This window comes from Lycorma delicatula, chromosome 8 (genome assembly GCF_047948215.1).
Source record: "Lycorma delicatula isolate Av1 chromosome 8, ASM4794821v1, whole genome shotgun sequence".
NCBI lineage: Eukaryota > Metazoa > Arthropoda > Insecta > Hemiptera > Fulgoridae > Lycorma > Lycorma delicatula.
Genome location: NC_134462.1, coordinates 5,384,556 through 5,528,734, shown reverse-complemented (window position 1 = coordinate 5,528,734; position 144,179 = coordinate 5,384,556). Strand labels below are relative to the sequence as shown.

The window sequence follows — 144,179 nt, the reverse complement described above, 5'->3', positions numbered from 1 at the left end:
CCCAAAACCTCAGACGAGTTCGTTAACGGCCAAAATGGGAATATGGGAGTGGAAATGGGATGGTTTAAAAAAAAACAAAATATCTCTACAACTTTTTTATTAAGTAAAATATAGAATTCGTTTAAAATTACTACTATTCTTTGGATAAGGGCCTAAAGCTTATTTTAATAAAGTTTTTTGCTGTAATTGTAAAATGAGGCTTGTCGTATGCTAAACATGAGAAACTTTTTTTCACATGTTTATTACGTACGTATTTACATGTATATATTATGTACATACGTATTTAGTAAATTTGAAGTTTTTCTTAACTTTAAGGTGGAAATTTTTTTTATGCTCTCCTTATCACTGAAATATTTTTTCAACATTTTTTAATTTAACTATATTGTTTTATTAATAATTATTAACCTGTGATTGTAAAAAAAAATTAAATAAATCAGAAATTATTAGTGAAATAAAATTTTATATACTTTTAATTTAAAACAAAAAGAAAATGAAGTCGGATTCAAACCAATGTACCTTCCCCTTGTAAGAGCCAATTATTTCATTAATTAAAAGTTTATTTGGCTGTAACTCCGGAACCAATGAAAATAAGTACCACTTATATCGTTGAAAAGCTCTCGATGTGGGCTTAAACTGCAGTTAAGAAAAAGTTCAAAATCCAAAAGTTTTGGGTTTTGGTCTTTTTTGGGCACTTTTGGTCTAGTCGATTTCAATCAAAAGAGGAGGTGCACAACTAGATATTATAACAGTCCTAACTCCAAAATTTCATCATTGTACGTCTAATCGTGTTTGAGTTATGCGAGTTATTTATACATACTCAGACGTGCAGACGTCACACCGAAAATAATCAAAATGGATTCAGGGATGGTCAAATCGAAATTTCTGTCGAAATCTAAAAAACCGAATTTTTTCGCGATCACAATACTTTCTTTACTTCGCACAAGGATGTAAAAATCGAGATTTATAAACAACAGTTAATTATTTTAATTGGTCCCAAATTATTTTTAACTGGTCCCTGGTTATTGAATTCACTGCTGTAACAATTCGATTTCGCAGATCTTGAAGACTAACATTGTTCCATGGAGGTTTGGATACAATTAACCACACATCTCAGGAATGGTCGACCTGAGACTGTTCAAGATTACACTTCATTTACATTCATACATGTCATCCTCATTCATCCTCTGAAGTAATACCTTATGGTAGTTCCGGCGGCTAAACAGAAAAAAAGATAATAACCCTGAAGTCAAAGGTTACATAAATATGTTTGTTGTTTTTTGTTCTAATGTCGACATATTACAAAAAAGAATTAAAAACGAGTGTTTAAAATAATAAAAAATATTATTACATTTGCTATTTAAAAATTAAAGAGATAAAATATTTAATTTAATTGGACGTAATAATATTAAAATTGCCTACCTTATAAAAAAAATACGAATAATACATGTGAATAATAATGATATAATAAATTATAATATGAAATACAAGTTTAAATTTAATATTATATTATAATACAATAAGAATAGGATTAGAAGGCAGCTTACACTTTAATATCAATGCGTCACTTTATATTTAAATGACTTGAAAATAATGACATGATGTTTAATAATTAAACAGATGTTTAATATAAACGAGGTCATGATTTTTAATGGACTTTTATTCAGAATCAGTAAAAGATATTTAATAATTAAAAATAAATTATTGTTTTTATTTTTACGTAAAATATATATTTTTAAAACCGAATGAATTATCCAGTTTTAAGGGGTTGTAAATGGGTAAAACCCCCCAAAATGCAAAATAGATTATTTCATTATATTTTTTGACAATAAAATGTTTTAGGTAGATTTCATAAGAATGCTACCTATTTCTGTGTGATTTAAAAAAAAAATTAATAGTTAATTTAATTACGTTAATTTAAGAAGTTTTCTTTTTTTTTTATTAGTGAATCCAATTTAATGTTCATTTTTAAGTAATTTTTATTACGTATGAAAAATTTTGATTTTTCATAAAAAGAACACAAAATTCAAACGAATTAGTGAAGAATAAACAGCGACACAAGGATCGAATTCCAATTAACGAATAAAAAGATTTATTAGAAAATAAATACTTTGATGCTGGTTGTTATGTTTAAAGCGAAATTAATAATACTAATTTGGTAAAGGAGTTTTAAAATTTTAAGAATAGTGAGATTATCAAAATTAAAGCCATCATTGTTTGATTAAAGAGTATAGATTTATATTGTAGGAAATCTTAACTTTTATTAAAAGTAAGATTTCAATAGAATTATATATATATATAAACATTAAAAAGATAAAATATTTCATTAAATAGGACGTAATAATATTAAAAATATTATATATTTGGATACAATTAACCACAAATCTCAGGAATGGTCGACCTGAGACTGTACAAACCTCTCTCTTTTCTCTTTTTCCTGTTTAGCCTCCGGTAACTACCGTTTAGATAATTCTTCAGAGGATGAATGAGGATGATATGTATGAGTGTAAATGAAGTGTAGTCTTGTACATTCTCAGTTCGACCGTTCCTGAGATGTGTGGTTAATTGAAACCCAACCGCCAAAGAACACCGGTATCCACGATCTAGTATTCAAATCCGTGTAAAAATAACTGGCTTTACTAGGACTTGATCGCTGTAACTCTCGACTTCCAAATCAGCTGATTTGGGAAGACGCGTTAACCACTAGACCAACCCGGCGGGTTAGACTGTACAAACCTACCTTACACACACACATAACCTTCACACACACACACACACGCGCGCGCGCGGTTATATAAACGTCTAAATAATAATCCATATAATTTAAAATATAAAAACAAAAGAATTATAGGCAAATGTATCTGAAAAAATGATAAAATAACGTCTTATCAAAAATAAAGGTGAATGATAATATAGAAGATTTAGAAGAAATACGTTTTGAAAAAAAAAAGCCAAAAGTAATTTGAAAATTTGGAAGAAAATTAATTTAATAAAAATTCAAATAAATAGTGTTAGTAAAAAAAAAACGACACAAGAATGGAATTCAATTAACGAATAAAAAATGTATCAAAAAAAGTAGAAGTTTCCAGAATATTACAAGAAAATAAAAATCTGTAATAGAATTTGTAAAGAGATATGTGACACGTGTCCTAATTTTAAATCTATTTTTGATGCGAAACATTTTTTAAAATAGGGTGTCATGAACACTGGGTGCCATGAAAATTTATCGCAGTCAATGTTCATGGTGTTATTTATATCTAACAGTACAAAGTATAATTTATTTATTTATGTTATATGAAATAAAGAGAAGTATTGATTAACATTAGATAATCTGGTAAATAGTGGTGATCAATTGGCACAGCCTTCAAGTAGACGCTTAAAATGTTTAATTTTTCATTTTTAATTCTTCTACAATATCATATTTCAAAAGATTAATATTGGTTGTATTTTTATATTTTCTACTGTGCGTTTACGTATATATTTCACAAAATGTAACAAAACAGTTTTTTTTTTTAATTAATTCCTAAATCATTTTTTTACCAGCCAATTTTTTTCTACATTAAACGAATATCTTGTATCTCGTAGAAATCTACATATAAAGAATTTATTTGTATTTACTAACCACCATTTGGTGTTGTATTAATATAAATTATTAATTCACCATAATTTTACTGCATAAACACTAATAAAATTCATTTTTAAAATGCATTAAGTTTATTTTATTTTTATTTATATAATTAAACTGAATTTCTTTGTTAGCAATGAATCAATATCATTTGTTGTTATTTTGTTTTAGATGATTAATTGACGGCTTAAGCTTAAGATTTGTGGATTATAGATGAAAACTAATACTTGTAGCTTTTGAAATACGAGCTATAAATATTAAAAGATTCAAACTCATAACTTTATAGATGGAACACGAAGGTGTACCATCCTCCGAGTCTTTCCGTCACGGAGGTTCGTTTTTCGGTTAGATTCTATTAAAAGAAAAACATTTATTTATTATCTTCTCTTTATTTATCATTAATTTTTGAAGTTTTTCTCTCAAAAAGATCGAACGTAACATTTTTTTTTTACATTCAGGGTTCTATTTATTCTCTTTCATTCTACGCTCATGTCTACATTTATGTGTTTTACGTAATGAGTTCAATTTCTTTTTTATGAAAGGATAATGTAAGCTATAGGCATAAGCGTCAATAATAATATAGGGAACTGTATTATCATAATTATTAAAATATTTTGATTTGAAACGTTTGTTGATAGATGCCCAGCAGGCTATCTATTGTATCTATATGTATTTATTGTTTAGCCGATAGTATTATTAATAAAAGGAATAAACCGGTTTTTTTTTTATTTTGAATGTGGCGGTCAGACGTTTTGAAGGGTGGTTTTTTCAGAGGGTTGACAGCAACATCGGTTGTTTATAGGGCGATGTAGGGTAATCGACCCGGCTTTTATTATTATACGGTAGAATATAAATAGGTATTTTCGGTCGAACAAGGGTTGTACAGTTGTTAAGGTCAATACCATCAGCTGATTGTACAGCTGGTTTCTACCTAGACACCGACCAGACTGGATGAATGGAATAACGCACCTGTCTTCCCAAGGAAATCTAAGAAGGTCGTCAACCCTACTTCTTTTCACCCTTCTTTAATAGTTTCAAGGGGTAGAAGCGGTTTAGAAAAGTGAAAACTTCTTAATACACCCTATCGATTTTTTTTTGTCGCATTTGAAAGTATAATTAAGTTTAAATACCCTTCTTAGCTCTCAGTATTCAAATGTTCTTATGTTGCAGTCAGTATATAGATTGTAGGCCTAATTCTTTTTTTTTTTTGTAGTTGGTACCTCTCATTACATTAGTAAAGTTAGGGTCGATTACTTTTTATAGAAATATTATATATATATATATATATATATAATATATGTATATCACAAATTCACAAGCATTATTATATTTCCCATTAAAATCAACAGGTAAAAAGCAGCAAATTATAACTGTTCGTACTTTACATCAGTTTTTTTTTTTTTTTGTCTTCAGTCATTTGACTGGTTTGATGCAGCTCTCCAAGATTCCCTATCTAGTGCTAGTCGTTTCATTTCAGTATACCCTCTACATCCTACATCCCCAACAATTTGTTTTACATACTCCAAACGTGGCCTGCCTACACAATTTTTCCCTTCTACCTGTCCTTCCAATATTAAAGCGACTATTCCAGGATGCCTTAGTATGTGGCCTATAAGTCTGTCTCTTCTTTTAACTATATTTTTCCAAATGCTTCTTTCTTCATCTATTTGCCGCAATACCTCTTCGTTTGCCACTTTATCCACCCATCTGATTTTTAACAATCTGCTATAGCAACACATTTCAAAAGCTTCTAATCTTTTCTTCTCAGATACTCCGATCGTCCAAGTTTCACATCCATATAAAGCGACTCCAAACATACACTTTAAAAAATCTTTTCCTGACATCGTCCATCTTTAGTAATTCTACTTCCCAAATAACAAAATTCTTCTACTTCCATAATCTTTTCTTCTCCTATTTTCACATTCAGTGGTCCATCTTTGTTATTTCTACTACATTTCATTACTTTTGTTTTGTTCTTGTTTATTTTCACGCGATAGTTCTTGCGTAGGACTTCATCTATGCCGTTCATTGTTTCTTCTAAATCCTTTTTATTCTCGGCTAGAATTACTATATCATCAGCAAATCGTAGCATCTTTATCTTTATCTTTTCAGTTTTAAACATCAGTTTAAAACTGTTTAACTATTTCTGTAAATATTTTGAACAAATACTTAAAAATATAATGATAAAAAATGTATTACTATTTTTATTTAATTTTTAAGTAAACCGTCTGTCGTCATTCATACTATTGGAGATTGGGCCCAGTAACCGTAATGAAAACATTCACTACTATATACAGAGAGAACGTCTATTTCGTTTTTTCCTGATAACCTCAAAATCTATTAAACCAATATTTACGGAATTTTAGCTGTAGTTTTCTTATGATACCCGGAATGGTTACCACATCCCAACCCCGTAGGGGAAGACACCCGCCTAGTGACGATCCAGTTGCCATACCCCCCCCCCCCCCCGCGTTCCTTGTCCTGTTGGGCTTTAACGGGAGAAATGGTTATCAAAGTTCAAACCTACCCAATTTAATTATTATATAGACATACATTTTAAAAAAAAGACTGACAACACAGCTGTAAGACTTTCCCGTCACGCGGGAAAGCCCTACAACTACACTAATTTAATTTCACAACTTACATAGAACAAAGTTCGCTTGTATGGTCAGCAGACTGGTGTAACCGCGAGGCTTAATGTAAAAGGTACTGAGTCCACCGAGCAATCGAGTTAGAGACTCAGCCAGACCGAGTTACTTTTGTAAATTTTAAATATTATTAATTTTTTAATTCTACCGTTCACCTGTGACGTCACAACATAGTAGAAGACTACAACAGCATCTTTTGGGTTGGAGGTGCAATTTTTCAAAAGTGTTTTTGCAAATATCATTTTTTAACTGTGCCTAAGAAAGATATGACCATAATTAAGTGAAATCTCAAGTTACTGAGGGTGACCTTGCTCTACAGCTTCATCCTCTTGACCCCTTTTAAGGCTTGAAAATTTAACGGCATCAATACATAGAACTAATCTGACCAAGTTTGATCAAATTCGGTCCAGTAGTTCTGGAGATAATAAAGTGATTTATAGGTCAACACCGAACACACACACACACGCGCGCGCGCGCGCCCGTACATACGAATATTAACATGCGGAGAATTTCCTTCCGGTTTTTGGGTTTCTTAGGTGTCAAAACGTCAAGGTCCAATATAATCCGATATACCCAAATTGGACCGATTACAATACTTTTCCTTCTCGAGCTATAACTCTGTATAGCGCTATCTATAGGGGAAAGTAAAAATGTATAAATAAATAACCTAGAACTTCTTATACTAAGTTTAGTGTAGTTGTCTATATCGATCTTTGTCTACGTCAATCTCGACTTCTTCAGTTATTATGAACCGAGTTATTGCGAGATTATTTAAATTTAATAACATTATTTATAAAAAATTCATTTGTATTGATATCTTACATATTAATAATGTAAAAAAAAGAATTAAGTTGATGATAACGATAAGGGGATTTACATATCTAGCAAAGTTTTGATGGTTTGAGGAATATTAAATATCGATATCGAATTTTCAGAAAATTATTTAGATCTTTAGTCTTACTGAATTTAATTTTATTGTCCGATCTAGCGGCTACCCGCTGGAACTTTTTCTCACGCCAGTAATGTAGCATTCTATTGATTTTATATATAATGAACGAAGAAGTTGCAACAGGGTAAGCCATACACATAATTAACATAGATTCGACTTTCAGTTTGGTGTTCCATTCCAGATAGCAAGAACTTCTAGGACTGCTAGAATATTTACGATCGTAGACAACATCGATCTAAGTTAAAGGATTCTCAAAAACTTAAAGAGCAACGTTACGCTCAGCTCAAAATCGAGTTCAATCTTCAAGAAATATATTACGTCTCAAATCAGCTTTTAATTATCACCCTAAAATTAAATAATTGAATTTTAAAGATACTCAAATACGTAACGCGATTAAATTACGAAACCAACGCAATGCCAAAGAATGGAGCGATGAAACTCCTGAAATTTGTTCTGCTGGGAGCAATATACTTCTTGAAAAATTTCAATATTCTCCTGATTTTATTAAAAAAATTTTTTTGGGAACACATCTTTAATTTAAACATTTTATTTTATATGGTAAATTGTGAGTAGATATATCTCTGATGGTAACAGTCCATATTTATTTATTTATTAGAATTCTATAACTGATGATGACAGTAGTGAATAAAACGCATTTTATAAAAAAAAATGTAATTATAAAAATGAATAGTTTATTACTATACACAGTACATACGTATACAAAATTTACTGTATCATTAGATCTAAATATGATTTTTGAAGTGATACTTCTTTTGGCGCGTTAGAAGAAACTGATCAGAGTGTATTTTCAGCAAGTTACGGAAGTTGCGACCGCCTATGTAACACACCATGAAGATTTGCGCAGGCCCAAGTGGATCAGTTTGTACGCACATTCAAGTAGCGTCTAATTAAGTCAGTCGTTCAGTGCAATTAAATGATTAGCACGTGTTGTAAATAAAATATATTGAGTCATAATAAATATATATGAAGATGAATACTTAAACTGTGAATATTGTTGTTCATATTCATAAAACTTCATTTATATTGCAGCGTGTATATTTTTTTTTTTTTTTTGTGAAAATTGTGTATGAAGATTTGAGGTTTTATTGATTTAAGTATTGTGTTTTATGAGTAAAGTTATATTTTTTAATGACACAGAAAATAGCACTCATCAGAAAAATTCTTGATTTTGCGTAAATAATTTTAAATTTACCAAAAACAAAATTTTTAATAAAATACACTATTATAAAATAAAACTATTTGTATCATATTTTTCATATCGTAAGCCGCTGATAATCCTTCATCGTGCTTATTTAATTGTCATCCGAAGAATTAACGGGACTAAACTAATCGAAATATATTCGATGAACTTTGTTTTATATGAGAACGAATACTTCAATATTTTTTAAACTGTATAAAATAAATATTATTTAATTTAAGTGTTATTTATTCTAATTTTTATTCATGGTATTTAATGTCATATCTATCGATCCTTTGACTCGGTTAAAATTTGTTCGAATGCGTAAAAAAATCATTTTTTCATTCACGCCAAAGAAGTATAATTTCTTACGTACGTACATAAGTACACACGAGCTTTTTTTTAAAACTGTTTTATTAATTGAAGATATTGTTAAACACTAACTCTTAGAGCTTTCAATAGCTAGCGAGCGATAGTCTTCAGTTGTTTATTTAGTCGAAATAGAAATTACAAAGTTTTATAAAATAATTAAAATTTAAAAAAATAATATAAGCGAATTAATCATACCTTAACGTTTTACGTACAATAATTTAAGTATCTAAATGTTAAATCCATGCAAATATGATTGGATATAACCTACTTCTGTTTTTGTTAATTTATTTTTTTCTTAAAATACTATTATATATAAATTTTCATTTAGATTAATTTGTGATCTCTATTAACCCTTTTTTTATTTAAAAAAAGTTTCTTTCTTAAATGAATACTATGTATAGCTGTATTACAATTATTATATTGCGTTTTAAAACCAATTTTTATATTCCTTGTACGTTGCATGTAATGTAAATTTGGTTTGCCCTACATAAAATAACCCACGATTTGTGTATTGAGTTTTACATACACTATTATTATTTTTATTAACATGTAGAATAGATTTATTAAATGAATACGATTAAAATTCAATAACTTAAATAGCAATCCAGTAAAGAACTCATAACAGGACAACTCAATCTCACTTTCTTAACATTAAGAAGAACCTCGTATTTTGACCTATTATTTTCATAGAAATTTACATCAGAACCTTCCATTTCATCATCCAATAGTGTATTCTAATTCTGGTGTATTAGTAATAAAACAGAAATCACAGAAAATTTATGACTACAGATAGCGCAACAATTTTACCAGTTTAGAACTGCACTGGTGATGGTTTTTTTTTTTTTACCAAAATTAATTCACCATATAAGTTGGAAGCTTGTGCATGGGAATATAAAATTGGAATTTTGTTGACCGGGATTCGAACCCGGGATCTCCGGATTAAAGGCTGAGACACTACCTTGCCGTTATGGAGATTGACAGTTAAACTACAGTTTCAGTTAACCACTGTTGGGAGAAAAACTAAAAAACGGGCAAGAAGATTTGCAGTTTAAAATAAAACTACCATTAACGACCGAGTTCTTTCGTTAATTTAGAGTCTTTAAATCCTATATTAATGCAGAAAACTCATCTCTGTTTCCTATATTCTTATTTTTAATTTCAGTTTAGTATATATTGGATTTATTCTAGTCGACGGTTTTCTTTATTCTAAAGATAATATGGCCGTTGGCTCTAATGCATTAATTTCGCAAGTTCTTATATTCGCTACCTGCCGTCTTTTATCCTGCCTAGAACGGTAAGCTATTCACGAGGTGTGATTTGATGGTGCATCCTATTTTTATTATTAAGCTGTTTCATAAATTATTTTTTTATATTATTATTGTTTTGTTGTTTTTTATATGAATTATAAAACAATAATTTTAAATTCTATTTTCAAAATTATTAGTATTTTTTAAATTGTTAGTGTTTAACAAAATTAATAAAATAAAAAAGAAGTTAAATCTAATAATAATAACATAGATTAATACGTAATATAATTATTAATTTTTATAAAAAATAAACGTAAAGTTACAGTTTGACTTATTTTTTTAAAACTTTGTAATTTCTAATTCGTGTGAATATAGAAATATCTGAAAATGATGATGATTAGTAGTCGAAAGAATGTTGGATGAAAAATAATGCAAGATAATTAATTATATATCTTTTTTAATTTTTTATTCTGTTTTTTTAATTCCTTTTTGTAAATACATATTCTCTTCTTTTTTAAATATATAAAATAAAACACCGCTTCGTTTTTATATTAAATTTTCCTTTGTATATTTCTTTTGTTTTTCTTTAGAGTTTTATTTCTATACTTTTTTCCCACGGATGCAGTCGTAAATTTTCTAGTACCAGAACAGTTGATTTTGTATTATAGCAGACCCCAAGAATATGGTTCACAGCCACAGACGGCTGGCTGCATAACAGTGAAATGAGAAATGCGCATTCCAAATGAACGCACATTTCTCATACGTTCTAATGCGTTTACGAAGCAAAACCTGATTTTTTCATGTCAAATAATTAACCTTTTCTTGTAAATTAGATTTTTGCAACTTATTTTGCCGCCGTTTTCCTACGGTTATCCACAACCAAGGACATTTTCTTGCGGTATGATTTTTATAATTTACAACAGCGTCCTTCATCACACACCATTTAAGCAAATGGTAATATCTTTCATTAATAAATTTGGTAACTCCGAATACTTAACGTTAAAATAAAACAAAGGCCCAGACCTTAAGTTAAAATAAATCGTAAACTGTATGGGAAAGGACAACTTTTTATTTTTCCCAAAAAGCAGTGCTGAAACGACGTTCCGGCGCCAGTGCAACTCTGTTTTTTTCGCTCCTGCACAAACTAACCTATATCTACAAATATAATTCTTTTAATTGTAAACCTCGTTTAAAAATTTAAGAAATAAATAATTGTTTAGTCTTAATTAGACTGTTTCTCATGAAGCTGAAGACAGATCGCGCAACAACTACGAAAATAAATTTGTCATTTAATAAACTAGAAGGAAAACAAATCTCCATTATAAAAAGTGAATGAAATGAATTAACCGAGATTGTAATTGAAATCTGTGCATAAATTTTTTAATTTGAAATTTATCCTAATCTTTCTTATGATTGGTGAAGAATGTTTAACATTTTAGTAGCAAAGAGGGTATATACATCCATATTTTTTAAATATTTAATATCACCTGAATTTTCAGAACTTAGTGTTGATGGTGTTCAACAGTATATTTGGCTCATTGATGAATAGTACTAAAAACTATATTACTCCTAAATTTCCAATATAAGATACTTTTTCTACCAATTTTATGAGATTCTTGTGAATGACTATATAAGTAACTTACAGGGCCACAAATAAAATATTATTCTCGAGTAGAATACAGAATTTTTAGATCTACCAGTTCTTCTACGAAGTCAGCTGTCGATGAGACTGTTTTTCTTAAATGTAATATGGGATTTTTAAAAGTATAATTTTATTTATAACAAAATAATTTATCAAGTTGTATTATTACTGTAACTTGTACCTCCAAGGAAGTATATTCTCTAATAACTATCTTCTATTTAATTTAATTATTTAGAATGGTTTCTGACAGCTGGCGTTTCTGGAAAAGATGAATAACCTTCTGTAATTTAAAAATTTATGATTTCTTAAACATAGAAACGGTAAACCTCAAAGCAACTTTTCTCTGAAAATCTTGCAAGTAATGTACGTCTCATGTATCTAGATGTTCTCTTTCTCTCTTTTTTCTGTTTTATCCTCCCGAACCACCGTAAGGTATTACTTCAGAGGTTGAATGAGGAGTGATATGTATGAATGTAAATGAAGTGTAGTCTTGTACAGTCTCAGTTTGACCGTTCCTGGGATGTGTGGTTATTCGAAAACCAACCACCGAAGAAGACCGGTATCCACGATTTAGTTTTCAATCTAGATATTCTGACAGTGGCTTCTGTCATTCGTATACTTTACAATTCAATTTCTTTGTTAGAAAATCGTTCTAAAGCTACTGTCTGTAAATTTGAGGAAAGTAAACTTATTATGTCCAAATAACTTTTATTTAGCTATAAAAATATGCAATTACAGTTACTTCATAAAATAATCATATAGTTATATATATATATATATATATATATATATATATATAGAATTCAATTAGTTATTAAACCTGATGCATAATTAAGAAGGCGTGAAATGTGGTAGTGATTATAACAAAAAAAAAAAAGACAGAGGGTGTGGTACATGGGGGAGACGAATTGAAAAGGAAAGGGTATGGAATTAAGACCGGATCCGGATGTGATCTATGGGTGGTGTACACACACATGTGTGTGTGTGTGTGTTTGTGTTGTGTAGTGGTAATAGGCCGACGGACTGGTTACTAGCACCTGTGGTCGAGCAAGCAGCTGCTAGGCGCGTGCCGCTACAGCTGTACAGTATCACACCGTGCACCTTTTCATTTCCCCCTCTCTCACCGCATTCATTCTTTACCTTGTTAAATAGCATAACGTTTTGCATACTTTCTACTTGGATGCGTTTTGAGTGTTAGTGACCGTTTTTTTTTTTTTTTTATTATTTTTTAATATGTAGTACCAGTACGGTTTTCTTTTTTACTTTGTTGAATTTGTGTAATGAGCCTGTTTCTGAGTTAAAAACCAACCAGATGCACTGATAATAAATCTGTATATTTTTACCACGGAAGTTTTACTCTAATTTATTATTAATATATACTGTGTACAGATGCAGTTACATATATTCAACAACATACAGAAATAATTAAATTCATGTTTTTTAAAGTGAAAAAAAGAAACGTGTTTAGAGTGTTATATATTTATACGATATTTATATTATAATGATTATCCTCGGTGGTGTCAAACCAAAGGAAAAAAGCTAACAACACAGTTGTAGGACTTTACCGTCACGCGGCTTTTTTCTGATGCACGGCTTAACCAGACAACTTAATTAAAAATATTTATCGTTTTATTTAAATTTAATATTTTTGTTTATTTAATTCAATGATTCTTATTAAAGCACGCACGCATATCGTATTTCATTCGCAGGGGTATGGTGGTACTAGCGGCCACTTTAAATACTTTTTTATACTTTAAATATATTTATTTATTTAATTTTACCGCTCACCTGTGACATCAAAACATAGCAGACGATTACAAAAGCTGTAATTCAGTACTACACTAGCGCTCCTTGTGATGAGAGGAAGTACCATTGAGGCAGTATACCCACTATGCTGCTAGTTTATTTAGATCATTTTTTGGGGTGGAGATGTGATTTTGCGATACTTTTTTCAAATAATATTATTTTTTAATTATTTTAAGATGCGCTTAAGAAAAATGAGACCTTAATTAGGCGAAATCTCGAGATACTGAGGGTAGATACCTTGTTGTACAGCCTCGCCCTATTGACCTCTATAGTTGATAATTTAATGGCACCAATGCCCTTTATATACAAGTAATCTGACCGAGTTTGGTCAAACTCGATCCAATAGTTCTGGAGATGTAAGGAGTACAAGACCGAATACACAACGTATATACGAACATCCGGGAAATTTCCATCCGAATTTTTGGGTTCCTTAGGTGTCAAAACGTCAATATCCGGTGAAAAACGCATATGCCCAGGTTAGACTGATAACAATACGTTCCCTTCTAAAGCTATAACGCTAGATTGAATATTAAACATATACATGAGAAGATACATATAATTTTAGCTTCATCAAAATTAAATTTTCTTGAAAATTTAAAACAAACAATCAGTTTAAAATGATAATATATCTCTTTATTATATCTCTAATTGATGATAATATCTCTTGGATACTACAAAAAGAGTTCAAATTTGGGTCTCCATGAGTACGTATTCACTTGTGTGCGGTCTTTTTATCGATTTTATTTTTATTTTTATAGATTCGTGTTCTTACTAATCAATAATGAATTACTACTATCAAAGTCTCACTGACCACTATTTATGTTTTGGCAGCAGAAAAATGTTTGCTATTATGTACTATAAAAAGGAATGATTAAAAGTTGTATTATTTGACATTTATTTACTTTCCCGATATATATATAAAATTAGAAAAGATAAATTAAAGGGGAAATTATGACGCTCATGAAAAAATGGAGTTTCGAGTTTTTTCCAAATCTTCACGTTTTAGGGTTCAGCTAGTTCATTTAGACCAAAATCTTATGTATGACTGTTCGTACGTATGCGTAGTAAGGCTAATGGTTTGTTATAACAAAAGAGTTTCAAGTGAAAAATAGTTCTCACTTTGAATTCACAAAATTGTGTTTTTGGCTCTAATTTTTTAAATTTATATAATTAGATCTTTTTGTTTTGTATTTTTTTCCTCCAAATAATTTAGCTTTGGTAGCAATATTATATTCCGGATCCAAAATGAGAAACATTTCTTTTCATAACTTTCAATTTAAAATTTACTTCATTACTACATCGGCATAGCTAGTCAAGTAATGAAGTAAAATTTATTTTACTTTTCATCTATTCTTGTTGTTAAAATCACCTCTGTGTTACTTCAAATCCAAATGACCAATGTTTGAGTTGACATGAAAAAATGTTCACTGTTATGGTTTATAACAGGGTAACTTAAATTAATAAGGAAAGTTCCATATTACGGAAATATCCATTTTGATCATCCCTGAATCCATTTTGACTAATCTCAGCGTGAGGTCTGTACGTACGTATTTGCGTATGTATTTCGCATAGCTCAAAAATGATTAGCCATAGGATGTTGAAATTTTGGATTTGGAACTTTTGTAACATCTTAGTTGTTAACTTCGCCTTTTTATTGCAATCGACTGATTCAAAAGTGTCCAAAAACGCCAAAAAAAAAAAAAAAAAAAATAGAGTTTGGGCTTTTTATTAACTGCAGTAATAAGCCCTCATTGAGAGCTTTTTCCAACGATATATCATAAGTGGTAATTATTTTCATTTGTTGCAAAAGTATAGCCAAGTAAAACTTTACTTAATGAAATATTTAGATCTGAGGGAAAGGCACATCGGTTAGAATCAGAGTTTATCTCCTTTTTTTAACTTACATACATTGATTTATTAATAATTATTTACCAAAAAAAGTTTTATGATTAATAATTTAATAACAAAACAAAAAAAAAATTAAAAAATATCAGAAGTTTTTAATGAAATAAAATTTTATGTACTTATAAAAATGTGTAAACGTAATTTAATGGGCGTACAAGGAAGTCATGTGTTGTCTACATCAGATTTTTTCATAATATTGTGATCTCGCTATTCATGCTGAATTAATGGAACGTATCTTTCGTGACTGGGAATCCCCCTTTGTTCCCGTTCCCGTGATACGGGGTGGCGGGATTACTACATTAAAATTTTATCAAAATCGTTTGCAACTTATTAAGTAAATCAATTAAAAAATTTTGTTTGCGCCTTATATTCAAAACATTTGCATTCAACTTGTTAACTTTTGGTTAAATTGTGATAATTGTAATATTATAATAATTGCCCATTAACCAAAAACACAGTTTTGCCACCTTGGGAACTGCTTGTTCCATAACTTCTCTTACTCGTTCCAAATATCAATATTATTTAATAGTCAGAATATGACAAACCCGTTTAAATTAGTAAGCAAAAAAGTCATTTACTACTCACACTAGATCCAATAATATTTAGGTACTTTATATTGCTCGTCACAGGATAAAAAAATTTAAAACTGTCATTAATTAATATCAAAGTACTATGGTAAACAGATATTAAAATTCATTAAATCCAGGCATTTAATCTGGTTCTACAGCATTGAATAACAGACAGAAAATAATAACAGAAAATGGTTTATCATCAGTTATCAAATAAACATTAAATTTAGTGTATAATCCTCTATATATATGAAAATGAATATTTTTTTGTTTGTCCCAAATGCGTTCCTATACCATTCATCCGATTGCGATGAAACTTTGGTGAGTTGTGCGCACGCCCGCAAAGGTTTCTGAATTAGTTTAGACCACCTAGGTGACGCTGGGGGTCGAGATATTTCGAAAAATTGTATTTACGGTACGATTTGGCTCATATTCTGAATATGTGTTACTTATATAAAAGAAATACCTCTGAAAAAATGGACCTGCTAGAAGGCACTGATGTTGAGATATTTTGAAAAATTTTATTTACGGTTCGATTTGGATATTTACGTAACAAAAAAATATATAATCAAACTTTTCTATATATATAGAAGGTAGAAGATTACCCATGCGGACAAGATATATATTACATTTACATTTTCTAAATTTGTCCGTAAGATCTCACAAGCAAAAAAGTATCTAAGCAAAAAAAAAATCTTAAGATCTGGCATGCAAAAGTATCTTACCTCTGACACTTTTTCGTATGTAATCGGAAAAAAATACTGTGAAAAAGTGCAATAGTGAATAAAGTGTAAAAAATAAAAAAAAAGTAAAAAAAAAGTGTTTAACAAACTTGTATACGGTTGCACAATTAAGATAATTAAAAGCTTATGAGTTGTTGTGCACACGCCCGCGAAAGTTTATGAATTAGTTTAGACCAGCTAGGTGGCGCTGAGGTCGAGGTATTTCGAAAAATTGTATTTATGGTCCGATTTGGTTCATATTTGTCAAAAACGACTAAATATTGGTCGACATACAATTAATCATATGTAATTATATAGTGCGGGCGAAGCAGCAATTGGGATGCTAGTTATTAATAACTTATTAGGAATGAATAAAATGTCCATTAATTTTGAACTTAAAATTAAACAGTATATACTTAATTAATTCAGTTAGCATTATAGTTTTTATTTCAAATTAAATATGTATTCAGCGGTCTTTTAAATTGAATAGATTGAAAAAAAAACACAATTAAATTTGAAGAATGTCTGGAACCTAAACATTTCAAGTAAAGAGAAGTTAAGTGATGATGAATGTAAAACAAACATTAAATCAGAAGCAGAAACAGCTAACACCAACAGAAACAATCTGAAGGTGGATGGTGATGGAATTTATAGAGGGCAGGGAACAACGAGTCGGGAAACCGGGACCGTTTCGTCGTTGAGTATAACTACATTGTGTATTGTTCGCCTGTAAAGACAAAGCGGGTTCAGAAGGAAACAATAAACGTTCTCTGTGAACACTTTAGGATTAAAACCAACCAACAATCTCGTACTCGTGCAATTTTACTGTGAGCTTCACATAAAATAATAATAATAATAATAAAATAAATAGCTTATGAAAGATAAACATTATAGGTTACACAAGCACATATTTTGGAGCGAAATTTACCTCAAAGTATGTATAATATGTTATTAACAACGATGTTTTAATTGATATTTCTTTATTAATTCGCTAATACCGCTTAGATTTTAACTAAAGTTTATATCCAAATACTTGGATATTATGCATTACATTTTCTTCACAGGGAATGTAAAAAGTGAACGCATCATTTCGATCATCCGTTTAGCTTTCTATGTGGTTGTTCACTGGCTGATCTGTTCGTAATGTTATTCTTTTACGTAATATTATCTCATAAATATCTGTCAAATTAAAAAGTCAATATGTTTACAGCCATAATCAAAATGATTGTAGGTGATCTGATCTGATACAAAAATCACTCTCAAATTGCCTTTATCTTAATCTCAAGATAAAATCCCGTGCTAAACTCAATAAATAAAAATAATAATAATAATAATAGTCCTCCGTTATCATCTTTACTAAGATAAACACTTTATTAAACATCATCATTGTAATCCAACCAAAATTGTAGGAGACTTAAAATCCCACTAATGACATCTTAATTGTGTTATTTATAGCGAATTTTACTCTCAAAAAAAGAATTCTGACTAGGGCCACTTGAACCTGAGATATTTTACACATTTACAACCATAAGATATCTTAAAGTGATATATAATGTAAAGCAACAAATAAATGTATTCCTTCTTTCAAGAAAAAGTGGTTTATATATAAAGAATTTTTTTCAACATTTTAGAAATACAGCCCTATGCAACCCACCGGGTTGGTCTAGTGGTTAAACACGTCATCACAAATCATATATATATATATATATATATATATTGTCGCGTATTCGCGGCTCGATGATCAGGATATTAAAAGATTGACAATTACAAATGTTTATATAATTACAATCTGTTAGTTTAAAATATAAGTAAAAAAAAAGAAAATCAATATTAATAATAATGAAAATAGTAATAATAATAAACAATAATAATAATAATAATAATAATAATAATAATAATAATAATAATAATAATAATAATAATAATAATAATAATAAGCGACAATAATTTTTTATAGTTGGTGATTTCTAAATATGGAAAAAAATTATAGAAAATTAAAATTCAGTTTTATTAACACCATCGAACGAGTTTAATAAAATAAAATTAAGAATCTATAATGATCTAGAATACAGGAATCATTGCTAGTTTCATAAAAACTAGGAATCGGGTAACAAAAATATTTAATGACAGTGGACATTTATTTACAAACAGGTACTTGATGCTATAATAATGTAGAAATATAAGTATTTATCAATTTATAAAGTATATATTTTATAATAATTACCTAATAATAATTAAGTTATAATTAAGTAATAATTAAGTTCATCAATTAATAAGCTAATTTAATAAAGGGAGATAAATAACGGACCGAAGCATTTTATTGATTCCTTAAAAAAATCTCACTTCCATTTTTTTATTACAAATTCAAAATTTTCATTAAAAAATCCCTGGTATGCAACCCACCGGGTTGGTCTAGCGGTTAAACACATCATCACAAATCAGCTAATTTTGAAGTCGTGAGTTTTTAAGGTTTGAGATCCTAGTAAAGGCAGTTAATTTTCTACGGATATGAATATCCGTAGATATAAATAAAATAACACCGGTATCCGATCGTGGATACCGGTGTTATTTGGTGTTTGGATTTCAATTAACCACACACCTCAGGAACGGTGGACCTGAGACTGTATGGTTTTAATTAACCGTACATCTCGGGAACGGTCGACCTGAGACTGTACAAGACTGTACTTTATTTACATTCATACATATCATCCTCTGAAGTAATATTTACGGTGATTCCGGAGGCTAAACCGAAAAACGAGAGAGAACCCTGGTTTGTAAAGAACAAGAAGGTTCATGATTACTTAGGGATGCCTTCCATTAGTGAAAAAATTCACCGATCAAGCTCAAAGTATATACTTAAGCTATTAAGTATATACACACATGAAACCATCTGGTTGTCAACCTACTGGAAAACAGTGAAAATGTGAGGCGAATGGAAAGGTTGCATGTAATGGATCTTCAGGCTGTTGTGCAGTGAATTTCTACTTTCTTTGTTTTATCAACAATCTAATTTGTTGTGTTGACCTTTTATTCTTTTTTCTCTGTTTTATTACTTGTTTATTTATGTGTACTTTGTTTAGTTATATTTTATTCATTGTTCTTTTAAATGAATTATTCTTTATTCAAACTTTTATTGTATTGTCTTAAGAGGTATCACTGGATACCTCTCTTTCGCTTTATGTTGCTTTATACGATTTACTTGGGAAACTGATTATAAATTAAATAGTACAAAAGAAATTTAAATATAGTAATTCTCATAATTAGTCTTAAAAAGTTATTCCTCTTTTCTTTATATATGTTGTCCCAAATAAAATTATTTGAATAAGCTATAATAATTATTAATGTGTAAGTATTACGGTAATTTATGCATTTGATAAAGAATCGATAATAACAAGCATTTGTTTATGTAAATAAATCCATTCATTCAAATAAACATATATTGTAGATCTAAATTGTCTATTCAGTAAAAGGTAAACCAGCTGTACCATATAACGTACGGTCCACTTTAGTATATGGAATCATTGAACTATATTCTAACGTTATATAAAATATAACTGTACATGATTGAAAAGTAAATGGAGCAGCAAATTAATATTAAATTATGGTGTCCAATATACAAAAACGCGTTACGAAAAACTATTTAACACGAGTGTATGTTAACGTGTATTAGTACAAATATGTATTTGAATGTATATGTCTATTGAGAATACAGGATTATATCGAATAAAATCTATTGTAAAAAAAATATATTTTACTTTCAAGGGTATTTAATACCTAAGATAAAACCTTTGAACTTTGTTATTTGATGTTCCCAAATCCATTTATTATTTGAAAATAAACATGTTGACTTCGAAAATTAAAATTAACTAAAATGTAAGTTAAAATATTGTTTGGTTTTTTCTTATACTTCACCAACCTCCGTGACAGAATGAAATTTTGACTTTAATCTGAAAGGTTCTGGATTTGAACACAGATTAGACTTAGTATTTTTTATAAGCTACAAAATTCGATTTTCATTAATAATTTTAGTTAGGTGATTAGTCTGCAGTTGCTAAAATAAATAAATATATGTTTAAATTTTGGTGTCTCGTTTGGTTTTATATTTCAATAACAATCTAATTTTGAAAGCCAGCTTGAATATTACGAGAATTAGAAATATTTTTTTTTTTTTTAATTTTGTGGGTGGGTGTGTAGTATTTTTTTGGTATATAAAAATAAAAATTTATAAAAAATTCTATGGAAAAAAATAAAATAAAAATATCTTTCCCGAAAAGAAAAAGAGTATTATAAATTTCTTTAATTCTAAAGATAATGTCGAATTATTTTTTGTTTTTTTTCTTTGTTTTTTTTTTTTCAAGCAAGATGTAAGAGAAATAATAATGTTCAACCGCTATCATTGTAGAGAAGATAAATGGAATATTTACAAAAACCAATTTCTTTTTTTTATGTTTACATGGTCCAAAATACTATCATTTGGAGAGCTTTTAAGAACAATTAAACATATTTAGAACATATTACTCTAACACAGTGTTCAATATTTATTTATTACTCGTTAAATAAATCAAGAGAAATATGTTTTTAAAATTATTTTTCTTCATAAGAAAATAATTTACTACTTTATAATTATGGAAAGAGACGTCATGAAGATGATTATAATATTAAATTTGCAAGATGACTAAGAATTAAAATTTAAGCTCTATGAAAACCTTGCTAAGTACAACTACAACGATTCAGTTATTTATTTTTAGTAGAAATAAAACATATTTTCAAATTTTATTGTTCTTTTTATATTCATTTCTTCACCAAAGTCACAAAAATACAGCAATTTTTTAATTTTTATTAGGAAAATGGCGAGTCTAAGGCCCGCCGCAAAAATGTTACATGGTTTATGTTTCATTTCACATGATTCTGTTAAATTTTTTGTCAATTGTAACTACATAACGTTCAAAATTTAACGTACTAACAACAAAAAAAACTTTTGCAACTAAAAACTTCAAAATCCTGAATATTTGTAGCTGTTTTTGAATTGTGATTTTTGATACAGCTTTAACCACAATGTTTTCCTTTTTTATCCCCAAAATACACAGATATAATTTAAGATAAATCATTCCTATCAAGAAGTGTAATTCGTTCCAATGAATTAATCGTTTGAGAAGTATAAATCGTTCGAATTAACGAATAGTTCGTACGCCGCGCGCAGCCGCCCAGCGCACCACCATTGGTCTGCTCTGCACCAATAAAGGCTAAAATAAAAATGTGAGAACATACAACAAACAAACCCATGAACATCCTTTTTTATAGGAAAGAAGAAAGAAAGAAAGAAATATATTAGAAAATTAAAATCCATATTTAGGTATTACTATATCTTTTAGATAGCCTATAGCCTCCTTTCTGCGTTATTAAAAATATTTGTGGATTTTTTTTTGTCTTTAGTTATTTAACTGATTAGATATGTGATTGTATTACATATTCTAATTATTAGAATTAACTGATCAGCAAATCGCAGCATCTTTTTTTTTTTTTTAACTGAATTTTTACGGGCATCGACTGCTAAGGTCATTAGCCCTCGTCACATTCTCTAAAAGAAATTATTATTTCCATCAGGATCGTCATATGTAAGGGTGTAAAGGGCCCTTACATTTTATTTAAAAACACAAACTTCACAATAAACATTAAAACATGAAAGACAAGGACAATCACAAACACTTACGGGGTGTAAAGGGCCTCAATATTAAAATTTGAGATAGGTTCTCAAAAGACCATGAAATTAAAATTAAAATTAAACTTATCAATACCATATCTTTCTTTCTTTCTTCTACGAAGTCTCATTTATAGTTTGTTTAAGCACCCTCGGGGCGACCAGAACCGCCGTTGAGCAGTATATCAGTCGTGCCAGGGTGCCGTGGCAGTTGAATCCTTCTTATATCAGGCCATAGGCATGCACGGCGTACACCCATAGCCTCGCGCCCTCAATCCACCCTTGAGGGTCCCCCATGCCATCATCGGACACACCCCGACTCACTGCTCTTGAATGCAGGTGAGTCAAAATGGCCTATGTAAGAGGGCTACCTCCCGTCACTATACGTGCCACGCTTCGAGACTCCCTTATGTATATATAAAAATACCGCTTAGAGTATCTTTTACCACAGCTTTAAACTTCCATTTTATAGACTTTTAAGAAGTCCACTGGCGTGTAAAAATGCAACTATATTTTCTTCATTTCCATTATCCAGATCAGCACTAATATTATTTGTAAGACGGAACCTCTTTCTGAGGTCCTCATATATGGTACACTCTTCTATTAGATGCTTGATTGTCAGTGTTTTATTACAAACACCGCACATTGGTCTCACTTTGCCGGTTAACAAATATAAATTTGTTAATCGCGTGTGACCGATTCTAAGTCTGGTCACCGCTACTTGTTCACGGCGAGTCAACTTAAAGTCGCTTTTCCATTTATAAGGAGAAGTTTTAACCGAGTTTAATTTTGTATTTAAACTCCTCCATTCAGCGTTCCACTTGTTTCTTACTATGTTTGTTAGACGGTTTTTAACATCTGCCACTCTTACAGGAAATGCATCCAAGTCATCGCAGACTGTTGCCTTTCTGGCAGCTTCGTCGCGATTTCATTACCTGTAATACCAGCATGCCCTGGAGTCCATACAAATACGCATCGCTGTCCTCGTTGTTTTAGAACGTATAAAATGGACAGGATGTTTGCAATTAGGACATCCTTAATGTTCTTGTTCCGAATTGCGACGAGTGCACTTAATGAATCGGAACATATTAGCACTCTCTCTTCGCAATAGTGTTCAGTATAGCGAAGAGCTTGCTGAATTGCAGTGAGTTCTGCCGTGTAGACACTGGCCACATCTGGCAGTCTCCAAAAGTGGGCTTCTTCATTTACATATATCGAGCATCCAACACCATGTTCGGTTTTAGAACCGTCAGTATAAATTCTAATATCTTTTAAAATCTCTTATAAAATCTTTATCTTTTCACCTTGTACTGTTACTCTGGATCTAAATTGTTCTTTAACATCATTAACAGCTAGTTCTATGTAAAGATTAAAAAGTAACGGGGATAGGACATTCTTGTCGGACTCCCTTTTTTATTACTGCTTCTTTCTTATGTTCTTGAATTATTACGTTGATGTTTGGTTCCTGTACCCATTTTTGGGTAATTTATCGTAATGAATCCTCATTAAATACCGTCTACACTTAATTATGTATTTAGACTACAATAATTGTGGTAGCCTTTGTACAGTTACTAGAATTCAATAATAAACAAAATGTTATATTTTATTAAAAATTCGGTATTTAACGTATCAAATTTTCAGGACACGTTATAGAAAAAGAAGAATAAAGAAAGTTAATATAAACAAATTTTTAGACACACTTAGTTAGCGACTGCGTGCTGGCGAAAGATTTCGCCTTCAGTTTGGTAAAATTAAATCAGACTGGAATTCTTGAGACCCAATTTATAACATTTTTAATGTTACTAAAAACAAGATAATTAAATATTTAAGAAAAATAAACAAAAAATAAATAAAAATAATATAAAGAACACATCAATAAAAAATTTATTAGACATCTTTAGAGCTAATTAAAAATTAATTTATCTAAATCTGTTTGAAATAATTTATTTCAAAAATCTGCAATACTAACAGCTGATTCCAAAAATTACGTTATTTTGTATTGCATTTGAATAGCGATAAATATTTAAATAAGTGATTAGAATACTGGGTATATGTTATTTAACAATGCCTAATAATGCCTTATAATTTTTCCAATGAAGAATTCGCAGATATCATTTTTGTTTATGGTTTCTGTTTATTGTTAATGTATGGGTTACACACTGAGAATACAATCAAAGATTTCCGGATTAGAGGAATTCAGACCGCAGAACCTTTGCTTGGATATTTCAGTGCTTTGTTACATACATTCTTCGTGAATCAATCTGTAGAAAAATTACTCATAAATCTCAGCAAGTATTAGAGTTTCTAACAAAGATTAAGTATATAAATTAACAACAGCAGTAATAAAAATTCTAAATTTTAGTATTAATAAAACTAAAACCTGAAAGTACCACTTTTCAATAAATACTATCACTTAATAAAAATGTAAGTAAAAATCAAAATAAATAAAGAACTCATGGAAATAAATAGAATTGGATAAATACAGCACAGGAATTCAAAACAATAAATGAATTCCAATGTTATACAGTCATGTAATAAAGAATGTAACAATATTTTGATTATATTTACAACAAATTACTTAATTCTGTTACGTTAAAATAAGTCCAGATATTTTTTTGAACTCTTTGACTGAACGATGGCCTAAATTAAGATCAACATATTCATTAAAAATAACTGTAGCATTTTATTTATAGATGAGAAATAATTAATATTTTATTATGTATCAAGATAAAAATATTTGACAAACGACTGATGGATGAAATGTAAATGATCATTTTGGAAAGCAAATCATTTGAATCAATATTTATTATATTATAAGGCAACACAAAATGAAATTTATTATGACATAATTTAACGACTTTAAATCAAATGATTGTCTTAGTTAATACTCAAATCAGAAAAAATCCTTACGATGATTATTGTATTATGATTTTTGTTAAAATAAAGGATCTTGTCAAAAATTATTTTGCACTAGCTCAGAGTCAAAATCGGATTATTCTATATCTCTACTCCGTATTGTAATGCACTGCGAATAAATGAATTAAAAAAAAAGTTTAAAAACTGCATTCACATCTTTAAACATAACTCAAATAGGGAATATTAGACAATCGCAGCACTTAATGCGATGAGGAAAATCATTAATAAATCAGGAAATGGGAAAACGAACCCCTAACCTGAAACTCCTCAATGAAATTTATTTCAGATACAAAAAGCACAATCTCATCATCAAGTGCCTCGCTTTAGCGACGATATCGTTTTAATATCTAAACGCATAGTAACCGCATCCCGATAATTCAAAACCCGTTAAAAAGTCGCTGCTAAATTTACCTTTCAAGTTTCCTTTGAAAAAAAAAAAATCAAACAAACATTAAAGATTTTCCCAAATGCATACGAATCAACAATATCAAGTCTTTAAAGTCAGTAAATTCAAGTACCTCGGGAAAACTATTACGCCTACAATCTCTGAAAAAAAAAAGCAATGAACGAACGAGAACGCATACAAATTCGAATTAGAACTCGCATACCAACTGATCCGAAACATCTGTAATAAAAGATGCATCTCTGTCAACGCCAGGATCTGCCACTACAAACCGTTATCTAAACCGAAATCTTGTATATAGTAGACTGGGACTAATAAAAAAATGGGACACCCATCATTCGGAGGTACTCTTGCGTACTTGAACGCAAAGAAAGAATGTTTTTCAGGTTAATCCTTGGTCCAAGGAAAACTACAAATTTTGAACCGCCAAGGAACTCTACACACTGTGAAAAAATCACCGATATAATCTGAAAATGCAGGATCCAATAATTCTAATGCCACATTTTTTCGCTTGAATGACGTAATAATCACAAAAAGTGGATTCTCGTACATCAAAACTCAAAAAAGAAAGAAGAAAAATAGATGGATCGACGGTATCCGTAAATATATTTTTATATATATGCAATAAATAAACATCATCGATGATGAAAATCAAGACCGGAACACATTTTGAGACGAAATCAAGAAATTCAGTGGATTTCAAGAACTAACAAAACAAGTCCACATCTTGGCGCGGTTTGATTTGAGGAGAAAAATCAACTCCATTTACAAAAATAAAATTGTGCAAGCGGTCCATAGATGAATTTTTTTATTTATTTTTATTTAACCACACAAGGCCAACCGGTAACCGCCTAGAAAACGTTGCTTCGGTTGACCTTATGTGACGCGGCGATGTCTAGCCACACCCTTCAGCATTGCCCACCCGTTGGACCTTCCCAAAGGGGTCCCTCTTGGTTCATTGAAGCAACACGATCTCCGCTTTTTGATGCCGTGATGCCTCTCCCCAGGAGGGCTACCCTCCCCTTCGCTACTCATAGTCGGGGTCCGAATATGCTCCCATGCATACCCCTCCAGACTCTCGCGCGCCCACCTATCAAACCTTGAGGGTCCTTAATGCTTCATCAGAGCGTCACCCCCAGTCACTGTTGCGTGTGACCGGGCCAAGATGTCCTCCAAGGTAGCAAAAGGGCTACTTCCCTGGCCGTGCACGGTTCCGCGCTTCGACCCCACTGGCTACATTATTTTTTTAGCCATTTCCCAGCTATTGTTTTTTTATTTATTATATATATATATATATATATATATATTTTTTTTTTATCGCAAAAAAGGACTGTAGATGACTTAAATCGGAAAAAGAATTAAGAATGATCATATTTTAATAAAATATGTTTTTTTTTTGCTGTTAACTATTTTATTACATTAATGAAATGTTTTCTTTAAAAGATCCTGAGAAAACGTTCATTGATTTACTTCTTTACAAATTAAAAACGAAGATAAATAAAATAATAAAATACGTAACAAGGATATTTATTATATATAAAATACATAAAAAGAGACATACAGAAAATAATAGCTCAAAATATTAAAAAAATACGGATACAATTTGCTTCTTAGAACTACTAACACATCAAATAATTACACACAGAATATTATCATCAATCAAACACAATTATTGTCCCTACAGTGTATAAAATTACTTGTTTGTACTGTACAATGTTCAACTTTGGACAAATTTGGAAGCAGTTTCAAAAATATTCTTACATCAAAGAATGTATGAATGCTTGATGACCTGTAGAGCAACACAGTTAACACAAGTCTCATGGTTTAAAATTACGAAAAATGTTTATAAACATTGAATATTAATATTTATCGATATTTTATTCATATACAGAAAAAGGACAAAATATTAATAAATTTAAACATTATGAAATTTATAAATACAGAACAGTATACAGAAAAATGATTTATTAAAAATGAAAGAAAAAACGCAATTCATTTTAATATATTTTTATTTTAGGAAAACATGTATTTGCTGATATAAATAAACCTTCAGCAATAACATCAGCTGATATCAAGATGATAACAACAATACTAATCACTGAAGACGTTCACAAGGAAAGACTGAACATTTTTGAGGTAGGTTAATAAATAATTTATTAATAATAATTATTTAATTTTATAAAATTTGTTAGATTCGTAGATTCTAAAGTTAATAGTTTTAAACGAAATATAATAATTTTTTACGCATTAGGATTTTATTGTATTATTTTAATAAAACGTAATCCTTGTTTTTATATCATATTTTCATTTATGAAAAAGATGATTTCAAGGAGAATAAATGTGACATTTTAATAAAGGCCACCCTGACTTTGTGCATGTTCTCTCAGTATATGACTACCGTGTACCGTGAGGGGAGAGAATAAATCGAGGGGCCAGAATAAAAGTGCAGTAACTGTAGCAGGGCTGTTGGAAATAATTCATAATAACCAACTGGGACTGAGCCGGCGGATGTCAATTCTGTATCATGATTAAAGCTTCACTGTTGCACGGCCAGCGTTATCTGCATTTTTTATAGTGTTATTAACAAACATCCTAGTCGCAGAGGCATACAGCTAACAGCTGACTCTACGTACAGTCATCCCATTACGCCGGGTCCGACTTCAACTCTACCACCCCACTCATCAAACGGTTCGGTTATTCCGTAAAATATTTATAGCAAAACTGAATGCGTTTCCATTAGTCTACGGACATCCAATGCATTATTCAAATAATAAAAAAATGCCGTATCAGTTACATGTGTATATTTCTCTTATATAAAATATTAATGATATTTATTAAGCCCATAGCCTTTCTATATTTATTTCAAAAATAATGAAGTAAACAGTTTTAATGGAACAAAAATTAAATCCCATCACATTTTTAACGTATACGGTTTTTTAAATATTTTTCTGAAACGTACGAGTATACGAATATTGTAGATAAATAATTAAAATTCGAAATTGCTAACGTTTTGAATAATAGGCTACTGTGTAAAAAAGGTGTTCCACCAGGAAAGGATACTATTTCGAGAGTGACTCTGGAGCTTAAAATTTATTAAATTTGCATAAATATAGATCTAAAAACGCTTCTTTTTTTTAGTTGCGATACTGAAAGAATTTATTCTGATGTTCTCTCCGCAGATAAGACAGTAATCACAATAAAAAATATTAAAAAAATAGCGAATTTGTACAATATTTGACTTAAAAGTTATTAAAAAAAATAATAATTTCCCCAAATGTATTATTAATCCAGATGATATAGAAAAGAATGACCCGATTTTAAAAATAATTTATTTCATAATAAAAATGTGTAACGAGAAAAATTATACATTACTCAAAGATGTTTAAAATGTCCCTTACTAGGTTATTAAAAGTGTCACAATTTGCTCTCCATCTGCTGTACTGATAACAAGACGATAGCCACATTCTTTTGTAACGAGTTTTAGACAGTCTTCAGTTACAGAAGTTACTGCAATTGTGATTCTGGTTTTCAGCTTATCCAAATTAGCAGGTAATGGTGGAACATTTCATATAATACTACAAAGTGTAATATCAGAAGGTGATTGTTCCACAAGAAAAAGTCACAAGGTGTAATGTCTAGGAATATCTTTGAGGCAAAAAGTAGTGCCAAGTCTAAGTCTTCCATACGTCCTCTCCAGCATTGCGGCGATGTTTTATTTATAAACCGACGAATTTGGTTGTGCCGATGTGGTGGGTTCACATCTTGTTGAATAGTGAATTCTTCAGAATCTTCATTTAATTGTAGAAAAAGCCAGTCTTACAGCATCTCAAGATAAGAGTGCCTCGTTAGTATCCCCATCAAAAAAGAAAAGACCGTAAAATTTTGTAAATAAACCTCACAAAATATATTAACTTTTGGTGAATCTCGCCGCTCCTACTGCACTAGCTCGTACGAATTCTCAAGTTCCCGGGTTCAAATATTGTGACGTGAAACTTTACCGCTTAAATGAAATGTTGCTTCATCACTAAAGATTAATCACGGGATAAACCAAGCTTTTGGTACCGGTTGTAATCGGTATGGCTGAAATGTAAGCGTCGTCTTAACCAATTCCAAACAGTTATACGAGCCGGCCTCCGTGGCCTGAGTGGTAGTGTCTCGGTCTTTCATCCGGAGGTCCCGGGTTCAAATCCCAGTCAGGCATGGTATTTTCACACGCTAAAAAATTATCATTTATCTCATCCTCTGAATTAATATCTAATGGTAGTCCCGGAGGTTAAAAAAAAAAAAAACAAAAAAAACTGATATGAGGGATCGAAAGTTCTCGCTTAAACGATTAGACTATTTTAGATCACACTGAAAAGCCTCTTCAATTTTTTACATTTTCGTTTGAAGTGCATGGTCGCCCTGGACTTTTACTTTGCATAACAATCCGAATCTTCAAATTGTTTCTAACAGCAACAAATGTTCTTAGCCGATGGTGAATCAATCCTGAAACGCTATAAAAACATTCACTAAACCATTATTATGGATTCGGATTTGCTAAATTGTAGAATGTAGCACATCTTCTGATGCATGGACACCATGTTGTATACGACTGATATTAGCGTTCGTTTGATCGTTCGTATTGTAATCTGGTCACCAATATTTGAAACTCTAGGAGGCGTACTTTTAAATGATGCAAATTCATTCACTAGTCATACGTAGTTGCAGAAGTACGGTTTTGAATTCGGGTCATTCTTTTCATACATCTTTTTTTTTTGTTTTTGAGAAAAAACATTTAAAATTTAAAAAATACTCAAGTCTAAAACAAGATTTTTTTTTGTGAAAAACAATTGTGTTAAAATGAAAAATATCTTCAAAAATATTTTTTGACAAGAATTTTTTGAGTTATATGTGATTTTTCCCAAACAATATTGATTAGCATGGCATTTCTTCCGCCACCATCCCATTCGGTCGCCCTAAATCATAGGACCGAATGTCTGTGCCACAAACGGTTATTGAGACTCGAATCAGTTTAGCGACCAGTGTCCTAACTAGCTCCTAGAGCTAACTTAATTGCGTGAGCGAACTAAGCATGGTGCCACACACCATTTGCTTCGTGTTCCACCGCTCACTTCTAAAATGGGTAGGCGCACCCCGTCAACTACTAAAATATATATGACATTCAATAATTCAATAAATTACATTTTGACATTCATTTAATTTGATAAATTTAAATTTATCTCGTCAAGACAGTAATTCGCTGCCACGCCTTGGTCGCTGAATGCCAGCAAGTACCTGTCCACCAATATTGAAGCGCTTAGAGCTGTAATTGGCTGATGGCCAGCTATAACTTTCGGGTAGCTTTCCACAGCAGCGAGGTAGGAGTCATTCGCTTAAATAAACTACTGCTGCCGGTTGAAGAAAGCAACGGAATCAAGGAACATCTACACGGTTCGACAATGCAGCTCAGCCAACATGTCTCGCCGCTTATGAGTGGCCAATTTTCCCCTTGACCTCTAAGTTCTAGGGTATCCTGAGTTCTGCCCCCCCCCCCCCCCCCCAAGAGCTGGACAGTCGAACATCATATGTTCCCGCAGACGCACAGCTCATCCTCAAACAGTATTAGTAATACATTTCTGAGAATTATTTTTTTTTTCATTTTCAGATTAAATAATGCAGAATATACTAATTTTTTATCATAATTATTCGCATTATATTACAAATTGAGAAAAATCAGGTGAAATCTTTACGCGGTTGTAACTAAAAAAGAAAGCATTTCCAGACCTATATTTATTACACTTTTTTTGTTATTTTTATTTCTAGAATCACTATCTGAATAGAGTCGGGTGAACTTTCCAATTGGAACAATCTGTACATCTATAGCATTTTAGTATAATAACAGACTCCAATTCTTTCTAAAGTTAATAAAATATAACCGTTATTAATCTACTTTTTCACAAAAGAAAGAGTTATAATAATTTGTTACCTTACACTACTTATCGTACGTAGTCTTTCTAAAAAAACCTTTAAGCAATTCTACATCAGAGGTAAAATATGCACCAAAGTTGGTTTGAAAATAATAATCTACTTTATACAAACCAGTCTTTGTTACAACCGAGAGATTGTGTTACATTCCGTGCCGAATATAATCGGTTTCTCGTAGGACATGATTGTAGCAGTATTTTCAGCTCAATAGAGATGACAACAGGATACCGCACCCCTTTTCGCAGTAAGCCTGGCATGAAATGCTTAGTATTCTTTAAATAACTATGAGGTTTACAGGAGTGACGTAGAGCTTATGTAAAGTCACGCTTAACCATTGCAGTTATGATACCATAACATTGTAGTTATGAACTTACCTTATAGTTTATCTGTAACTAGAAATAAATTATAGAAACTATTGGACCTAAAGCTAAGATAATTGGTTTTTGAAATAAGTATAAATTTAAAAAAAATAACAATACTGAAACTTGAAAAATTGATGACTATTATAAATAAATATTTAAATACAAAGACTTATTTTGTCGAATAGTGTACTATTTTAGGAATGAAGATTAATTTCAAAAAAGTTAAGGAAAAATGATAACTTTTAAATGAATCAGACAGAATAACAGGAGAAGCAAAAGAGGAAAACAGAAATTTCATTACAAAAAGAAGCGAAAAAGAATGCAACCCTATTGTAATTACTTTTTGTTTTAATTTTTACACGAAAGAAAAACTAATGGAACAAAAAATAAAACTGAATTATGTTGTAATACCAAAGAAGGAAAAAAACAAAACTAAAATTTTCAGAGATATTTTATCTCAAAAAAAAAAAAATAATCAATACATGTTTATTTGAAGATTGGAACGAGTTACATAAAGAAATACACTGATGTTTATTTATAGCTCAAAAAGAAATTTAATTTGGTAGTAATATGTAAAAAAAAAGATAGTCTTATATGACAGAAAGGAGAAAAATTGTTAAATGAAAATTAAAATTTATTAAAAATGGGGGCAATAAGATAGGTACCATTACAAGTATAGAAATTTTCCATCCATAAAGAAGTCTTCTGGTAGGTTAATATATTTCATGTATTAACAAGAAATATATAATATTTTACGAATGAATTTTAACGTATCATGATCGCGAATGTAATACTTTAAAAAATGTCCTAGGATCGTAAAAATGAAGGCTTTCCTTTTGATTATAAATTTTATTTTTAATTTGAGATGAATTTCTTTCCCCGAATCACCCGCTTTAGGAGTATGTTAAATCAATTACTTCCTACGTAGTTTTGATTTCTTTTCTATTTTGCCAGTAAGCTTTCATTCCTTTGGATATGACTTCTGTTTCATGTTTTATCTCCGTAATTTCTCCTGAAAGCTTTGGTTTTTCATTTTTTTAAAATATTTTTCTTATTTTGTTTCTGTCATTAACGGTTGCTTCTGTTATGATCTTCTTGAAGTTCTGCTAGATCTTCTTGAATTATTTGCTCTTTGTTTTTCTAGGAATGAGGACTCCAAAGATTTGTTTTGAGAATCTCTTGTTATTCATTCTGGAAAGTCGACTGTAGATGCCAACTCTTCTTTTTCTCATTGTGTTTGAAGCTTTTCTATTTTATGTTACAGATCTTTATTGGGAATTAGTTTAGGCTTATCTTTTTGGTATTTCAGATTTAATATTTTCTTAATAGTTTTCTTCTTATACAAATTTTCCATTATTACTTTATTACTCATCGCTAATATTTCCATAGTGTACACTAACGGTTTTACTACTGTTTTGTAATTTTTAATTTTAGCGCTCCAAGAGAATGATGTTTTATTGTATGCGTCTAATTTGTTGAAATGTACGATCCATCATCATCTGTGTTCTGGATTTAATTGCGTGCTTTTCCATTGTGTTCCAGCTGATCATCCATTCTTCTAGATATTTAAAGCGTTCTATTTTGTCAATATTCTGACAATTATTTCTACATTATTCGATGCGCGTTTTTATTGTTGATCATGAGTTTAGTTTTTTCTGAGGACATTTTTAATTCCAGTTTTCAGTCTCTTATTGATATAATTCTTTGATTTATATCTCAGCTTCCCAACATTATATAGCTATAAGTGAGTCATACAAACACGAAATAATTACACCTGAATCCTTTTGTTCCTTTTTTAATTCCGGGATTTTAGTTCTTGTTCCATTCCCTGACAATCTTCTCAAGTGAAAAATAAAGGTAAAAGTCCGTTCCCCTACTGAATCCGGCTTTAATCAGAGAATGCTCTATTAATTTATTATATATTTAAAAAAATCGTAGTAAATTATAGAGAATTTATTAATTTATTAATTGACTCAAGAAATTTTAGTAACTTCAGATAATTTTTAACATTTTAACTTCAATTTTTTTACTGAATTTATCAAATTAATATGTGAAAATGTAGAAAGTTAGGCTATAGAAAATAATAATGTAACTACAGAAAAAATAGTGTACTGACAATACACTATTCTACGGACACCAAGGGTTCGATGCTTTTATATACTGGTATTGATTTTCTAAATTGTTTACTATTTTTATTATTACAGCATAGACTAGATTTTGAAACCTTTTTACTTTCTCAGCGAATATAACTAGAATGGCTATATTAAAGGGGAATCCAATTTTTGAAAATCATGTCAAAAATGGAGAATACAATTTTTGTAAATTTTTAAGTTGTATGTAAATACGTATGAGTGTCGTCCTGCTTTAGGCCTTATATCTCAGGATTAATCAGACCGTTTTCTTCAAATTTAGCTCAAATATTTTTATATATGGGGCATTGATTATATTAATTTTTTTTAAAATTCGTTTAGGAAGTGAGGGGATATCACGAGAAAACCAAACTCTGATTTTCTGCGGAGGCTTTTTAGAGAAAACTTTATTAAAGCAAATTTGTCATCTTAATGTATATATAATTAATACAGACATTTTGCATTCATAGAAAAAAAAATTAAATATATTTTTTTTCTTCTACCTTCCTTAGATTTAAATATTTTTTAAATTTATACTTGATATTCATACATAAAGCTGTCAAGAAAAGTCTACAATTTGTTAGAATTATAGAACCTGGACCTAATGCAGAAACATTTTTTTAAGAATTCTCTTTATCTTATTTTAGCTGAAGGGCGTATTAGATTTAGAGAGAACTTTACGTAAGCAAATTCGTTAAGCTGTATATGAACATTTCTATAAAACGTTTTCATAAAATTTATTCCCCACCTCTAATAAATATATATATATTATATATATATATATATATATATATATATATATATATATATATATATATATATATAATTTACTTTTTATTATTAATAGCCAAGAAAGTCATACAATACCTTTCCAGTTTTTTTATTTAGTTTAGTTATATTTCGTAGATTTTATAATTATTCAAAATATAAATAAAACAATTGATTTGGAATTAAATTTACGTTAAAACTATTAATCTAATTTTGTTATTAACCCTTACATCTTTCTATCTACGGTTAACGAATTTTTATAAATAATTTAAAATGGGGTTTTCTTTACGCTTTAAATATTTTAAGATATAAATTCTTTGAGAAAACTTTGTTAAAGGAATTCCAGTCATCTTCCATTATCAACCCGTTTTAAAGGATAAACGAAAATTATGAAAGACAATTTTCGTAATCCGTATAATGATTAATTAATTATTAAATTGAAGAGAGCTAATTGCAGTTTATAAACAAATTAACGCTCCTGCTATAGAATATAAGTCTTAAACAGCAGGGTGGTTGACTGATGAACAGCCAAGAAATATTAACATCACTTAACGTTGTAAAATAATATAACCTAACAACTAAATGAATTTCCGTTATTTTCCCGTTATGCATAAAACCGGGGGAAAAAGGAAATAAGTATAAAAGGGCGGTTTCATAATGCGTAGAAATAATGCAACAGCAGAGACATACAAAGACTTTTCATAAGTTTAGTAATTTCACGCTAATATTAATTATTACTGTATTAATTAATTAGTATCAGCGATGCGTGAAATGGTATGGGCTTCACTGCGTCGGGTTTAATTAAAGGATTCTTGCTTGGCGTTATATCGAATCGTTTTGCTATCGATTCGGTCATTGTTTTACTCGCTTTAGTTTTGTTTTTTTTTCTTCTGAGCTAATTCTAAACTTTAATTAATGGTTTTTAATTATTAATAATGAAATTTAAATAATTTCTTTTTTTTAATTTCAAAAATATTTGTATATACAAGTTTATTTTATTTACTTACACAAAGAAAATCCTTCTTCGTTTAAAAACTGATAAAAATTCTTGCGTAGTTCTGCGCAAGAAGACCGACATTGTGCTATTTTATTTTGTATATTTTTTATGTAATTATTTTGTATAATTTTTTGCTTAAGAAATTTACAAAAATAAATTAAAGAGAAAACTAAAAGAGGGATAATTCTTTTTTATTTAATATTATATTTCCTGTATTTAAGAGAATTAAATATTATAACCGCAGTTTGATGGTATAATTAAAAATAATGACTAGACCCTTCACACAAGCATCAAGTTTAACTCGCTCACCACTGTGACTCATTTCATAAGCGCGTAGGAAAAATACACTAAGTCAACATAACCTCAACTTACGGTTTTGTTTACTTTTAGGTGTATTTTTGACATTAAATTAAGCGTAACTCAAGAACGACTCAATCAATCATCATCAAATTTTTATATGCGTAACTCCAGTTATATTATCTCAGCATATATAAAATCTGAATGAGATTGATGAACAGATTTTTGAGCCACAATATTTTAAACAAGAATGTTATTTTTGAGATTTTCGAGCCAAAAAATGTTATTCATTAACTGTATTTTTTTGTATTCTATACCTCAAAACGTAAAGAAAATTCATTTTCATCCCTCCCAATTCCAGTATGTGCTTGAAAAATACCTGAAATTGAGTTTATGTTGTTTGTTGTCCATTTTAAATTTTTAACTCAAAAACAACTCACCAATTTCTATAAAATTTCAAATGCGCAACTTCAGATACACCACTACTTCATATATAAGATTTCACTGAAATTGGTCTAATAGTTTTGGAGATTTTCGAGCCACAAAATGTCATACATGAATGGTATTGTGATCCCATACCTCAAAACGTATAGAAAATTCAATTTCACCTCCTAATACTACCGTGCGACCAAAAATAATACTTTACTTTTCTTTGAAAAGTCGGTAAAAACCCTATACTGACTCAACGTCATTTTATAGGGCGATTGTGATCGATTTCCATCAAAAGTTGATATAAAATTTAAAACTGAAAAGGGAAACTAATGAAAATTATAAAATCTCTTTCTTACTTTTTACCATATTTTCTTCAGAAATTAATTATTTCAAATTTATAATTAAAATATAGAAGGATAGAACTCAATTTTTTTGTCGATATCATCAGTCGAAATCACCAACAGTTGATGATTCCAATAGAGTGGTGAATTCATTTGATCGATAAAATTAGGAATTTGTTACGGAATACAGTATTTTCTACTTTTTTTTTGATAAAACATTATACATAAAACATTGTTTACCACATATTCGTAAAAAACTGATAAATCTTTAAGAAATAATAAGTTATGAGATAAACAATTAAGAGATATTTCAATCAGCAAAGCCTATATTTTGCTAAAAGTTAAAATTATTTATATTCAAAACAAAAAAAAAAAATTTAAAAAAAACATGACAGATTAAGTTATTTAGGATCTTCATTGCAGTTTCCGAACATGAAACATTCTTTCCCTAAGCACCTACGCATACCTCAAGGTACCACTTTATATTTCTGGTTTGTACAAGGATCCATTTACTTTTCCCAACCGATTTTGAATGAGAGAAATATTTTTATCAAATATACCGATAAATCGTTAAATTTTCTTTCTTCTGGTGGTAATGGTGATGTAGCATTAACAGATTCCTGATCAGGTTTTTTTAATGCACAAGCTTTAAGAGATTTGTGCTTACTTGTAATTAGGGATTAGTTTCATTTATCCCTTTTTTGCTATGTTGGAGTGGATCAAACTCTTGATAGGAGATCACGACAGAATGAAGATTAAGATGAAGGACTTATTGAACGAAGGATATTATTGAAGGAACTATCGAACGTTTAAATTAAGTTTAATTATACGCCCAGTTATTCAGTGTCTTCTGCGTCCTTTTGTTCTATTTTTTCTTCGACTTCCTTTTATCTTTTTTATCTGTAAATGGGACAATATGTAAAAGTTTGCTGTAAAAGGAGGTAAAATGATAAATTCCTTTAATATATATGTTATATGCAAATCTTATAATATAAAAATATACAAATTGCAATTTACATTTTCATTTATCTGGTTTCCGTAATCGTAATTTTTTGTTTTTTCTTACGATGTTTATCGTAGTTCCCCCCGATATTTAATCTTAATCTAAATTCTTGAATCCATTACGATCTTACCTAGATGCTTAAAATAAATATTTTTCCTTTTTTACCAGAGTTTGTAACAAAGGGTTTTTCCTCTCTAACCCATATCAAAATCACTTCATTTCTATTTTAACACCTCATCATGTGCACTAGTTATGGCCGTGAACCTTTCATTAAATGTTCTTCAATTATTCTGATATATTTATAAGCCTTTAGACCTGTATTTTCTTCGTAAAAATTCATATGTATGACCTCATTCAGTCTCCGAAAGCTCATTCTTTCTCGGTTAAACAGCACAGGTTCATATCACATACCTACCGTAAATTTGTATTCTATTTTAATTTCTTTTTTTAAATTTAAAAAAATCATTGTTAAGTGGTTTCTTGTCATTACGTTACATTTTAAATAAATCAGATTTAAAATACTGTACGTTGATAATGGCTAAAAACAGTAATGTGAATTTACCATATGATTTTTTTTTATTCGGTATGTTTTCAAGGTAAAACAATAAATATTTTCTATAAAGAATGTTCAAAAAGTGACGCAACCTTATGGGAAAATAAGTAAGTTATAATAGTTGTTGAAAATGCCATTCATTACGCGATTCACATAATTGAATACAATGATACACCTCCTTAATCATATGTTGGAAAGTTTGTTGAGAAATTGCAGCAATACATTGTTAAATTTCGCTCTGCAATTCGGGATTGGTGTAAGGATGAGTTTTGTAAGCAACATTCTTAATGTATCGCTATTAGAAAACGTCAGGAGGGGATAAATCAGGAGACCGAGGGAGCCACAATCTTTTCGAAATCACTTGTCCATGAAAACACTGAACCAAGAAATTCATAATGTTGTTGGCTGTAGGAGCCGTAGCACTGTCCTGCTGAAACCAGGTGTTCTCTAATCGGTCTGCAGTTATAATGTTTGCAAATTGCACCATCTGTATGCAGCGCTCACTGTTCACTATGTCTTAAAAGCCTTTACCGTATTGGGAAAGGCTCTCCCAATCGATTTAGTGGTGAAAGTTCGAGCAGCCATGTGGAAGTTGCGAAGAGGTCGGGAAACCGAGGTATTTGGGATGCTGTTTCGGGCCGGGCTAGAACTGGAACGGAACGGCTATCACAATGCACCGGGTCTAAATTTCGAACAGTTGCCCATTTCCCGCCTGCGAAAACTGGCCGCTCATAAACGGCGAGTCAATGTGGCGTGAGCCGCATTGTCGGACCGTGTGGGAGTTCCTCGATGAGGTTGCGATGTTCAACCGTCGTCGTTAGATTGTTTAATTTAAATGGGATTTATTGATTCCTGTAGCGTGTCTGTGGGAAGTCTTCCTTGAAATAATGGCTGCCATCAGCCAGTAATAAGCTCCAAGCGCTTTAACAGGTGGACAGGCATTCGCTGGCAAACAGCGACCGAGGCGTGGCGGCTTAAATTGCCGTCTTTTTAACTTATAACGTTTTTAGTTTTAAATTGTAACAATGGGTGCGCCTCCCCGATCTAGTTTTAATGTGACAAGTGAGCGGTAGGAACACATAAAGCGGGTGCTGTACGGCACCCAGCTTAACCGCTCACGCAAGATAGGAGCTCACTAGGAGCATTAGGAATAACGAGGTCGCAAATCTGTTTTTGAAGCACAGTAGCCGTTATTTGGCACGGAACATTTGTTCTATGCTCTAGGGCGACCGAATGGGGTGGTGGCGGGAGAGATTCCAGCTAACAAATGTCTTAAAAGAATGTCATGAAAATTCGCCTACGCGACATTTCACGCCAAACACCCACTTTTTGTCCGTGCAGAGAAGACTTGTGCAATTGATGTAGATTTTACGTACACCAAATGCGTGAATTCTGAGCATTCAGAACCAGGGGTTCTGATCGAACCCCTGGTCTGATCAGGGGTTCGATCAGACCAAAACCCCTGATCGAGTTCTTCCCCATCTAGTGTAACAACACTAATTCTGTGCGAATCCATCAGTAAAAACTTGCACAATGCCATGCCAAATAGGTGTCACACAGATTTCTTGGGACTAACAGAATTTGGAGCTTGCAAGTGGATCTACCTTTTTCGTGTTAGTACTTTCGGTTGACCACTTTTAATTGCATCTGCCACATTCCCTGTCTCTTGTAATTTGTCGTACAGCCGTTTGATGTAAGGCTTGTTTGGTGCAACTACACCATATTTTTCTGTGAAGGCATTCTGGGTCTGTATATAACTGGCACATCTAATGTATTGGGAAACAATAAATATCTTCTGTTGCATTGTGTAACTCATTTTTCCTTAATTAAACCAGCAACAAAAGAAGGAAACATTCTTCCATAAGCTTGCGCCACTTTTTGAACACTCTGTATGTAACAGCATTCATTCTGCTAAAGTATACAAAGCGTTTTTTTATGTTGGTGAAGTAATGTTTGTAGAATTTTACTTACAAATAATATTGTTCTACATAGATTTATTTGTTCCATTTCTTGTGTCGTAATTATCAGTAGCTAAACTGAAAAAAAGTCCGCTCGCATTTAAAAATTATTTTATATTTAAATAATGATGAAAATTCCATTAATGGTAGATATTAATTAAATTTCGTGTTTCTATATCCCTGCCATATATCTAATGCTTTTCTTCTGTAGCATAAACGCTTTCTAATTTATATTTACATGATTCTCTTTAGAATGGAATACGATAAACGTTAGATATTAATCATAAAGAAATCATTCATTTCGTTTAATATTCATACATACAGCAATATATTTAGTACAGGATTTAAGTGCGTGTGAATAATTAAGGAAATTGAAATTTAACACTCTTCTAGAAAGAGTATAAATACTGTAGTATTCAAACGGCTTAACTTTCCAACAAGTCAAAGATAAAATGTTAGTTAAAACTCGATGTGTATTTAGGCCATAAACAAGATCGTTAAAATTTACTTGTTTGGAATGTAGAACTTTTATCTATAATAACTGTTTTTTTTCTTAATGAAAATACCACAAAAAAAGAATAAAATAAATAGTAAAAATAAAACAATAAATAAATAACCAAAAAAATCATGTCCCTCTTCTAGTTTTCACAATTCTATACAATTTTCATAATTATCCTGTAACCGTATTTTAGAAGACTCAATTTTTCCCCTAAAACACCACACCGAAAAACTATTAATTTTTCTTAGAGTATTTTATTATTAATTTCTTTAGAAATATATTATGGTCTATTCTTCCCTTTTATAAAATGGTACATTCTATTTAAGAATAGGTTTTTTTCTAATCACATAATTAAATTTTCTGCTTAAAAGATCTTCTTGATTGTACTAATATCATTTTGATATGTCTTAAAATACGTGTACAAAATTTATTTACATTTTATATATTATATTCTCTTATTAAATATTAAACTTATTTATTCCTTTCTCCAGCTCGTATTATTTTAAAATTGATTTTAGGAATTATTATAAGAAAAAAAGTAAATTTAGTTAAGCTTATGCGTATTTATTATCATAACAATTTATTATATATTATTTGTTTGAATTTAGATAAAAAGATTTGCGTTTGATTTTTTTTTTTTTTTTTTTTTTAATATACGCTACATGTAGGTCATTTACCCTAAGCGTTTTCGTTAATGCACCACGGCCATCATTCACTTGATACGGAGAAGGGTAAAGTGAGTAGAAATTCCAATGTATATTTAATGTGTAACAGTTGCTTTCGGCCCCTCTGCAATCAATAGCTAGAGTATTTTCCCTCCAATCCTGTTTGTTGCATTGGATAGTTCGTTCGTTCGTTCTTAATAGATTTTTAAATTGAATTTAGTCTTCATCCTGTCTAATTTGTTCTAATAAACTTATAATATAAATATATATATATATATATATATATATATATATATATATATATATATATATATATATATATATATGTGAAAAACTCTCTCAACATATTATTTTAATTACTCTTACATTATTTCTCATTTTTAAAATTATTTTTATATTTTTGTAGAATATTTACTTTGAAGTTTGCAGAATCGTAATCTCAGTAAATACGCCAGTTTCATTATTACTGATTTGTAACATCGCAACACAGCTGTTGCTATAGATGCTTTTTAGTTCTATTGAACCAAGATTTGAATATCTTTAAAATCAATGTTTTTTTAAAATATTTTTTAATGATAATTCTTCACATAAGCTCGAAGGTTGAGCTGTGAGAATATGAAATGGAAATTTTGTAGCGTATAAAAATATCATCCCTGACCGGAAATTGAACCCGAAACCCCCGGATGAAAAACCGAAACGTTCTATCACCCCGCTATAAAGGTCAGGGTGGATTTTAACGATAAATTTAAATTGAATTTTAATGAGAATATTATCTGTTTACATTTTTTTGTTTGTTTTTTCTTTTTTAATTATGCTATTTACTGTCTAATTCTGTAGATAAACATAAAAAAACCACTAGTGATATTCCGTGGACATTTTTTTTAACTTAAATAGAAGAATATATTTTAAGAAAAACTAAATTGAATTAACAGAAAGAATAAATTTATATAATATTATCGGCAGGTAAAATACGACTAGAGAATAAAAAAAGGCACGCTCTTGCTGTACTATATGGCAGTAAAACAAAGCTTTTAGTCACTGTATACATTTTATATACAGAAGAAGGAATATATACGTTTAAAAACACCGTCTTATATAATAGGCAAACATATTATTAAAAAAAAATTATAAAAGAATTATCTTTAAGAGCTAGTGGAAATTTACTTACCTTCAGAAAAATTTACTTACCTTGTGCATTGATATTCAGAAATAAATGTCAGGCTATCCATACATTTTTTCTTTTAACCTCCGGACCACCATCAGGTATTGCTTGAGAGGATGAGATGATTGATTTGTAATGTGTGTGAAAATGCCATGCCTGACCGGAACTCAAACGAATGAAAGGCCGAGACGCTATCACTATTTATACTAAATTAAATGCTATTCATTTTTTTCCTGTTTAGCTTCCGGGAATTACCGTTCAGGTATTACTTCAGAGGATGAAATGTATGAGTATAAATGAAGTGAATCTTGTACATTCTAAGTTCGACCGTTCCTGAGATGTGTGGATGTGTGGAACCAAAGAACGCCGGTATCCACGATCTAGTATTCAAATCCGTGTAAAAGTAACTACATTTACTAGGACTTGAAAGCTGGAACTCTCGACTTCCAAATCAGCTGATTTGGGAAGACTCGTTCACCACTAGACCAACCCGGTGGGTTAAGGCTATTCATACTAAATTAACCTAACTTAGTTATATTATGAACATAATATTAATACTGTTATTCGGGTGGGCAGAAGGTGTAAGTATCTCACCATATTTGCTCGAATAAGTTACTCTCTTCAAGCACTTGTCCTCCCAAACACAAATCCCTCCCAGAAATTATATAAATGAAATAATAAATACAGGTACGTAATATATGATGACGGATAGCTCTTACATAAAAATACTATTATCGATGGAATACTATAATAATTGAAATAAAGCAAATAAAAAAGGAAAAACGCGAAAAATTCAGTACTATTTACAAAATAAAAAAAAACTTGCTTTGTTACTAATAGAAAATTTTTAAGAAATGTGATTACTTCATAAAAACCCCCTTCCGTTAAAAAAAAGAAGCTAATTTGATAGATAGCCCCCCCAGAAAATGAAATTCTGATAATATTATTTTGGTAGAAAGTAAAAGTGGATTGACAAAGGTAATGAATGATATAAATTTATGAATAGGAGTAAACTACAAATGAAAAAAAAAAACAAGAATAAAATATAGGTAAATGAAGAGTACAAAGGAAAAAAAGGTTTAGTCAAATTTTCTAATTTTACAGAAAATATGTGTTTTATTTTTATAAAACACTTAAAAATTTGTTTTTTTTTTTAAATTTATTAAATGTTAAACTGCTAATAAATATTTTTTTTCTAAAAATACCAATCCCCAACATAATGTAAATCAAACACAGAAAAGTAGTTCCATTATATTAATACAAAATTTACACCCAAAAAATCGGGAAATTTTTAACATCTTTTCCCCATTGATAGATTATAATAAATGAAACAATATATCAGATATGAAATTTAAAAAAATAATTTAATATCTTTTAACAGCACTGAAAAATGTTAATCATTTTATTTTTTTCGTATAGTGGGCATCGACTACTCTGGTAATTAGTCCTTGTCATGAAGTAAAACTTGTACACTCTCATTAAAATAAGTGACTAAGTCAAAAGGCCAGTCATGTCATCAAGCAGATCATCTGAAAAAACAAACTTGTCATAAAACAATAAAACCCCAGAAGTACGCAAGATGATAAGTGTGTGGCCCTTGCCGCTTAAAAACCATATAATCCATTCATATAGAAACGTCTTCAAAACTATTAAAAGAGCACCCCCTTTTAGGAGCCACAATTTCTAAGAATACATCCTTAAAAAAATTCATCATTAGCTCAAAAAATAATCACAAAACGCAAATAAAAAAACATCAAAAATAGTGATTCTAACAAAAAAAGTATTACATGTTAATGTCATAGTTGCCCTAACAAATCCTTTTCTTAAAACTTGATAATTTTCTTCTCTCTTTAATCATTATAATATAAATCGATCGCCAAATCTCCGGTTACTTTTAGTCTCATTGTGACTCTCTGTGTAACGTACAATATTGTATTATATGTTTCACTGTGAGGTTTGAGTCACAACTTCCACATATTGGTCTCTGTTCTGCTAATACGTAAGACGAAGTGGATCTAGTATGACAACCTCAGAGTCTTGTAATGGCAACTGGTACGCGACGCGTCAGAGCATTTTTTGTTTAATGGAAAACGGGGTATTCTTAATGAAATTAAACTTCTTTTTAAGCGTATCCCATTTTCTTATCCAATTTTTTCTTACACACTGTATGGCATACTTTTTAGAGTTTGAGTACAGTTAAATCGACTTTCTTGCTCTTTGCCGATCGTTTGACTGCTCTATCAGCTGCTTAATTCCCTAAAATACCGGCGTGGCCACATGACCGTTTGAAGATGCATTGACTCCCGTTGTCTTTGAGATTCTTAATTGCTGTTGAGACATTTTAAACGAGTGTATTATGTGTGAACCTATTCTTTAATGAAATGATTGCACTTAAAAGGAATCACACTAGAGAAGCACTCTATCCTCGCTGTAATGTAAGACAAAGCGAAGAGATTGCTGAATCGCGTATAAATCTATGTAGACACTGATAATTTTAGACAGTGCCCAAAAGTGCGATTCGTCATGTATGACTCCATTCGTGGGATTCGTCATGTATAGAGCTTCCAATACTGATCTGGGTGTAGTTTTTATTTTCGGATATAAATCGTCGCAAAACATTTTGAATATAAACATCGGTACTTTCTGTTCTATCTTCTTTTTTAAGTCGATAAGGTTCTCCAACGTTGGAATTAGCAACGATGCGGCTTATCTTTTGGAAACTGATAGAACTTCTGGTAAATCAATTCCACAGATTTTCAATCTCCTTATCCCAGCAGGTTTGGAAAAGGTAGGTCTTTTCCGATTCCGTTCGATCAAACCATGTTTATAAAAGGAAACGAAATTTGTATGTCTTTAGAAAGCTAAAACGTATGTCTTGTGAGCTGCATATCTTACAGAAGATACAAAAAGAATTATGTCACTGAATTACAGAAGGAAAATTGTAATTTCCCTTCATTGTATTATGAACATCGTCGACTTTCTTTAGGTGAAACATTTTAGCAAAACCATACGTTATTGATCCGTAATCTGTTCTAGACTGGACCAGTGCTTTATAAAGCCTCAAAAATGCTACTTTATCAGAGTCTCAATTCAAGTTTGACAGACAGTTGATAACATTTAAGATTTTCTGGTACTTTGTTACTAGTTGCGTTATTTGTGCCCTCCATGAAAGGTATCTTTCCAAAGTGAGACCTGAGAAACAAACTGGTACTTTGTATCCATTGTCAAAACTAGGTTTATTTAAACCGATCTTTTCCTAGAAAAACCCACAACATGTTTTCTCAGTTGAGAACTAGAAATAATTCATATTTGCCGCTTATATTTAACCGTTACAATTTGACTGCTCGTGTAGAAATTCTCAAGATCATTCGTATATAAAATTTTTCCAATATCAGATGGCACGGTGCTCTTAGCGTAAAACGCAACAGGCAGAGAATGCATAGCGTCTACGGGTGACTGGCGTTTAGAGTATCGCAAACTTACAGGACTGTTTTCCTGGAGGCGGCACTGGTGATTGCCGGAATGCCACCAGTTAATCTGGTAGCAGAAGAGCGCTTCGTTAGATTTGAAGGTAGTGAGCCCACAGAGGCCAGAAGTGACCTGCTAGGTAAACGGCAAGAGAAGTGGGACAATGCGGTGATCGGTAGATAGACGCGCCGACTTAATCCTTGCATTTATACCTACATTAACAGGAGACATGGGAAGGTGGACCACTGGATGGTTCAATGGCACAGGCCATGGGTCACTTGGTGTTTACCTCCATTCTAGAGAACTCCGCACGACAGCTAGATGTCAATACTGTGAAGGTGTGGACGATGTTGTATACACCTTCATGAGCTGTCCAAGATGGGAGGCGGAAAGGCCATTTGATCGGCAAATCTCGCCCGAAGAGGTTATTATTTTTTGAGTCATTAAGAAACTCAGAAGAGTGTTGGAAAAAATATTTGAGACAGAAAGATATTTGAGACAAAATATTTGAGACAGGTGCTCAAGAATAAGCTAGAGGAAGAAGCTTGAGCATAGGCCGGCGCTTGGTCTGGGAGGTAGAAGGCCAGCTTCCGTGGCTGAGGGAGGCGGGGATCCAACAGGATCGCCATCGCTGGGTGCCCCCGGGGGATGCTGGAAACCCTCACGGAAGGGCAGCACAAGAAGTGCCCGCTGGCATGCGCGGAGGAAAAATATATTTGCGAGATACATCAAATGAACTTTATTCTTGTACTCATTTGCATTAAAGCTTGCGAATTAACAACACGTAAACTGTAACCGATTCCATTTATATATTGTGATTTTGATAATCCTTTACCAACACCATCTTTTTGATGCTAGTCGCCACCAGTCTTACCCTCTGGTATAATTTGAAATTTTTTGAAACTAGCAACCAGTAAACCAGTGTAACGTGTTTAACTTGTGATATTACGTAAATTTTTTAATGTTGATAAATACATTCTAAAAACAATTGGAATTCGGTTTTTAAAAGTTTATACGATTCATAATTACTACTTTAGAATTGTTAATAAAATAGACCTACCATAAGTTTTGATAGTGAAATAAAATTACTGGAAATTTTCAATCCATGGAATTTTACAGCATTTTTTTTTTAAATATGGAATAAGTTTTGAAGGATATTTTATTTAATGGAATAAGTTCCAGGAGTTGTTAAACAATGATAAATATGTTAAGATTTTAAAAGTTTAAGAAGTTTTTGTCCAACTAAATCGGTTGCAAGAAGTTGTTCTTTACCAATACCAAATTAAAAAAACAATTTATACCAGTGAAACAAGTTTCTGGAGTTTAATTCAGTTTTGATTAGAAAAAAAATTTCCAGGAATCTTCCATCCGGTAAAATTAATTTTCTAGGAGTCTTCTCAATGATTTTTTAAGAAGTGAAACAAGTTTCAGGATTTTTTAAACAATAGAAAAAATATTATATAATTTTTTTTCTTTCTAATGTTATAATATATTATTAAAATAATTTTGAATCCAATTTATTATGTTTTAAAAATTTGATGTAAACACCACAAGACCACCTAGTACGCATATTAAATTACAAACGCGTATACACATTTTTTTTAAATGAAAAAAACACAAAATTTTATTTCATTAATAACTTCTGATATTTTTTTCATATATTTTTTTTTTATTGTTATTATTGAATAATTATTTATTATAATTTTTTTTTTACAATCAGAGGATAATAATTATTAATAAATGAATATATTTAAATTTTAAAAAAGTTAAAAAAAGGAGATGAAGTCTGATTCGAGCCGATGTGCCTTCCCCTTGTAACATGCAAATATTTCATTAATTAAAATTTTATTTTGCTATAACTCTGGAACCAATGAAAATAAGGACCACATGTGATATATAGTTGAAAAGCTCTCAATGAAAGCTTATTACTGCAGTTAAGAAAAAGTCCAAAATTCACATTTTTTTTTGATTTTGGGCTTTTTGGACACTTTTTTCCAGTCGATTGCAATAAAAAGGGTAGGTGCACAACTAGATGTTACAACAGTCCTAAATCCAAAATTTCAACATCCTACGGCTAATTGTTTTTAGTTTTGCGAAATACATATGTACGTACGTACAGACGTCACGCCGAAACTAATTAAAATGGATTCAGGGATGGTCAAAATGGATATTTCCAATGAAATCTAGAAACCAAAATTTATCGCCATCATAATAATTCCTTTTCTTCGTACAATGAAGAAAATATATTTAGAATTTTGAAAAATTATTTATTTCTTTTAAAATGATACGTAGTTTTTTTTAATAAATTAATTTCTACGATTTTTTCGTATTACGTAATTATCAATTTTTATTTTTATTTTATCAGTTACTGTACTTCTACATTATTGAAATTATTTTTAATTTGATTTTTAAATACTTTTCGAGAAAATGGTATAGACTTTTATAAATATAGTTAACAACTAGAAGTTGCTTAGTTGGAATTTGGGATACAATCCTCAGTTACTCCGAGAGATTTATTATTTGCTTAGAGTTATGCATTAGGTCAAGAATACAGAACAATTAGTTTAACTAGTCATGCATCAAAAATCTTAACTAGAATTCTATACAGAAGAATTGAGAGGAGAGTGGAAGAAGTGTTAGGAGAAGACCAATTTGGTTTCAGGAAAAGTATAAGGACAAGGGAAGCAATTTTAGGCCTCAGATTAATTGTAGCAGGAAAATTAAAGAAAAACAAATTTACATACTTGGCATTTATAGATCTAGAAAAGGCATTCGATAACGTAGACTGGAATAAAATGTTCAACATTTAAAAAAAATTAGGGTTCAAGCACAGAGATAGAAGAACAATTGCTAACATTTACAGGAAGCAAACAGCAACAGTAATAATTGAAGAACATAAGAAAGAAGCCGTAATAAGAAAGGGAGTCCGACAAGGATGTTCCCTATCCCCGTTGCTTTTTAATCTTTACATGGTACTATCAGTTACTGATGTTAAAGAACAATTTAGATTCTGAGTAACAGTACAAGGTGAAAAGATAAAGATGCTACGATTTGCTGATGATATAGTAATTCTAGATGAGAGTAAAAAGGATTTAGAAGAAACAATGAATGGCATAGATGAAGTCCTACGCAAGAACTATCGCGTGAAAGTAAACAAGAACAAAACAAAAGTAATGAAATGTAGTAGAAATAACAAAGATGGACCACTGAATGTGGAAGGAAAAAAAACGATTATGGAGGTAGAAGAATTTTGTTATTTGCGAAGTAGAATTACTAAAGATGGACGAAGCAGGAGCGATATAAAATGCCGAATAGCACAAGCGAAACGAGCCTTCAGTCAGAAATATAATTTGTTTACATCAAAAATTAATTTAAATGTCAGGAAAAGATTTTTGAAAGTATACGTTTGGAGCATAGCTTTATATAGAACTGAAACTTGGACGATCGGAGTACCTAAGAAGAAAAGATTAGAAGCTTTTGAAATGTGGTGGTATAGGAAAATGTTAAAAAATCAGATGGGTGGAAAAGTGACAAATGAAGAGGTGTTGCGGTAATTCGTTGACGAAAGAAGCATTTGGAAAAATATAGTTAAAAGAAGAGACAGTCTTATAGGCCACATATTAAGGCATTCTGGAATAGTCGCTTTAATATTGGAAGGACAGATAGAAGGAAAAAATTGTGTAGGCAGGCCATGTTTGGAATATGTAAAACAAATTGTTAGGGATGTAGGATGTAGGGGGTATACCGAAATGAAAATACTAGCATTAGATAGGGAATCTTGGATAGATGCATCAAACCAGTCAAATGAATGAAGACAAAAAAAAAATGCAGTAGGTGTCCAGTTTCATTTCCTCTTTGAATTTTCATACAATTATCACATAATAATTCATTCTTTAAACATGAATTATCTAACGCTAAAGAATTAGTATACTTGAACGCTGTTTTTTTTTTTCTTTTGTTTAACCTCCGAGTGCACAGTTAAGCATTACTTCAGAGGATGAGATGAATGATTTGTAGCGTGTGTGAAAATGCCATGCATGACCGGGATTCGAACCCGGGACCTCTGGGTGAAAGCCCGAGACGAACGCTGTTTAAAATTATTTACCCTCACCCTCCGTGGTTGAAAATTAAGAGTATGTATTACGTAAAAAAAATTATCAATATTTCGATTATCTAATCTAGCCGTAAAAAAAATGTTTTTATGTAAGCAATAAATTTCTAAATATATTTAGTAGCCAGGCTCGGTGGCGCGAGTGGTAGCGTCTTAACCTTTAATCCGGAGGTCCCGAGTTCGTTCGAATCCTAGTGAGGCTTACATTTTCACACGCTACGAAATTGTCATTTCATCTCATCCTCTGATGCGATACATAACGGCAGTCCTAGAGGCTAGAAAAAATCTGACGGCCTCTGTTAATTTTAATTTTTTACATGCGTGCAGGTAATAAAAGTAACAGTTTTTATTTCGGGTAGTTCCCCATTAGCGGCAAGACATAAAGACCGAGTCCCGCTGGGAGGATCCTTTGGGGTCACCTCATTAGAGGAATGGCGCCTAAAAGATCGAGTCTCGGCTATTCGGCGGGAAATTTGTTCCCGATGAGGTAGTTAGAGGCTATTGCACCCCTCGGAGCCGAGTATATTTTTAGTTGCGGATCCGACTCTGTGGGGCGAGAAAAAGGAGAAAAAAATAAATAAAAGTAACAGCAGATTCTAAGTTGGGAAATGGACATAAATAAAAAAGAAAGTAGATCCAGATTTACACTCTATTTATTATGAAAATATATTAATATTTATATATATTTATATAATATGTTACAAAAATTTTTAACTAATGTTTACAATAATGTGAACTCTTTTTGCAGTGCTAGATATATAATGTGTATAATAATAATAATAATAATAATAATAATTTATAAACAATAATAATCAGTACATCGCTGTTCAGCAAAACTTTTCAACATAATTAATTATATCTATTCAACTAGTATTTTTATTTTTTAATCTAGTTATACAAATTTATTAATATATATAATAATAAGATTGCTTTTAGACTACTGTTACACAAATAATATATATTGTATTTATTATAATGCATTATAGCTTAATTGGGATAAGCTGTAATTGTTTATAAAATATTTATTGTATCTAATATATTTTATGAGTTATTAATTTCTTGACTGCATTTACCTTTTATGTATTTTTATTACATAATATAATTAAATAAGTACAATTCCATTAACTGAAATCACAATTAATATTTCGTACACGTTTAATAAATTATTTAATTTTGGTTTTTTTAAATATTTATTTACAAAAATTTAGTTTTTATATTAAATGATTTAACGAGATATTATATTTGTATAAATTAAATTTCCAATTACCAAAAATTTTATAAGTGTAAATCCTAGTACTTTCGGTGCTGTTACTCCATCTTCAGGGATTTTTTAAAAGATGTTAATTTAAATTCAGATAAATAATAGTTTTTAAATTAAACTGCTATGTTCATAATAGTCATGTTTGTAAGATGTTTGCGACTGATATAGTCGCAAATATCTTACAAACATGACGTTACCATCTTATTGACGTACGAATTAATTTTATTATTTACCACCGACTATTATGAATATAACAGTCTAATTTAAAAACAAATATTGATTAATTTTAAATTAACACCTTTTAGAAAATCCCTGAAGATGTAGTAACAGCTCCGAAAGTACTAGGATTTACACTTTTTAAATTGTTGGTAAGTGAAAATTTAATTTATACTATTGTAGTAATACCAGTGCTGCCAAATGCTTAGTAAATTAGATATTATATATTTAAAAAAAAAAGTAAATATTTTCTGTATATAATTTTTCCACAGGTTATTGAAAATACTCTAATAGTTTGGTTTATTTTTTGTTCACATCTGTAAAGAAAGGGAAGAAATTTTTCTAATTTAAAAAAAAATTAATATATACATTTAAAAAGAAATGTAATAATTAAAATTTAAATTAAATTAATTAATCAAAATAATTTCCATTGATGATAAAGAACTTTTCAACTGTATTTTACGAACATCATTTTAATTAAATATTTAGTTTTTATTATCATTTTTTTTTAAACTGATTATTTTTATATCAGATGTAAGTAGTCAAGTAATATCTTTTTATTTTCGTAAAAACTATAAATTTAACCAGAACATAATTTGTACGGTCATGCGCCCGGAGGTCGAGAATGCAAGACGTGTCCATCTGCTTCACAATAACATTATGGTGTCTTTGAGGGACAGCTCCATCCGGGAGTGGCGAGAGGCTTCGGTCTTCCACCTACAATGATCGAACGGGACCCTTTGAGATGCCTTCGAGGGGGGGGGGGAATGTAAGACCATAGTCCCAGTGGGGGATCTCTTTGGGGGTTCCCCACTAGAGGCGAGGCGTCAAGCCCGGATTCCCGATGGAAAGTTCCCTTTTGGGAAATCCTTATTTAAGGCACGGCATGCAATAAGACTGACTGAGTCCCGGCTGCCTGGGAGGGTTCTTGCGTCCTTCTGAGGGAGTTTGAGAGCGAAGGCACTCCCCGGAGCTGAGTTTATGCTTAATTGTGTGTCCAGCTCCGGGTGGTGGGGAAACTACAAATGTATTAAAAACAGAACATAAATAGAAGAAGTAATAGCATTTCTATCTCTTATATTCGGAGATTCTGGATTTGATTCTTAGTCAGGGAAACCTTTTTTTCACAAGCTAAAAAAATTAATTATCATTCTTTGCATTGAAATCTGTTATAGGGGGGAGTCAACCAGAATGAGCACAGTATATATGAGTTAATCGAGCTCTTCTCTCTAAACTGAATTATCAGCATTCGTCACATCTATTCACTTTTCTCAGGGAATAGAGTGTTTAGATATTTAATTGTGTTAAAAAATGTATTCGTTAGATTTTCTTGATATCAAAAGGTATTTAAATTACCTTCTGATATTTATGTGTTTCTTATTGTTTTGATCAATTTTTTTTAAATAAAAGTTAAAAATGTATTAAATAATTATTTTTAAAGAATTTATTTGAAAAAATATTGAATTTAAAATACATAATAAACAGCTTTTATTTTGATCTTTTAGTACGACAATCAGAAGTGTTAAAAGTAGAGAATGAGTAAATGAATTTCTCATTTCAGTTGTCTGGTTGACATAGATACAATATTATTAAGATCAAGCATAAAATATTACGTTATGTGCTATATTTTATTATTTTTTCAAAGTAAAATTGTTAATGTTCCTTGTAAAATTTCACTGTTTTTATCTTTCCCAATTTTATTTAATGATTGGTGTTCGTTATTTTATGCAAAATAAAATATTCGTAATTTATATATATATATTAAAAACAATCCATTTTACGAAAAAAAATGTTAATTTTATTTCTGTTTTTTTTTTTTTTTAATAATAATTTTATTTGTTATATCTAATTTTGTTAAAATAAAAATTATTTATTTTTTTTATTATTATTACTTAACACTAAAATAAAAACTATTACATCAAATCTATAAATTTTCAGATTTTTTTGTTTTCTTTATTGAAAAAAACCTTTGTTCATTTAAAAGGTAAAATTACTATTATGTTAGCGAGGGAAATAATATGATTATTCTACATTGTGAGATTTTTTTACACTATATTTATAATATTTGTTAATATATTATTAACTTTAATAATAATAATGTTTTATAATCTAATTTTTTAACTATATAAAAAAATTAATTTCAACTAAATAACTTAATTTATTAAAATTCACTAAATATATTTAAATCTACGCTATATGTATATTATAATATAAATGACTTATCTTAATAATAAAACTATTGCTATTTATTATTACTTAGGGCTTTTGTATTATTACATAGCCCTTTTCTACATTTTTATTGCTTTTGAATACTAGGCTTTACTTGCGAAACGATTTCATTTATAGACAAGGGATTCGCTTTAAAAAAAAATCAACAATTAAATTATTTTATTTTGAAATTTTAAACAATTATTGCTTATGGTTTATAATTATTTTAAAATTATTGCTTATGGTTTTTTTAATTTTGTCTGGCGTTTTACTTTTAATATTATTTATCCTCAGCACTAAGCTTGAAAATTATATACAGAGAGATCTAATAGCGATAATAAGAATGTATTATACAGACGTATAAATTAATTATTGTTCTATTTTATAAATAAATTATTAATAGACATTTTGTATAAACTTAATGATTTTTGGTTAAAATTTATTATTACATTTTTAATTTATAATTTTTATTTTTAAGAAATATTTACGTTTCTAAAATTATGATTAGTTCATCTTTTGAACCGATTAAATCTTTTCATTTTATTACAATATTAAAATTAACAAGTTTTCTTTATTTAATAAAATAATGATTAATTTAGCTTTGCTTTTTGACCTTCTCGTTGTATTTTTTTTTTTTAGATTTATAGGATCTATTACTTTAGAATTTTCTTATTTTACACCTTATTAGAGCATTCGGGCAACATATACCATAAATTAATAACAGTTATGATCGGGTTTCTTATCACATTTGATGTTACTTCGATGTTCATTAGAAAATGTATATATCTCGATTAAAATATTGTTGACGTTTTTATTTAGAATTTTTTTTTATTTATAAAAAAAATTACTTTTTAATAATTAATAATTAGAGTTATAATTAAAAATAAACTTTATTTATGGAACAGCATATTGTAAAATAATATTTCTAATCATTATTTTTAAAATTCTTTTTTATTGATAAAATAAGATTCAAAAATTAAATAAAAAGTAATCTTTCTAATTTTGATTTATTAAAATAATTACGAAAAAATTATTTATTTACTAAAAAATTCACATAAGAAAGTAATATAATAAAATCGACAATATTTGAGAGATTAGGATAGCCCTCATGTCACTTTTGATTAAAAAATCAAATTTTTAGATTATGATTCTTGCATGTGTTAAACCCGGTTTAAACGTTTATATTAATGGATACTTTCAAGTAAATTATAATTAGTAGATAATTTGTTACGATAGGATTATAAGGAAATGTTTGGAATTTTAATTTATCAATTTCATAAGTTCATTGTGTACCGTTGACTGTATCGAATGGATAAATAATTATCTCCTTTATTTATCAGTATACTTCTTTCGCGTAGTTTACTAATAATTTAATTTAACGGTTAATATTTGCTTTTAATTCGTCAATCTTTACTTCTAAAAAATTACCTTTAAATTGTTATATTAAAATAGAATCGTTTCTCTTGTCTATAAAATTTAACCGTCTCGTTTTATTGCCATATGAATGATAGACAAAATATGAATTGACTAAAAACTGTACAGAAACACTTACATTATTTATTATTCCCTTCATACTTCACGAAAACGTCACACACATTGCATTCATACTGAGTATTAATTAATTTAAAAAAATCATTTTTTATAATAATGCTAAATATAAAATAATATAACATTAAAAAAAATTTATTTCAAATAAAGATATAGTAACATTAAAGAAGAGAACATTAACAAAATGATTTATTTTTATTTTTTTGTACTTTATTAATTGAAAATAAAAATAAAATTAAAAAAGATTAATTGTAGTAATAAAATATTGCTTATAAATATTGCTTTTATTTTTATGAACAAGTTTTCTTAATTTTAATTTAATTAGACTTTTAAAAAAATTATATTTAACACTTATTCTTTGGAACAGTTAATTACATCATTTGTATTTATTTAAAATAATATTTGATTTAATAGGATTATCATTTATTACACAAAAGAAAAATTGAAGAATGTAAATTGACATTTATGAAGGCGATAAATATATAAGAGATACAATATAAATAGTCATGTAGGAAAAAAAATTTCTTTAATATAAAGAAATATTTATTTTTGTTCTGAAGACAATACACTATCCTTCAGAATTCATTTTATTAATAATTTTTATTTGTTTTTATCATATGTAACTAAAGTTTTTTGCAGTTCTTTTTTTATGATATACAGTGTGATCCCGCTATAATGCGGACTTCCAGATTCAATTATTATACCTGGATTATAGGCTAGCCGATGTTATTTAGAAGATAAAGTAATAAATACAAAAAAGCACAGTGCCATTTGAATTAATATTGTAAAAAAACTAAAATATTACAGATTCTTAAATTAAAAATAAAAATATTACGAGATGAAATACTGTAGAATGATATATAAAAAAACGTAGAAAATTATAATAATACATTACCGAGTATGTATTTTGCAATATTTTTTTTAATTTTTCTTAATGTGTACGTTGCAATCTGTCCAACTAGTGAACAATAAACAACCCCCAAGGTCCAATGAGATAAGGATGATATGTATGACATATAAATGAGGTGTAACCTTGTACAGGCTCAGGCCGAACATTCCTGAGACCTGTGGTTATTTGTACTCCAATAACAGAAGTACACCAGTATCCTCAGTATAGCATTCAAATCCGTATAAAAGCAATTAACCTTTACTAGAATTTGTACTTCAGAATCTTCGACTTCGAAAATCAGCTGTTAAATAACTGATTTGCGAGACGAGTTTACCACTATCATAGGCTCGGTGGGCTAAAATACTTCATAATAATAATATAAAATTTATAATGTTGGAGAAATAACTTTTGAATGTGGCAATCTAACTAGGATTAGAACCTCAGATCTTTGACTTGGAAAATCACCTATTAAATAACTGATTTCTAACGAGTTAACTAACTAGACAAGCCCAGTGGAATATTTTAAGTATTGTGAAATATTAAAATGTTTGTAGCCGTATTTCATTTTCAGATTTTTTTTTTCGGAACGGTAAACTACGGTAATTGTACACCCTTTTAAAGCATTTTATCTGATAGTCTAATTGAAAATACAGTACTGCAATAACTGATTTGAACTAAAATACCGTTAAGTAATGTACATAATACCTTATTTAACACATCGGTACATTAAATTAACACATCTGAATGTATATAACACTTAGATTTAAGATAGCGATTTGAAAAAGTAAGATGTTATTTTTGTTTGATTGAAATTCATATTTTTTTACAGAGGAAATTTATTATCGTATTTATTTATTCTATTCAATTTATTACTAAATTCGTATTGTAATTGAAATGCTATTTTTTTATGTACCTACTAAAATGTAGACTTTTTTTTAATTTTGATAAGAGCTTTTTTTTTGGGGAGAACATTCTTCTATCCGCGTTATAGAGGGATCGTATTGCATTAATATAAATATCTTAATTTTATATAAAAATATTAGTTTGTGATAAATTATACATTTCTTAAACAATCAAATAATCTCGGCTTCTTGTGAAGGTTTTGTTTTTTTAATAACTGATTCTAGAAGAGAGTGGAGGAAGTGTTAGGAGAAGACCAATTTGGTTTCAGGAAAAGTATAGGGACACGGGAAGCAATTTTAGGCCTCAGATTAATAGTAGAAGGAAGATTAAAGAAAAACAAACCAACATACTTGGCGTTTATAGACCTAGAAAAGGCATTCGATAACGTAGACTGGAATAAAATGTTCAGCATTTTAAAAAAATTAGGGTTCAAATACAGAGATAGAAGAACAATTGCTAACATGTACAGGAACCAAACAGCAACAGTAGCAATTGAAGAACATAAGAAAGAAGCCATAATAAGAAAGGGAGTCCGACAAGGATGTTCTCTATCTCCGTTACTTTTTAATCTTTACATGGAACTAGCAGTTAATGATGTTAAAGAACAATTTAGATTCGGAGTAACAGTACAAGGTGAAAAGATAAAGATGCTACGATTTGCTGATGATATAGTAATTCTAGCCGAGAATAAAAAGGATTTAGAAGAAACAATGAACGGCATAGATGAAGTCCTACGCAAGAACTATCGCATGAAAATAAACAAGAACAAAACAAAAGTAATGAAATGTAGTAGAAATAACAAAGATGGACCACTGAATGTGAAAATAGGAGGAGAAAAGATTATGGAGGTAGAAGAATTTTGTTATTTGGGAAGTAAAATTACTAAAGATGGACGAAGCAGGAGCGATATAAAATGCCGAATAGCACAAGCTAAACGAGCCTTCAGTAAGAAATATAAGTTGTTTACATCAAAAATTAATTTAAATGTCAGGAAAAGATTTTTGAAAGTGTATGTTTGGAGTGTCGCTTTATATGGAAGTGAAACTTGGACAATCGGAGTATCGGAGAAGAAAAGGTTAGAAGCTTTTGAAATGTGGTGCTATAGGAGAATGTTAAAAATCAGATGGGTGGATAAAGTGACAAATGAGGAGGTATTGCGGCAAATAGATGAAGAAAGAAGCATTTGGAAAAATATAGTTAAAAGAAGAGACAGACTTATAGGCCACATACTAAGGCATCCTGGAATAGTCGCTTTAATTTTGGAAGGACAGGTAGAAGGGAAAAATTGTGTAGGCAGGCCACGTTTGGAATATGTAAAACAAATTGTTGGGGATGTAGGATGTAGAGGGTATACTGAAATGAAACGACTAGCACTAGATAGGGAATCTTGGAGAGCTGCATCAAACCAGTCAAGTGACTGAAGACAAAAAAAAAAAAAAAAAAAAAAAAAAAAAAAGATTCTAGAAATGAATAAGTCAAACTAGATTTCTAAAAATGGATCATGTATATATTGATAAATGATTACTTAAACTGCCATAAAAAAAGTTGTCATAAAAAAATTTCCTTTAGCAATTATTATTTAAATTACGACTATTTATTACTTAAGGAATAATAAAATCCTACGTATTATGGAAATAATAGATTCAAAAATTATTGTTATGAATTTAAGAAATTAATAACATATTAATACTTTTTTTTTAGCCAATATTTAATAATTCAATTTAAAAAAAAAACTTTTTATGTAAATCAAAAATATAAAAGTACATTGGTAACAAAGGTAATCGAATCTAATTAAAATTTATTATTATTCAGACATATAAAGTGTAATATGTAGGTCCTCTGTAATATCTAGTTTCTTTTTTTTTTTAATAATATAATCCCATTATATATGCAAATAATAATATTAAAAATTTACATAAACGTTAATTTTTGTTTATTTATTTTTTTATTTCTGATGATTAACTTTCGCAAAAATTTATTATGTTATTAAAGAGTTAATCTGTAATAATTATGCATCGAATATTATGTAGAATAAAAGCTAAGAATTAAATGAACCTGATTTTTTTTTTCAGTTATTAAATAAAGAAATTTCATGGATTATTGACCAAATAATGTTTTCAAAAAAAAAAGAAAAGAAAAAATAGTAATAACTATGATATAAGCTAAAATCTGATAACATAAATGATTTTGTTTTAAATTATTATTATTAATTTTAAGAACGATAAATTATTTATGAAAATAATAAAACACACAACTGATCACTTCTTTCAAAGAATATTGCATAAGTTAAATATTATTATATGACTAGATAATTATTATTATTATAAGGTGCATAAATAAGTACGGCATAAGAAATAATATATATTGCTTTTAATATAGATATTATATGTATATATACTACAAAAATTACTTATTTAATTACTATCTATGTACATATAAATATCGCTTAGCTCTATATACATGACTTAAATTCATGCGTAGTTGATCTCAGTAATGGCTCGTGGAATAACAATATTAAAAAACAATATTTACGTATAAATGTAAATAAATAAATTAGTATTTATATCTATAAAATAATTATGTATAAATACACTTAACCTAATTTAATATTTATATCCTTAATTACTGTAACGCTAACACGAGTTAAAAAATATTAACTGGATAATATATTAGTTCATTTATTTTATGTATTTAATTATTTACATAGGCAAATTTTCTTATAATTATTATAAATCTTTTTTTTACGTTAAATAATAATTTATGAAAATAGCGTAATAGACTAGAATATTTATCAAATACATCTTATACCAATTATATCAAATTTATCTACCTTATGTTAATTTTTATACAATCTTGTAATGTACGTTCATTTATATTTTTATTCGTTTAACTTTTAATTATTATTAAAAAGCGTTAGTTACATTGTTATTAATAATAGATGACTAGAATTCCACTCGTTCTATGCAAATATTTGCCAATGCTTAATATTTATATAAAGTAAAATAATGATTTTGTTAATTTAATTATAATTATATTGCTTTTTTTAATGTATTTTAATTACGAGTTATTGCTTTTATATTATTAATTTATGAACACATAATTTTATTGCAATTTTATTTCTTCTGACTTATTTTTGTAGACAGCAATAATACTAAATATCGTTGTTCACAGATGTAAAAGAAACAAATAGTTGTACGAGGATATTATAAAAAAAATATTAAGGCATATTTTTTAATTGAAATTAATTTTATTGCTTTTTTTATTATAAATATTATGAACAATTGTTTTTTTGTTTGTTACGGCCTGCTATAGACCGTATCAGTGTATTCCTTTTCAACCTCTTTTACTTCTTTTCCCAGAACTTCCTCATCCTCACAGTTTGAATTTTTTCATTCAGATGGAAAAAAGTCCGACAAAGATGAAGAATTTTATTGTATAATTTTATCGATATTTTTAAATAAACGTCGTACATCAGTTAATCCGGATAAATTTAAATGTTATTTTTACGATGAGCAGGGTAAATGCTCGTGAGTTTAAATTAACAGAATTTTAATCCCACATATTAACAGCATGCGATACTTAGGACTGCATCTGGATCGCCGTCTGACGTGGAGTAACCATGTCAGGAAGAAAACGCGCCGTTTAATAACAAAAAGAGACTCGACAACACTTGCTTGGGTTAACCTCCGGATAAAAACGATGTTGGGTGTCTAAAGCGACTGTGTATATTATATCTATAAGTTCTCCGAGATTTGAGATGAATCAGTTACCCTATGTTGTGCATTGTCAAAATTCTTTATTGAGTTTCGCCGCTTATTTTTGTTGGTTTTTTGATTTAACTGTTTCTTTGTGTGATTGATGAGACTACTTTCTGGTGCTTTCTTTGCTTTTTGTGTTCTAAAATTTGGCCCATTTTTGTATGTAGTTATTTACGTATATTGTATATATATTTATGTGTACATACGAAATATACACATACAATACAATATACATACGTATATACATAAATATACATACATACATATATTTGTATATGCATATGCATACATATATCTTTCTTTTAGTGATTTCATCGGAAACCCTTCTCTGTATTTATTTTTTTTCATTTTCAAATTTACTAACGGGTCCGGTAAATTGGAACCGATTTTAAATTAAAAACTGACAAGAAAGACAAATATTATAAATAAACTATAGAAATAGATAATTATGATTTATAACTATTTTTTCTATTTTTTTAGGTATAAAAACATCCGCGTATATATTTTATATCTCTCGCTATTCTCGACTGATAATTAAAAAAATTATGTTTATAAATAAAAATAGATTTATTAAATAAATTTTAATGTTGTAGAATGTATACGTTTAAAAAACTGAATATCTCAATAAAACAGCAGAATTTCACTATAAAAATGATTTTCCAATGTTTCTTACTTAATTTTTATTAGATAATGAAAAAATGTTTTTTTTTTTTTTTTTTTTTTTTTTTTTTTATATATTTTGACAATCAATTTCATTGCAACTCGGTACGAATTATTTGCTTGATCTTACAGTTACTTAAGTTTGAAATGCATTTATTTAAAAGAAATCTTCCTTTCAAATTTACAGAAAATATAAAACTATTGTCAGTTTTTATGTATTTTTCATTAATTATTTTACATATGTATACATTTTTTTTTGTTAAAGCGATTCCAAAATTTTTTCTCTGAGAATTTATAAAAAACCTATTGTATAATTACTCTAATGTAATTTTTTTTAACAAAAACTGTTTGTACGTAATAGAAAAGTTTTTTTAAATGGTTATATATATATATATATATATTTTTTTTTCTTAACTCATAACATCCATTAAATTCTCGCTCTGTAAATATAAACAAACTTGATGTCGACTCTATTGGAATCGAGTGTGTAGTGTAGAGGCCGAGGTGAGTAGTGCTTTTATATGAGACGGCAAGTAAACATTATCCATTGAGACTACTTTCACAACAACAGCTTATCCTTTATACACTAACCGTAACGGCTTTCCTTTAGTTTTGGTTTATGAGAATTCTGACAGCATGGGGTTCTGAACAAATATAACAAAATAAATAAACTGGTCTTTTGGCTATTACGTTTAGATAATGGTGGGTAAAATGCTACAGAAAAATATAATATAAAATAAGAATTGTATAAATTGTTAAAAAATTAAACTTTTTCGAAATACTTCTGATTTTTTTTTCAATATCTCAATTTGTATCTGTTGGTTTCGAATCATTAAAAAATTGGAAAATGATTTTTAAGAAAATTTGTGACATCAATTTTTGACGAATAAAATTTAGTTTAAAATATTTAAAGCGTCTCATTAAAATAGGGAATAGTTTTTTTTATTTTGTTATTTGTTTCATTCGAAGAAATTGAATTTAAAATAATCGTAATTACCAGTATTCTATAAAATAAAATCGTCTCTGCTGATATATACCTTCCAGATTTCCACCCAATTACACCTCTTACATAATTAATTTTAATATTTTTTTTTTACATATTAAATTTATACAATAATTGTATTAGTTTTAGAAATAAAAATTTATCAATCGGTTACGTTCTGTGTATAAGGTAAAACACTTGAATAAACTTTCTTACATATTTTACTAAATTTTATAAACATTTTTTCAGCATCTATAAGGATCTATTAAGCACTGGCAATGTTTTAACATTTAAAAAATACAACAAAAAAAAAACATTAAAAAAAATTATTCTGTACAATTTAAAATCTACAATATATATTATTAATATTATTACACACAGTTTTATTTACTGAAATTAATTATTGCACTATCATTCCCTTGCAATTAATCAATAAATAAATAAACAACAAATTAATCATTACTTTTATGAACACAAATTTCTATATTTACAACTAAAGTTATTATTTTTTTTATTATAATAAATTTTACACCATATACATATATACTACATCATTACAATCAATAATATATAAAACTGGTATACATGTTATTTACATTGCTATATATTAATGAAATTTTTTAATGTTTATACAGTATAATGGATACATGGTACATGTAGTTACATGTTTATGACTGGATAGTAACTTGTAATTTTAGCGATAAAGTTTTGTACTTAAATTTTTTTTACGATTCAGAACTTTTTTAAAAATATTGAATGAAGAAATTTATTTTTTTTTAAATTAAAACGTTTTCTTCATATATTGAAAGGTATTATTAAACATTTTACTTTTTATCAAAACGTTTACTAAATGTATTCCATTATTCCTCGTATGCGTGTAAGTTTTAGGTAAATCGTTATGTAATACATGTATTACTATGAAATTTTTTATCGGCGGTTAATATTTCAATGAAATTATCCATTTTTAATCGATTACCACAACAAAGCCTGACCTTCCTAGGTTAATAACGTAATTAGTTTTATTCAGAGCGTTTCCGAACTTCAGGTATTGATTCAAGACTCCAAAATGAGCCAAAAAATGTTCATATAATTTTTTTTATTAATTTACTATTAATATCTATTATTAATAATTTTTATTATATTTAGCGAATGAAATAAAAACAGACAAAATTTATCAGCTTATATTACGGTATACAAGCGTACTGCCGGGTTAATTATCTGCAATGACTCGATTGCTTATCAACGGAATTTTAAAAATGAGGTGTCATTTTGTTTAAAATAAAATTCTTAATAAATTTAGTAATAAGTAAAAATTTAATCGACCAAATATTAAAAAGATATTGAAGATTATAAAATGGTCGCCATTTAAAATTAAAGACGGTGACGTTTTCATTTTTTTTTATTTTGTAGAATAGTCTTAGATTTGCCAAATTTAATTAGAGTAGGTTTACCCGTTTCTGAGAAATAACTTTTTTTGTTCAAAATGACGTCCAAAAGGAAAACAAAGCAAAATAAGAACTTACGTCGAAATGAACTTTTTTGCTCATTTTCATGTCCTGAATCGGTATCTGAAGTTTGGGGATTACCTCCCGGAACATTCCATATGAAGTAATGGTTACGATCACAATTTTAATCCTTACGATATCAATTTTATTTTATTTTAATACATCCATATCAAAATTTTACCGATTAAAAAATTTTTTCTTTAAGTATATGTTTTTAAAACTGTGTAAACAGATAGAACACGTTTATATATTATAGTACTTTTTTATTTTATTATTTTAATAAATAGAACATTTATTGTGATATCTTTTTCGTTTAGTTTTGAATATTATACATCGTTACCGATTAACAAAATTTTTCCCAAATACGATTGATTTTATTCCACTTTTAATTAATTTATAATTAATTAATTTTTATTATTACATTATTAAAACTTGTAAAAGAAGTTTTTATTTTTTAATAATTTTTCATTATAAAGAGAATAAAAATGATTCAGACATTTTATATATCGTTAATTTATTAATTAAATTTAAACTTATTTCAGTAATATGTTTCTTTCATATTTTCTCACTGTTATTATAGTACCATTAGCATTATACAAGTAATTTATCCCATACATAAATATGTTTCATGTAAAACAAATATCTTAGATTTAAAATTAATCTTTGGATTACCTAGCCGCATTTATGATTTTAACTACATTAATTTTTTTTTTTTTTTACATTAATACGTGCATTGTGTTTTTTATTTTGCGTGATTTTTTATTATAAATATAAAATATTAATCCAGTCTTTATTTACAGAAAAACGTTTTACTATAAAAATTTATAGCCGAATGATAATTATTATTATTAATATAAATATTAATACGATACAAAAATTGTAAAATAATATTTTATAATTATTATTTTAATTTATTTTATGTATAATATTACAAATATATTATATTAGTAATATTATATTGGACCTCAGAAAATATAATCTTTTTTTCTCATATAAGTTCCAAACACTTTATTTTTCTTCAAACAAAATTTTGATAAAATATTTAAAAAATCTGTTGCGTTTATTATACCAATTTATTAAACAAAACCTCAAATTACACTAGGCATTATAACAATATTAAATAATAAAATGTAAAATAAATATTTAAATCATTTAATATAAATTTTTTTTTTTTCGTAAAAAAGGAAGAAATTATTTTATCCAAATTTGAGTAAGATGGTGTTTATTTTACTGGATTAACAGATTAATTTTAAAAAATGGTCTAAGTACTAATCTAGGCACAACTATGTTTTTTTTTTTAATCTCTCATTTATCTAATTATATAATAATATTTTAATACTATTTCTATAAACTACTTTAAATCGTTGCACGTGAAACCCTTTTATTAATCTGTTGTTCGTTATTTCACAACAGTTTATTATTTAATTGTAAACAAAAAATAACATTATCATTGTATTTTATTTTCAAATAAAAATTACAAATAAATAATTATAGTACATAGAAATTTATAAAGCCTAATTACTTATCGATGTTATAATTAATTTTATAGTACGTATAATAAAACCTGTTACTTGACCTTGAACTAGTAAATACGGCAACTAATATTTTCTCTATAGGAGAGAATTTTATTTCCTTCACAACATATATTTTTTCCACGCATAACTACTAATTGTTATATTTTCTACATTAGCCCAAAGTCAAACGTCAGGAAATAAAATACATTTATTATTAAAATAAAAATTAATTATAATATCATTCATATTTTTACGTATGTTTTGTTTTCAAAAATATATATAAATTTTATTTTACTTTGCTAAGAATTTATCTTTACAGCACTTCATTTATGTAATAAATTATAAAAACAATTTATATATATATATATATATATATATATAATAATAATAATAATAATAATAATAATATTATAACCTTCTGTTTATATATTTATGACTTTAGAAAAAGCAACATTAATTCATTGTTTTTTTGTTTTTTTTTAATATTATATAACTTGATCTTATAGTTTTATAATACAATTTATAAATATCCTTGTAATTTTAAAAGTAACTTTATTAATATAAGTGTTTTTTATAAATATATTTTACGACTAATAATATCTATTTTTATATCAAAAGCTACATCCAAACGTTACTGAAAAAAAATAAAAAATAAACGATAGGCTTTTAATGCTTTCTTATTTAAAAAATACACATTTTATTCTATTTTAAGGGACTACATTTGAAAATAATATATTAGCAAGCAATTTACTCTCAACGATATTAAGCATATATTGCATATATACTAAAAATTAAAAGGTATTTTTTAAGTATTATATATCTGTATATACTAAAAATATTTTACAAACATAAGTTTAATCGTTATATAAGTTTTACAGCTTTTTTTTGAATGTATATAATAGATGTATATAAAGACTAGAATATATATTATGTAATTTAATATTATAAATCTAATGCGATTTGGACGGTGCAGTGTGGACTAGTCTAAGGCTGTATATTTTAGTACCACCCATTAATAAAAAGAAAAATCACCAAGGAATTTTTTTTTAAATTATAAAATATTTATCAATGATAGGCTATTTTTGTTCCTTTTGTTTTTACCCAAATATTTATAACGTAGTTAAAATAGTAAGTATTTTTTTGCACATTTTTAAATTATTAATTTTTAAATTTTAAGTAATCTTATATTATCCAGTATATATATTTTAAAAATGTTTTTACATATGATTATAGTTTAAACATAAGCAAACAATTTTAATTACAATTTCTAGATATTTTTTGTTTAATTTCAAATTTGGAATTCTAAATAATCTAATTGAAATTTTTAATAAATTTATAAAAAATAATAATTATTATTTAATAGAAAATTTCTTAACCGTAAATTTCAGTTTTTTTTTTCATACGATATATTTTAAAAAATAAAATTTTAAAATGAAATATAACCATAATTTAATAACGATAAATCAATTTTCTACTAATGAGTATTAAATTATAATTATTATTTTTTAAATTTATTAAAGAATGTCAATTAAATTAAAAAGAAAAACAGTCTACTACTCCATTTATTTTTTAAAAATTATTTATCGTTTATTGTGTATATTTTATAATTTCATAAACGAATAATGAAAAAAATAAATTTTGTAAATGAAATAATAGTTTTATTAAAACAAGTTAAATTAAAAGACGTTTTATTTTTTAATTAATCGTTTTAATTGTGATTTAGTTTTTCGGCCCAGTAAATCTTTTTATACTTTTCATAACATTTATTTATAATTAACAAAATAAAATAAATATAAGTTTGTTTTTTTTACGATAGATTTACATCAAGTAACGGTTTCATACATCGATCATCTTTAATTGAAATAATTATTTTATTGTGCAAAATACGATAAAAAAACAAACATAATTTTTCACCAAATTAGAAAATATTTTTATAATTAAAAAAAAAAATTTCTTCTTACATAAATAAATAAAAAGGAAGGGAATAATATGTAGATTATTAAAAGCAGCAAAATTATATTTCAAATACCGGGTGGTTTATACAACAATATTATTTAGTTTACCGATATTTCATATGCATCAACTATTTTACAATACTGAAATATACAAGACTAGAATAATATTACAAAGCTGGAAGCGATATTACTATTCGCTTCCTTTTACTAAAACCTAACGAGATCAATGAAGCGGCCGCTGTTAATAACTGCAGCGGTAAAAAATAATTTACAAACAAAAATAATGACTTTAATAATAATAATACTTAATAATAAATTATAATAGTATATGGAACGGAAGGCTACGATGTTTCTTCATTAGAGGTCTAAAGGTTAAGCGGTCGTGGGGTAAGCCGGACTCGTTGCGGACGGTGTTAAGGCGCTTTCACTTTCTCCCAAACAAGCGGATTCTAGGTGTTTATTGAGGTAGGATTTTAGAGCGAAGGACTTATGGCAGCGTGTACATTCAAAATTTTTATCCGTCGAATGCGTTTGCATATGCGCTCTTAAATTGGAACGGTCGGCGAAGGCTTTTCCACAGTGAGCGCAACCGTACGGTTTTTCCCCCGTATGAGATCGAAGATGTCCTTGAAGAAGCCACGGTCGTGAAAATAATTTACCGCAAACACCGCACGCGTGCGTCAGTTTATGCGTTAACAGATGCATCGCTAAGGCCGGCATACTGACGTAAGCTTTTCCACACGTGTTACACTTTTTAGCGGAACCGGAATCCAGGCTACGATGCGTTTGTTTATGCCGCGATAAATTGGACGATGTCGCATACTGTTTCCCGCACTCTGAACACGTATATTTGGGCCTAGATTCTTTCGGTCCTTGTTCCAACGTCGGAACGGTTTTCTTTTTCGATCTACCGTCACTCACGAAGAAGGCCTCGTACGTATACGCGACGGTTTTACCTTGGGGAGGCTTCGGTTCGAAGGCGGGTGTAGAAGCGCTTAAGTCGAGGATGGCGTGTGCGGCACTCAGGTCTTCCTCGGCCGGTCTCCATAGATTCGAAGGCCGGTCGTCCAGTGAATACGGTCGATATATGTCCTTCTTCTTAGGCGGTAGAGAAAGTGCCGCCCCTGTACTTGTGAAGCACATCGACAAAGATTTGTGCCTGGGAGCAGGCGGTGGTGGCGGCGGCGGCGGCGGCGGTGGTGGTGGTGGTGGTGGTGGGGGTGGAGGCGGTGCAGGTGGCTGCAATGTTGCATAGGAAGGCGGCGTGGTCGCAGGTTCCCGCGGTAGAAACGCAGAATAATGGGATAAATCTTGCACATAGCCTGCAACAGAAAGATACGAATGACCGTTAAAAATATTACCTTCAAAAACAGAACAAGCTCTCATTTACATCCATCCACCTACAAATAAACAAGCATACATACTATTAATATGACTGTAATAAAAGTTATTGCGATTTTTCGACATATTTTTCTGAAGTTTTGCGTGAGAATGATTAATAAAATAAATGTGAAAATTAATAAATTATTAATAAAATTAATAAATAATGAAGGTTCAATTACTGCGGTACTGTAGTACTTCAAAGAAAGTACAAACAATAATTACAAAAACGATTAATATATAGTGTTATTAATCAAATTTAAATGAAGACAATCACAAAAAAACGGATATAACCTCTTACATTAAAAAAATATTCACTTGTAATCTTTCTACCGAAAACAACATTAAAAAAAAAATAAAAATAAAAATATGGTTAAATAAAACAGTCTTTGCCGACCTCCATGGCTGAGTAGATAGCGTCTTGGCATTTCGTGCGGAGAACCTGGGTTTAAACCCCCGTCAGGCGTTGCCTCTTTTTTTCATGTTACCAATTTCCATCGGACTAATGACGTTAGCTGTTGAAAAATATTTTCTTCAAATTATCTAACATAACGTTATATTTCGAATTTTGAAAAAAATGGATTCAGATTTTCAAACATTATCTAAAATGAATATTTATATTATCTAACTATTTTTTCCTGATGATGGAATACTACCGAAAGCGCTCGAGTGATATTGTTTTTTTATTATTTTTATATATGATTTTATTAAGAATTTTGGAAAAAAAATTTTTTGAATCTTTTATCTTTGAAAATTTAGTAAATAATTCTATAAGTCTTTCAGAAATTGATCGGTAGTGCGTTAGACAAGACGAAAACAATTAACGTGGTTAATGAGAGCAATTGAGAAGCGGAGTGGGAGTTTCAGAAGTTAGCTAGTTTAAAGAGGGTCGAAGATATAGAAACGGCTTTAGTAACAGGGTACAAAGATAGGAGAGGAACTCCTAAAGTTAGTTCTCTACGTCCCAAGCGTGCGGTAGATTACAGCTTGTCTAACCTACAAGAGTATTGAACAGAGAGAGAAAGGTGTACAAATAAATAGAGAGAGGGAATGAGCCGGAGAGAGTAGTACGACACCGTTTTCATTGCAGCCATGCTTGCTGAGCTGAGCTTGCTGTTCCTGTTTGAATGTACTCGAATGTTGATGTCATCCACCCTGCGACTAGGTATTTGCATATTCTCTCTCTCTGCTTCACGAAGCGTCGCTAACGTTTTCATCCATATGCATTATTCCGTAAACAGAGTTTCGGATGGGAAAATTAATTTTCTAACTGTGAATTCAACAACAGTCCACTCATTCATTCTATTCGCATACGTTAATTTACATTATCAAAATAAATAATTTCACACGCTAATGACTTCTTTTTAAATAAATCGTTCGTACAAAATTCACGGTTTTAATTTATTTTACCAAAATTTCTAAAATATTAATAAAATTATTAAAAAATTGAATTAAAACATTTACGAAAATTTGTTTGAAAATATTTAACCGAAGTTCGATAAACTAGATTCAAATAATCTACAGTATATTTTTAAATTAAATTTATTTAACGCCGAAATAAATAAAATATTTTTTCGGTAAAAGTAATATATCATGCACAATGTTCATCTCTATATAACAGACCTAGTGGTCTGTTAAGTCTGTAGGCTAAGTCTGTTACTTAGAATATAAGCGTAATATATTTTATTTTTTTAAGGAAAGAATTAATAGATTCTGATGGAAGCGATAGACTCTGCTATAAAGTCATTTGGATAATTCAATATATAGCTGCTCAATAGATCTCTTCTAGTACGTAGATGTTCCGAGGGTTGCCGCATTTTCACTACTAATGGGGACCTGAAATACACTTATAATAGATGGAATAAGTAATAGAATGAACTACGAGAACAAAATAATCATCTTGTTCAATTTTCACAGCAGATGGCATATAACTCCAGAAATTAGTTTTATGTTCAACTAAAGAATCTGTCACCTATTTTGCCCGCAATTGCTTGTAAGATCGCACAATCTTTTACACAGATTGTTTGAATCAATAAATTATTGATTAATGTATAAAATTATTGATTTATTATTGATAAATAATTATAATTAATAATTTATTATTGATTTTATTATTTTAAAAAAAGCACTTAATATCATTCTAAAACAGTCTCTTGGAACACATCCTTGCCTATTTCTAAAATTCCATACTACGTGAAACAAGAACCCGAATTGGAGTGCATTCAAGTATAATTTATACATAGGCTAATTATTTATACAAGAGATGGAAATTCCAGTTTTATAAATTTACTTAAAAATATTTTTCTATTAATTTTCAGATAATCTTTAAATAAATTAGTTTTATAATATAGCTGGATTAAAAATAATGAAAGTGGTAAATTTAAAAATAAAATTTTTTTAAATTTTGAAAAATAGTATTTTTTAAATTTCATAAATGGATGTTTTAGAACCATAATATTTCATAGCTAATGATACTGAAGCAAATGATGCTAGTGGTACTTCTATTTACCGTTTTTAATTTATATTAATTAGTAAAAAAATTTGAGATACTATTCCATATAATTTACGTTAAAAAAATTTTATCTCAGTTAAAAGATGGTCGTAATAATCAATTCTCATCGTAATATTTTAAAATAATAATAACAATAATTTATAGTATAATTCCTTTCATCAATAACTTTATTTAATTACATACGTTATTCATAAATATGATAAAGATAAAAGTACCTTATAAAGTACATAATGGATTGAGTTACGTAAAAATATAATTAATAATAATCATAATATTAACGAAAGAATTGCAAATAAAGTAAAGGAAGTAGTTAAAAGAAAAACGGTATAAACTTCAGTGTAGAAAGGAAATGGATTTTGTAGAGAAAATAGGGATGAAATGTAATTCCAGCTCCTTATTCCACATGGATGCACGAATGTTGCTTGTAAACAATTCTAAGACTATTATATGCCGGGAACAAGCCTGTTCGTACGCAAACAACAAGGTTGGACCGACTGTACTACTGTACATCTACTTACAAGCATCCCGTTGGCTACAAAATTTACTCTTGTTTAATAATATATTACTAGTATGAATACTCCGTATTTCCTTTTAACTAAATCCTTTTATTTATTTATTTCGTTTTGGTTTTTTACGGTTTTAAACATTTTCTTAAAAATAATATTTTTATTCGGTTTCTTGTATTCATTTTTTCATATTCTACGATAATAATCCACATCGATTGAAAATTTATGTTATGCGATGAATTTTTTTAATTTTAATTTTTACCTTTCTTGCATCGTAATTTTGGTGCTATGCTGCAAGAAGGGAAGAATAATAAATAGTCAATAAAATGGGGTTCCAGTTTTTTTACATTTTTTAACGTTTGAAAAATACCAGGAACTCAAAAAATAAATGGGGGTTGGTAATTTTTGTTCGTATGTACGTACGTCAGCGTGTTTGAAACTTAATATTTTTTGACTCGGTTAACTGATTTAAATGAAATTTGTACATTCATATATGTAAATGGGGCAATTTGTCGGTAAAAGTTTAGGTTTAATGTCGTCCAGGAGTGAGAAAAAGGAATTGAGGTCAATTTAATCCTGACCTCTTGATCTGAAATGCTAAGAACTTTAACATATCCCAACTTTAAGCTCAGTACATACGTGCATGCTTTTCTTACTATTTTTAAAAAAAGGTTTTGCCCCAAAGATCTCCTCTTCTCCAAAATTCTAAAAAAAATCAATCTTTTATTTATTGCATATTTTTTTTAATGTCTTCCTAGGCATAGAAGTAGTACATGCTACCCTCCAAAAAATAATAAATACTTTGGCAGCTTGGCAGCAATATTGGTGGTGGGAAGGCGTTCAAATTTAAAAATATCGATTTTTGGGGTTTATTACCTTTAACAATATTAAAAGTTTAAATAATAGACTTTTAATAATAATATTACAATGAAAGTCATAATAATTCACTCCCATCTCCAAAAAATAAATTTTACGTAACTTTTTATTGGTTGTATATTTTTTAGTTTCTTTAATTTAACATTGTAAACGTAGAAAAATCAAAAAAAAATTCTTAGAAAGTGAGGAAGATAAACAAAAACATACGAAATATCATAATAATGAAAGTAAGTACCACTTACGATATATCGTTGAAAAACGATATATCATAAGTGGTACTTATTTTCACTGGTTTCAGAGTTATAGCCAAATAAAATTTTAATTAATGAAATATTTGGATTACAAAGACTTTTCTCCTTTTTTTTAACATTTTTTTAATTTACATATATTGATTTATTAAAAATTATTAACCTCTGATTGTAAATTAAAAAAATTATAATATATAACAATTCAATAATAAAAATAAAAATAAAAAAATGAATAAATATCAGAAGTTATTAATGAAATAAGATTTTATGTATTTTTCATTTTAAAAAAAGTGTACAATTTATTGAGAAAAAGTTATTGAATATTTAAATAGTTTTTTTTATTATTTGAACACATAATGATAATTTTACAATAAAACTTTATCAGAAATTAAACCCACGGCAAAAAGTAAATCTTAGATGATTTTTTCATGTATAACTATTTTTCCACTAAATAAGAAGAAATAAACAACGCGAGGACAGTATTACTACAACTTTGTTTTCAGATTTTTACTTCCTTGTACAAAGTAAAGAAAGTATTGTGATCGCGAAAAATTCCGGTTTTCAGATTTCAACGGAACTATCCATTTTGGTCATCCCCAAATCCATTTTGACTAGATTCGGTGTAACGTCTAGACGTACGTATGTATCTCGCATAACTCAAAAATGATTATGCGTAGGATGTTGAAATTCTGGATTTAGGATTGTTGTAACATCTAGTTGTGCACCTCCCCTTTTGATTGCAATCGACTGGATCAAAAGTGTCCAAAAAATCCCAAAATTAAAAAAAAAAATGGGTTTTGGACTTTTTCTTAACTGCAGTAATAAGCTCTTATTGGGAGTTTTTCAACGATATATCATAAGCGTACTTATTTTCATTGGTTTCAGAGTTATAGCCAAATAAAATTTTAATTAATGAAATATTTGGATCTTACAAGGGGAAGGCACATCGGTTCAAATCCGACTTTATCTCCTTTTTTTAACTTCTTTTTAATTTAAATATATTGATTTATTAATAATTTTTAACCTCTGATTGCAAACAAAATTACAATAAATAATATTTCAATAATAAAAATTAAAAAAAAAAATATCAGAAGCTATTAATGCAATAAAATTTTATGTACTTTTCATTAAAAAAAAAACAAAAAAAAAAATGTATATGTAATTTAATAGGCGTGCAAGGAAGTCATGTTGTGTCCACATCAAATTTTTTATTTTAAAAACTAGTCTAAAGAGTTTATATGCTCGTAATAGTATTACTTTTAAATGTATGCTTATTACGCGATAATTGTTAATAATGAAGTACTTAGTATCACGCAAATTGGCGTTATTAAATGTTATTTATTTTACGGTTTTTTGTTTAAATATTTATGTATGTAACTAAGAAATAGACAAATAACTTTAATTATGTAAGATTAATCTCGATAATGGGATTTATCGATACCAACGTAAGGAACTGGGTAATAATTAATTACAAATTCGTCATAAAACAAAAAAAAAAACAGAAGCAACAAGATTAACAATTTTTTTTTCAAAATATGCTTTAAATAAGCACGAAGAAAAAATCACGTTGAATAATACAATAATTAAAATTTTCTATCGTTGTTAGGTTATTGTGAAATGTTTCTCTTTATCACCGAACATTTTTACTTCGTTACTTCAACTAATAATTCCATACATTTTTAAATTATTATAATATTTATTGTAATGAACAATTAGAAAATCGTATACAGAAACTTACATGAATTTCAAATAACTTTATGAATTAAAAGTTACGGTGGTTTAAATACATAAGAAAATAGGTAGGAAGTTCATGTTCGGGTTTTGATGGAGTTTAGTTGAAGAAGATGCACCCTATCTGTCAAACTAAGAAAAGTTATCGTAAAGTGAAGGAAGAGAGAGAGAGTTAAATCTTACTAGATTCCGTATATCTCTCCCTGTTTCTGCAGCTAAAATGTTTTCTACCAACTTCAGTGTATATAGTATATGACAAAGTTTAATAAGATCTGAAAATGAATCTGTTCAGAACAGACAACTCGCTGCTGATGTTATTAATATTATTATTATTATTATTATTATTATTATTATTATTACTATTATTATTATCGTGATCTTACTATACAACTTAATATCAACTTCATCCAATGAACTGAACTTATTTGTTGGATATATGTAATAAGTTCGGATAATGCATTTCAAACACGCACACATTCTTGTTTTACTTTCAGAATATTACTCGTACATGTACTGTAGTATTAATTGATATTTTATCTTTACTTGCTACGCTAAGGAAACCATAAGAAATAAATACGTATTACTATAAAAAAATGTTTCTACTGTTATGTCTAAAGTGCTAAATTATCCAGAGTTCCTTTTAATTTTATTGTGTATTTGACACCAAGGCAGGAATGAAAATTTATAATTACCAAAAATATAACTAAATTAACTCATTTTTATTACATGAAATAGGAACAGACCAAAAAATAATTTTCTAGCTCAGTTAGTACCAAGAAACTTCCTAGAGGTACGACCCACATCCACAGAATCCTAAGAGGGAGAAGAAGAGATGAAATATAAAGAAAAGCTACGGATAGGTAAATGTACTACATGATCTGCTCACAAGGAAAAAGCCTCCTAACAATAAAAATCTATATAGAGAAAAAATAGCTTCGTGATCCTTTATAGTAAAGTGGATATTGATTTTCCTGTTATACGTTAAAAGATCAAGACATTTTTATCACAACGATTAGTGATTAACAATTTTAAATTAGTTAGCGTTAAAATTTGGTGTAAAAAATTTTTTTCTGCAAAATATTACCACACAGTTCCCATGTTCAAATTTGTTTGTATGTAAAAGTATCTAACTGGGTTATAAAATAGTGACAAAGAATATTTGAAGGTTTATTTTAGTCCTTCAACGATTTTCAGTAATTCCCTAGGTAATAAATTAGAAAAACCCTTTATAGATAACGCAGTTATAGATCAATTTGAAGATTTTAAAGTGCTTCTTAATAAAACGTCTGAATGAACTCTAAACATTTTCTAGTAACGGAACGTTTGATTTTGTATTATAGGAAACCGCAAAAAATAATACTCAACCACAGTCGGCTGGGTAGGTGATAATGTTACAAAAAATGCACATTCACATCTTTCGATATTTACATCGATAAGAACCAAAAATGATATTTTCCCTGTCAAATGTTTAACGTTTTTCATAAAGTAGATTAAGGCAATGTCCAAAAGCATAGACTATTTTTATGTGGTCTGATTTTTATTATTTAGTTTATATTTTTTATCAGCTTTAACTTGAAAAAATCTTATGTGAAAGGACGATCTTTTATTTCTCCCAATAATCAGAACCGGACACCTGCAACGATTTTAAAACTATTTTTTTTTTTTTTTTTTTTTATTAAAAGGAATATTTACGTAATAAATAATAAAAGAAAGACTCGATTTGAATTTTCAAAAAAAAGTTTTCCAAAGAAAAATTTTTTTGAGTATTTAGAGTACCCCCACACAGTAAGGAAAAAATGTTCTAACGATATGTTAATTAAACCATCCATTCACTTTTCTTTTTTTTTATAAGTATTTGAAAGTAGTTATAAAATTTATGATACTTTTTTATTAATAGAGATATTTTTATAGAACACATCGTGGTTAAGTAGATTAAAACAAAAAAAAAAAGCAAAAAAAAAAATTTTTTCTTGATGAAGCAGGATTTTCATAAGATTACGTTAAATTTAATTTAAATTAAACTAAAAGTGTTTAGTTAAATTTGTTCAAAATGCTTTTTTGGAATCAACTTTTCGTAAGTTTTGTTAAAAAAAATTACGCCAATAGCGATTATTACATTAAAATTTCGTGTAGAAGGTACATTACCTTATAAAAGTTTATTTTACAAAAGCTTTTATTTTCTAACTTTCGAAAGCTCTGTGGTTTAAGTTTTACTTCTACAAAGCACTATGCTCTAATCAGATATAAAATGTGTTTCATGTGTATTAAATTGTTTTTTTTTTAATTAAAAATTAAAAAACCTGAATCGGCGTTTGACCTAGAAGTGTCACGTGAAGATAAAGAGGAAACAGCTAAACGCAAGGTACAGGGAATTTCATTGGCTGCTACGGAGGAACTCAGGCCTCACATTATCCAAGAAGATCTTAATTTACAATGCTATCCTGCGCCCAATCTGAACGTACGGTGTAGAATTGTGGGGAACGACTAGTACTAGTAATGTGGAAATTATACATCGATTTCAGAACAAAGTAGCGAGGGTAATTGCCGAAGCTCCGTGGTTCACGCGGAATGATGAGATTCAGGATCATCTAGAGATCCCATCGGTTCGTGAGATTGCACAAAAGCGCAACGTCAAATACCTGCGGAGGCTTAAGAATCATGTAAACCACTTTGCAGTTAATCTACTCGATAATAGCAGAGACGTCCGACGGTTGAAAGGAGCCGATGTACTCAGGAGCTGAGGACTTAGGGTCTGCGTAACGGTTTGGAATCTAACACCGTCAAGTTTAGTGGTGTCGTATCTAATTTCTTGTTACTTCTCTTTCTTTTTCTTTCTATTTGTTATTAATGTTTGTTTTGTGGACCACATTGTGCTGAAATTAATGATTTATGATTTATGACTGAGCTGGATATTTCATATTTGACTTTTAAGTTTGCTTGCAACTGTTTATTTTGTATTATTTATTTTGGGGGTTCCTTAAGGACCTTCTTATCACGTGCGTTTGTTAGGAAACTTACTTATGGCTCCCCAGGTGAACCGACTGTAATTATAATTATTATTGAGCAAAAAAAGAAAAATTAAAAATATGGTGAAGAAATTAATATATACATATTTTTTTTTTTCTAATACGTTTCAATTTGTTGTAATTGTAACATAAAATATTATATAGTTTGAATTTAGACTACATTCCTTATTCAGCTTAAATTCTCTCTTTCTCTCTCTCTCTCGACACACACAAAAAAAATATATATATATTTAAAAATGAATGAATGCGTTTAAAATACATTAAACACACACACACACACACACACACACACACACATACATACAATATTGAACAATCGTCATCCCTGTCAATTATAGAATTTTTATTCATACACTACAAAATTTACATTTTCTGTATTTCCACGCACACGATTCATGCTAATGAGGCGAATTAATAGTAAAACAGAATTAAGTAATTGTTAATTTTTTTTTTTGCAGAGATCAATAATGAAATATTAGGAAACACGGAAAATGTTTCTAAATTATTAAAAGAAAATTTATTTTGATAATATAGTAATACACTAAAACATTAGTTTATTCACAGAAAAAGACGACCGAGTTTCTTGTAAAACGTTGCCTAATATTTAATTTATGTAATAATTGTATTTAAATTTGTTGTCTCTGTCTTGTTTTTTTATGTTGTGACTAAATTATTCAAAACTCAATAAAGTTAAATCCAAATATAAAAATTCTCATATAATAATAATAATTTATGACTATTAATAATATACAATAGTTAGAATGTAAATACCAACTTAAAATAAATTATTAGTAAATAAAAATTCTAATAAGTATTTTCTTTATTATAAAAATTAATTATTGTTAAAATTGTTAGGATTAATATAATAATAACGTTTAAAAATTATTTAGTACAGTCCTGCACCTAAAAGTAACATCGTATAAAATGATAAAGTGCTGTCTCTATAAAAACATGTTTATGAACAAGTTAAGGTCTACCATAAATGTCACTATAACTATACGATCTAGATAAGAAATAAAAGCTTTGCTTTTACGAAATGCTACCGAATAATTTATGTTGTATCATTAAAAGAAATTTTATTTATTTTAAACTGTATCATATAGATTAAGTGACGTAATAAATTGTGCAATTGGGCTTAATTTTGTCAAAAAGAGTGAATGAAAGATATATAAAAATTAATTAAAAAGGAAATTTTAATTTAATTTTATTTTTATACGGTAAAAATAGGTTATTATCGCTTGAAAATTATGAACAACGAAAAATTTTACTGTAAACGAATCGGGTAAAATTCATGAAGTATGAAAAACTTTATAAAATTCCATGGAAAGCTATTAAAAACATAAAATCAAAACAAATTTTTGAAGCACAATTATTTAAAAATGAAAAAAAAATTAATTTCAGCTACATAAGCCAAAACACTCCGTGTTTTCTTAAAGTATGATATACTGATGACAGAGTAACTTTTTCAAGATGACGTCTTACTCTGAACCTTTCGTTATACAGAGAAATATTCCTGAAAATCGCTTACAAAATATTTGCTTAAAATTTTATAAGATTGAAATCAGAATTTTTTTTTGGTAAAATCTACCCGAAAAAATAAAATAAATAACATTTTGCCAGAACTTTTATAAAAAAAAATTATTTGATTAATGAGTCCGCCAAGTAATTTTTTTTTTCAAATAATATCTTAAGGTTATACTTGCCTAAACTGGAAAAGGAGATGACATAATAATACATTTTGGCGTATATTTAAAGTCTTTTGAACCATTTTTAATAAGATTAAGACTAGATTTCTTTATTATTATATGAAAATGCTAGTCTAATAAGAATCAATAATAGATAATTTTATTTTGTTTGTAGCATATATAGAAAACACGTAATAGATTATATCAGTATAATCCAAAATGTAAAAATTTATTGTTCTCCGAAACTATTTATCCATAGAATAATTATTTCCCTATTTTTATGATATTTTACTTTTTTTTGCTTAAAATCATTTCTGAATTAAAAATAAAATCAATACAATAACAATAATTATATATTTATAAAACTATTCCCCATTTGTTGTATACGATTTATAAAGAAATTATATGGACGAGGAGTACTTACGTGTAAACACACATACACAAACACCACACAACTTCAAAGTTAAATATTTGATAACTATACCAGAAAAATAGCTTTTAGGCACAATTTATGACTTCAGCTACTCTCTTTTTCCCTGAAGACACGGTTAGGTTACGATATATGGAAGTGGTGTTAAAGGAGTTGATTAGAGTAGTAGGTCTGCGTAACCCGGGTTAGCAACAGTAGGAAGAGAATGAAGAGCGAGATAGAAGGGGGATTGTGGGATAATGGAGAGCTAGGGGCAGGAGACCCAAAGAAGACTGTAGAGTCAACAGTCCTGATTGCGCCCTATGTTGACTCAAATCCTCCTTCCACAACTCATCCCCCGTGCAACAGCCAAGAACCGAGCCCAAGCCATCCGTGCCTAACCCTGGTCGTAGAGATAACCGCGGCCCATTCTCTTTCACTCGTATTCTCTAATATCCAAGCTTACTTATCCACCCTTGAATCACAAACCTATTGTGGATAGCAGCGCCTTCCATTAACGAATGACAAAAACAACTTTATGTACATTCCCTTTTACAATAATAAAATTATTATTAATTTATATTCTTTGTCATTTTTTAAAAAAATAAGTTTGTAACATTAAAAATATAATTTTCCAACCGATATTATTTGTTATAAATATATACAGATTGTATTTAATAAACGGATACATATAAAAATCGTGTATTAAATTATGGTAATGAAACAATTTTTTCAATATTACATTAATTTGATTAATTACAATTAATAATACACAAGTTATTGTGTATACAAAAATTATTGTATTTAGCAAAATGATAATTATACTGAGATTTTTTGTTAGATTTTAAATACTACCGGATTTTAAAAAAAAATTAATTTTACTGTTAATAGACCTTATGTACTATTTTAACAGATTCTTCATTGTATAATCCTTGAATCGTTCAGATGAAATCTACGATTTCCATTCATTATATAATTAAATGATGTGTAAGAGTATTACATAAAAATATATATTAATTCAAATTTATTTATTTTTTTTGTCTTCAGTCATTTGACTGGTTTGATGCAGTTCTCCAAGATTCCCTATCTAGTGCCAATCGTTTCATTTTGGTATACCCCTACATCCTACATTCCTAACAATTTGTTTTACATATTCCAAACGTTGCCTGCGTGTACAATTTTTCCCTTCTACCTGTCCCTCCAGTATTAAAGCGAATATTCCAGGAAGCCTTAATATGTGGCCTATAAGTCTGTCTCTTCTTTTAACTATATTTTTCCAAATGCTTGTCTCCTCAACGATTTGCCGTAACACCTCTTCATTTGTCACTTTTTCCACCCATCTGATTTTTAACATTTTCCTATAGAACCACATTTCTAAAGCTTCTAATCTTTTCTTCTCAGGTATTCCGACCGTCCAAGTTTCACTTCTATATAAAGCTATGCTCCTAACATCTACTTTCAAAAATCTTTTCCTGACGTTTAAATAAATTTTTGATGTAAACAATTTATATTTCTGAATGAAGCCTTGTTTCGTCTGTGCTATTCGCCATTTTATATCGCTCCTGCTTCGTCCATCTTTAGTAATTCTACTTCCCAAATAACCAAATTCTTCTACCTCCGTAATTTTTCTCTTTCTATTTTTATATTTAGCGATTCATCTGCATTATTTCTACTATATTTCATTACTTTCGTTTTGTTTTTGTTTATTTTCATGCGGTAGTTCTTGCGTAGGATATAATCCGTGCCGTTCAGTTTTCTTCTAAATCGTTTTTACTCAGCTAGAATTACTATATCATCAGCAAATCGTAGCAGTTTTATCTTTTCACCTTGTGCTGTTACTTCGGATTTAAATTATTAACATTATGATCTAAATTAACATTATAATTGTTTTTAAATATTGGAGAACTGTATTATATATGATTACATATTCAGATATCTTTAAAATTATTCTCTTATTTAGTTATATTTTTTCATTGATGCTAGTAAAAACAGGTTCTAATTCAACTATAGATAGTATAGTGTTAATTTTTATATCAATTATAAGGTTTAGATAATTGGGATTTAATTAACAGCGGTAACTTAAGAAACTGTAATTGGTTTTACAAACTGATATAAAGTAGTAAAACATTCAAATAAATTTTAACAAGAGATAAATATTAAAAAACCGCCAAAAACATTATAATAAATCATTTTCTGGTTTGTTAATGTTAATTCAATTTCTTAAATGGAGATTCCGTGCTAGAATATAGACAAATGTAAAACAAACAATTGAACCCTAATCGAAAACCAATAAAACCATTCATTATATTAAGAACACATAATATTCCGTAACAATATATAAACAATTGATTATAATAATTAACCGATTAGTGATAGATACACAAACAATTAATTGACTACTAATTGAAATCCAATAAAATCATTAATTAATATGAATTATGTTAATTTATTTAATTTGTTAATAAATCATTCGTAAAACATATAATATTCCTGAATTTAATTTATAAACGAGTTTACTAAGTAATTGTTTTTAATCAGTAATCAAGCAATGTGCATTACTTCTGAGAAATAAATATTATAATATAGAAAAAAAATACTATGGCTGATTGAGACACGAATGTTAAACGTTCCAATTTAAAAGCACACGGATTACCACCACTCCTTAACAAAACTCAGCAGATATATTAGAACTTTTATTTACGTCATATTTTAATCATGTTTATATGTAAGTTTAATTTTTTTAATACATCTTTATTTATATTTTGATATAAATAATTTTTTTTTTTATTTATAACAAACAAAAATAAAATATTTTTATTTATAGATTTTTTTTTGTCACCATTTTGTTATACTGGAATAAATATTGACCATTAAAAATAAATATGTATATTTAAAATATAAAAATGAATAAACCACGAATATTTTAATATTTATAAGCTTTAATAATAAATAAGTCAAATCTATTTTTAAAAACGCATGAAAATAATAATTATTAAAAAAAACCACTGTTCAAATCTTCTTTTTGAAGTCACTCCAATTAAAAACAATTAAAAAAAAGTTGCAAGTAGTTTTATGCTTTTGGTTTTTAGTACGATTTTTCAAGGCTATTTAAGTTGTTCTTTCTTTTTTTTCCGAAATTTATTTTTCTAGATTTATTTCATATATATATATATATATAAAGAATTCACCCGGGACTTTTCCTAGCTATCAAAATCGTCAAAATAATGGAAAAAATTAACAAAATTATTTACGTCAAACGTAAAAAAACAGGATGTTTTACAACAATTTATTGGTTTTCATCCCAAATTTATCAAAATCTACTGCAGATACAGTTCTGAGACCAATTTTATTCAGTTTTTTAGGTAAAAAAACTATAAGAAATAACTAATTCTATCTTTTAATTAACGTCCTAAAGATTTCAGTGCGATCTAATTTCACCGGGATGGATCCGAGCGAAATATTTCACTAGCCGTAACTCGCAAAAGAAGCAGTTTAGGATTTATGTTCATGTAAACTTTTTCCATAATTTTTCACAAGTAGAATAGGTAGTGAAATTCCCGGAAGAATTTCGTGAGACACTCTGCAGGTACACAAAACGTTGAAAAACCAGGAACTTATTGAAGATAAGAAACAAATGCAGTGAAACAGTATGTAATAACTTCTAAAAATTAGCTAAGCCTATTTGGAATACGAGAACATGTACATATATTTTGACTTTAAGTAAACGAACTAATAACTTTAAGTTATAAATACATACTTATATATTACGTCATAACAAATCAATAATACTAAGTTACGAAGATTAAAAACAAAAAAGTAATTTTAAACTGTTTATATAATCTTATAATTTTTTTTTAATGGAAAATATTCCTCTGATGTTTCACCTAAAAAAAATTTACTACCGGATCAACAGTAAAAAGTGACCATAACAATTGGACGTACTTTAAAAACACATTTAAGTATACCTCCTCCTTTTAGAAAGAGAATATACAAATCTCCTTCTTTTTGAAAGGTGGTTAAAAATATATATATATTTTAAAAATAGTATTTAAAAAAAGTAGTATCGTTTTAAAAATTCTGAAATTATTACATCAATGAATTTAAAAACTTTATTTATTTGATTAGGTAATGGTAGTAACTAAAATATAAGTCTGTAAATAATATTATTGCTATATTTTTTCATTCAAGTTATCTCATTTAGAAAATCACGGTAGAAAATTCAAGGCAGTATGACAGATTTCGCAGTATATAAAGAAGTAATAAAACGTTGTTTCATATTAAAACTTAGTATTTTATAACAGGAAATCTAGATCGAACTTTATTTGAGATTTAACGGGAAATCTTGATATTCAATAAATGAAACATTTCGTCCATTTCAAACATCCGTTCACAGAAGAAATCTTCCATAAATGTAATTAATATAAACAATATTAAGGGTAAAATTTGGTATAAAACCTTAATATTCACTTAAAAAAAATTCATCTACTTTCTGCCAGCCGAATTGATTTACTATATTGATTATATATATTACTTTCCGGTCTAGATATCACTGTAGCAGAGCTATAGCTCTTGAAGGGAAAATATTGTAATCGGTTCATATTGGGAATTGGTTTTCACCAGATCTTGATATTCTGCACCTAAGAAACCCAAAAAACTAAAAAACCGGATGGAAATTTTCAGATGTTCGTATGTACGTATATGCTCGGTGTTGGCCTCTAAATCACCTTATAATCTTATTAATCTCTAGAACTACTTGACCGATTTTGACCAAATTTCATCAGATATATGGAGCATTGATGTCATTAAATTTTCAACTTAAAAAGTCCACGGATTGCGGTTGTAGTGCATAATCACCCTCAGTATCTAGAGATTTCGCTTTCTAGAGATTTCATATTTTTCTTAGGCGCATTTGTTCAATTAAAAAATAACAATATTTGCAAAAAAAAAAGTTTTGCAAAATCGCATTCCCATCCTAAAAATATGCTGTTATTTTCTTCTGTAATGTTGTGACGTTACAGGTGAACGGTTTAATTAAATAAATTAATAATATTTAAAGTGTAAAAAATTATCTCGGTCTGGCTAGGTCTAAAAATCAATCGCCCGGTTGACTAGGTACGTAGTGCGCTAAGTCTCGCGGCTACATCAGTCTCCCAACTCTACAATTGAAACTTCTTGTTTATAAGTAGTAAAATTACATTTTTTTTCTCTAAATTCCTGGGCCGGACATCCACTCAAGTATACACGGCCCAGGGATGTGTCCTTGTGACTCTAAGGGGGCCTCCCCACTCACCGGCTGTACGTCCGGCACGGCAGATCAGCCTCCCGGTTCCGGATCTTTTCTTATTGCTGCCCGCCTCTAATCCTCCGCACGTAAGGGAAGGTCCGGATATGCCGTCCCCCCCCCCCACACGCAGAGAACCGGGTCTCGGTCTTTACTCTTTTATGCCTGCCTCAAACCGGCGGGGCCAGCCCCAGAAAGCACCGAAGCGCCCACAGGAACCGGAACCGACACCGCCGGCCGGGACTCGGTCTTTTCTTTATCCCTTTCAAGCAACCCCAGGTGTTCCCACCCCATCACCGGAACCCGCATACCTAAGCATACGGGCCCTCCGGGGTGGGACTGTCCTCCCTGCGCCCTATCTTCGCGCCTATCGTCTGTGATGCCTCTCCTCTTCGTCTTTATATTTGAGAACGGTGCTCGCAAAATTGGAAAACCAATCCCGGTTGTTATTGGATTGCATTAGCCGGCTAACCAGGTCGTCAGGTGTCAGTTTATTATGCCTTATTTCATGTCTGACACCCTCCCATCTATAGCGGTTGAATACGGTGTGTTCCGCGTCGTCTTCTTCTTGACACTAAGGACACCTTGACGTCTGCCTTTTCCCGATTCTATTAAGGTATTTCCCGAACGACCCATGTCCTGTCATCGACCGAGTGGTGTGGAATTTTAGTCCGCCTTTCTCCCTACCTAACCGCTCTTTCAGATCGGGAATAAGTCTCCTTGTCCACTCTCCTGTTTGAGCGGATGACCGTGCGGTTTGCCAGTTGATAACGACTGTGTCTTCTACCTTGGCTCTTGGCACACCTGCCGCCCTCATGCTTCGGCCTTTTATCTGTAATTCAATGGGAGGCGTTTCAGCTAAGACGCATAACGCATCGTAAGAAATTGTTCTATATCCTGAGACGACTCGTATTAGCGCTACTCTGTGCACGCTTCTAAGTTTGCGTTTATCGCGTTGTACATTCATTGCAGTGCCCCAGACTGGTGCCGCGTAAAAGATAGATGACATCATTGCCGTTGTGATCGACCTTCTGACCACCATTTTCGGTGCACAGCGGTTATTAAATAGACCTCTTAGAGCCTTAATTGTAGGGGCAACCTTTTGACAAATCATATCTATGCGATAACCGTACTTTACACTCTTATCTATGAATACGCCCAAGTATTTGACGTTACTGACTTCACGAATAATTTTCCCCCTTATTTCTATATTTATTCCTCTGACCCTTCTCCTACCAGAGAGCAAAATGCATTTTGACTTAGCTGGGACTACTTGGAGTTGGTTGTTATCTAACCGTTCGTCTAATAGTTGTAAGGCTTGATTTGCCTTAATTTCAAGACGGTCCACTTCCCTATCACCCACCAGTACCGCAACGTCATCTGCATAGCTGATTACATTAGTTTAAAATTACATTAGTTTAGTAGTGCCGACCGTACCGCTATTACCACCACACCCGCGCAAATTAAATACCGTATGCAAGCGAGCTTTAGTTTGAATTAAACAAACGAAGAAATATTATATTTAAATAAAATGATAAATATTTTTAATTAAGTTGTATGTGTAAGCCGTGCATCGAAAACAAGTCACAGTTATAGGAATGGAAATTCACGCGGCATTTTATAACTGTGTTGTCAGCTTCTTTCATTTATACTTTATATTATTCTGTTTATTATTTATTTTTTATAATATTCTATTTGCTCATCAGCCATATTCCTGTTATCCTCCGTAATTAAGAGAAATATGTTTATTATATTTTGTATGATAACGAGAATAAATTATGAAAATAAAAAGTATAAGATCTTTTATAATTAAATATTCTTTTTTTAACCGCTTTATATAGAATTTTAAATATATAAAAATAATGATTTTAAAATAGCATTCATTTCCTTGCGTGACTTTTAATATTATAATGAATTAAAATCGCTGTTTGTTCAACAAACTAAATCTATAAGGCTAAGTACTAAAACTTATGACTCCAGTATTGTTTTAATTGTTAAGTTAAAATATCCTATTACCTTTATACCCTATTCTTAATAATTAATTCATAACGATCCCCTCTATATATACGGACGGACATACGCACGCACTAACGCTCTCACGTTTTCACGTATACAAAACACTAGATAATTTGAAGTTGCTTTCCTTATATTTGCCTAATAAATGGGTCTTCATCTATAATAAAAGCCCTCTTCTACACTCTACTGGTGGTACCCTTCCACCTTTGTTCCAGGGAAACCATTGTTTCCTGCAAGCCTGCAACAAACCATCCCTTCTTCTTCCAGTCAACCGGAAAATCGGGAAATCCACTGTACTGCTGGTACTGCTGCATCGCCGGTTTTCCCTTCATTAAGTCATTTTACTAACCCTTCTTCGTAAAATCACTCGTTCATTAATTTTATTCCGCTTCAGTGAGCGCTTATCTTTTTTTTCGCGTAAAATTTTGTTCCAACTTAAATAAAATATTTCATTATTCATTCGCTTTTATTAAAAGCGTATTATGCTTTATCAACAGTTTGCTTGTGTAAATATAATTATAAAATTCAATATCTTGTACGTCAATTTTTAAATTACACTCTTTGAAGTAATTAAATGTATTATTTTAATTCTAATTAATTTACAGCCAACAATTCGTGAAGAAATACTTTCCATTGAACTTAAAGTAATAAAATAAACTATTCATTTTATCTTTATTTGAATCAGGATTACAAATTATTGTAAATCATTGAACAATCATCAATAATTCATATACAATAATGAATTTGATTCGGTATTATTTAAGAATTTTTAATTATATTTTAATTTATTTATCATATTTAACTGAAAATTTTCTGTTCAAATTTATACTTAATTTATTAATAAAAATTTTAAGTATCTAAAATATTATAAATTTTATTTATGCGATTGTGTTCTTTACCAAAAAAAATCTCTTTTTGCACGCCGGAAGGCGGAGGCAGATTTCACCGGTGCTAAGTAGAGAATAAAAACGATATCCATCTTAAAATTAAGAAAAACTTCAAATTTACTCAATACGACAATGGTTGCATGTGAAAAAACGTTTCACATGCTTAGCATACGACAACCCCCAACTTACAATTCCAGCAATATTTTGGTCATCCCTTGTCGTAAGGGTTAGTCATATCAAAAATTGTTTCAGAAAAAAAGTTTTTGATAATGTTTAGAAGACTAACGACCACTTTAAACCGATTCGATACTGTGCCTATTAAGGGAGGTATGATATTTTTTTTTGAAACCCCCATTTTTTCCATCCGTCGCAAAATCATCGTCGCAAATCATTTGTTTAACGATTTTCGTAGTCGAAGTTTCTGAGGTTCAAATCCTAGTAAAAACCAGTTACTATTATACGGATTTGAACGCTAGAAATTGGATACCGGGCTACTTTAATAGTTGGGGTTCAATTAAAAAAACATTTCAGGAATGTAGATATCAGTTACTTTTATACGGATTTGAACGCTAGACATTGGATACCGGGATACTATGATGGTTGGGGTTCAATTGACAACACATTTCAGGAATGGTAGGTCTGAGCCTGTACAAGACTACATCTCATTTATATGTAATATAATTATCATATCATTGGGCCGTGGGGGCGGACCAATCTGTCGAACATGTTAGGAACAATACTATAATAGACAATGACAATAGATTTTTTCATCATAATAACTGTTAGAAGAATCGATATTCACGTAAATAGTGATCGATATAAATAATGACAGTTGATATAGATGACATTAAGTTTAACAAAAGAAGTTCTAGGTTATTTATTTATAGTTTTTTTTTTTTTATTAATGTTTTTACGTAGTAGTGAGATTGGTGAGGTTTGAACTGTAGTAAACATTCGGGGTCATAAAAAAGCTACAGTTAAAATTTCTTAATAATTGGTTCAGTAGTGTTCACGATTATCGGGAATAAACGAAAAAGACGTTGCCTTCTTTTATAGTAGTGAAAATAAAACATTAGAGCACATCAGAAATAAATTGAGAAGGTTAGAATCAAATGGTTTATCTCTTCAAAAAGAAGAGCAAATACACCAAATCGCATAATTTTTTCTTAAATTTTTATTTGTTAAGTTGTATAAAACATGCCATTATAATTTTGATATAAAAACATGCATGTTTTCGCACACATTTACATCATAGTATTTTATTTAAATTAAAAAAAAAGAGCAAATTATAAGAAAAAATAAATTACAATAATATAAACAAATTTTACGTAAAAAAAGGAAATCGGTCTTTATATTTGACATGTGCATAAAATTTGCTACTGTTGGTATAATAAATTTTCTTTAGAAACAAATTATTAAATAAAGTTGTCACAGAATTAAAGAGCATGTTTTTGAATTCTAATTATTATGAACTGTATATAAAAAATAATGATATCTGTGCGCAAAAGTATTAAATTAAATTAGTATCGCGTAATATTATTATTGTTATTTATTCTTTTTACGTTTAGTTATTTTGTTATTCAGAGCTTAATTGCATGTAATAACAGGTGAATAATCAAGTAATTTGTATAACAAGCAATTTAATCAGCATCAGTTACTTTTAAACACGCACTGTGGACAGCTGGATTAAATAATAAGCTCCACGTAGACTTATAAAATACAAAACCAAGTTAGCGATGGTTAGAATTTTTATTTTACTTTTTTGTGTTTGGTTATTGCAATATACATTACACTTATCACTAGGATCTCTATCTAAATCGAAGCAATACATTTTTCCGACATTTAATTGAGATAATGATCTTTGCGTGTCTAACATTACATAGTGCCTATATAGATATATAAACAGTATATATATATATATATATATATATATGAGTTCTTTAGTCTTTTCATAATCTGAATATATGATTGTATATTAGAGTTTTCCCTACACTGTTATTTATCTAATTTAATTGCAGTAATTTTTTATAAATTAATTAATTAAAAAAATAATAGCCGAATTTAATTGTTCTAGGCCCTACTATTTTTATATCGAAATAATTTAAAAATAGGAAAATATGGTAGCAAATCTTTCTCAAATAAAGCCAGTAAACGGATGATCATGTTTATTTTTAACGGCATAAACGTCATTTAATGGTTTAGTTAACCTGACATGAATTATAAATAATCTCAAAAAGTTGTTTAAAATCTTTTAAGAATAATAAGCATTCCATGTCAATATTACTAGGAAAATGAAGAGTAAAGTGGTTTCCCATTTCCTATTTTATTCAAGCAATAGCATATGGAACACACTAAAATGTTAATGACATTCAATCTACAAATGATAGTGTAACTCTGTTCAACATATACACAGGAAATATTTATTATAATCATCTTAAATGATTTAAATATATCACCGGTTTAAGAAAGACTGGGTAGATAGAGTAGGACTTGGTTTTGTGGAGTTATTCAGTATTCAAAAGTTATTCAGTTTTGTGGAAGATGTCAAAATTCTTCATAACCCACGAAATCTCTACATGATCTGATTTCATATTATTATATCTGTGTTTGTAAAGCTTAAACGGTTTTTTTTTGTGTATTGCTTTATCTCAAATCAGTTTCCTTAACAATTTAACTATAAGTAAATTCTATAGAATCATAATGACGTGCAACGGAGACATCTAGTGATACCTTCCAAGACAATATAAAGGTTTAAACAAAGTATAACGAATAAAAATATAACTAAACGTAAAAAAGTACCAACAATTCGACAATTAACTGTAAAGACCAAAAAGAAATTAAATGGTAACATAACTTAACAAAGGTATAGAAAAAGATAAAATTAATCGGTTAACAAAAAACCAGTATAAAATGGCGTACAGTATAAAAAAAAAATATTAGAGTATAAAGTATAGAGTACAAAAAAAGTAGTCACAAGTCATATAGAAGGACGGCCGTATCCGCACTGGGTGGGTGTCTTGCGGGGTTTTCAGGAGGTCAGCTGAGGAGCTTTGTTATAGATATTAAGGGAATGGGCCACGAGTTGGGTCCTACGGCGGTTCCGATAGGCAAGGACATTGTTTCAACTATGGGATTACGGGGCATCTACGTAAGGATTGCCCAACGGAATACCCTTTGTAATTCTCGGAGGACGCGTCTGCAGGACCAAGACGAGGTGCTTTTCCTGTGTTTTGGGAAGACCTGGGTTGGGATAGAAATGCCCAGGAGGGGCGGGCCGCTTAGGTGTCCCGCTGCCAATGAATTGGACAGGGATTTCCTTAGCGTTCCGATCGAACTTCGATGAGGGGGCAAAATAAGACCGTTGTCCCGGTGGGAGATCCCTTTGGGGTTCTTCATTTGAGGCGTGGTGTTAAGACCGGAGGGGGAAATCTACGAGGTCCATTCATTAGAAGAATGGCGACTAATTAAAGATCAGTTCCGGCTGTAGGGGGGGGGGAGGGGGACGTCAGTTCTCGACTAGGCAGTTTGAGGCGATGGCATCCCCTGGAGCTGTGTTCATACTTGGTTTCGGGTCTGGCTCTAGTGGGGGGGTGGGGGGGATAAAAACTGATGAATTAAAAAAAAGTCATATATCAGAAAATAAGAAGACATAACCAAATTAAAACTTATCACATATAAAAAACGAAGTCGAAAAAATGAAACAACAATTCATAAACAAGAAAAGAAAAGAATTTTTTTTACTAAATTAAAATATTAGTTTAACTAGTCATGCATCAAAAATCTTAACTAGAATTCTATACAGAAGAATTGAGAGGAGAGTGCAAGAAGTGTTAGGAGAAGACCAATTTGGTTTCAGGAAAAGTATAGGGACAAGGGAAGCAATTTTAGGCCTCAGATTAATAGTAGAAGGAAGATTAAAGAAAAACAAACCGACATACTTGGCGTTTATAGACCTAGAAAAGGCATTCGATAACGTAGACTGGAATAAAATGTTCAGCATTTAAAAAAAATAGGGTTCAAATACAGAGATAGAAGAACAATTGCTAACATGTACAGGAACCAAACAGCAACAGTAATAATTGAAAAACATAAGAAAGAAGCCGCAATAAGAAAGGGAGACCGACAAGGATGTTGCCTATCTCCGTTACCTTTTAATCTTTAAATGGAACTAGCAGTTAATGATGTTAAAGAACAATTTAGATTCGGAGTAACAGTACAAGGTGAAAAGATAAAGATGCTACGATTTGCTGATGATATAGTAATTCTAGCCGAGAGTAAAAAGGAATTCGAAGAAACAATGAACGGCATAGATGAAGTCCTACGCGAGAACTATCGCATGAAAATAAACAAGAACAAAACAAAAGTAATGAAATGTAGTAGAAATATGGACCACTGAATGTGAAAATAGGAGGAGAAAAGATTATGGAGGTAGAAGAATTTTGTTATTTGGGAAGTAGAATTACTGAAGATGGACGAAGCAGGAGCGATATAAACTGCCGAATAGCACAAGCTAAACGAGCCTTCAGTAAGAAATATAATTTGTTTACATCAAAAATTTATTTAAATGTCAGGAAAATATTTTTGAAAGTATATGTTTGGAGTGTCGCTTTATATGGAAGTGAAACTTGGACGATCGGAGTATCTGAGAAGAAAAGATTAGAAGCTTTTGAAATGCGGTGCTACAGCAGAATGTTAAAAATCGGACGGGTGGATAAAGTGATAAATGAAGAGTTGTTGCGGTAAATAGATGAAGAAAGAAGCATTTGGAAAAATATAGTTAAAAGAAGAGACAGACTTATAGGCCACATACTAAGGCATCCTGGAATAGTCGCTTTAATATTGGAAGGCTGGGTAGAAGGAAAAAATTGGGTAGGCAGGCCACGTTTGGAATATGTAAAACAAATTGTTAGGGATGTAGAATGTAGAGGGTATACTGAAATGAAACGACTTGCACTAGATAGGGAATCTTGGAGAGCTGCATCAAACCAGTCAAATGACTGAAGACAAAAAAAAAATAGTATCTGTAAAATTTCAGTAACAAAAGGATGATATACAACGTTCAACAGCCTTTTGATCTAATACATGCAGCCTCTTCAGTCGTCTCACATCTTCACAATTATCCAAAAGGTTAAGAGCCAGATGGTTTTCGTGCGTTTTAACATAAGTACGTACTTTAAACTCAGCCGCTGAATTTCCTCACGAATAGATGACATTCTTAGGTAATCATGGATCTTCTTGTTTCTCGCAAACCATGGCGACTACGAAATGTTCCTTAGCAGTTTGTTCTGGAACCTTTGCAAGATGTCGATATTGTTACTTAATATAATATAATACTTAAATTTCCTATCGCCATTTTCTTTATTTCTGCAATTTCATCTACTAATGAATTCGGTTTCAAACAAAAGTTTCAATAATTAAATTAAATTATAAATAATTTGTAAAACAAATAAAATATTTTAATTTTTTAAGCAAAATATTATTCATAAAATTAAATTAAATTTGCTAAATATTTTATTTTTTGTCATTTTTGAACATAAATTAAAAAAAAAAACTGAGAATAAAATAAAAAGTAAAAAAAAAAACATATTAATACCGATTCTAAAATAATTTCCGCCTATTAATATAAAGGAATATAGTGTAAAAAATCAGTAAAAAATCAATCAGTAAAAAATCCTATCTGTCAAAAATTGAAAATGTGTATGAAGATCGAATCACTAAAAACTATTTTACTCAGTTCAAATATTATGTCTGATTTGTCTAATATATATAGATTTCAGGCTTTGATTCAGCATTACGTAAGTAGGTATCCAGAGGTTTTCTCTTTCGTTATAATCAGTATACATAAAAATTGTTATATGTAGGAACACCAGACCAAGATGCATTGTTAATTTGATTTCAACAACACAATCTTTTTCGAAAATATTGAGGATCCGATGACACTAAAATATAATCTATCTGGTTTGATCTCGCACTGTCAAATTTTTCAATGGATAAGCTAAATTTTACGCTAACGTAGCTGTCACAGTTCAATTACCATTGAATAGTTGCATGTATTACACAAGTATATTTATAGTTGAATAATTAAAAGAAAATTCACACGAAATAACATATAAATTGCCCTTCATTATTAATTAATTTTAAATTGTTGTAATCATTATTTTTGGTTTAAAAGTTAAGGGATATTCATAAATAAAATAAAATAATGGTTGTTTAACATGCCATATATAACATAAATAACTGAATGTAGAAGCGTGTACTTTCAAGTACTAAAAAAAAGTTAATATTTATATATACGATTAGACTGCTACCAAAAGAAAGTCCCAAATGCGTGTTCGCATGTATGATTTTGTGGAGTATTTAGGGGATAAATTATACATTTTATTTTCATATTTCCTTTTTCCCATAAAATATAAAATAATTACCTTTAATAATGTGAGATTTGTATAAATGATTTATTTTTAAGCTATAAATTTACATATACTGGAGACTTTTTATGGATTCTAGTGGCTAGTAGTCTCTCTTTTACTGTTTAGCCTTCGGAATCACAGTAAGGTATTACTTCAGAAAATGATATGTATGAATGTAAATGAAGTATAATCTTGTACAGTCTCAGATCGACCATTCCTGAGATTTATGGTTAATTGAAACTCAACCACCAAAGAACACCGGTATCCACGAACTAGGATTCAAATCTGTATAAAAGTAACTGCCTTTACTAGGACCTGAACGCTGGAACTCTCGACTTCCAAATCAACTGATTTGCGATGACAAATTCATCACTAGATCAACCCGGCGGGTTAGTGCCTAGTAGTCTAGACGTTATCATTGCATATACTATTTTTGATGTTTTTAAAATGTATGTAGTTAAAGTGTTTATAATTTTGAGATATCAAAAAAGTCAAATATAAAAAATATTGTTGCGACTTAAATATAATTAAACATAATAGTTCGTGATATTTGATTTATGATTAACGGTATTTGTGAATTTAATATATTTACACGGCTCTTTTTTTGTTAATTATATTTATTTTTTTCTACAAGTGATGAACCCGTTTTTCATTTTTTTTTTTTATAACGGTGTTAAAATGAATTATTATCCATTACTTTAATAATAAATTCGATGTAATTTCAAAATCAACTAAGATTGTATTTTTTTCTTTATTGACAATGAAATCAAAGGGTAAAATCAGTTTAAAATCAAATAACATTAACTGTTCGTTTCATTTAGGAAGAAAAAGAAAAAAGTATACCTTAAGAATTCACGTCATTCCTTCGTTCAAATTTCACCCTTGTGTAAAAAGAAAGAATGAAAGGAAAAATATTTCTGTCAAACGCACTAACATAAATTAAAATCCATTCTCATTATCTTTTCATTTTGTATTCATGTTCTCTTTCACAATTTTTTTTTTACCATACGGGGTTGTAATTTTCTTTAAAAAAAAAAAAAAACTGTTAAGGTACTCTAATAGCTAAAAAGTCTTTTTATTTAGGAAAGGAAATAAATTAATTTTTTAATTAAAATCGATAATCGAGTGTAATACCTTCTTAATAAATTAAACGCGGTTCTTTTACATTATCAGCTACCACCTACTTCTACCTTATTTTCTTCGATTTTTTTATATGTTTTTAAAGCTTTTCCTTAACACCTACTGAATAATACCTATAGGTAAACAACTAAAATCCATTCTTCTTTTATTGATTTACCTCGGTATAGTCGATATCTACCTTTGCAATTTCCACTTTTATTCATATTTCATAATTTTGAACGCTACTCCAAATAGTTAACAGTTTAAAATACCTTACGTAATTGATTTTAATCAAGCGCTGCTTCTGTGTAAGTCTTTCATTAATTATTTAAACTTCTGCTCCATATAGAAATGAAGAGGAATTATTTCCTCTTCTGGTAAATATTTATAAAAATAAATCCAAAAATAGAAATCGCACAATACGAATATTTGTGGTATAAAAAACACTTATCAATAAAAAAAAAAGTTTTAAGTAAACGTTAAATTAAAACCTAATTGGAATCAAGAATATCTTACGACAATATTTGTTAGATAAAGGAATTTTGCGTAACATTTCACTATACTCTTCTAGTTTGCATGCACAGCTACATTAATTTTTTTTAATAATCTTTCGTCTCTTTATATTATATTGAATTTTTGGTCAACGCTCAACGCTTATGTAATAAACTATTACATTAAAGTTATTTTTTATCTATTTAATTATAATTGTATCTATATTATATAGGTTGTCTTAAAATTACAATAACGAAATTGATTCGTTCCATATTTATTCAATTTTGTTGATTGCAAAATATCTTAAGTGTAATCAATTTTAAATCATAAATTACATTATTGCCTAATAATTTTAGGCGTAAGAGGGAAGCGAATGACATTTTAAGTTAGCCATAATACTAGCAAATGTTAATGGAAGAACACGACCACGCTAACGACTACTATACAAAGGTCAATGCAGGAAATTTAAAAGCAAATCAGAAGGTCTCTTGTCTTACCGGATGACTTTCGTGATTCGAATCATCAAAAATGATAATATACGTCAAACATTTTCTAGTCGTTATATCAAATTCAGTATTTCGTTTTATTATATCAATACTTTTTAACATTATTAAGTGCAATTATAATTGAATTTATTACTCGTAAATAATACAAAATTATTTTTGTATGTTTTCTATTTATATCATTGATACATTGAATAGTTAATTTTTTTTTTAAGTGTACTTAGAAGGGAATTTTATTTTTACATCGGATTTTACTGTTAGGATTAACTTTCCTAACACTAATCTATTTGAGTGATAATATCTACATAAATGTTCATCCAAATTTTTATTATGTGCCTTTATCAATTGTTTATAGCGGTACTATATGGGACGCAACATTAGTTGATAGATTTTCTTTCTATTTTGCTGTATTGTACAAGTTGAGGGTATACAAGCTGTACCATTATTTCTTGCAATCTGAATATAAATATTTGTCATATTATCTTAAATTCAGTGTTTCTGTTAGAATTATAATATTAGGATTATAAATTAAAAATTTGGAGTTTAAATTATTGAAGGTTAAAATACTTTTTAAAATGAAATATTTCCGTTTTAGCAAGTTTCATGAAAAATAAAATTTCAAATATATTTTTTTAATTGTAAAAAAAAACATAATAATTTTGTAAAACTTAGGCACATAATTTTTGTTACAAACCAAACGTTTTTTTTGTTTAATAATAAATAATAAATTTTACAAAAAAATTATTTTGTAAATTATATTTTCCAATTATTACTTAATCCAATTGTACGTCTCCTATTATCGATTGTGCTAGCAAGAAAGCAAACAAATAACATTTAAACTAATTATGAAGAAATTTCTAAACAAATCATTTTTTTTTTTTTTGGTAGAATTTGATGTTGATAGTTCGGAGATTTGCAAATAGCTAAATCGATGGTGTATTTAAGTCATACAGAAAAATATTTTTAATTTAAAAAAATCTTTTATTTATAATATATTCAGCGTACATTTTAAATCAAATATTTTCGTATAAATTAATTAAAATAGTTAAAAGACAGAATCTTTCTTCTAGTAATGAATATTTATTTGCGTACAGATTTTTTTAAATTTTTTCGAATAGACATCAGAAAAAAAGTAAAGGTATAATATTTTTTTTAAAGTAACAACAGGTATTTTGATCCAAGTTCAGATACTGATAGCGAGATTGAGTTTCTGTAGCGTATGAAAAAATACAGTCCAACCGGATTTCAAACCCAGAATCTTCGGATTAAAGACGAAGATAAGAAATTCCGCCTCGAAGTCGGCTTAGAGATAGGAATTCCGTAAGGGTTTACTTAATAAACTTATATGGTAAATAGAGTAAAAATAAATTTGAAAATAAAAATCCGATCAAAAAAATTAAACAAAAAAATTGTAAATTTCATGTTCATTTAATTTTTTAAACAATTATCATAAAATTTCAACAATCAAAGAAATATCCGTCTTTACAATTGGTTTTCCCCTATTTAAAATTTATCGAGAGATAAATTTTTATCTTATCCAATGTGTAAATATAAAGTTTGTTTTAGATATGACGAATATTCTTAATTACGTGGTTAAGTTCCGAGTTCGAATCCCGGTCAGGGATGGCATTCACATATGCTATTTTGTCATTAATCTCATCCTCTGAAGCAATACCTTAATGGTCGTCCCGGAGGTTTAAAAAAATAAAAATTGAAGTGGTTAAGTAGTATTAAATTCGCTAAACAGTCTGAGATTAAAAATTTCGGTTTCCATTTTCGAATAGAATTGTCTTAAACAATATTAATTTTTTGACAAACAATTGTTTACTTTTATTTTACAAATATTTTTAAAAATAATCTATTTTTATGTTATTATTATAAGTATAAGTATTTAAGTATTTTAAGTATTATTATAAGTATTTTTATTTAATTATTATTATTCTTATCTTATTATTATTATTATGACATCAAAATTCAGTGAAACCGTGTGTTCAGGTTAATCTCTATAAATTTTGGTTTATATTATTTTATATTTTCAATTGTATTTTAGAATCCATTTATTTTGTTTGTTAGAATTTTGTAGACTAAATAAAATTTTAAATAATTTTATTAATTTATCCTAGGATTATAAGTATAAATGATACATTTTATTCGTATTTCATCAGAAAATTTACTTTAATTTTAATTCAGACAGCTCGCTAACAAATGTAAATGTAAATTTTAATTTTATTCGTATTTCATCAAAAAATTTACTTTAATTTTAATTCAGACAGCTCGCTAACAAATGTAAATGTAAATTTTAATTTTATTCGTATTTCATCAAAAAATTTACTTTAATTTTAATTCAGACAGCTCGCTAACAAATGTAAATTGAAATTTTAATTTTATTCGTATTTCAGCAGAAAATTTACTTTAATTTTAATTCAGACAGCTCGCTAACAAATGTAAATTGAAATTTTAATTTTCATTCGTATTTCATCGGAAAATTTACTTTAATTTTAATTCAGACAGCTCGTTAACAAATGTAAATTGAAATTTTAATTTTATTCGTATTTCAGCAGAAAATTTACTTTAATTTTAATTCAGACAGCTCGCTAACAAATGTAAATGTAAATGTAAATTTTAATTTTATATAATGCAACTAAAAAACTATGATTTTTTTTATGGATTTAATTATATTTATTGTAAAAAGCTATTATTTCTCAGCTCAAGCAAATGACTTAAAAACAATTTATAGTAATTAAACAATATCTAGAATGTTTATAACTTAAACATAATTGTGTAATAGAAGTTTGGAAATCAAGTATAAAGTTTAAATATTTTAAAGTTAAATTTTTTTGAATAAAATTTTAATTAGGTGAAATAAAAGTAGTTTATGATCTTAGGTTTGTAAGTTGCAAAAATGTTAACATATTTTTTTTAAACTAAATTGGTAGTGAATTCTGTATACTATTCATAATCACTAATGCTTCAGCTTCCAATGTAACTTTATACTCATAGTTATAGAACAGTAAGCCCCTCATTAAATTTGGTGATAACTGTCCTAGCTTAGTGTTGTTATTAGCCAATAAGTTACTCATAAATACTCTCTACATCCTCCCAAATTAGGATATAGTCTGATTCTATGCATTTCATAATATCACAGTTACATTGTTATGTATGATATACACGCTTACTATAATGAACGTATAAAGTTCAGTAAATTTATCTAAAACAAAACAAAGAATTTATTATAGAAAGAACACTCATTCTTTGTCACTAAATTACTAATCGAAACCGGAGTAAAGATTTGTAGATCAATAATCAAATAATTTTAATCAAAGATAAATTATTTAGGTTTTTCTATTATTTAGGTTATTTCTAGGAACTATTTGCATGTTGAACCACGTTTTGACTTGTCGGATCATACACCGGTTGTACTTACAATGTCTATTGCCGCTACGCTAACTGCTAAGTCTCCGACTTTGTTTAATAAATTTACCAACAAAAGAGGTTTTAAAGGCTTTCTGGAGGAAAATATACGTTTGGACGAGCCTTTGACGTCACCGGCCGATGTGGACAATGCAGTTCACGAGTTGACCTAATTGGTTCAATCAGCGTCGTGGATCTTCACGCCCAATTTGGATTTTGCTACCCCAGCTGAAAATACGTATCCGGTCTTCATTAGAGGAAAGATAGAAGATCGCCGGAGATTGCGACGCGTATGGCATTGTGAACAATGATTAACATACCCTGGTATATAAGCAATAATCTCAAATATAATATCTTAGGTTGCAAACTGTTCGACAGGAAATCTCTCTGGTCAGTCTACGGTGTCAAAATCGTTTGGATCGGCACCCCAATTATTTGGCGGTCAATTTATTGGATAACACGATCAGTGATTTTTCAAAATTGCTAAGGAACAATATTTTTGGTTGCCTTATCGTTTAGTTTAGGTGACTTTATGGTCTGGTTGTAAAGAGTGCAATTCTTTCATTCAATTTCACTTCTTTCATTTGGTTGTTATCGTTAAGTCACCAGGCGCTGGGCCTGTGACTACTTAATGTTAGTTCAAATAAATATTATTTACTTATTATTCAATTATCTTGCTGAACGGTTTGTAAGGTTGCTGTGCCATTATAACAAAGAAAAGAAAAAGTTAACATACAACTAAAATAAGGCCATTATTTTATGAAATAACCTGTGATAAACTCATACATGTGCATCAACTTTGACCTTGATATATTATATATATTGTTTAATATTAGGCACTTTAATGATAGTTTTGTATATAGAGACTATTTTCTTACGTTGTCCTATAATAATAAACCAAAGTGAAATTGTTAAATGTGGCCAGAAACTAAAAATTAGTTAGGTATTAGAAAAATTCTAAAAATTAATTATTTCTGATTTAGAAAATAATTTCTAAATCAGAAGAAAAACAGTATTATTGCAATTTCTTTGAATACTTTAATGTACTTAAAAATCTGGTAGAATGGTTCTGTATTAAAATAGTCTCCCGCATTCTAAAAGTTTAATAAATTCTTATTTACAGTAGCTCATACATATACAAAGAAAAATTAAAAGATGAACTGGAATCTATTTATTTATAATTTATCTGTTAAAAATAGTGTGATAAAAATATACAACTATCTATATATATAAAACAGATAAAAAAAAATTACATAAAATAAAATTCACTTTAGAGAAAACTATCAGCCATAGATGTATTTTTATAAATATAATAGTAAAATACAAACGTTAAGTAATTTACATAAAAAAATAAATAATGTATTTTAAAATATATTCAAAATTAAGAGGAAGAATTACAAAAGTGATTTATTTGGTACTTTACCAAAGTAAAATGCAATGACTACGAATTTTTTAGAATAATCAAATAGATCATTAAAAATACATGAAAATTCTAATATTTATAAAAATAGAAATAAATATTATAAACAGTTAATAGTAAAATAATCATCATATTTCAGAAGTTGAAAATATGAATTTAATAAAAATAATAAAGAAATGTAATATTTTTAACTATACTTTATCTAAATAAATAAAACGTTTTAGTAATTATGAATTATGTTAAATTGAGAATATTATGAAAAATTATGATTTTTGTTATATTAGCTAGCAATGCGACTTACCTTATTTAAAGCTTATGTATTGATAATTTGTGTTAAGTATTTGATAATAATAATATATATTTATAATAATTATTTAATGAAGTTTACATATATATTTAAAAAATATTTTAACATGTGTATTTAAATAATGTTTATCTGATGATGTGAAAACAACGAAAGCGCTATCGATTTGAAGAATGATTATATATCATAAATATATTGTCTTGTTGACTCATAAATAAAATAATATTTATTTTAATTTATACATGTATTAAATAAAATTACACAAGAAAAATTCTTCCATTCGATTTAAACTAGGAAATATATATATATATATATATATATATATATATATATATTTATACTCCTATTTTTTTGTAATTACTAATTATTTTTAATGAAGCCATACACATAATATAAAGTACAATATTTAGAAACTTAATGAAAATCAATAGCTGATTAATGTTTTGTCATGTAGCTTAATATGTAAAGTTTACTTTTGTTTACAAACGAAACTCATAAGCTTTCACTTCATAAAATAAAAGGGTTATATGATCATTAGTTAATAAATAAAATATAACAACAGCTTTAATGTTTAACCCTAATGAGTTGAACATGTTGATGTTCTCTATTTGGGTTGTTGAATTATTAATAGAATAATTGGGCCGCTATATCGATAAAATGAAACATGATTTATATAAATAATTATTGAAAATACAGGAACCTCACTTTGTACCATTATTAGGCTATCGATATTAGTATTAAAATTAGCGTATAAATTAACTAAATATAAGCCAGATCTGAGTCCTATCAAAGGTCACATTTAATAATTATATATGGAGTGTATGTTTATATTGTTAAATTACTCATTATTATATAACTGTTTTCAATAATAAATTGATCGATTCTACTGAAATCGCTCGTTATTTATCGAAATTGACGTTACAGTCTCTATCGTAATAATTATAGCTTCGATTATCATGCTATATAAGTATTTTATAATCTGAATTAATTATTATCCTAATGAATTTTATAATTAAAATGAATACAATAGAAAAACCAAAAACTATTCGTCGAAAGAAAGTTGTTATTTACATAACGAGCACTGACTATACCATCTTTTTTACTTAGCTAGTTATAAAAAAGATTTCACAATAACGAACCTTTAAAAGAAAATCGGCAACAAAGTTGTCACTTTCCAGACGCTTGTTATTTAATCTTATATAGTGGAAAATAATTGTACATGAAAATAAGTCAAAAACGAAAAACGTTTTAAAAAATTCAACAAATTAACATTGTTAAACTTTTATTGGTTCCTTCACCCACAGTATTGCCCCCAAAGAATTTTTTTTATGTCACTTAAATTGCTACTATGGCTAGGAAGACATACAAAATTTTCGGTTAAAAGATATGCAATAAATTAAAATATTAGCCTTTTTTTTAGATTTTTGAGGAAGTTAAATTTTGAGGCATTTTTTTTTTTTGCTAAAAAAAAAAAAAAAAAATGGTAACAAGCATGCGTGGATGTACTGAGCTTAATATAAAGTGGGGTTATAATAGCAAAATTTGAGAAAATTGACCTCAAATACTATCTTCCCACCTCTTGAAAATATTCACAAAAAATTTTACCAACAAATTGCTCCACGTACACGAGTCTGTACAAAATTTCATCAAAATCAGTTTATTCAGTCAAATGTTTCAAAGTTTCAAACACGCCAATACACGTAGATATGTATGAATTTTGGAGCGTATGTACGAGCGGTATGTAAAATACTCCTCACTGTTTTTTGTTTCTTGAGGTTTCTAGGTCAAAATAATTGAAAAATTCAAAAATCCCATAACCCAGCTTTCTGACTGATTACCACACCTTTCTTCTTGCAGTAAAGAACTAGAGCAGTGATTCTCAAACTTTTTAACTCCACGACCCCAAAGTAAAAAAAAAAAAAATATATAATGAATATTACGCGATCCCCCAACCTAACCCAATGAAACCCAGTTAAAACTATCTAACTGAAATGATAGCGACGGGTACAAAAATGAATGTATGAAGTGTACAAACGAGCAATTTACAGGTTCCAATTTGGTGTGTACATGCTTATTGTAATTTGGTCTGCTTGGATAATATTCGCTGTCATGTTCGAACATACATGAGATACGTTTGAACACGTCGTGCCTTCAGGAGTATAAAACAGTCGTAGGGATTGCAGAACGTTAGGTTAGCTTCAAATGCGACACGTGCGTTTGATGCCTTTATTTAAGTTTTTTAAAAAAGCGTAAGCTCATTGAAAATAATAATAATTGTTATTTCGGTTTATTAGTGTGCGGTCAAATTATATTAATTTAAAAAAAATTATATTCTTATGCAAAATGGATACATTTATGAAAAAAACAAAGTGAATGTACACTCAAATCGATTGGTAAAGAGAAAAGAATGTACGATGACGGTACTTTAAATCAAGGTTTTACCTCATTGGATGGAAAGCCACTGTGCGTTGTACGCTTTCAAATGCTTTACCATGAAAGCATTAATAAATCGAGATTAATTCGATACTTGGAAACTAAACACCCGGATCATAAAAGTAAACCTTTGGAATTTTTCGAAAGAAAATTACATACTTTAAGGAATCAACAATCTTCTGTTTATAAATCAAGCCATGCTGATACAGTTAAAGCATCTTATCTGGCAACATTAAGAGAAGCTAAGATGTCCAAACCCCATACAACCGTAAAAAAATCCTCATATTTCCTGCTGCAATTTATGTGATCGGTATTTTAATATGCGTGGGAGAAACAAAACAATTCCGCTTTCTAAGGACACAGTATGAAGGCGAATCGATGACGTGGCTGTCGATGTTAACGATCACATAATTCAGTAAGTGAGGTCAAGTGAAATTTTGGGTATTCAATTTGATGAATCAACAGATGTGGCAAACATTTCTCAGTTCTTATGTTTTGCGAGATATGATTGCGGTAGAAAGAGATCAATAAAAGAAAATATGTTGTTTTGCAAATCAATACCTGGTCATGCAACAGGATAATGCTTTTTATGAAGCTACTAAAAACTATGACATTGACTGGATAAAATGTGTTGCAGTACGTAGTGATTGCGAATTCGATAACAGGAAAAACAGTGGATTTCTGAAGAAATTAAAAGATTATCTTTTACTAAGGATGGAATTGATGCACTGTTTCCTTCACGGATATGCTCTTTCAACAAAAATTTGCTGGAAACTCCAAAAAAATTCTTTGTAAACCTGTAAAAATGGTTAAATTTATTAAAAGTCGACCATTACAAAATAGGTTGTTCGATGAAAAGGACGAATGGAAAAAAAATCTCTTCTTTTCCGTACAAAAGGTTATCGCGGGGGAAAATGTTAACCCGGTTATTGGAATTCCGAAATCAATTAATAATATTTTTCCAAAATAACAAACGTTCTCAATTTTTTTTTTTTAAAGAATAATGAATTGTTGTTGTTGTTGGCTTACTTTGCAGATGAATTTTCAAATTTAAACGACTTGAATGTGAATTAACAAGGACGTAATAAAAACATTTTGTTAAATGATAGACAAAATTCTTGCTTTCTTTAAGAAGAATTATCTGGATTATTCACCTTCAAAGGCGAATAATTATATCGAAGGCAAAACTTTTTATATATGTTTACTCGCTTTCAAATAGGTTAAAAAAAATTTGGATGAAAAAGACACTAACCTTATCTACAGTTTGGGTAGCATGAAGATGCATTTGCGTGAGCTAAAAATTCATTTGGCGGAGTATTTCCCAGAAGATAAAAATGATTTTCTCGAAGATGTGAGTACTGAATCCATTTTGTGAAAACGTTATTGCAGCTGCTAAGTTACAGTTGAGACTCACCACCAGCTCATCGAAATGCCTGCCTATAAAACGTTACAGTTACAATTCCGGTATAAAGATACGTTTTGGCTTGGTTGTTGAAGTGAATATGAAATTTTAATCAGAGAATTATTGAAAATATTAATCCTTTTCGCCACATAAGAACGCATACACGTATGCCTCAGTGTATATGTTGTTCTTGTGAGGGTCTATTTATCACTTACTCTGTGGTTAACTTTAATAGAGATAAAATTCAACAGAAATTCAAGTACAGTCAAATAAAATTAAACTAGAAAATCCAAAAAAAGTACGATTCTAAATTATAATTTTCAACTAATATTATATATCAGATGTTTCACCAAGCCTATCGCAAATACACATATGTAATAATGCCTATTAAGTTATAAATACACACTTCTAAAAGTACATAAAATTCTATTTCACTAATTACTTTTTTTTTTTTTCATATTTTTATTTTTATTGTTGAATTATTTATTGTAAATTATTTTTGCAATCACAGGTTAATAATAATTATTAATTAAAAGAAAAAGTTAAAAAAATTAGATGAAGTCAAATTTCAACCGATGTGCCTTCCCTTGTAAATATTTCGTTAATTAAACTTTTATTTGGCTATTTCTCTGGAACCAATGAAAATAAGTATCACTTATCGTTGAAAAGCTCTCAATGAGGGCTTATTACTGCAGTTAAAAAAAACTCCAAAGTCCAAACGCTTTTGGATTTTGGGCTTTTTTGGACAATTTTGGTTCGGTCGATTGCAATCCAAAGGGAAGGTGCACAACTAGAAGTTATAACAGTCCTAAATCCAAAATTTTAACATACTAGGCTAATCGTTTTTTAGTTATGCGATATATATACGTACGTACAGACGTAACGCTGAAACTAGTTAAAATGAATTCATAGATGATCAAAATGGATAATTCCGTTGAAATCTGAAAACCGAAATTTTTTGCGATTACAGTACTTCCTTTACTTCGTAAACGGAAGTAAAAATGTGTAATAATTTTTAAGGTTGAATTTACTCGTAATATTTTAGAAATTATAAGTTATTAATTTATTTTAACGAAATATAAGCCTTGTTTAAACCCATCTATGAACAAAAGCGTTCTTGATTATCAGAACTTTGATTAACCGAAACTTAGGTTTCATCGAAAATTGCCGAAAAATAAATTATGTAATTCACAAGAAGAAGATAGAAAAAATTACGATAAATATTTACCCATCGTATATCAACTGTGTACAGAAAAATAAAACAATATTACCTGCTACATGTAGATCTAATTCATAGTGTTTTAGTAGTGGATATTACAGATTACGAATTCCAAAGAGGATTTGCTAGTATTCCTTTTATGGAACGCGATGTGTAATTTTTAACGGACAACATTTGCTTCAAATGCAATAATGTACTATTAATTAAACGTTAACGTGACACCCGTAGAAGTAATAAATATGTAGCTGAAAATTTCGTATTAACTATTGGCTTCTTACAGTTTTTAAATGTACAAAGAGTTAGTCCGTATATCTAATTTTGTGTTTGAAGAATTTTCTTAACTTATAAAATTTTTCGTGACTTTTTGGTTTTTCGCTGATAAATAAACAAGTATTGCGACTACGGGTTAACTACTAGACCAGCCCAGTAGGCTAATTTCAATTTAAATTTAGTTTAATCAATTGTTTTTATAAAAAAATATTTCTTAATAAATTGATTTTTTATTAGTTTTAACTTAATTCAGGTTATGTTATTAACCTGAATTAAGGACCGTTTCCATTATTTTAAGATGACTAGGAAAATCGTTAACTCTTAGCATTATTTACTTAACACTCGACTTAATACCTCCATCTAATTTAAAGGTCAGATCTATACAATATCTAAGGGCTTATCCGAAAAGTCAAAAGTATTTTTCAGGATAAAAATGAGCTTCAAATCATTGTTTAGCACCTGTAAATATCAATCACGTTTAATAAATTTAAATGAAACTATTTTATTGCTAAAAAATTCCATTTTTATCAAAACCTATTTATTTTTAATGCTCTTTTGAATCTAAAGATTATTTAAAACTAAATTAAAAGATTTCCTTTGACTAAAACCAATATTTTTTTTTGTAAATTTATAAATGACGTAAGTAAATACTTAATGTAATATAATCTTCTTTAACCTGGTTGTTAATTATATATTCTCAAATGTGTTAATTACGCGTTAAAAAATATAATTTTATCGCTAGGTCTACTAAAGGTTTTATTAACTTAATTACAATTAAATAATAGTTACTTTATACAGGATTATAATCAACATTAATTTTTATTAATATGATTTACAACCATCTCATTTTTATTTAATAATTTTCTATTTTACAGCACTATTTTAATCGCGGTTATGGTTTGGTCTTTGTTGTCTTTCCAAATAATTTTTTTGGCATTTTCTTTTAATACCCGTACGAAAAACATGTCAAAATATTTCTGATTGTGTCTAACATCATTATGTATTCTTCTAATATGGATAAAATATATTTATTTTATATATATCTTAAATGAAAAATTTCGCTTATCTGGCTTACAATTTCTAATTAATTATTTCTATCGCGATTGAATTTTGAATCATGTTACCCGTATTTTTATAAATCGTTACGTGAAACTTCAAATTTAAATCATTTTATTTTTAATCTTATCGAATTGTTGTTGTTGACTTGTGTTGTTTTTATTGTTGTGGGTATATAAACGCAAATCAAAAAAGAAAAAAGAATATATAAATCAATGCGATAGCTATCCGTATTGTTAAAAAGATATATTAATAACATTTTTTCAAAAAAACAAATAATTTAGTTAAATTCCGGCTTCCGTGGCGCGATTGATGGCGTCTTGGCCTTTCATCTGGAGGTCGTGGGTTCGAATCCCGGTCAGGCATAGCATTTTTCACACGCTACATTTCCATATCCCATGCACAAGCTTCAACCTTATTTGGCGATATCATCAAGAAAAAAAATCTTTATGCAAACAACGATCAACAGTCCTTATAACTATTTTACGAATTGAAAAGTATCTTGTTTACTATTGGCTGGAAATAGACCAATCAGATTCAACGGCAGCCATTTTATATCTTTTTTGTCGTAGTTTCTAACTCAGAAATTTCTCCTCATAGTTTTCTCAATTCTATGTCGACTTTAAGGATATTACGTATGGTATAAAATCTATATTGTTTGATTGAACATAAAATTGTGTTCATAAAAGATAAAAACAATTAATGAAGTAATTATTTAAGGAATTTTATGGAATGTTTGCTAATTTTTTATCTTAGCCTACTGAATTTTATTAAAAATAAAATACAATGGATCTTGTCGTACAGGTTTCTTTCCAGTAACAGACCGAATTCTATTGCTTTTTAATTGTCATAGTTTTTTGCCTATACTTATGAAAAAATCTTTGTGATATTTCTGTTTCTGTTTATTCAAAAAGGTTTTCCTTTATATATTTAAAGACGAAAGGTCTTTATTCCAAAAATATTTTTGGAATTACACTGAATATTATTCACGCCTTATACTTTACTGCAGCAATCAAATAATAAACGATATTATGAAAGTAACAATGTCTCAGTAAATTTTCTCGTACATTTTATCATAATGCGGGACTTAAACTCAACCGTTATGTTGCAATTTTCTGAATTTTACCACTATTTATGTATTTCTAATAACATTTACAGTTGAATCGTAAAGTTTTAAAATTTAAAAAACAATAGATTGTAAAATTCTAGCATTGGTACTTTTTTTTAATAAAGGTGGCATAATCTTACCACCATTTCAAAATTTTATTAATAATTTCTTTCCTAATTTATTTATTTATTATTAATTAAAATGATTCATCGATGTAAAAAAAAATTAAATTCCCAAACAACTTTCTAACTTATGTACAATGGATATCTCATCTTAAGTTTATTAAAAATATATATATATTTAAATTATTACATTTCTAATAATAATAAATTAACATAGCCAATTCCTTTTACCTTCAAGTGGCAATAAATTGAAAAGGAGTAAATTAAATATAAAAATTATTATATTTATCATTTTAATTTTTTATTGTTTTATTTCCTATAAACCTAGATGAAACATATGTTTTTTTCTAATGCCATTCTACCTTCTTGTACTTTTTTTTAGCTTGCTTTGAAATAGGTTTATATACCATTATATAGTGTACAGTATAAAATAATCACGTTAAAACCTATTTTTTCTGAAAATTCAGATAAAGAGTATTGTTTGATTCTTTATTTTTTTAATAGTATTTTAATTTCTTTACTCCCTAATAATTTTATGAAGTATGAATATTAAAATAAGGAATAAAAATTAGTGTTAATTTTGTAAACGATTCAGGGGTAACAAAATTTGAAAACTAAACCGATAGATGTTAAACGAAATTTTTCAACTATAAAATAATTATTTTCATAGTCATCGACTTAAATATGTGTATATATATATATATGTTTTTATTTTTAGCTTCATAATTGTTTTATTTGCTGTAAAGTACATGAATTTAAACGTAATATTTCGTGTTTGACTGCTGCAGTGGTCACTGCATGGCTGATTAAATCTTAATTACTGGGTTGTAATATATAAAACGTTTGTTTTACAATTAATAACATTTCAACAAAACTGACACATATTAATTACTTAATTATAATATTATATTGGACTAATGAATTTCTACTGCGTACATTAAAGTAATCAGTAATGTGTAGAAGAAAATTTCTTTAAAATACCTTCACATTTGTAGTAAAAAATATTCTAAAATCATTATGACGTGATTAAAAAAAACTTAACTTTTATTCTTTAAAATAAGAACCTTTACGAATTAGAAATCATATCAAATATAACAAAAAAACTTACAGTAATTATTAAAAATAATAGTAATAATAAAAAAGATACCTACCATACACTGAGCACCATCGATATACATTATTTTATAAATAGTAAATTATTTTTACATTAATTAGTTGAATTTGGAGTCGAACTCGCTGTTTCTTTGCACCGCCAAAAACGATTTAGAGAAGCTCCATCATTTATAGACAATACGTCACTCACAGTAGTTTAAAAAATATATAAAAGTTTATCTTAAAATCATTATTATTTTATTATAAAACATATAATAATAAAATGTATATTTGAATTTAATAAATAAACATTAGAAGGATTTAAAGGTAACATAAGAATAGCTTTTCGTGCTATTCTGAATATAAAATATCATGAAACAGGTAATGTCAAAAGACATGTCTGCATATTTTATACGGTTGCCACATTCAACTGGTTAAAATCAATAGTCTAACTCTACTTCATTATATATGTACTATAATTTACCACAATTCTATCGTTCTGTCTTATTCTAGAGTACCGGCTTTTCCATTTTCATTCTACCATCTTTAACCTCCGTATATTGATTTCAAATTCAGCCGCTCCTGGCACAAACTATTACATTGTTACCTTTACACAGTATTATTATGTATAAATTTTACATTTTAATCTTTTTTTAGAATACCGATTCATTAGAATAAATACATATTGAATATATATAACAATACAGTTTTTTATAACCTTTTGTTCATCTTTTTTTTTTCTATTTTCAGTCTTACTGTACATTTAAATAGTTTATAAATGAAGTAATTTTAAACTTTCATTAATAATCTATGAGGTTTAGAATTTTATGAATTTTTAATATTATTATTTTTTATTATTTACAAATATGAAAATGTTACTAATAAAAAGGTACAGTATTACAATATAAGAGTAAATTTTATTATAATATCTTTTATAAATAGTAAATTTATATTTAAAAAAAAAATACAATCATAGCTTTTCAAATTTTATTTCCTTTATTAAAGGAATAAATTTTTTTTATATAAAAAAATAAAAATTGATTATTTTTTCAAGAATACAATTTATTAGATATTTTAATTTTATCTTTATATTATAATACAACTCGCGTATATATTTATTAATCATATATGTAATCAATCACATTTTTAGTAAATATTTATGACTTCCTTCTTATAATTTCTATGTAATCTTTTTTTTATATATTCGTAGAACTGTATTATTAAAAAAAAACGATAGATTTAATTTCTTATATATTTATTTTGTTGTAAAACATAAAAATAATATTTCCTTTATTTTTCTAATAATACAATGTTTATTTTTTTAATATCATTATTATGTTTTGAATTAATAAATAATAAACAAAAAAACTTAATAATATAATTAATGAAATAAACCTTTTTATAAACATCGTTAGTTCTGCAGTTTTAATAATTGTAAAAAAGAATTGAAAATTTGAATATCATCAAACAACATTTTGAGTTTTTTTGTGTTTACATCTTTTTGAAACTACTAATGAAATATTATTCAGTAAAGAAATAACTTATTTTTAAATAAAACATACTTCTTTTATTTCTGACCAAATGTAAATAATGGTTTTTATAATATAATTTTCTTTTCAAGTGCGTTTTTTTAATAAAAATCATTAATTAAATTTTTTCTATTTTCTTTTTTGTGTTTATAAAAAAAAGATAAAATATTCATTAAAATGCTTTATGAACAATTATAACAAATTATTGCAATTACAGAATGATAATCTTTGTCGAGGAAATTTTAAACAAAACTTTTTGGAGTTTTTGCCGTGTTAAGAAAACTTCTGTTTACTACTCTTTATTTTATAATTATTGTAAGTTATAATTAAAAGTAATTATTTAAAAAAAGTATTATTTCTTTGGTTTTGTGTAGTTTTTTTTCTATAAAGTATTTACATATTAGAAAACATATTAAAAATACCGTGAGTGACGTATTGGCGATGTAGGAGCGCTCTCTTGGTGTTTGAGGCGTGAAGCAGCGAGAGGTTAGTAGGCGACTGGGGCTGCACGGGGTACGAACAACCCTGGTGGGGTGAATTTCTGTGACGTCATACAACCATCTCAGTGCGCATTGCCGAAATGGCGTCCGGCCCCCCTTCGGTCCCCCTCCCTTTTGCCCCCTTTTTATATTTATTATACTGGGCAAACTTTTTGTCTTTTTTTCTACTGCTTTTTTAGAGAGAGATGGTTAGAGCGTACTAGGGTAGATCTGAATGTGAGGCCATTACAGTTCGCTTTTTTTTTGTGAACTCTAACAGTCAGTTGGCCCACCAAAGCCATAAATGATTTTCATTACATTAACTGAATCCCCCCTCTCTTTATATATTAGTCGTTTGTTTATTTGAAACAGGTACTCAAAATAAAACTAGTTTTCTGATGAAAATATGCATTTTTAACGTTATATCTCAAAGGTTCTTTTTTTTTGTTAACCTTTATTTTGTTGTCAAATAATTTTGTTGTAAATATATAAAATACATTTGGTATTGTTATTAAATAAAAATTATAATTAAAAGAAAGAAGAAAAATACAGAAAGAATAATTCAAAAATTCCAATAAAAATTATACTAAATATTCAGATATTGTTAACAGCCGAAATTCTTAATGATGAATATTGTTTAAAAACTAAATAATACTTACACGATTTGAAAAAAATATCGAAACCTAGACATGTATAGATACACACACACACACACACACACACATATATATATATATATATATATATATATATATATATATATGTATATAAAATTTGATAAAATTTCAAAGTATTCTTTTAAATACACGTGTAAATGTCAGTTTTCACCTAATTTCGATTTTACCTTCAGTAACAGATCGAAATTTATTATTTTGGAAGTTTTAGTAGTCAGCTGATACAGTTATCATTCAAATATTTTCACACCATTTTTTTTTATCTGTATATGTTTACAATATAAGAAAAACTCTTTATTTTTCATTTTAGTGAAAAATAATAGAGATACTACTGCCAACGTGAAAAATTCAATGTTAGGTTTTGTAATTACTTCTTACCGTCAACATAAAACTTGAAAATATTGAAAGGATTGGAGATGCTCCATGGATCAGCAAGCCTAAGGATAATTTCGCTTTACAAAAATAAAAAAAAACTACTTTTTCAGACATTACCAAGGAACCTTCAGATATCATCCAGTAAGGTTTCAGATAGCTGTAAACACCTGAAACAAGTTAACAAAAGATTCTAAAGGAAATAAAGTTTAGTTTTATTAGCCAAGTTTGCTTGATACAATTCGATTAGATGATTTTGATTAACGGTTGGAATTCTGTGAGGAATTCATTATTCACTGTGTAGCTGATTCTCGTTTCACTAGGTCAGTAATACAATCTGATGAAGCATACTTTTAATTGAATGACCTAATAAACGTAGATAATTATGTTTATTGGTGTGTTGAAAGAAAATCTTCACGTAATTATAGAGACGGACTTTAAAATACTTGGAGTTAGTGTCTCATTTACGATCACAGTAAAGGAGTGTAGGACCTTAATTATTCAGTGAAAATATAACAGGCGATCAAAATCCTAATTTTTATTACGTTGATAAACAATTTTGTATTTAAAATAGGTCGCTCCTTTAATTTTTCATTAAAGTGAGGTACTTTTTCTCTATGCTCTTCAAGTTAGACAAACCCTCAGTTACAATTTTTTTAAATGTATAACAAGTCAATAACACGTTCATGTGATCTCACTTCTTGTGATTTTTTCATTCTGGGGAATTACTAAGAACACGGTATTATCTTCAATTTTAACGAAGCTGTCGATTGTCAATTCAGTTAATTTTATAATCTATGATAAAATCTTATTGTATAAAGAAAGTTCTTCGGTAATTTCCCGCTTTCACTAATGCATAAGGGTTTAAAAAACTCTTTGAACACTTCCTCTGAATATGTATGAAACACGTAAAAATAAATTTATGTAAAAATATATTTATTATTAACTATTTTATAATTTGTATTTAGGAAAACTGATTTTTAGTGTACCCATTGTAATTTTACCCAAACTATGTTTCTTCTGATATCTGAATCTTTTGTAAACAAATTATAATTTAAAAAAAAATGTATTACGGTAGGTATTGGTATTTTTTATAATCATTTAAATATTCTGATGTAATCGGATATATTTTGACAAAAGGAAAATAGAAAATCATCGACGGAGTTTAGTTTATCCTAGATGAATTAACTGGTTTATTTTCATCCTAACGTATTGTATTTCTCCTTGTATAATGAAGAAGTATTTTTTAGGAAAATGCACGATTCTAAATGAAATTAGAAAATTCCGTATTGACAAAATCATTATATGCTGAACGGATTTATTGGGGCTGAGCACAAGGGTATGAATTAAATTTTAAATAATCGGTTAGTTCTTACACAGAATTTATGTTTCATATAGCCTTTTTTTTAGTTTTGTCTTTGCTTTCATTAATTTATTTTATTGGAAGAAAGCCTGCGTTCTTCCAATAATTCCAATAAAATTTTATAAATAACATTGCAAACAAAATATTATTGCAAAATACCGTCGATAAAATCTTATATTAAATGAATCATTGAACGCAGAACATTTAGGATTTAATAGTAGGAAACGACGAAAAGAAATTAACAAAATACAAATAGAAAATCAATACCTAGATTAATTATCACTTGTACGATCGTTATTTACATCAATAATTATCTAAATAATGTAAAACATTATTACAAATTTATATTTTGCAGTTTAAAAAAATCTATAATGGTGTCTAAAAAATCTGTCCTCTTTGAAAATCATCATTTCATTGTTGAAATTATTATCTCATTATGGGAATCAACGTAGAAATATTATGGTTTATTTCCTTTGTATTTTGATATTCTCTTTTAATCGACTTTAATTTTACGTTAATCATAAGTTTTCATTAATAGAATGAAGTTCTTGTCGGCTCGGCATAATATTTTTAAACTCTTTCTCAATTTTTCTAAAACTTCATCCTGTTTCACATGCGGTAACTGATGAAGATTATGTTTACGTGCTTCGTTTTCATTTCATAAACGCTCAGTTTTCATTATAAAAAGTCTGAAGTTGTCGACAGCGCTAACTTCCTTAGCTTAGTTCCATCGACAACTTAGAGAGGATCTACTAGCGTAAGATGATAATAAAGGTCTGCATTTCAGTTTTACAATTTATAGTAACTTTTATCATTTTATAGTTTTGTTTTTAACATATTATTCTCATTTTACCTTGGCTACGGTTTCATTACATTTTTTTTTTTTACTTTTTTCCGTTATACCAGCAATTTATTCGATCTTTAAGGTGATGATTGAAATTTAAAAAATTCTAGTTAAGTTTTGTAATGAAGAATTTGTTTAATTAATTTTTGTCTGTTTAGCCTCCAGAACCACCATAAGGTATTAACTTCAGAGAATGAATGAGGATGATATAGTCAGTGTAGTTTTGTACCGCTCTCAGGTCGACCGTTCCTGAGATATGTGGTAAATTGAAGCCCAACCACCAAAGAAAACCGGTATCCACGATCTGAAATTCAAATCAGTATAAAATTATAGCTTGTCTAAGCCGAATTGGCACAGATTAAATCTAGGCAATGGTCGCCTAGCTAGCGCGAGGCTATAATATGCTGCTTGTGGAAGACAGTGTATTAACTTCTTGTACTATGCATCTGAGGTTCATGGTACGGAACTTTATTTTGAAGCACTTTCGCTTATGTATTCGCTCGTAAATTTTTCGCACACGTTTGCTCCTGATGACACCACATTTTAGCAACATTTTCAAGTCCCTAAAGTGTACCTACGTTGCTAAGTTGCTAAGTGATTTAATGCGCCTTGAACTTATGCAACTTCGTTTAGATGAATATTTCCTTAGTGAAACAAAATTTTCTTAATGGAAGATCGCATACCTAACATATCCTGTTTTAATAAGTTTGGATCTAAAATTCGCGATCGAAGTTTTGGAAAAATTTACTGCTTTTTAACCGGATCCGAATTTTCGAACAAAAATCGCAAATATCTCGAAAACGGTCGGTCGTAACGCTCTGAAAAATTCTTTCGACCCCCTCCGTCGATAACCCTATCTGCTATCAGCAGTACCCACCGGATGATAATATTTTCAAGCGCCCCCGGGGCGCCGTTCGGAAATTGGTGAGGGAGTACGATGGGGTGCCACCGTAATATCTCGGCAATCGCTCGTCTGATATTCACGATTCAAACGACGCATGTATCAGCAGGTCGAGCGCTAACTGTTTAACTCATCAGGCACGCTTTTGATCGACCGGATCTTGGTTATCCGGAAATTAAATTGTTTAGTCCTATGTTTTGATTGCATTCACCTACCGTAAAACGTACCGATCCGATATTTCGCTAAATACGCTCAAACCTGTGCGCTAGCATAGCTGTAAAGTATAAACTTATGAAGACTAAAAACTAGAAAATAGAAAAATATTTAAAAAAGTTTTAAAACACCACTCTTAAACTAAACGGCCTAAAAGGTAAAAAATTATTTTAGGACGTTGTCTCAGAATGAATTTAATGACAAGCTATGATAGTGATATGTAAGATTATGCGAAAGTTATAGCTTCAAATTAAAAATATGATATATATATATATACATAAATAAAAAAAAGCATAAAAAACAGAAAAAGTGTACAAATATAACTCTTAAAATTTATATTTGTATCAAACTTAAAATAATTTCGTTGCTCGGCAACAGCATTTTAAATTAATAAAAAAAGTAAATAAAGAAACTAATACATACATGTTTTCTTTTAAATGTATTTCACTAAGAAATTCGAGCTTACTTCCAATTTCAAATGATTTTTTTTACAATTAATTTGAGTCCGTAAATTCTTCTTCATCTGAGAAATGAATAAATTTTGTTTTATAATCAGTAATTTCTACTCTTAGTTCTTCTAAATTCTTGTTCTAACAGATAATTTTTTTTTTAGCGTTTATACATCATGCCGGAAAATAAATGTTATCATCGAATGCAGATGTAACACTAAACTGAGGCCTCTAAGGTATCAGTTCATGAACCTCTTCTTTCAAATTTTCTGAATTATTTTTTCAAGCACAAAATTTCTTTTGAAAATGCAGAATCGCTGCCTAAGTAATTCATAGTCGGATGAAAGAAAATCCTTCACCGATTGATTTTTATTTTTGAAGGAAGATAAACAGAAAGATATTTTCGAGTTAAACTGTTTTCTAACAGTAATTTAAATGTAATGCTGAGTTATTGAAATGCTGTAAACGAAAAATTAGGCTGAAGTTTAAATAAATAAATTTTGACTGTAGAAAACTGATGAGAATCAAAAGAAAAAAGAAAAATTGGGGAAAGGTTACTTTATAAAACCCGGTGTTTTTTAATTGAAGAATTGAACTTTAATTTATAAATATTATCACGATAAAAATCTTAAATCAACCGTAAACTTGTTTCGGATAACTCGTTTAACATAAAAACAATTTCACAATATTTCATATTTCAGCTACGATTATCATAATTAATTTGAGTGTTATGTTCTGCCCTTCTTAGTATTCACTATAACATTCGTACTTGACGCGTTTCGGAATACCTGGATATTTCTAAACTAAAGACCACTGAGAAATTTCTCTCCTTAAGGTTGGCAAACCTGTATCGTTCATGGCCACGCTAGTAATGTAGACACTGCATTGTTGTCTGTAAGTTGTCGCGTTGTATTATCTTTGATTACGTGTGAGTCATTACGTTAGCGCCGACCGTGAAATACGTAAAGTCATATGTTTTTTAAACCACCAAACGTTAAGCCGGTTGAAATTCATAGGCAGTTGGTTGCTGTGTACGCGATAATGTTATGAATGAAAGAAACGTCCGAAAATAATGTGAAAGGTTTAGATATAACAGAATCAATGTGTACGAATAATAACGTTCGGGGAGGCCCTCGATAATCACCGAAGACTTCTTGAAACGCGTCGATGATGAAATCAGAAAAGATCGTCGTCAACGATTTCCGACCTGGCCCTTATTTTCTCTGATGTTTCAAGAGCTGTTGTCGGTTGCATTGTTCATGGCCGTTTAGGCTTCAGAAAGGTTTGTACCATGTCGGGTGCCACCCGTCTTAACGGAACGTCACAAAAAATCCGAACGGGATCTGCTTTGGAATTTTTGATGTGCTGCACAGTAAAAGGTGTTGAGTTCCTTAATTAAATTGTTACCGGCGATGAAACACGGATTTCGTATTACACGCCAGAGACAAAACGGCAATCAAGTGAACGGCGTCATGGTGAACCCACAGCCATTTGGACGTAAACTGATGGCCACAGTTACCACCCACCATTTATACAGGACTTGGAGGGGATGGTATGCCTCTTTGTTTTTAAGGGCAACGGATGCCCGGATGCTCTCCAACCACGTGAACTTGAACAAATATTTTTTTCGGTTCCGCCTGGCAGCTGATGAGCTGCGCGTCTACGGGGAGGTCTAGTCGAACGAACTACCTGATGTTCGACTGCCCAGCTCTTGTAGGGGGGAGGGGGGGCGAAAATCAGGCCACTCTGGAACTTAGAGGTCAAAGGGGAAAATTGGTCACTCATAAGCGGCGAGCCATTGAGGTGAGAGCCTCATTGTCGCACCGTGTGGGTATTCCTTGATGGCGTTGCTTTGTTCAATCAGCATCAGTAGTTTATTCAGGAAAAAGATTCCTACCGTGTTGCTGTGGAAAGCTACCCGAGAATGATGACTAGCCAACAGCCAATTAAAGCTCAAAGTGCTTTAATATTGGACGACAGGTATTAACTGGCATTCAGCGACCTAGGCGTGACAGCGAATTGCTGTCTTGACGAAGTAAATTTAATTTGAGTATCACATAGTTGACGCGGTACGCCTACTCATTTTTTAGTAATATATGACAAGTGAGCGGTGGGACACAAAGCGAGTGGTGTGTGGCACCACGCTTAGTTCGCTCACGCAATTAAGTTAGCTAGTTAGGACTGTTCGCTTAACTGATTCGAAGCTCAATAGCCGTTTGTGGCGCAGACATTCGGTCTTATGCTTTAGGGCGACCAAATTGGGTAGGGCGGGAGAAATGCCAAGCAAACCAATACCACTTACCATGTAGTCCGGACTTATTTCCTTCTGATTACTATTTGTTTAAGAAATTAAAAGTATTCTTGAATGGTAAACAATTCGCGGGTGACGATAAACTTATAAATGTTAATCGGTGGCTAAATGGACTGGCGGCAGAAGAATACGACGAAGGTATATTGAAGCTGGTTACCTATACAATAAATTTCTTAATTCATTTGGCGATTATATTGAAAAGTAGTATAAGGCATGTAGTTTAAGGAAAATAAAAAATATTTATACATTTTTCAGAATAATTTTTTTATTAGTTCAATATATTAGTTCAATTAAATTCTCAATTTAGTTGTAAAAAGAGCAATCCAACACGATATGATTTATCCATATTTATCTATCTATCTATATATATATATATATATATATATATATATATATATGTATATATAATAATCAGGTGTTTTGTGGTATAAATAAAATACACTTCATACCAATATAATATACAATTTTTTAAGAAAGTTTCCAAGTTACCATTGTAATTTAATTGTTAGGATTCAATTAACGTCATTTAATAGGATTTTTTTTTGTCAATTAAGGATTGATAATGAACAACTCTAATTGAACTTTAATTTATTCCAAAGCTTGTGAAAAATAAATAATATACTTAAAAGAAAAAACAATATGTTCTTGAACGTATAAAGAAAAATATTTTAATCTTCTAAACATATCTATCGATAAACGTATTTAATTTGATTAAAACTGAAAAAAATTTGTATACTGTAGAAAATAGGTATCACAGGGTTTGATCTGATAAGAGACAGTTGAGTCGTTGAGACTCAGACGAATATACAGTTCTGTAAGGGAATGAATGAATAGCTTTACCCCTAAGGAAGAGAGGGGGTGAAAATACTATCAATCACCCTGAAGATGACATGAGGGTAAATTGTACAAAAAGAGATCTACCACCACTCTTCTTCTTATTCTCCCCACTACTTCTTATTTTTATCCTTCTTATCTGGCACAAGCTCTAGTGATATTACGATCAATATTCCAACTATATAATCATCCAACCTCGTTTACACCTACCTGGCTTATCTCACGTACCTGCTTACCACACCTTTTAGGAATAAAGGTCAGATTACTAAAAATAATGCAAATGGAAACTTGCATTTTACTCATAATTTAACTAAAAAGAAAGAAAAAAATGGGAAACGAAATTTCTCACTAACTAGGGATTTAATGAGTAAATTACTATTACTCATTTTATATTTAAATCTAATTTTTTTATCTTTAAATTATACTCCTAATTTTAAGATACGGATTTACCTAATTTAAATCTGAAATTAGAATATTCTGTATACATATTTTCAATGAAAATTTTGTAAAATTATGATTTGCTTAATAATATTTTGTTTATATGTTTCTTAGTACGATAAATATTTTAAATTATATTAATATTATCAATTATAGACAAATTCAAATATCTTGGAGAGATCATTACTTGTAATTGTAACGAAATACAAAATTGGACTGAAAGACTTGATAAATTATTTAAAGTGCTACAAGTAACCAAAAATACTTACATAAAAAATCGCTCTCGATTAACACTAAAATTAGACGTTACAAAACTGTGGTTAAACCGGTAATTATTTACGCGAGCGAGACTTTATTTAGATTAAATCAGAAAAATAGGACTGAACCTTTGCTTAAAGTTGAACGCAGGATTCTTAGAACCTGCATAAACAAAAAATATAAACACAAAAATCAGTACAGATTATTGCCTGATAAATTTCTGTACGAAAACTTGGAATGAAAACTTGATACTATAAAAAAGAAGAGAATTTCTTTCTGTGCACGCTTGTTAAGATTACCGCAGGATAGGATTACTAAGACAATTATCGATCGATTTTGGTCTTTAAAAAATCCGCCATTATGGATCAAAGAAATTAAAGAAGACATGCAAGAATTAAATTTGACTTACGAAGATTTACTTAATAAATCCGAAAAATTAATTTTGTTATTAAAGATCCGAATACCAACTTTTAATTACACAAAAAAGGTTAATTCAGAAGATGATTTTAAAACAAGATCATTAAGAATGACTAAATATTGGAAGAAAGTAAAAGCTAAGAACTTAAAGGCCAAAAGATCGGTAAAAAAGACTTGAATTATTCTAACTAAAATGGTCCTTTGCGGCCTTAAAAGTAAAATATATATATATATATATATATATATATTTACTTTTTTCTTTTTTTTTTTTAATAATTTATCGATATAATTATAAAATTTTATACCAACTGATGAAGTGGGATCCCGCGAAAATTGATCATTGTTTTTGGGTTTTTAAGTTTACTTATTTGCTACTGTGTTTTGGTGGTTAAGTTTTCAGTTAATATTGAATTTAATTAGCACAGTGGTCAGTATGTTTATAAATTACTTGAATTTAAACATATATATATATATATATATAAATATATATATATGTATATAACTAGAATAGCTATTTTAAAGGGCTATTATCGGATATTTTGGAAATCTTTATACTTTAGCGTCCAACTAGTTCATCTAGACTAAAAAATACGTGTGAATTTATGTATGTATTTATGTGCTTACGGATAGATGTCGCAGTGCTTTTGGCCTTATATCTCAAGATTAACCAAACCATTTCCTTCAAATTTGGCTGAAATATTTTTATATGTGGGGCATTGATCATATTTTTATTTCCTTATGTGTACGTTGTAATCTATTCAACTAGTGAACAATAAATAACCAACCCGTCCTCCAGGCCCAATGAAATGATTGTGATATATAAATGAGAGGTAATCTTGTACATACTCGGTTTGACCATTCATGAGACCTGTAGTTAATTGAACCCCAATGACCAAAGTACACCTGTATCCAATATCTAATGTTAAAATATGTATAAAAGCAAATAATCTTTTCTAAAATTTGAACCTCAGAACCTTAGACTTCAAAAATTAACAAGTGATTTGCAATTCTTTTAAATTTTATTATTAATAATCATGCAATACTTTGCCAGTTTTTTTTTAACTTCTCTACATTTTGTGATCCCCTGAACTTTATGTATATAAATTTATATATCCCCTGAACCCATAAAAAGAGGAAAGGTGATTTTTTTTTTTGAATATCATTTACCGCACTTATTATAGTATGTAATATATTGTAACTGTCTGGGAATTAACGTTTAACATAGCTGTTGATTAATATCCCAAATTTTTCCATAATTTTTAAAATAAAAACTCTTACCCGTGATAAATTGGGAAACTATGGATAATTTTTACCTTAATTATTTTCTTTTTGATTTAAGTTCATGGATCATTTGTTTATCTATGAATTTTATTAATTTAATAGCCCTATGTGCATGAATTATTTTTTCACAATATAATATGTATATTAGAAAGAAAAGTAAAATGCACGATTGTAAATTTTTATTTTTTTTAACACTAGTTTGCAGTCTATTGTAGTTATAATTATAACTATTGAGTGTTATTGTTTGTTAAGTTTAAAACTTTTTTCAAAAATTAAGGTAAATAAAAGTACAAAAGATAAAAATTTTTAATTAATTTTTTGGAAGACAACCTAATATTTTAATGTAGTAAGAGTTTCACGAGAAAAGGTTACAGGTGTTTGTACATATCATAAGAAGGGATGGAGCGATAAAATAAAATTAATGACGAAAATGAAAATCGAGGGGTTAGTTCTTACTAACCCACTCAAAGATATCAAGAGGATACCTTTATCCTCTTGATACCTTTTTTGGCATTGGGAGTACCCCCAAGGAAGTATTTTGGAGCCGCTTTTATTAACCCTATTTAGTCTGGTTTTCTAAGAAATAACAACATAGAGACAACGTTTGCGTATACGGATGATTGAACTACACTCGCAACCAATGAATCAACTGTTTATGTTTCCAACAAACATTTACATGAAGAAAACATGCCTTTATATACGAATAAATAACATATTAATTCCTAAATCTGATAAAGTAATCCCGGAATCCATTTAGATTACTGGCTGATATAGATTAACCCCGAATTAACGAAAGAGGGTGGATTAGAAATTGGGAAATCTTTATTAGAAAATGAATAAAACATTAAATTTAACACTAGAGGGTATTTATTGATATACCAAGCATACTAAAACCTGTGTGGTCTGTGGTATACAATTTTGGGTACCATCGATTTAATAAAAAGTTGGTATTACCTAAAAGTTCCAATTGATGGCTTTGAGATTCAATAATGCCTCTTGGTTCGTCAAAACGACGTACTATGAAGGCACACACTTTATTGATGAAAGAAAATTTTAACTTTCAGTGTGAATTAATTAAAAAACTGGAAAATTAACTTTTTAGTGATTTTCCATTAGACAGCAACGAAAACTGGTCCAGGCTAAAGCAATTTAATAACATGATCTGCTTTTGAGATATAATTATTAAATAATTTGTTTGAATTCAATCAATTTACATAATTATTTTATGTAGTCTTCAAATTTTTAATACGTTATAATCATATCATACGTTTCCTTATTTCTTTTCTTTATATATTTATTTATATATTTCTTTTATTTATATATTTCTTTAACACGGTTTATATTTTCAAAGAATACAGTTTTTCATTATTAAAATTTTATTTTTTTTTTGTTTGAAGCAATGCTACTGACTATTGTTTTTTTAACTTTACATTTTTTTTTATATTTCATTTATAATTTTGTATTAAACTAAATTCCAAATAAATCTGATGTACGCCTATTAAATTAGATATACACATTTCTTTTTTAAATGAAATGTATATAAAATTTTATTCCATTAATAACTTCTGATTTTTTTTATTTTTATTGTAATTATTGAATTATTATTTATTGTATTTTTTTTTTACAATCAGAGGTTAATAAGTATTAATAAATCAATATATTTAAATTAAAATAAAAAAATTTAAAAAAAAGGAGATGAAATCGGATTTGAACCGATGTGTCTTCCTCTTGTAAGACCCAAATATTTCTTTAATTAAAAATTTATTTGGTTGCAACTCTGGAACCAATGAAAATAAGTACCATTCATATCGTTGGAAAGCTTTCAATGAGGACTTATTACTGCAGTTAAGAAAAAGTCCAAAATCAAAATAAGTTTTTTTTTGGACATTTTTGGTCCAGTCAATTGCAATCAAAACGGGAGGTGCACAACTAGATGTTAGAACTGTCCTAAATCCAAACGTTCAACATCTTACGGCTAATCGTTTTTGAGTTATAAGAGATACATATGTACATAGGTTCGTACAGACGTCACGCCGAAACTAGTAAAAATTTTATTTCCTTTGAAATCTGGAAACCGAAATTTTTCGCGAACGCAATACTTCCTTTACTTCGTATAATGAAGTAAAAAATTAGTTGTTAATAAAAAAAAAAGATATATTATTTCAAACCATTTTCTTTGTAATTTTCTAAAATATTTATTATTTGTTTGCCCAAAATTTCATTACGCTATTTAACATTACAAAACTATTTTATTAAGTAAATATGATTACTCCGAGTATTTAATATTCTTTGAAATGCAACCATAATTTCAAATTTTAAATTTACGTATAACTATAACATATTAGTCCTTTTTAATACAATTCTAACAAATATTTAAAAAAGTATAATTATATATTGGATTGAATATTTATATTTTCGATATTAAATTTAATATTTACCAATTTAAATTTACAATTAAATAGCCCATTTTAATTAAGGATGTAATTATTAAGTATCAATTAAATAAAAGTTAAATGATAAAGTTAAAGATAAAGAGGTAAAGACAAATGAAGAGGTATTGCGGCAAATAGATGAAGAAAGGAGCATTTGGAAAAATATAGTTAAAAGAAGAGACAGACTTATAGGCCACATATTAAGGCATCCTGGAATAGTCGCTTTAATATTGGAAGGACAGGTAGAAGGGAAAAATTGTGTAGGCAGGCCACGTTTGGAGTATGTAAAACAAATTGTTAGGGATGTAGGATGTAGAGGGTATACTGAAATGAAACGACTAGCACTAGATAGGGAATCTTGGAGAGCTGCATCAAACCAGTCAAATGACTGAAGACAAAAAAAAAAAAAAAAATTTAGTTTGTTTATCCTTTGTTTGAATCTATTTCAAAAGTATAAAATTTTCAACAGCAATTATTAAACTTATGGATTTTTAAATTTAATTTAAATTCAATGTCGTCAAAATGGATTACTCATTTTTTTCAAGGTTATTGGTTAAAAAGAAAATCTCGTTACTGTGATAAAGTTCACATGTTTTTAATTTTTTTTTTTAAATTTAATTTAACATCGTTATTATTTTTTTAAACAAATTTTACATGACAGAAAGACTGCGTTATATCAAAACACCTTTTCCTTCTCGAATAACAAAGGTAGCCCGAGGGAGCGTGTCGACTCGTTTACACTGTTGTCGAGTTGTAGTAAAAACAAAAGGGTGAAAGAAGAGGCGGAGTTAAAGGAAAAGTAAGGAAAGTGTTTGTTGGAAGAAACGAAGAGCATGTAATCACACGCGAACAACACAAACTAGTAATACTTGTATTTTTTTTTTTTTTTTTTACTTGTTTGTAAAGTCACGGATAGGCCTTATATCCACGCGAACTATCGCAATCGCCCTCCCACGTAAAATCGCACAATCCCTTAATAATATTGGCTTTCCTAATTGCTACACTGTAAATATTACTATTGTTTGTTAAAGAAAGGGTAATGTTGTGACCTTTAGTATATATATATTAAATTAATTGGATGTACATGTAAGTACAGAAGCACTATAGTGTTATATTGTCACGAGATATAGTTTTAAAGATTATAATTAATTTGTTATAACTATTGAAGTAAATATATATATATATAAAATTGCAGATTACAATTTTTTTTTAATCTTTGCCATATAATTTAAATTTCTTAAATTAAAAAAAAAAATTAATATGTTTATACATATATAGAGTAATAAGCTGAAAATACCTAAATAATATCACTTATTCTTTCATAAAATTATCACCAATTTGGCTGAAAGTTTTTATCTGAAATATAAACGTTCTCTCAGTACGCATACATTTAGCCACCTACGTAGTAAGTTTACTTATGTAGAAAAGTAGTAGACTCTATTGAAAATTCTTAAATATAATATAGAAATATCAAACTTTGGTATTTCTAAGCATACATTACTAAATATCCACCTAAAAACTTTAAAAAGAAAATCAATGCACATTAGCAAAAACAATCGATGAGGAAGTATATTTTTTTAAATATCTTTTAGAAAAAGTAGATATTACTGAGAAACCCACCAGGTTGGTCTAGCGGTGAACGCGTCTTCCCAAATCAGCTGATTTGAAAAGTCGAGAGTTTCAGCGTTCAAATCCTAGTAAAGGCAGTTACTTTTATACGGATTTGAATACTAGATCGTGAATACCGATGTTCTTTGGTGGTTGGGTTTCAATTAATCGCACATCTCAGGAATGGTTAAACTGAGACTGTGCAAGACTACATTTAATTTAAAATTATACATATCATTCTTATTCATCCTCTGAAGTATTATCTGGACGGTTATTACCAGAGGCTAAAAATGAAAAAGAAAGAAGATATTATTGAAAATTATTCTTGATAATTATCAGCTGTTGTAAAACAAACGGAACTTATTTATCAAAATAAATAGGTCAACGTGACTGTAAATTGACGAATATGGTTTTCTTGTTTCTAATAATTTGTAAAGATTTTTTCAGATCAAAAATTTGGCGAAAATTTTATTTCTTGGTCGAATGGAATAGTGATCTTTTTGAATTAGGAAAGAGTAGTAGTTTAATAGTTTTATAATTTTTTACTAATATTATTATTATTGTTAAGTTTACAAAGAAATACGCGCATATTCATAATATAAAGGAAGTTAAAAGTCGACAATATTTCCTTATATTATGTTTATTTATTTCTAAAGTGACACGCATTTTGAGGTAAAACATAATTATTAGAACAAGCTAATATAAAAAGTGGTGTAGATTACAAATAAATTATTAAGTGATAAATTAATCTGTTGTTATAATATACACAGAAAAATATAATAATATGGTGTTATAATGTAACACAGAAAAATGAATTATTTCAAGATCATTCGAATCCAAACGTAATAAAATCTTTGTTAAAAAGATTCTGTAATTATGGATGTATATATTTGAATGTATTTCTACACCTATAATTTTTATAATAAATTTTGTTAAACGTAAAACGTTTATTAATTCGATAAATATTATTATAATTTTGTAAAGGTATTAAATTATAATTTTAAGTGTACCATGTCCAGTAGCTAACAGAAGGGAACATTATGCTTTTCTCTTCCACCGGTATTACTCTATGCGACACGGTTTGTGTGTAACACCTGCAATATCCTTTTGGCAGTCCAGTAAGGGAGATGGTAGCAGCTGTTGGTGGTCGAGTTTTATGGTAGTTAGGTGTGGATCGAGAAGAGTAGGGTGTACATGCTATTGTTACAAAGTTGCTGTTGTAGCTGGAGAATATACATGCATTAAAGGTTAGGTAGGGTTGTGCTGAGAATTTATGATAAATATGAGTGTAACGTAACATAGTCTAGGCCAGTTTAGTTGAATATTATAACAACTTATAAAACGAATATCTCTCTCTCTCTTTCTATAGTATAGGAAAAGTGGTATAACATGTAAGATAAGAATACCTGTGAAAAGCAATCCTTTTCTCTGTAGCGTTATTTAACATAAATGTTTACAGCCTATATATTCCTAAGTGCAAAATTACTAATTCACGTATATTTTTTTCATAGCATCTATAAAAATTTCTTATATAATATATTTTTGAAAAAACTTATTTTTTTACATTATTACGTAAAAATAACTTATACAATATAGTAATTTTTAATAAAAACATAACCTAACCTTTTTAAAGGATTAATTTTAATTATACGATGTTTATGTTATTTGAGGGGTTGTAGAAATTTATAACCTGCAGGCATTATTGTTTGTTTCGTCGACCAATAAACCTTTAGCAGCAAAATATAGCTTACGATAACACTTTATTTCTTTTTTTTTATTTATCTAAATTAACAAAATTACATAAGTAATGCAATAATTACATTGTGTAGTAATTTCTCCAAATTCTATGGCTTTATATAAGAACGCTTAAATTTAAGAAAAATACTTCTATGAACTACTGCAATCATAATTATTCAATATTTTGCATCATATTTATAGATTTTTTAGATTGAAAAAAATGCCTATAATTATCATTGCTTCATAAATATAATTAACTTATTAATTTTTAAAAGACATGGCAGGAAAAGATTTTTGAAAGTGTCTGTTTGGAGTGTCGCTTTATATGGAAGTGAAACTTGGACGATCGGAGTATCTGAGAAGAAAAGGTTAGAAGCTTTTGAAATGTGGTGCTATAGGAGAATGTTAAAAATCAGACTGGTGGATAAAGTGACAAATGAAGAGGTATTGCGGCAAATAGATGAAGAAAGAAGCGTTTGGAAAAATATGGTTAAAAGAAGAGACAGACTTATAGGCCACATACTAAGGCATCCTGGAATAGTCGCTTTAATATTGGAAGGACAGGTAGAAGGGAAAAATTGTGTAGGCAGGCCACGTTTGGAATATGTAAAACAAATTGTTAGGGGTGTAGGATGTAGAGGGTATACTGAAATGAAACGACTAGCACTAGATAGGGAATCTTGGAGAGCTGCATCAAACCAGTCAAATGACTGAAGACAAAAAAAAAGACATGGATATTTTCAATAAGAAAAATTTTTTTAAACTAATAATTAAAGATTTTAATAAATAAATAAATAAATAGATTATTCTCGTCAACCTAGATCATTTATGATTACATTACGGTAACTTTTAAGTTAAATTATGCTGCATTAACAAAAGAAAAGAAACCTTTAGGCTTCTAAAAATAAAGTTATAAAAATTTACCTTTAGAGGTTTAGAACATATAATCCATAAAAATGGATAACAATCATATCGTATAACATATTTATATAGATTTAACTACCTAAAATTTAAAAAAAAAAACATTAAAATCAGGCGAAGGATCATGGCCAAATTTAATATCCACAATTTTTTTCTACATAGCAAAAATACATTCCTGATAATATAAGGAATGTATATTTAAAGAAAATAAATTTTCAATATGAAAGGTAGGTCCAGGGATTTAGAAAAATGAATAAAAGGGATATTTTTTATGTAAAGGGGTATTTTTACATTTTTTGTTTGTAGAAATGATAAATGAAATATACTAAGAAAAAAAATACCCTGATCAAATATGAAATACAAATTTATAACTGAAGGTTGATGAACTGAAGGTTGATTTCTTAATTTTCCATATATCGTAGATTTTAAAAATAATAAAATGGGAATTTAAAAAATAATTAAGTCATGCAATAATTAATTAATATCGTCATCAATCAATTATTATTTATTTAATCTTTACCTACAAAACCTAATTTATTTATTCCTCTATAAGTTATATTTGATTTAAATATATAATTTACATTGATGAAATTATTAATGAATGTGTATTAAGTTTCAATTAATTTGTCTATTTTAGAACTAATCAGCTTGAATATATAGATACGATCGACAAAAATTTAAATGTTGTTCATCGCTTACATTCTGATGTTTTAAGTTTAAAAAATTGTAATTTCTACCAGTAATCAATCTGGGTAAAATTTATATATCTGGGTACGATTTCCGACTACAAAATCAGCTGATCTAAAATTTTTTTCTTTATAAAAATTTGAGATATTTCTTCCATTCAATACTATTATATTCGTCGTTAAAATTCCTATTCAGTAATTAGTAATTTTTTTGATTAGAGTTAAAGGATATCTTTTTAATAATATTACGGGCGTTATACTCGTATATAGATTTAAAATATGGATATCGTATATGTATATAGCTTTAATATATCTTATAAATATATAAAATGCTGGAAAGTAAAAACAATAAAGAAATTATTAAAAGAATGTATTCTAAATGATGGAAAAGGGTTTCATAAAAAAATATAATAAATTCAAAACGGAAAAGAAGAAAAAATCAAATTAATAAAAAATATTTTAAGGATAGATCTTCAAAAGAAAATAAAGAAGTAATAACTGGCTTAAAAGTGTAATGATCCAATTGCAGTCAAAGTTTTTTAAAAGAAAAACCTTTTTGATATTCATAAATCATAAGCCCACAAAGTAATATGTTAAATACCTACTTTGATTTTAATCCTTCATTTAACAAAAATCAAATTTAAAGAAGGTATAACATAAAAAAAATCTGAATATCTTTCATAATAAAATATGAAATTCTGGGAAATTTTATAAATAAAATACCAAACAAACATTTTTTCCTTTGTATAAATAAAACAATTAAAATTTCTCAATTTAGTCTAAGAATTGTTTAAATAATTCTTTTTTTAATTAATATTTGAGATTATACCGGTTTTTATAATATTTGTTTTGGTTTTCTCCATTAATAAGCTTAAGAAAAATTTACGCTTTTCTACTATGAAGAAAATTCAATATTTACGAAGATTTTCTATAAATTCATTAAATTTTCTTTTTGATATTAATTAATTATATTGGATTTATGTATTGGAGAGCGCAAATATGAAGTTCCAATATTTTATTAAAACTGAGCTATAATTAACAATCGAATAGTATAATAATTAAATATTTGTATATATATTTTAATACTTTTATTTAGTGTTCCATCAAAAATTAAAGTCATTAGAGGACTTATCAGTATAATGTAACTGTACCGGTAAATGTCTAGTCTTGCAGAAATTCAGGACGACTATTCCTGAGACGTGTGGTTAATTGAAATCTAACCACCAAAGAACGGTGGTACTGGAACGGTGAGTTATTAATATTTTGATAAGATATAAAAACAATAAATATATATTTTATTAACAGATAAAATTCCGTTTAGTACACTAAACATTTTATAAATTATTATATTTAATTTATACAAGTATCAATAATATTTTATTATACGGTAGAAATTCTATTTTTGTTTTTTTTTAATTCAAATTTTACAAATAAAATAATAATGATAAGAAATATGTGTTATATAGATTTTTCTAAGTTTATTCAACTTTGTGAACGTAATTTTAGTAGCAGTTAACATTTTTTATTTATTTTAATTTTAAAGTTGTACGATTTATTTAATATTTAAACATAACCTTAAAATCATAAAAATTATTTCAGTAAAGTTTTGTTTTCTTTAAAATTTAATTACAGATTTTTTTATCATTTTGATAATAACTTTAAAAGTTTTTTTTTTTTTTTTTTTTTTTTTTTTTTAGTATTTATTATTACTGCAAGTTTTCATTTTCATATATAACGAAAAATATTAAAAAGAACGGTAAGGAGAATAAAAGGAGTAAGTAAATATTATGACCTTCCCAAAAGGATTTTTTTACATACCGGTTTTTGTAAACTTCCGGTATAATAAATTCCTTTAGGCTCCAGTGATTTAGTGTTAATAATCTTACTCTATTACTACTTGCTTTTATTAATTAATTATTTTAATATTTATATGAAATATTATATAATTAATCGATTTAAAATCATACATACATCCTTATTTCCGAATAAAAAAATTTAAATTTGGATAATTTTTATAGTATTTATTTTTTTTTAAATTATTTGTAAAAAAACATTTTTGTTAGATTTTTTTTTTAGGTAAAATAAAACATGCAATTTACATGTCCCGTACCTCCAAATAGAATAGATAGACCTTTGTTATTATTATTTTTTATTACGAATGCGTTATTCAATTCAATTAAGAAAATATTCTAATTACCGGATTTAATTTTATTGAAGTTGATTCCAAAACTAAAAATAATACTTGTTGCAGATATATATTCTATTATAATGGATTTAAAAAAATCATTTATCCTTTGTAAAATATTTTATATAATTTTTTAAAGATTTTAATATACCTAAAAACTGTTTGTAAAACAATAAATTAATAGGTTAAATATTTTATAATTTAATATTTTCAGAAGAAATCCAAGTATTCTTTACTTTTTAAATAATAAATTTTATTATTAATAACCTGTAGGTTATTTAGGCGTACTATTGCAGTATTTAAGGCTTAAATAATGGCACTGTCTTATGACTTGTTGACCTACAATTAGACAAGATCAAATAAAAGTTACCTAAATTTTAAATCTTTTGTAAAGCTGAGTAACAACAACACAAAACAAAATTGAAATTTAATAGCGTATTTTAAATTTAAATTCAATTAAATATAATTATAATTTAAATTGAAATATGATTAAAATAAAAATAAATAATAATTTAGAATGATAACAATACAACAATTATGAAAACTTTTCTACAAGAGATTAGATTTTGAGGTTAACTTATATTAACTAATAGGAACGAATATCTGTATAAATAGTTATAAAATTAATTTCTTTTGCGAGTTAATTATATTAAGGTAATAATTAATTAAGAAAATTGAAATTAATATAAATCCATTATTTTATATTTATTAGTTTTGTTTTATTTATTTAATCGGAAGATGTAATTTATTTTTTAAAGTTGCAAAGAATAAAGTTTAAATTATGTGGTTCCCTTTTTTACACGATTAATTGTGTTTAATTTTACAAAATCATTTTATTTTTCTGTATTTAAGTTAATTAATTTACGCTAACAAATATCTTGATTTCTGTAATCAAAATATGAAGGGAAATTTATGCAGCTAACTAGCAAGAATATTTGTGAAAAAAAACAAGTAAAGAATTTTTGTATAATTCTTTATGAATATTATTATTATTATTTTTTTTTTAATTTAATTAAAAAACTATTCTGTTGTAATTTTAACTTAGTGTACATTAACAGTAAAATTTATGTCTAATCTGTTTAAAAAAAAAAAAAAACCAAAAGAAGATTAAAGGTACATTTATACATAAAAGCTAAAAAACCTTTTCATAAAATTTATATAAATGTTCAAATGCAACAGAAATAAATATAAACAAAATTTCCATTTTAGTCTTTGCGCATGCGTTAACATCTACACGTGGTTATATTTTATCATCTTGTATACAGCGTGTTTTCAATAAATATTTATAAGAAATTAAAGATGCCGCTATAATAATTATAAATTATAATATTAAGCATTTTTATAAACAAATTTCTTACCGTTGTATAGGAGAGAAAGCCTAGTGCTGTCAGGTTGGGCCGGCGGAGGTGGAGGTGGTGGGCTAGGTGCTGTTGCGGCAGCCGTGGGGCTGGCCGGACCCCAGGCGCCGACAACGTCGATCTCCTCTTCTTCTTCCTCCGTGGCGGTGGCCTGCCAGGGATAGGCCTTCCACTTTTTGGCCATAAGACAGCGCGGCATCACCTCGCACCGCCGGCCGCCACAGCACTCATCCGGGCTACACGAGGGGCGATCTTTTGCCGTCGACAAAGATAAGACACATAGGTGGGTATAAGCGACAGCGATACACAACACACAGGCGAGAAGAATAAGAAAAAATTAAAACACAAAAAAGAGAAAAAACCGAACTGAATGAACCTACCCCGACAGCCGGTGCGGTTTTTTGAATCGGCCGCACGATGCAACAGCGCTTTTATATGACCGCGCTACCACCACCCCTTAGTAGGGGAGGACCGGTGCTGCGCACGCATCCCTACCTTCCCTCCCGTGCATCGATTGCCGAAGGGGGGAGCTTCTTAGACCTCCTGACACCCTTAAAAATATGAGAATCCCCCTCCTTTCCTCTGACCTCGTGCTGTAGATCGCTCCACCCTTTCAACCCCTCCCTGGATTTATTACGGCCTCCTACTCGAAGAGCCGCCAAATTGGAGGACACTTGTTGTTCGTACCCGCCCAGCGGCCCTCGTCCTGACAAAGCGGTGCTTCCAATTACCAGAGAAGTCTGATGCTCTCAACACCTAGCACTTACCTGCATCCTTAATTCTTGCAGCGGCACAACTCGATAATACACCGAACTAACAAACAACATAAATAAAACCTCTATCAACAGAGTGTAATCAACAGCTTAACGTACAATCTTCTCGTTTACACTAATGATTTCTTTACCAGATATCATTCCATTGTCACATTTATTTTAACTAATTGATAATAATCTTCTGTACCATTAAAATATAGCAGAATTTTTGTAGATAGTGAAAGTATATAAAAATTGTATTTTATATATATATTTTAATAATTTTGTCTCAAAATATGTAATAATAATAATAATATACATATATTTAAAATTAAAATCTAACGAAATTTTTTATTTTTATAACTGGGACTGTTAATCTCACGAATTAAAAAATTTATTTAAGTACATTTTTATACTCTGTACACTAGATAAATCTGAATGTACTTACGGTTTTAGAGTTTAATTAATGGTATTATTTTACCATTGATCGAATTGAAATTGTGTAAAACTTATTTAAAAAATACCACTACGTAATCGGTAGTGAAAATATACCATATGTTACATCTAATGAAAATAATGAACTGTAATACAGTAATTTCAGTAAGAAATATGAGTATTTAATTCTTTTTGAAAGATTTTATAATAGTGGTAATGTTTAAAATTTTAACTTTTTTTTATTCTTCGTTTTCAGTAAATATAAGAAAATGGGCTAGGGATGATTTTTTTTAGATGAATGTCCTTTCTTTACTTCAGCATATACAGAATAACAGCAGCTATAGATGATTAACGATACCTTTATTTCTTTTTCCTGTTTAGCCTCCGGTAACTACCGTTTAGATAATTCTTCAGAGGATGAATGAGGATGATATGTATGAGTGCAAATGAAGTGTAGTCTTGTACATTCTCAGTTCGACCGTTCCTGAGATGTGTGGTTAATTGAAACCCAACCACCAAAGAACACCGGTATCCACGATCTAGTATTCAAATCCATGTAAAAATAACTGGCTTTACTAGGACTTGAACGCTGGAACTCTCGGCTTCCATATTAACGATACCTATTCGTTTATGTACAGTGATGTTTACTTCTGGTTTTCTTTGAGCACTTATATATGTACACATACACAAACACACACATATATATATGTCTACAGGGTATGTATGCATGTATTTTGGTTATGGATGTGCACCCATTCAATTCTTCCCAGCATGTATATGATAATGGGAGGAGAGGTTTAAGTATTTCCGTTTTGGTTTCAAAACTAATAATTAAATTAATAAAAGATCATTAATCATGGAGTTTGATGTTGTAGCATATATGTACAAGGATTGATTATTATTAAATATTTTTATAAAATACGATAAAAAAATCGGAAGATATACAGGGGGTACAATAATTTAGAATAACTGGCTAAAATTTTACTCATCCATACTTTCTATCTTATCAGTAAATAATATAATTAGAATATCATAATAAATAATACCTTGAAAAATTTATAAACGAATTTTTGCTAAAACATCTATCTCTAAAATTTTTATTTTCATTAAATTTTATTGTTTTAGAATCTTTAAATTTTTTAACTTTATAATATTTTATCTTTTTTTTTCTAAATAATAAATATTGTCAATCTCCATTGGCAGAGATTTAGGTTCACTGCCTTTTATCTAGAAGTCCCGGATTTGAATCCCAGACAGACGTGGTAAATTTCATACGTTAAAAAATTTTATATATTCCCACGTACAAGCTTCACTGCATCCTTCTGTGATGAATTAATTCATCAAGCAAAAAAAAAGAAGGTTTTTATCACATAAGAATAGTTTTTAACTAACTTTGAGAGAAGATTACTGAGAGTATGACACCACATAACTATTAATAAATCTCCTAAATCTTATGTACATTTGCTACATGTTTTTTAATTTATTTTAACTAGTTAATTTTTTCGATTTACCTTTGATAATTATATTTTAATTTATAAGAAAAAAATGTCACTTTATGTAGTAACAGGCATATAGACTTATTTAAGTTTGATTTTGTCTAGATTCAGATCAATCCAATCTTAAGTAGTTTCATTAACATAACCCAAATTAGGAAAGTACTCAAATAGTAGATTTTTTTAAAATTTAAAATATAAGTTATTTTTCGAGCTATAATTTTTACTTCCTTGTATGAAGTAAAGGAAGTGTTGTGATCGCGTAAAATTTGGGTTTTTAGATTTCAACCGAATTATCCATTTTGACCGTCTCTGAATCCCTTTTGACTAGTTTCGGCGTGACTTCTGTACCTACGTACGTACGTATCTCGCGTAAATCAAAAACGATTAGCCGTAGGATGTTGAAATTTTGGATTTAGTACTGTTATAACATCTAGTTGTGAACCTCCCCTTTTGATTTCAATTCACTGGTCCAAAAGTGTCCAAAAAAAAAAAAACTAAATCTATTTTGGACTTTTTCTTAATTGGTTTAATAACCCTTCATTGAGAGATTCTCAACGACATATAATAAGTGGTACTTATTTTCATTGGTTCCAGAGTTACAGCCAAATAAAATTTTAGTAAATGAAATGTTTGTATCTTACAAGGGTTCGAATCCGACTACATCTTCTTTTTTTTAACATTTTTTTAATTTTAAATATATTGATTTATTAACTGTTATTAACCTCTGATTGCAAAAAGCTTTTCCAATAAATAATATTTCAATAATAACAATAAAAACAAATATCACAAATTATTATTGAAATAAAATTATATGTATTTTTCATTTAAAAAAAATGTGTATATGTAATTTACTAGAGGTGTAAGGAAGACATGTGTCCACATCTGATTTTTTTCTTTTTTTAGCTTCATGATATCATCAAATAAGCTTTAAGCTTAGGCGTGGGGTATGGAAATGAACTTTTTTAGCGTATAAAATATGCCGTACCTGACCGGAATTCGAACCTGTTTAAAAAAACATTAATTTTTTCGAACGAGGGTAATTTTTAAAGTAAGAAACGTATTTCATTAATTGATAACGATTTGTTTTAATTCAAAATCCTTGTATTTACAATGAAAATTTATCTAAACTACTTTTCAACTATGTTAACCGTTGTTGACATTAAAACATTTTTGAGATCTGGAGACAAGCTTCTTGATTACCTCATTAAGAATCGGTTGGTAATCGATGTGGTGGGTGTCTTAAGCGGTTTGCATTCATTATCCGATCCGAAGTTCCTTTAATCTCAAAAAAAAATATGAAAGTTAAGATCCGGATTGTTTGGAAGATCTTCCAAAGATGGAAGAAAAACCTTCAATCAAAATTTCTGCCGTGTTTTGAGCGCGTTACATGAAGCATATGTAACTCCTTAGTATGTAATCTAGGTTGACGATTTATTATAGCGTTCCATTATTTTTTTGGATGTCCAACAACATTCTGCATTGATGATTTCTTTTCGAAACAGATAATTAATCGAAAGGAGAATACATTTTCGATTCCAAAATACCATTATTATGACTTTCATGATTGAAGGTGACTTTCTTAACTTTTTGGATTTTGTTGGAGAATAAAAATTGTGCAATTCAACAGACCGTCTTTACATTTAGGAGGTAATTTACTGTTACACTGTGAGATATAATATCTCATTTACTGATACTGTAAGACCCAAGAATTCATTCCCTTCTGTGCGTTAAAACTGAATCGCTTATCGCATCTCATTGGTAATAAACATGGTTATTAATGAAATTTTTGTGAAAATTAGTTTATGCGCTCAAGAAAAGATTTTAACTCGTATACACAATTTAAGGTATATTGCCAACCAGGTTGAAATTTGATGGTTAAAAGTTTTTTTAAAGTAAGATTCTTACTATAAAAATTACCTTTGTATTTTCAAATTTTCATCTTTTAAGCTTTTTTGAGATAAACTTTACTTTAAACATTTTACAGGGAAAAGAAATTGACTGTTTTTATTTTATTATTTTTAATGGCTACAGATTGAATCTTTATGTATAATATTTATGTTAACAATGAAGTATTAGTCCAAAATAGTTTATTGACCCGATGTTCAGCATGATTTAATGAAAGCTTTGGGTCAAATTTACACTTTATTATATTTCAACTAAAAGTATGCTAATAATAATCTTTCATAGTCATACACTCCTTTTCCCTTTTATCTTTCTGAATGTCATTTTAGTAAATAAAAGAGACATCTAATTTTACTTCCTAATTAAAAGAAGTGTATTATTTCCTTTTTACTAATATAAATGAGCATACTAATGCTCGATTTCGGTCATCGGTGGACTCAGTTAACGGCAGTTCTTGAAGTGATTAACCTAAAAAGATGATTTGTCGTATGTTATTACTGCCTGTTATTAAATACGTATATTCCAAAATAGAAATTATCAGTAAAAATGAAGTAATTTCTAGGTAATATTTACGTAGTTTACAAAAACAATACAAGGTCCTAAATACGTAGATAAAAATCAACGTTTTTTTCTATCATTAAATAATGCGCTATCTAAACGTAAAACCCTTTTATGTAGAATAATAAAATAGCGAATTATGTTGATTGTAGCGTAACAGTTATGGTATACATTTAAATTAATGCATTTATTAGAGAATTTAATTAAAGATTATGTTAATAGCAAATAGAAATTAGGTGTAGGGTATATAGGCGAATACCTGAACATAGAAATGGGATTTGTTGTTGATTAAAATGCAGATACGATTGGGCTATTCTGAGGTGGAAAATGACATCCTATAAACGAAATGAAGTGTTGTGAAAGCTTGAAGGTAATTAATAAATGTGAAATTAGCGAGCAATTGGTATGCAAACTGAGGCTTGATATAGGCAATTGGGAGTATGTATGTCCTGATTTAAGGCTTCCGTAACGACCTGTTCATCGTGAGCTGATCACAGTACGGAAGATAATAACCTCTGTAGAACGGTCGTTATCAAGCGAACCCCTTGTTCGGTAACGGCCCCAAAACTGACACGCTCCTATTCAGTTTACATATCATTAATTCTTTAATCTGAACCAACATAGTACAATCCCTCAGATTACCATCTGGCTCGGTTTAGCTAGGCCCTCTCTCTATACTGATATGTCTTTCATTCTCTGAAATGATTATTACGTCTTTACATGAAATCTCATTTAATTTGACCCTTTTTATTCGACTATATTTTAAATTTCCTTTTATATAGTAAAGTATTTAAGATTTTTTTTTTTTTTTTTAAGGAAGTTAATTTGTTTTAACTCTTTTTCCTATTAGGCTTCATTAGTGAATTGTTATATTAAAACTTTACGAACGAGAAAGAATTTATTTATGAAAAAGAGTATATTTATATTTAAGGGAAAAATCTGTTTATTGTAATTTAAATTAATTAATTCTAAAATTAAATATTTTTAATTTTCTGAAACCGTAGCTCTGGATCTCCGCATTAAGAATTAAAGTATGATAATCATTAAAAAAATTGGGTATGGGATTTTGCGTTTTTAGACGTTTCGTGACCAAAGGACCCCCCAAAAAGAGGAATTTTCGTACCTATGTACGTGTGTTGGCGTGTTTAAAGCTTAATCATTTTTGATTGGATAAATCGATTATGTTGAAATTTTGTACAAAGACTGGGGTATATGAGGAAATTTGTAAGTCAAATTTTGGGCTCAATATCTCTAGGAGTTGGAGTAGATAGTTTTTTAATTCAATTTTCTCAAATTTTGCAAACGTAACTTAATTTTATATTAAGCTCTGTACATACGTAGAGTTTAACATACCATTTAAAAAAAATTTTGTTTCCTAAATTTTTCCCTTTCCCCCAAAATAGAAAAACCCTATTTTTTTATTTATTGCATACTTTCTAACCGAAGTTTTTTATGTTTTAGGGTATGATTTTAATTACATCACTAACAGACCCTGCAATGCCACGCTATTGCAAGATTTGAGTATATATATATATATATATATATATATGTGTATATATAGATTAAATAAACACAATTGAAAGTTTGATAAAAATTAACAAAATGAACATAACGGAACTTCAGAAAATTTAACTTTTCTATTTTATCCTTACCCCTTTCCCTTCCCCTATTCTTTGATTCTTTTCCCTTTTCCCCATTTTCCTTTTACCTTTTTCGTTTTTGCCACTTCTCTTTCTTTTCTCCATTCCCTTTTTAATTTCCCCTATCACCCCATTTCCTCCCCCTTTTACTTTCCTTCCCCCATTAATCTTTTCCTTATTTCCGTTTTCCCTTTTTCATTTTTTTACATTTTCCCCTTAATCCATTTTTACCTACTTCCCGTTTACCTTTTTCCCTATTTCCCTTTTCCGATTTTTCCCTTTCTCCATTTTTACCCACGCGTCAATCGGTCCAGTAATTTTTTAGTCTATAGCAAACACACATATCGGAAACATTGAAATGAAATTGTAAAATATTTAGTATAGCATGTGTTGCTTTTACGTCCAACAGACAGCGTTGTTTATCGAAAAAAACATGTTTTTACCTGTCACAGATGTGACATCTTAGGTATATAAATAAAGCGCGTATTCGAATGCAACGTTTGTCAAAATTTCAAAGCAATCGGTGAAGAACTTTCGGAGATTTAAGATTTGAACAAACGAACATTTACAATTTTATTTATATAGATGATCTATCGTTAAGTAGACCGCCCTTTCTCGGTACGATCTCCTTTTGCATATCTTTGAATCACTCTTTTCTAGACACATATTTCTGAAATTATTGGCATAGTAGTAGTATAAAAGATCCAAAAACAATCTTAGGACAATATTATGGGAAGGGGAGACGATCAAAATTTGAAAATATTTATTTTTTATTTTTTTTAAATTTTTTAAAACTTATTTTTGATTTATTTAAACTTTTAATAGTAATAATACGATAAAATAGATTTATAATAATTATAATTATTTAAAAATTATAATTATTATAATAATTAAAAAATATTTATTTTTTATTTTTTTAAAATCTTTTAAAACTTACTTTTGATTTATTTAAACTTTTAATAGTAATAATACGATAAAATAGATTTATAATAATTCAACCTTAATAACTTTTGCTTTTGATTTTACGATAAAATAAATTTTATCATAATTCAGTCCAACCTCCAAAAATTAAATCTTTGGTAACTTTTTATTGGTTGTACACTTTTCACGAGAATTTTTTTAGTTTCTTCCATTTAACATTGTAAAAGTAGACAAATCAAACATTTTCCTGGAAGGTGATTTTGCGGGTGGGGTGAGCAGGAAAAAAAAATATAGATTTTTTTGTCTTTTTTCATGTTTCATTATTTTTCCACTACATAAGAATAAATAAACAATGCGAGGAAAGTATAACAACCTTGTTGTCAGCTTTTAATTTATTAATTATTGTTATATTTAATTAAAATCTTACTAAGTTCAAAAAAATATATATAATAAATTTATAATTAAGTTAATAATTTAAATTTTTTGGAAGGATATTTTTGTAATTTACGCCCTGTATTCAAAATAACTAATTTGGTATAATATGAAATTACAAAAAAAAAAATCATAGGTAACGAAACTTCGAACATTTTCAGCTAAGGAAGAAAAATCAAAGAAAGAAAATGTTTTATAGTTAAAAACTTATATTTAAAAAAATATTTATCTATGAGAACAATAAAATGTTTTTAGAAGTTCTTAATATTTGCTTGAAAATTAATCTATATTACCAATGAGGGGGTAGAAAATTCAGCTTTACCTGATAAATAAAAACTACTATTAGGTTATTGTATAACCACTGTAAAGACGGTGCTACTGAAAAAACCGGGTAAGGATTGCAGAGATATATGTCTAGTAAAAAAATTATACAATGATAAAGCAAAAGGAGATCGTACCGAGAAAGGGCGGTCTACATAACGAGGGATCATGATATTATAAAAATTCCATCCTAAATATTTTTAGTACTTTCTCACTATTTGAGAAGAAGTAATCCGACGTCGAATTTAGCTAGGAGTCAGTGGTATTACAAACATAACTGTAAAAAGTCATAACCACAAAAAGAAAAGTAGTATAAACAATCGAACATTCCTTCTGCTATAATAATGTTACATCAGCCTAATACATACTAAAGTCACTTTTTTCTTGTAAGAATTTTCCCTAAGATACTTTACAAAATCTTTCTAAAAACCACATTTAACCTAATTTTCAAAATTCTTCAATAATTTAAATTTAAAAATACTTTACAATTTTAAGTTTTTAAATACTCAGGTTTTACTAACATAAAGAGCAGTTTATATAACAAAAAATATGTATTTTAAAAATCTTTAAATGTACTCTAATTAGCTTTCCTGTAGAAGTCTTTTCTTCCTGGTGTTAATTTTCTAATAACACCTTTCTTTTACACAGTCCAGCCTTCCTAATTTAATTTCTTTAATAAAAAAATTCATGTTTTGTAGAATAATATTTTTTTATACCTAGTCTTACCGTTACATAATTTTTTGCCTGTTTATAAAATATTAACTTATTTATTTTCAAATTAAATTTGTTTTCAATTATGTATCTTTATCGTTAAGCATTTAACCCGTTTTTAGTTCAACTTAAAGAAAAATCCATTAACAGATTTAAACATCTCTTGTCTTTTAAAATTGTCTTTTAGATCTTTCATTGCTTTTTCTATTTACGATTTGAAAAACAAAAGAGAAAAATAAAGAAGAGACTTAATCCTATTCTTACTCTTTTTTCTGCTTCGTGCTCGCTTTTTTTTAGACTTCTAATCTAATTACTTTAGTAATATATAAACCTCTTTTTTTTTTTAATTTTCTCATCCTGCAAGGGTAATGCCCTTAAGATTTGAAAGATTTCATTATATTTCAATTTATGGAGTCATCTCTCACAATCTTCTCTTCTGAGAATCTTCTCAGTACTTATGTACGTAGTTTTAGTTTTCGTTAAAATTACTCTAGCTTAATCTGAACGTTAAAATTGCCTTTCTTAGTGTCATACTCTCCTGAATTTAAACCTGCATTCATCTAGTATGCGTTCACTCTGTTTTCTATTATTTCTCATAAAAAAAAATTGAAATCTGTAAAAAATTATTTATAAAACATTTTATATAAAAAACGTTATAGGTTTCTTGTTTTATATAAATTATACTGAAAATCTTGGTTGATATATTAAATAGATATTCTATACAGTAAGCTTTTAAAACTGGTTTTTCAAGGTCTTCAACCTTTTATTTGGATAAAATAAGTTTACCTGGCCATTTTTTATTTATATAATGCACCTCATAAGATCTATGAGAGTAATATTGCCCGTATAATTTACAAATTTTTAAATTTTTTTTTTTTTTTTTTTTTACGAAAGCATTGTTAAACATAAGAATGGAGTTTAATGGTTTTCTTTATAATATTTTGATAAAAAAAATATAAACAAAAATGTTTCCTCTAAAAAAGGGATGATCTTTTTTT

General features: G+C 28.7%; 1 protein-coding gene across 1 annotated transcript; it reads right to left on the bottom strand.

Moving 5' to 3' along the window:
* Nucleotides 1–67,964: 67,964 nt before the first annotated feature.
* scrt (scratch) lies at nucleotides 67,965–134,253 on the bottom strand. The gene is made up of 2 exons (XM_075372875.1): nucleotides 134,014–134,253; nucleotides 67,965–69,130 (listed from the first exon to the last, which is right to left on the bottom strand). Exons 1-2 carry the CDS (start codon nucleotides 134,210–134,212, stop codon nucleotides 68,181–68,183), a joined length of 1,149 nt encoding a protein of 382 aa, XP_075228990.1. The 5' UTR covers nucleotides 134,213–134,253; the 3' UTR covers nucleotides 67,965–68,180.
* Nucleotides 134,254–144,179: the final 9,926 nt, after the last annotated feature.

Coding starts and splice junctions, on each gene's coding strand:
- scrt (XM_075372875.1), bottom strand. CDS start 134,212: ATGCCGCGCTGTCTTATGGCCAAAAAGTGGAAGGCCTATCCCTGGCAG. Junction 69,131..134,013: donor GCTTTCTCTCCTATACAACG/GTAAGAAATTTG, acceptor TTTCTGTTGCAG/GCTATGTGCAAGATTTATCC.